The sequence below is a fragment of the Rhipicephalus sanguineus genome, chromosome 1 (genome assembly GCF_013339695.2).
Source record: "Rhipicephalus sanguineus isolate Rsan-2018 chromosome 1, BIME_Rsan_1.4, whole genome shotgun sequence".
NCBI lineage: Eukaryota > Metazoa > Arthropoda > Arachnida > Ixodida > Ixodidae > Rhipicephalus > Rhipicephalus sanguineus.
The window spans coordinates 232,992,162-233,120,102 of NC_051176.1; the positions used below are offsets into that span (position 1 = coordinate 232,992,162).

The window sequence follows — 127,941 nt, forward strand, 5'->3', positions numbered from 1 at the left end:
AATTTCTGCACAATGGATTTTTGCTCTAAATATATTTCCCATATTTGGTTGACTTCGTCCTGTGGCCGCTTCTCCTTTTTTGCCTGTCTGTGCTCCCGTGATGCCTGGCGTCGCATCTCGATCGCTTCCCGGATTTCTTTGTTCCACCAACTTCTTGGCTTTTTCTTTCCTTTCCAACAAATAGTTTTCTTCTCTATTTCCATTTATTGCGTGATTACATGTAGCAGCTCACTATACTTCCAGTCTTTGCCTGGTAGTTCGTCTACTACGTAAAGCGAAGAACGCCCGCGCCACCTGTCGGGAATCGACGAAACAGCCCGTGAAGCAGGTTCCTGTACATGCGAGTCCGGCGCGGCCGGCGCGAAATGCAGCAGGATCTATTCGGCGCCGAGCAACGTCCTAGCGCGCCAGCAGCCGTCGGACGCGTCGGCCGTCAGCCGACGCCGGACCATAGAGGGCTGTTTTTTGCTGACGTAACGTCGCCGTGACGCGCGCGCGCGCTCGACGACGTTACGCTTGAGTAGAGCCTTTAGTCGGGCTATGTCAGGCATCCGGCGTTGTCCGCGCGCCTCTCCGCTCTCACTCCCTCTCCCATAGCAACAGCTGCGGGCGCGCGCGCTTATCCTCACTCCTAGCAACCGGAGCAGGTGGTGCGGGCGGAGTAGCGGAGAGTGAGTGGAGAAGAGGAGCGCGCTCTGGCGTGTGAGGGCAACGGTGTAAGAATGGTGAGGGCGCTCGCATCGCGGGAGCTCGGCAGAGCTCCCGCGTATGTGGAGAGAGTGTACTAATACGGCGATCTGGGCGAGTTGGTGTACTGACATCTTCGGGAAAATGCGCAGCGCGGCACGGACGAAGGACAAGAAACGCACAACACGAGCGCTGACTCTCAACTGAAATGTATTTCGTGCACAAACATAAAACAAAAATATTTAAACCACATGGTGATTGCCAGATAAACAAGAGAAGCGCGGGAACATGCCATTCAAGAATTCTATTTCTTTTTTGTGCAGTGCGATAGAGGTCTGGCTGATACAACGAGCGGCATCCACGTGCATATGATAAGCCTCGATTATCTCACGGCTTGTTTGATCTTTATTTTTGTACATCACGGCTGTTTCTTGAAACAAGGGTTCACATTTGCATCTGCTGCAGTGGGCGGCCAAATTAGAAGTCGTAGAATTTTTTACAGCACCGAAGTGTTCTCTGAGGCGAACTGCGACGCATTACCAAGCTGCAGTGCAGAGCGTCGTGGGCGTAAGCGTGGACGATCGGGAAGACTGGACTGCCGGAGAAGGAAACAAAAGGTAGGCGATTTATCTTGATATATCACGTCGTTTTGGTTGATGCAAAAGGCGACACGCAAGATAACGCTAGGTCATCGCACGCGGTTAAAGGCGACAGGCACACGACTGGCAACTTTCGTGGGAACAACGTAGGCTGAGCGCCGGTGGTTATCGAAAGATAGTCGGAATGCATTTCAATGTAAAGGGCGCTTTTTTAGACAATACAGATTTTTTTATAAAAACCTTATTACAGTAAGGCTCCTGTCGTTTTCGCACACGAACTCGACGTGGAGGCGGAAATACTTTGCCGCATTTAAAATGACACTGTAGCGACTAATGAACAAAAATTCGTTAATTAACTCTTTAATTATTGAGGTGAGGGCAGGTGTTAATATTACAAAGTTGTAGTGCGTGCCAATTTATGGCATACGTATTTTTTAGAAATCACAAAAGTTGCACGTAGTTCGAGATATTCGTCATCGAATTTCATGGGCGAAATCGAAACTGATCGTGCAAGGCACGCACGAAGCGCGACCGTACGCCAAACTGGAAATTCCCGTCACATGGGAGTGACGAAATTTGAATGACGGCGCGCCGCGGTTGTATATTTTCGTCAAAAGCTGCAAGTCATCTTAACTTGGTCCCACGCATCGCCTTACTTTTGTACGCATGGTGCTTATCTGTTTCTTTCGAACTGTGCACAAGAAAACCGCAATATCAACCTCTTCTCTGTCTGGGGAGCATAAAACTCAGGGGCGGCCACTGCGGCGCTTCTTCTTGCAGACAGGCGAAATATTTTTTCGCACCTTTTTATAGTTTAAGAAAGAAACAAATAGGCACCACCCATTGCACACAAACATTAAGCTGTCTACTAGTGTATTTCAGAATGCTTGCCCATTTTTCTGACCAGATTCTGCTCTGGCGCGCCTTCTCTCGAATTTCATCACTTCCCTGTCACTTGTCATTCCGGTGTCCCACCGCGCTTTGTGCGCGCCGGGCGCGATTCGATTTCGCCCTCGAAATTCGATGACGAATATCTCGAACTACGTGCAACTTTAGTGATTTCTAAAAAAAAAATAAGTATGCCTTAAATCGGCACGCACTGCAACATTGTAATATAAACACCTGCCCTCAAGTCAATAATTAAAGTGTTAATTAACGAGTTTTTGGTAATTCATCGCGTAAGCGTCATCTTAACTGCCGGAAAGTATTTCCGCCTCGACATAGAGTTCATGGGCGAAAACGACAGGAGCCTGACTGTCATATAATTGTTATTAAAAGTCTGTATTGTCTAAAAAAAAAAACACCCTGTATATTGAAACGCGAGTCTCACTAGCTAGTGTTGACGGCACGTTGAAGGAGATGGTTATGAAGGCATACGGCAAGATGGTTGTTGTCCTCATTATTTTTTTTTCTTGTGCAGTTTGCCTATGGATAGAACTAGAGTAATCTCATAACTGTCCGAGAGTGAACGTAAGTTTTTATTGCCGCGGCAGCAAGCTGACGGGCCAACGTTCCACGCGGCTATCTCACGAGGCTCACGAGCACCACGTGGTTGCCATGGTGACGTGGCCTGGGAAAGCGCGCCCTACTTATCGCCCCTTGGACGCCACTTGGCGCGTGAGGCTGGGTCGTGTGGCCCGGGCGAAGAGAGCGCGCGTGCCAAGCACGCCAACTGCGTAAAAGCTCTGATCACGATCGTTCGACGATACATCGCCATTCTTGGCGGTTTTACAGCCGCGACAATTGGAGATTACGACAGTCGGTTCTTCTTAATTGTATATACATTTAGTACATAGCTTCCGCGCACTGACAAGTGAGAGTTGCGTTGGCTTGTTCGGGAGCTGTCAGTCATTTAACCTTTCATCGTGCACATGGTCTTGCTGACATTGCTCACGACAGGATATAATAAGGCCGTGAGTGCGTGAGTATTACACAGAGTTGACCGTGTACACCTGACACCGAATCATTTCGGAGCTTCGTCACGCGCTGTGAATTAACGCGTGTGGTTTCGTTGTACCCACGGGGAAGCCTACACTCCAACCCATCATTCTGCTGCATATTCGTAGGCTGCAACATCTTTCATCTGTCAGAATTCGGAGGGGCAAAATGGAAACAAGTGTACGAGTCTGTCTGTGCACAATGGAAACAAGTGTCTGTCGTGTGAAGGCCTTCATTATATGTGAAGACTTTCATTATACCGCTATTGTCTAGCTCTGGGCAATGTTGGCTTATTATTGACTGATATTGACTACTGTTGACTATCAAGGTAATTTTAGGTAATGCTAGCGCATTTTTCGTATTTAACTTTCAACTGAGTTCTCTCTCTCTGTGCCTGTGCGCGCGCGCGTGCGCGTGCCACTCTTTGAGGTCAAGGATGCGCAAATACTTTAAAAATGATACGCCGTTGAATCAGCGCGACAAGTTGCCGCGATTGTTATACATCGGAAGCTTCCCTTGGCTATTTCTACGCTTGTTTGCATTTTTGTGTAGCGTTTATTTACAATCTAGCTGTAACTCATTTCCCGCACCACGCAACAGCAGTACCGAATGATATTGTTTCTCACTTTCTTTTTAAATTTTTTGCGTTAGCTGAAGGCCCAATTCGATTTATGTGGATTCCAACAGAGTGCCTTGAACCTGCCGCATTTTTTCCCATTGTATTGAGGTTCCGGACGTTCATTTAACGCATAAATGAATAGTCGAAAATACCTTGTCACTACTTCTTTAAACTTTAGATACCTACATCAATGAAGATGAGAGTGCAAACAATCATTTCTTCATGAACACTGGCGAAGCCCTCTGAACTATACAATAACTGCGCATATTTAAAAAGCCACATCACCTTTGTCTGTTTGACTGCACTCATACGCTTTATCCAAACAATCTGATTTGTTTGGTAGGCTGATAAATGTCCGTAATAAACTGACTGCTGTCGAAATATGCAATACAGTTAAACCTCGCTACCCCCCCCCCCCCATTTCGACCGTGGTCGATCACTGTTGGCTAGACGCTGGGCAACCAACAACTGAGTCTAAGTTTTCCTTCAACACAGCAGTCACATAATTATATCACGAAATTCGCCCTACGCTTCTGTCGTGAAGATTGTCATTCGTGTGTCGCGACCACGTACTGTAGGCTATCTGCGGTGCAGGCTACCGCTGAGTGGGGATTCTATAACGTTAGTTCAATCTGTTTGAGTCTTTCATGCTTTTATTCTGCTCTAACTGGCCTGAAATTTAAATCGTAGATGACGCAAATACGGGAGGAACCAGTAAACGTTTTATGGACCGATCAAACCTCTTTCTGTTTAAGGAAATTCATTTTCTTTCATCGAAAAGGAATAACATCACCGCTGCTCTGTATCCAAGCTGCTGCGAGTCAAATGAGTGTGCAGAAGTGTTGAGTACTTTAGTTCGGCCGAGTCAGGAGAGTTTAAAAAAGGTTTCAGCTTTAGTATCCGATTGACATGCTTCGACTTGCTTATCATAGCTTGCAGTGATCGCGGCTGCTTGCAACAAGGCGAAGAATAAGGCAGTGGACTCAAGCACATCCGGAAGCCCAGCTTTCAAGGTTGCCCCGCAACTTGATCTACCAGACTAGGGAGATGGTCAAGGTTCACGGTTTTCTGGACTAAGGAGACTGAATTAACAGCCGGGCTAGTTGGTCTTGATTAATCTTGAATTGACTTTTACAGCGCGAAGTACAATTCGGACGGCAAAGAGGCCTACATGCGCAGCGCTGCTTATTTCTCTCTCTCCCTCTCTCTCAGCAAGGATGAGTTCACAGAGTTGTATACGCGCACAAAGAGCTCAACATCGTGATACTATAATTGAAAATATTTATTATATTCATATGAATCCATCTCGCCAGCTGCTCTAAGTAGCCGCTGTCAATGTGATCGGCGGGCAGCCTTCTTGAATTACGTTCAGAAGGATACACTGTCCCGCTATTCCAAAAAAAGTTTACGTATTGTTAAACACATGAATGGGCTGTTTAGTGTGCACACCTCATTTTAACGACACGAGATTTCACACATTTGTGACGTCGCGCAACAAACAGGAGACTTTATGGCACACCGAAAATTTTTGACGAATGCCGAAGAATCAATGGCCGACAATATGCCGTATTGAAAATAGCTTTTTCTCCTATGTTTTACGTAGTCGTGCATAAATGATCATTACGCGATAGGTCATTTTTGCGTCTTTTTTGTTGTTTTTTTTTTTTTTTTTTTTTGTATCGCGTTACAAGCCGTTGCTGTGTGCATGACTCAGAAAATTTCGACCAATCATAGACAGCTAACGACCAATGCGGAAGGAAACAATGCGGGGTAGTTTAACGTTATAATTGCCCACATTTTTTTTTTTTTTTTTTGCATAGAAAATTTGTGGTTACACGGTTTGCATTGGCGTACTGGCTTGGAGGTGTCGGAGGGCTCTCCAAGCAGTGTTGCAAATGCAAAGAAGAGTATAAACAATATACTACGCCCATAGGCGTGCGCATGAGGGGGGAGGGGCAGCCCCCCCCCCCCTGGTCACCAAGGAGGGGCGCAATGTCTGCCCGATACGTTCACTCAGCTATTACCACGCATGTTTTGAACGATAATGGCGGCCAAAGGCCCCTAATGTTGCGTTCCAAGAACAGTTTCCTTCTCGTCTTTACTGCCGGTTAACTAGGGACCAAAGGCACATTGTAAGAAGCACATCATCGCTCCATGTTTTTAAAGACGATAGTCTTTCTTGGGGAACTTAAACGCAGAAATTTTGGTCTTTAGAAAAAGTTTATTTCATCACAGGACGCTACTAACAGTTGGGTACAGTGTCGTAATCAAGGACAGTAACATATACAAATGTCTAAGCACTATATACATGAAACATTTTTACACAGAAGTCCAAGTCCACAGGACGTCTTCAACACATGCTACTGTGGGCTAACATACACTTACAACAATCTTATTTTCACATAATATACATGACTTCGTGAACATACAAGCACATATGTACAACAGATGTTATGGCGTAAGCAATGTACAGAATTGAATAATGTCAGCATGAAATGTATATATACAAGAACCCACGCGGAGTCTGTCTGTCTGTCTGTCACCCGATTCAGCGACCCGGCCAAAGTTGAACCGCTTGCTTATCGCCCACCCATCTTGAACTGGTACGGCTGTTCATACTTGTGAACGTTGTCGATCAAAAAAGTAAATATTGCGCATATCTGAGGCGCAACATCACTAGGTAAGTATTAGGTGGCGTGTTCCTTTAATAGAAAATTCATAGATACGCAATTTTAAAGACCCTAGTTTCTTAAGCTGCGCTGAAAATGCCTATGCGCGCCGACGAACGCCCTCTGCCACGGAGGAAGGAAACCCTCTGCACAAGCTCATGTTTCCCGACGTATTGCCAGATGGCGTCCATATATCACGCAACGCCTCCTCTATCGTCTTTACACGGCATTTGCAGCGGAGCACGCGGATACGCAGCTAATTTTTGTTTTTGTTTTTTATCTGCTGTGAAGCATGTTGTCCTTTGGGCTTATCTAAAGGGGGGGGGGGGTATACGGGGAACCCTGCGCACGCCTATGGTAGTCGTTTCAGTACGCCATCATTGTCACGGCACACATTGTGGGTATTTGATTGGGCTTGCTGCATCCAGTCCGTAGTTAAACCAAGGAAGAAGCAGGCTTCACATAACAACCTATAATGGAGACAATGACGAAATGGACTGACTATCAGCATTTAAAATTTTCATGGAAACCTCAGTGGAGTCAATCTGAGACGATTGGAAGTTATAACCAGATTTCGATGCCGTGTCCCCTCATTAAACTTATATTTACACAGGGCTGGTCTGGCGATATCGCCTCTCTGTCATTTCTGTCAACAAATAGAAACTGTTGAACATCATTTTTTGTCATGTCGCAGGTATTCATTACTTAGAAAACTGCTTCTAGGTACTCCATTTTCCATAATATATTTAAGTTTATCTGCAGAAATAGTACTAAGCTTCGGTGCCTCCGTTTTGGGACATTGCCGCAGGGATGTATTCGATGCGGTGTGTAATTTTATTCAAGCTACAAAATGTATCCCATTTTAATCTCTACTTTAATAAATATTCTTACAGTAATTAAAAATGTGTTGAAATCTAACAGTCTAAATTGAAACCAATTCCAAATTGTTCGGGTCAGAGGAATACAGCTGCCTGGTCTGATCGCAATTGCACAATTTTTTAATACATTAGCTGTCATTTCCTTTTTTTCAATTGTTTTCTTTAATTTAGTTTTTTAATTATTATTAGTAGTAATAAGCACGCATTGTTGAAGTTAACCGAGAGAAGTTACGATGCGCAGTCTTGACCAATCCCCCAGAGTGGGTAAGTGCCATAATTTGGAGGATACAAACAAACAAACAAACAAACAAGAACAACGGACAACAATTTATTGAACGCTCACTCGTCAGCCCGACGACTGAAGATGCGCAAGGAAGGACAGGCAGGAAGCGAGAAGCAGGTGAGCAACAACTCCAGGCAGCGTGTGGTTTTGTTGGAAGCCAGACGATGATTCTCTCAGGGCTTAGTCTCCCTTCATCCGAGGGGGGAGGCCTCATAGGGCGGAGACTTACACATACATACATACATACATACATACATACATACATACATACATACATACATACATACATACATACATACATACATACATACATACATACACGTGTGTGTGTGTGTGTGTGTGTGTGTGTGTGTGTGTGTGTGTGTGTGTGTGTGTGTGTGTGTGTGTGTGTGTGTGTGTGTGTGCAGTGTTATTCTGGGTGAAAGACAGTTTCGTCACAACTAACAAGTTGTGTTTGGTACGATCACAGTGTAGCGAAGCCAACTGTCTCTAGAATTGAACGAATGCTTATGAACGTTACACAAAGAAATATATCATTCGGAGTATATTTCGCGTGTTTGCTCAATGTGCCGATCCCATCAATCACTAAAAAGAGGGCATTTTAATACGAAAGTGTTTTATGCCGGGGTCCACCAAGACTTTCATGACGCATTTCCGTCACGGAAACTGCTGCGACCGCTCGGTCCGCGGCGATGGCTAGCGGGCGTCTAACCCACTGCGCTACCATCAAACACACGAAGGAGGTTACATGAACGCGCCTTTTATCTCTCACATATTCCTCTCTCTCACAGTGCCCTTGATTAGCGGGGTGTTGGTGCCGCCTGGAAGCGGTAGAGTGAAGTAATACATGGCCTGCGGGTACTGTTTCTATGACCGTTCCATTCAGCGCGTTTCCAATAGCACAAGCTTAATTTTGTCAATGCTTTAACACACCGCGAAGAGGCGGCTTTAGTCCAAGCCTCGCTCATAGCATCCATTCATATTAAAAAAGCTTATAAAAAAAGTCGCAGTTTCGCCGCAAGGGCGAAGCAATGAATGCGATAGCAAGAAATCGAAATGTCACACGAAGAACCAGAAGCAGCTCGATACTTGCAGCGTGGCGCTGAAGCACAAAAAGGGACGCCCTAAATGAACGCACAGGCATGTACAGGGCAAGCGTGAACTAACAACTGTCACAGTTGTTACGCCTATGTGCTTGAGCAACACGCTGCAAGTGTCGACAATGGAGAATCGGACGCTTGCTTGCTTGCTTGCCTGCTTGACCCTTAATTCTTGGCTCTTACCCACTACGGGAGATTGGCCATGAAACCGGCGGTTAATATAAGTGGGGAAATTTAGAATTTAGACGCTCTTAGATATTTCTTCTTCTTTTAAACTGCGGCGCGTGGAGTGACCCTCTGCGTCTCTTACCACAGGGGGCGTCTGATGCAAGGCAGGGGCGTAGGCAGAAATTTTTTTCGGGGGGGGGGGGGCACCTCCTTGATCTGTAGTGGGGACGAGCAGGCAGATGTGGTTGAGTGTCATTTTCTGCTCTGTATGCTATGGCAAAAAAAAAAATTTCGGGGGGGGGGGCACGGGCCCGGTGTGCCCTAACGTGGCTACGCCCCTGATGCAAGGTGTGCCCGGTGTTCTTTGTCTTTTTTTTTTCATTCCACATCCCGAGTGGGTACAGAAAACGGCCACTTTGTCTTGCGCGACTCAAACGCAGTTTTCAAATTGAAAGAAAATTAGGAGCTTTGCGTGATAGAAAAAACGTTCCGCTCCTCCGAGATTTGCTTACCAACAGCGGTACATGGTGTGTATAAATAGCTCGCCGTTATTTCGCCGGCGCATACATGGCTGAGCCACCTCGCTCGACAAGGCCTATCTTTCGAGAAGAAGCAGCTAAGGTGCGTAGTGTTGCTGAGACTTCTGACCCGGTTCCGGAGTGGCTTGGACTTCTGGACGCTTGTGTCTGTTTACCGGACTATTGAAGACTCCTTGGACTATGTGAAATTATGTGTGCTTTGTTCATATGTGCATGTGAGTGTAATTCCAAAGCGATGAATTATGTTGTAATAGATGGCGAAATTTGATGGCATTATTCCCATGCATTAAAGAGAAAAAAAACAGCGTGTGGCTGAGTTGTCTAGGGCAGCGCGCTGGGGAACGAAGGGTTGCTGGTTCGACACCACGGTCGTTCCTCTGCTTTATTTTTCCTTGTGCCTTTTATATATATATATATATATATATATATATATATATATATATATATATATATATATATATATATATATATATATATATATATATATATATATATATATTGTAGCGAAGCGATCGAACTTGGTAATGGGTCGTCCTCTCGAACACCTCCTAGTGGGTCGCCCTCTTCGGCTCTTTTAGAAGAGAACGCAACTCGCGCTGAGAGTCGGCCCCGCCTCGACTGTCGCTGTTGAGTATCGTCGCCGCTAATAAACCTCTTTATAATTTGGTGGAGAGTGCTGAGCCTTCACAACAACTTCGGCCCTCGTTCGATGCCCCTGGCTCTTCGATCCCGTACCTTGCCGCCTACCATGTCTCAAGACGCCTCCCAGCAAACGACCCCGCCCGCACCGACATGTCCCGGTGTCCCTCGTATTCGCGACCCTCCAGTCTTCACTGGCGCCGATGGTACCGACGTGGAGAACTGGCTCGCCATTTACGAGCGCGTGAGTGTCCCCAATAAATGGGACGAGGCCGGAAAATTGACTAACCTGGTTTTCTACGTCGCGGGTGTGGCGGGCCTGTGGTACAACAACCACGCATCCGATTTTACGACGTGGTCCGACTTCAAGACCGCCATTATCAACGTGTTCGGCCGACCTGCCGTTCGTAAGCTCCAGGCCGAACAGCGCTTACGTGAACGCGCTCAGCAGACCGGTGAATCATTCACCAGTTACATTGAAGACGTCTTAGACTTCTGTAAGAAAGCCGACGCCACCATGTCCGATTCTGACAAGATCAGGCACATCATGAAAGGCATCGACGACGACGCCTTCACCATGCTGCTCGCCAAGAACCCCAGCACAGTGGCAGAGGTCATCACGCTCTGCCAAAGCTATGAGGAGCTGCGCCGGCAGCGATCGATGACCCGTCGCTCTCCATCACGCGACGCCGAGCTTGCTGGCTTGTCGACCATACCCGACCACTCCGCGTTGCTCGCAGAGATCAAGACCTTCGTGCGCGAGGAAATCGCGCGCCAGTTCTCTCTGCTGGACTTTGCTCGCCCTCGGTACGCTCAACAGCAGTCGACCACCCTTCTGCCTCCCCTCCATCGAGCAATTGAGCAGGAAATCGCGGAGGTCATGCCCGAGTACCACCAGCACCATCCGGCTCCTGCACCTTTGAGTTACGCCCAAGTTGTCGCAAGACCGCCCCCATCAACCGCTACGGCTGCCCCACACATTTACGCCGAAGCCTCCACTCGACCTCACTCTTTCGAAGCTGATGTACCGGTAGCCTACGCCGACGTCACGCACAGGCCACGACTGCAGCCCACCATGCAGTCCTATCAGTTGCCGCCCCGTCAATCCCGTCCTGCACCATGGGCGGGCCCTGCCCCAGCGAACCGATGGCGCACACCTGACAACCGCCCCATATGCTTCGCATGCGGTTACGCCGGCCACGTGGCGCGCTATTGCAATCGCGTGCAGCCGCCTAGAGACGTGTCGCCTGCCACCATCCAGTCGAACCGGCCGTATTACGACCCACCTACGCCTCCGTCGCCGCCGTCTCGCCCAGCTGCATCTACCCGCCGTTCACCGTCACCACGACGCCGCTCGCTGTCACCGATGCGACCACGTTCGGTCGCACGCGACCAGGAAAACTAGTCGTCGCAGTCCACGAGGCAAGGGCTGCGACGCTGTCGAACTGCGAAAGCCCTCAGCGAAGACCATCGAACGTGATAGACGTTTTTGTGGACGGTGTTCGCGCATCTGCCCTTATCGATACTGGAGCCGCCGTATCTGTTATGGATGCTAAACTAAGCCGCCTGCTACGAAAAGTGACGACGCCGCTTTCCGGGCTCTCCCTCCGTACAGCCAGCACCCAAAGTATTCACCCGACGGCGATATGCACAGCCCGTGTCATCATTCAGGACGCTCTGTACGCCGTCGAATTCATCATAATTTCTTCATGCTCTCACGACGTGATCCTGGGATGGGATTTTCTCGCCCGCCACGACGCCGTCATTCATTGCGCACCAGCCGAATTAGAGCTCTCATCATTCTCAAATTTGACGCTGGCAGACAGTTCATCGGCTGCGACCAAGGTATTCGTCAAAGACGACATCACAGTTCCTGCGAATTCGTCAACGGCTGTGTCAGTCTATTGCACCGGTCTCTGCGACGCCGTTGCACTTCTTTCTCCATGTGACCGCGTTTTCACTAGGAAAGGTCTGCTGGTGCCATTTGCGACCGTGGAAATCACTCAGGGCGACACGGATATTTTTGTGACCAACCCATCCCCGTTCATGGTTACGTTGGTGCGAGGGGAATGTCTCGGCAGAGCGGAACCCCTCGAAGACGCACAACTTATGGACGCACCGGGTGACACGCACTGCGCCTGCTCCCGTACTCTCAGTGCTGTTTCCACATCTGATTCGTCATCCGTTGATGTATTTCGTTCCTCGATTGCTGACAACCTTACGTCGGTCGAGCGTTCCCAGCTTCTATGCCTCTTGGAAGAATTTCGTTCTTCGTTCGATGTCGCGCAAACTCCTCTCGGCCGCACGTCTGCTGTCACCCATTGCATCGACACTGGCGCTCAACCACCACTGCGGCAACGTCCATATCGCGTATCTCCAGCAGAGCGTCGTGTAATTGACGAGCAAGTCGACGACATGCTTCGCCGCGACGTTATTCGACCCTCAAACAGTCCGTGGGCGTCTCCTGTAGTTCTTGTTGCGAAGAAGGACGGCTCTGTGCGGTTCTGTGTGGACTACCGACGACTAAATAAGATCACCCGTAAGGACGTTTATCCCCTACCTCAGATAGACGACGCCATTGACAGCCTGCAAGGAGCAGAATTCTTTTCATCGCTTGATTTGCGCTCAGGGTACTGGCAAGTCCCCATGGCTGATGACGCTCGACCGAAGACAGCCTTTGTCACGCCGGATGGCTTGTACGAATTCAACGTCATGCCGTTTGGGCTGTGTAATGCGCCGGCGACCTTTGAGCGCATGATGGATGCCGTTCTGCGCAACTTGAAATGGCACACGTGCCTGTGTTACCTCGACGACGTGGTAGTTTTCGCCCCGGACTGCTCCACGCATCTTCAACGCCTACGGGATGTGTTGACGCGTTTGAACGACGCCGGGCTACAACTGAATCTAAAGAAGTGCCGATTTGCAGCACGGCAGCTGACAATACTGGGCTACGTCGTGTCCAAGGACGGAATTCTCCCCGATCCAGCCAAGCTTCGGGCCGTGTCAGAGTTCCCCAAACCTACGTCGGTCAAAGAACTGCGCAGTTTCGTAGGACTATGCTCCTACTTTCGGCGCTTCATCCGCAACTACGCGACTATTATATCGCCGCTGACGAAGCTCCTTGGCAGCAACGGGCCCCTCAATTCGTGGTCGTCAGAGTGCGATGACGCTTTCGCAAAGCTCCGTAGTTTGTTGACGTCTCCTCCGATACTACGCCACTACGACCCTACGGCCCCTACAGAAGTACACACGGACGCCAGCGGTGTTGGCCTCGGCGCTGTCCTTGCGCAGCGCAAACCTGGGTTCCCGGAATACGTCGTGGCATATGCAAGTCGTACGCTTACTAAAGCTGAGACCAACTATACCGTTACGGAGAAAGAATGCCTGGCAATCATTTGGGCCCTTACGAAGTTCCGACCTTATTTGTATGGTCGCCCATTTGATGTCGTCACCGACCATCATGCACTATGCTGGTTGTCGTCCTTGAAGGATCCCTCAGGCCGTCTCGCCCGGTGGGCACTTCGCCTGCAAGACTACGACATCCGTGTGCTGTACCGCAACGGGCGCCAGCATGCTGACGCCGACGCCCTGTCCCGCTCTCCCTTGCCTGACGACAATGCCCACAGCTCAGTGTCTCACATAGCTGTAGCTTCAATCGACGTTCACACCATCGCTACCGAACAGCGCAAGGATCAATGGATTGCCTCACTGATAGACTTGCTGACCGATCCATCGGCCACGCCATCCTCTCGCGCGTTGCGTCGTCAAGCCCACCATTTCGCCGTTCGCGACGACCTCCTCCATCGACGCAATTACGACGGCGACGGTCGCCAGTGGCTACTAGTAATACCCCGCAGTCTGCGTTCTCACATATGCGAGTCGTTCCACTCTGATCCGCAGTGTGCACACTCTGGGGTATCGAAAACCTACCACCGCATTCGCCAACGGTACTTTTGGCGAGGAATGTACCGCTACGTGCAGAAGTTCGTTCGCTCTTGCATCGATTGTCAGCGCCGCAAAACTTCAACGCACCTGTCGCCGGCAGGTCTGCAACCTCTACCTTGCCCTGACCGGCCGTTTGGGCGCGTTGGCATCGATTTGTACGGGCCACTTCCTCTGACGTCCGCTGGTAACCGCTGGGCCATCGTCGCTGTAGACTACCTCACGCGATACGCTGAAACTGCCGCCCTCCCTGCGGCTACAGCGCGCGATGTGGCCTCCTTCCTGCTCCACCGATTCATGCTGCGTCACGGTACACCCCAGGAGCTGCTCAGTGATCGAGGCCGTGTCTTCTTGTCGGAAGTCGTCGAAGCCATTCTCAAAGAGTGCAACGTTGTTCACCGCAAAACTACTGCTTACCATCCGCAGACGAATGGCCTCACCGAACGCTTTAACCGCACGCTCGGCGACATGCTCTCGATGTACGTCGCCGCCGACCACACAAATTGGGATGCCATTCTGCCCTTCGTTACGTACGCCTACAATACCGCCCCTCAGAGCACTACTGGTTTCTCACCCTTTTTCTTATTGTATGGCAGGCACCCGTCGCACACAATCGACACAATCCTTCCCTACAAGCCGGATCCATCTGATTGTGCGCCTATTTCTGACACAGCCAGGCTTGCTGAAGAGTGTCGCGAGCTTGCAAAGGCCTTTACAACGCACGAACAAGAGCGGCAGAAGAGCCTTCGCGGTGGCACCACCACTTCTGAGTCCACGTTCCTCCCCGGAGCGCTCGTATGGCTCTCGGTCCCTACCACTGCAACCGGCCTCTCTTCAAAACTACTGCCGAAATACGAAGGCCCCTACCGTATCGTCGAACGCACATCCCCGGTCAACTACCTGATCGAACCCATAGAACCATCTTCGGACATGCGCCGTCGAAGGCGCGACATTGTCAACGTGGAGCGCCTGAAGCCCTACCACGACCCCCTCATAGTGACAAGTTGCTAGGTCGCCAGGCGGCTCCCTTTTCGTACCCGGGGTAATTGTAGCGAAGCGATCGAACTTGGTAATGGGTCGTCCTCTCGAACACCTCCTAGTGGGTCGCCCTCTTCGGCTCTTTTAGGAGAGAACGCAACTCGCGCTGAGAGTCGGCCCCGCCTCGACTGTCGCTGTTGAGTATCGTCGCCGCTAATAAACCTCTTTATGATATATATATATATATATATATATATATATATATATATATATATATATATATATATATATATATATATATATATATATGGACGGCGACGGCTACGGCAAAAATCATCCGAGAGTGTCCATATAATTGCTATCGTAATAAAATGGGGGAGGGGCGTAGCATGTAGGGAAGGGCGTTTCAGCTCGACCAACGTGAAACCTGTGGAGGGGCGATGCATGCAGTGTACGCCGGCGTTCCCCACAGCAAAATCACTGCTAATGCACAATGAGAGACAGAAGGAAGATTAGACACGGAGACCCTCAGTCCGCTTTTAGTTAACGTGCATGCTGCTAATCTTTATTGTTCAACTACGCACAAGAGATCAAGATCCAGTGCCTATATATACGCGATGGTTGGTGAACGGTTGAACGGTGAACGCTACGCAGGTCAAGATCCAGTGCCTATATATACGCGATGGTTGGTGAACGGTTGTGCAGCGTGAGCAGTCGGGTTTTTTTTTTTTTTTTTAATCAAGCAGCTCGCTAGCAAACGCTGCCTGCGTCGGCGTTGTCTCTCGCAGGCGAGGGAGCGTTCTCGTTCCTTGCGATGGTAGTTCAGCGTTCATCGCAGAAAGAGCCTTTTCATAGTCAACGCGAGCCGTTCGTTCTCTCACGCCACACGGCGAGCGCTGAGGTGGTGTCGACCTCTCTTGCGCTCAAGCAAATGGGCCACCACGACAGCAGATGACGATGCACGCCGACATGCCGAGACCAGTGGCGTAGGCAGAAATTTTTTTTCGGGGGGGGGGGGCGCACCTCCTTGATCCGACATTGGGTCTGGGCAGATAAGTTGGGTAAAAATTCGGGGGGGGGGGGGGGGCACGGGCCCGGTGTGCTACGCCTTAGGGTCTCGGCCTGGCTACGCCACTGGCCGAGACCCTAGTGTGCTTTGCCCCTAAAAAGCTCTCCGACGCTCGCCTGGCTGTCACACCGCGTTCCCCGCACGCCGTGTGAAAAATCACGGCCACGCTAGAGCGAAGACACGACGCGCATTGCGTTTCTCTTCGCGCTTCACGGCGCTTTGAAAGAGTGCATATCAAGTACCAGCGTTTATTACTATGTGCTTGTTCATGCCAGCTTTGTGCGGGATTCACCATTTGCAGTGCGCAGGTATATGTTAATAACTTAAGCCGCGTTGACTTCAGCTGCCGCAAGGGTTAAATCATGATCATTGGCGTAAGTCGTCGCGACAGAAATGTGCCACTACGCGTCAACGAGGGTGCGTCCACATCTAGCGGTGATATATATCTGCCAAGCACTAATAAACATTGTACAAGCTCTCATACGTCAATGCACTATAAACATTCAGCTACTTATATGCAGACACGTTTCACTTTCCTGTTATACCGATTTCTATGGCAGATGAATCAGCCACGTTTCTTTTTAAATAATTTTTCAAGAATAACTTGGGATGTCAAAGGATAAATATATGCGAACTCAAACCAAATAAGTCTAGCTGCAACACAGAACATTAGTTCACTCCTGCACTGAGAACCTCAGGCACGCTAATGCTATATTTTATTTTCACACCTACTTGCCAAAAATGTATGCAAAATACATGCGTCTTTGGCATTGCAGCCGACTCTTAATGCACAACTAAACGAATGAAGGTTGACTGTTGACCTAAAAAAAGTAAGAGTTTCGCCGCAAGGGCGAAGCAATCAATGCGATATAGCTAGAAATTAATGCTATACGAAGTGAGGCTCGCCAATGAATACTCTCAGTTTGAACAGCGCTCCTGTTGCAAAGGCGGCCGAAGCAGCGAAGGAAACTAGCGTGCTTCAAGTGTCGAGCTGTGACACTTGATAGTTCGCGCTCATCTTCTGTTTCTTCGTTTAGCGGCGTCCCTTGAGCTCGAGTGACTTTCGTACGCTTCGTAACATGAGCGCGGACATCACGGTGAAAGCTTTAAACACCCCTCTTTCCCTCACCATGAGAAAACCGCGCGAGCAGACAGCGGAAGGGCAAGGTTCTCCCTGCGCAAATATAGAAGCGAGCGAGCTCTCGCGCTCCTAGCGCCATCTCGCTGGTAATGAAGAAACGTTTATTATCGCCTGCCATCTCTGAGTCCGTCCAGCGGTAAAGGGTGTGTATTATAGTGTAGTGTGTATATAATGCTCGCCGTTAGCTACGTGGAGGAACTGCGTTTCGTGGCGTAGTGGCTAGCGCCACTCGCTGCGGAGCAAGAGGTCCCTGGTTCGATTCCGCGCTTCGGAAGCATATTTCTGAATTAATTTCCTTTGGGGCTTTTATATATATATATATATACTTATACACATACGGTGCATGACGGCGGCGACGGCGACAGCACAATCCAGCCGAGACTGTCCATATAATTGCTATCGCAATAAAAACCAAGGTGAACCTTCACTGATTCACGAGCAGGTAGCCTAACGCACAGGTGGCTCTTGAGAAAGTGTGTTGTGCCACGAAGCTTAGTCGAACATGCTGGTGGTCCATGGTGTGCAGCGTCTAAGGCAATTGCATCCAGCAGTACTATGACACCTGTTTCTTTCTGGTTTTTTGTTGTTTTTTTTTGCTGATGCCCCATCAACCTAATAATTGCGATTAAATCATTATTGAAGACACTGCAGAGCTATAATTCCTCTGCACAAAGCACTACTGCCAAAAAAAACCCAGCTCCAGAGCTTGTCAAATGGGTGCCACAGTGCTACAGTCGTCCTGCCGAGGGGGGGGGGGGGGGGGGCGAGCCCCTCCTTATAAATTGGAGGGGGGGCTGGGACCCCCCGGGCTCCCCCGGGCCCCCCCTGACATTAAGCCCTGGATCCTCACCCTGGGCTGCGCGAAGGCGGCAGCATTTCAAGGGCCACAGGCGTGCGCAAGGTTCCCCTTCAGGGGGGGCGAAGGCTCGTCGCAGCGCCCCCCCCCCTCCCAATGTATGGCGCTGACAATGTATGGCGCTGTCAATGTATGGCGCTGACATTGCACCGCTTCGTGTCGCAGCGCCCCCCCCCCAGGCCCGTAACTAGGGGGGGGGGTTCAGGGGGTTCTGACCCCCCCCCCGAAATTTTTTTGATGCTTTAACTTTTCGGGTGATACTAAAATATTTACACGCCTTCACAGCGACCACCAGCTGCCAAAGTTACACTGCAACTTTCCTGGCATTGCTTCCCTCTTCTTCCTTTCTTCAAACCTACCCTTTTACCAGAACACCTCAGCGCTCCCTCCCCCGCACGCGCACCTGCCCTATTTGTACAGCTTTGCACTTCGCCCTCGCGTTCCTTCGAGTCTTTTTTTTTTTTCGTCTTTCACCCCGTAGCAGCTCCTTTATTGATTCCAGATGCTTTCCTTGTGCATTGCCGCTGGAGAAGTTATTCGTCTGTGCGGACCGCACGTGTCGGCTTTGGGTTCCTACGAAAAGCGCGTCTCCTTCTGTGAAGGTAAACAGTTCGACAGCAACGGCAACACCGACACGACGTGCGCAAATTTGCCAGGGAACGAAACCCCTAAGCGGAAAAACTCAGCGGCGCATTCCGAGGACGCAGGCTGCAGGGTAAACTTTTCTCAAACTGTAGTCCTCGCCACCGAAACGAATCATCGAAGATGACATCTACTGAAAGACTGGCATATCCGAGCAACTTCGAACAACCTTAACCACACGCAAGGAAATCTACCTCTTCTGTACACAGAAGGTATATGCGCCTCCCTACAAAGCGCACAAAGCGAGGATACAGCCGGCACACAATCCGGCACCAGCGGTCAACTTTCACAGGAGAGAAAAAACGCCGCCAAGCTGGGCTGCGCGCGGGAGTACAGAGGCTGACGTCACAGCCTACAAAGTGCATTTTTGGGGGGTCACGGCTATTTAATTAGCGCAGCCCAGAGAGAATTATGCAGGCGCCCAGGAAGCCGTCTGTGAAAAGGTGACTTTCACAGGGACGGAGCAACACCTCCTTTCTGGACTGTACCACGGGAGTGCAAATGTCTCGGCAGTGCATTCTTGGGGGTTCACGTATATTAAGGGGAGTATGCAGTGCCCATGGAGTCTTCTGTGAAAAGGTCTTTAAGTAGCGTTAATCCAGTTTGCTGCAGCTGGAGTACAATAATGGGCCTGCATGCACACCAGCTGTAGCGGCGTTCAGAAAACACATGCGCCACGCGGGAGCCGGCGCGTTCATCACACTTCTACATTCTAGCCACTGTAAAGTGGATAAGAGAGGAAGAAAACATCGCCCGCCGTTCACGCCAGGCAGTCGAAGCAGTCGCAAACGTCTTTTTGGAGCCACTGGCCACTTCTGTGTGCGTGCACAGGATTGCGGCAGCAAAATGAAAAGACACTCTGCAACAACGAAGCAAAGGAGTCTTGCGTCTTACTTCAAGAAAGTTCGAACCGATGAAGCGGACGGAGAAGAACCGCCTCCTTCGAAGGATAAAACTTCGCCCTCCTCAGCACTGGTGGAAAGCCAAGCGCGTCCGAACTTCTGTAGCGACTCAGGAGAATGCACCGGTTTATATGAATCACCTGAGAACGAACACAAGCAGGACACCCATGCGCCGCCGGGAAATGATGGTGGCCGCAGTGCAACTCCAAGTGACCTTTGTTCTACAGTCAACGCTGGGCAAAGTGACGCCTTTACCACTGGGCAATGCCCAAGGAAGGTGAGTGGCATGGCACCTACACATTCTGGTTCGCCTCCCCTCTGTGCGACGAGTGCGAATATTTTCGACTTGGGACTGTTTGTCTCGAAAAGCAATAATATAAATGATCCAGAGACGACGGAGAAGCTGCTGCTCAATCCGTGGACCCCTCCGGCTAACTATGATTATCCAGCCACAGGGAAAAGGAATCTGAAGTTCCAACCTCACTGGGTAGATCGTTACCCATGGCTTGTTTATTCAGAGAAGCTTCAAGGAGCATTATGCAAATATTGCGTAGTCTTCGCAAGCGAGTGTGCAGGAAAAGGGGAGCACCAGCGCTTGGGCTGTTTTATAACTAAGGAGTTCACCAATTACAAGAAAGCCATGGACGCCTTTAAGAGCCACGCATCCAGCAGTTATCACGCCATGTCAACAACGCTATCGGAGAACTTTTTAGCAGTCCGGTCCCGCTCACAGCATGACATCTTAACACAACTTGACCACGGCCTTAAAAAGCAGGCGGAAGAAAACCGCAAGAACTTGCTGCCAATAATAGAAACAATCCTTTTCTGCGGCAGGCAAGAAGTACCGCTTCGCGGCACAGACGACTCTGGTCCGATAAATATGTCTGAAGTGCTGCCATTCAAAAATGATGGAAATTTCCGCGCACTGCTTAGGATGAGAGCAAAATGTGGAGATGCCGCCTTGAGAGCTCACATGGAAACATCTCCGGCGAATGCGCTGTACACGAGCCCAAAAATTCAAAATGAGTTGATCACCCTCTGTGGTAAAATCATACAAAGAAAGATAGTTGAAAACGTCAACTCAGGTTCGTGTTTTTCAGTTCTAGCTGACGAGGCCACTGATATATCTCGCACCGCCCACATTTCCCTATGTGTAAGGTACGTTGGACACGACACGTCGGGAGTGCCCATACTTAAAGAAGATTTTGTAGATTTCGTTCCCGTGTACGATCTCACTGGCAAGGCGCTGGCGAGCACAATCCTGAACAGCCTTAGAGGTCATGGCTTTGACCTGAACCTACTTTGCGGGCAAGGATACGACGGCGCGGCATCAATGAGCGGCCACCTTAACGGTGTTCAAGCCTTCATTCGTCAAACAGCGCCCAAAGCGTTGTACGTGCATTGTAGCGCCCACTCGTTGAACCTTGCTCTGCTTCACGCATGCAAACTCCCCAGCATCCGCAACTGTTTGGGAACTGTATCCTCAACCTGTACGTTTGTGAGAGCTTCGCCACAGAGGACGAACCAACTGCGAGACAAAGTAGAAAATTTAACACAAGAAAAAAGAAAAGGAACTGTCTACGGTGCCGGCAGCCGGCAGAGCAGGCTGCACGGTATAATGCCGGCGCTTCGTCTCGATTGGCTGGCTGCAGTCATGTGACCACACTGCCGGTATTTCTGCTTTGGCAGTTTAGGAGCCGTTGCAGTTACTTCTGGACGTAAGAATAACGAGTCTTAAAGTTACGTCCAGCGTGACAGTACAAATGCAGCCCGTTAAACCTACCTAACCGATTGCACCACCTCCTTAGAGGAGGTCGTGACCGATTGGCCCTAGTGGCGCAGCGGTTAACGTGTCGTGCTCGGAACTGCTAGGACGTTGGACGTTACGGCAGTGTGGTCACACTGCCGTAACGGCAGTGTGGTCACATGACTGCAGCCAGCCAATCGAGACGAAGTGCCGGCATTATCCCGTGCAGCCTGCTCTGCCGGCTGCCGGCACCGTAGACAGTTCCAAAAGAAAATCAGTTCTCTCCTTTTGCCAAACAAGGTGGGTAGAGAGTCACGATGCACTTCAGCGTTTCCTTGAACTGTACGTGCCTATTGTACAATTCCTCGAATATTTGGAAGAAGAGGCCGCGTCATCTGATACTTCATCAAAAGCTTCTCAACTGCTCAATGCCATTACGAAGCCTGAGTTTGTCGTTTCGCTTCAGATCTGTAGCGACCTCTTCTCTTTGACACTGCCACTTTGCAAGTTTCTTCAAAAAATTGACTGTGACTTGGCTCAAGCGTGCGATCACGTAAAGAATGTTATAGACGTTCTTTCCACAAAAAGGGCTAGTGCGGAAACGGAATTTAATAAGATTTTTCTGAAGTCGCTCTCTTTGCTGAAGATCACAAATGTTGAGATGGCCCTACCACGCATCACTGGAAGGCAGATGCAAAGAAGCAGCGTACCTTCTGCTACTCCCGAAGAGTACTACCGGAGGAATGTGTATTTGACTTTGCTGGCTGACTTCGAAAATCAATTAAGAGACCGGTTCGATGCCCATAAGAAGGTCGTGGTTGGCCTTAACATGCTGCTGCCGAAATTCTGCGCATCGGCTAGCCTTTCTGATATTGATGATGCAGTGCAGTTTTACCTTGGCGACATTCCTTCGGCTAATGTCATCGAAGCAGAGTTCACACTGTGGGTGAACAAATGCTGCCAGATCGAAGAAAAGAATCGCCCAGCTTGTGCTTTACAGGCCTTAGAGATGTGCAACCGCGACTTTTTTCCGAACATCCACAGCCTAATTTCTATCCTGGCGACTTTACCCGTGTCGATGTCGACCCCGGAACGGACTTTTTCCACACTGAGAAGGCTGAAGAGCTACCTTCGAAATCATATGAACAACGACAGATTGACCGGACTAGCACTGCTCAGCATCCATCGAGAACTTCAAGTGACCCCAGAACAAGTCCTCACAGAATTTTGCAAGTTGCCGAGAAGGAAAAACTTCCTCGCTTAAACTTCCCTCTATGTTTCAAGAGTCGATTAAAAGCTAAACCCAGCTAGCCCAAGCTTCAACCCTTCTATTCTTTCGCAATTACGAGGAAACTATCCAGCAAGCAGAATGTGCGAACGGTAACAAGAAGATCGGAATGTCGGGCGACTTGTTTGTTTGCTTGCATACATGCTGTCACGGACTGCCATTTTTGCGACCCGGCGTAACGGCAAATTAACGGGCGCCGCACTCCCCCGCTGACCGGTAGAACCGTTCGCTCATGAAAAGACTGGCCTTTAGTGCAGGGAAGTACTGAATGGGGTGTTCTTCTTCAAACGTTAGTCGCCGATGTTTGATCCTTTGTACCTACGGCGGCGTCGGCAGGGTCGTCAAAGGCCGCGATGCACCCCGAACCAGCTGTAGACTACAAGACGCACCGGCTGAAACCAAGGAAACTGACCATTCCCACGGGCAAAACTGCTTGTGGACAAGCCGTATGAGAGAACCCCAACAGGTTGTCACTCTCGCTCAGTTGAGGACCCTCTCCTAATTAAAAAGGGACGTGGTCAATATATTTTTAGGGTGGAGTTTCTAACAATGAAACGTGCATGATTGGACCCATGTAGAGGTCTCTTTTCCCCCAGGACGAGAATCAGGGGACACGGAGGTCGATTTAAGCGCAGGATTTCGCCTTGCTAAGCAGTCTAGTTGCTGACCAACATGGTGTAGAAGGAGATCAAGAAGTATCCCTTAAGTGGTTGTGGCTCCGTATCGGCTGGCCACCTAAACTTAGCCATTCGTCTAGTTGTGACGCGAAATTAACGTCTGTAACGTAGGCATCGGTACTTGAATCTCGAGTAAGCTCAACCTGCCCGAGATCGGCTTCAAGCACTAGCCTCCCGGAAACACCAGCGCTGCAACACCGCCGACATCGCAGTTGTGCCAGAACTCTCTCTGACTTCTCGCATCCGATCGTCGTGGACTCAACGCTGCCGGTCATCACAGGTATCCCTTCACCTGTTTATACCTTCGGACTTTCTCATCTGTAGTTTTATTGTTGGTTAGTTTTGTGTAGTTTGTAATACTTCTCTCTTGTAAGCTGATTTATTGATTTTATATGTATTTTGTTAGTTGGTATTAAGTGTTGTACTAGATTCCTCTGCAATATTCCTAGATTCCTCTGCAGTGCTGCAATATCACTAGAGTTTTGTTTTTCCCCACACACGTCTCTGATATCTTCACTGTCTGTGCTTACGTACGGAACGACCTAACCTGCTGCCATTCCCGTCGCCGACTTCGCGCTGGCGACGCTAGAGTGGCAGCTTGTAACACATACCGTTTTTGTACCGCGGTTACATTGTGTTACTTCATCAGGAGCCGTTGGTCGCGGTGTCCCCGGCTTTGGTGGTGCTATTGTCCAAACTTATTTCTTGCTTTAACCAGAATTTGAGGTTGACATACCAATTTCTTTATTTGGGTACAAATAATTGAAAAGTACCATCGAATTATTACAAGTAAGCGATGCACTTGTTTTATTCACGAAAATAAGCCAGTATAAATCTTAAAAAATGGCAGCCGTTCTACACGCAAACCCCCCCCCCCCCCCCCGAAAAAAATTCCTGGGTACGGCCCTGCCCCCCCCTCCTTATTATGTCCATGTGTGGGGGCTGACTTTGCGGCCCCCCTCTTAGGTGAATAGAGGGGGGACGCCCCCCCACCCTGCCCTCCCCTGTCCGCACGCCTATGTCAAGGGCACAGGATGAGACACGGGCATCACTAATGCGCATAATGTGGTGCTATCAAGCAGGGGCGTAGCCAGAAATTTTTTTCGGGGGGGGGGGGGTTCAATCATACTTTATGTATGTTCGTGCGTGGATTTGTATGTGTGCGTGCATATATACACAGGCAAATTTCAAAAACTTGGGGAGGTTTGAACCCCCCAACCCCCCCCCCCCCCCCCTGGCTACGCCCCTGCTATCAAGCCAGCCGGTGAGGGCGCGGCTCCTGCAACAAGTATATTGCACATTTTGTGATGAAATGTTCAACAGAAAGAGAGCGCTCGTCCTGTGTGTATGTCTCCCATCTAGCCCTTTGCTCGCGCTGCAGAATTTCTTTGCTAAGAACCGACTAGATTCTCCGAGATTCTTCTACCTTCAAATTCATTTCTTCAAAATGCGACGAAACTTTCAAAAATCCAGAAACCCAAGACTGCCAAAGGCATTTGTCTTATACTTTCGGTCAAAAAGTCACACAAAATCTATTCCATCAGAATGCGACGCAACTTTCAAAAATGCAAACATTCAAGATTTCCATAGGCTATAGTCACCTTACCTTACCGGTCACAAATGACGCCAAATTTTGTTTGTGAAGCTGTAAATTTACGTAGGAATTAACACGCAAGCACAGCGTTTAATTTTCACGTATGCGCTACAGTAATTTATAAACACTAATTCCTGTGCCGCGGTTGTAGCCGAGATGGTAAAGCGTTCGGCTTACAAACGAAAGGGCGCTGGTTCGAATCCCGATGGCGGCCTCGCTGAGAAAAACGAAAACCATACAGGGATGCGGTTACAACGGCTGAAACACGGTTTATGCCCAAAAGGCCGGTGGTTCGAATTGCATTGCTGGTAATACTGAATATACAATGATGTCATCATGGGTTTATCGAGGCTCGCACTGATACGCCCACCATTGGTGTTGTAATCAATGGTTGCAATGATGTACAGACCGACCCTTAAACGCGATAGAGAGGCCGGCGAGACCTATAAAGCATAGTCGGGAATTCGGTTTTTCTCTAGAGCTGAAAAGGAGGACCCCCAGTTCACAGCACGGGACGTGGCCACTGGTCCCATGCAGCAAGTTGCGAGTCCTAAGCGTCTTAAGCTTTGCACCACTGCAGCAACACCCCGAAGCCCGCTTGTACCCATTGGAAACCGGTGGGTGGCCGGCCGGCACTGGGGATCGAACCCGGTACCTCCCGTATTGGAAGCGGACGCCCAAGCGTTCCGCCACCTATCCGGTGAGGGTACCAGTAAACACGCGCCAGACATCGGTTCCATGAATATGCAACGAAACTAAAGAAAAGAATCGAATGAATGAAATAAAGGTCAGGCCCGCTCTACGTGGGAGGGTCCCTTCTTCCAGGAGCCCTCTTGCCACAATCGCATCCATGAAGAATTCCAAGGGTTGCAGCCTCACCTTTTTTTTTTCTTTTGTAGAGGTACCCTCCCCGGGATTCGAACCACCACCCTTTCGAGTTCAATGCCTTAGCGACTCGGCTACTGCAACGGCACAGCAAAGAGGGCTTCCAAGTTAGTCTGTACATTATTGCCGCGCATAATCTTAAAATTAACGCTAGGGTTGTATGTCCAAGCCTCGCTGCAGGAGCCACTTCAAAAATATTTTGGTGTAAGTAATGACGAAGACTTAATGCTATATCCTTTATCAGTCTTTTATTTTTCGACTTTTCGAAATATCCATGCAATGCGATAAAACAAATCGTAGAAGCATTTTTTAAAAGTGTGTGTGTGTGTGTGTGTGTGTGTGTGTGTGTGTGTGTGTGTGTGTGTGTGTGTGTGTGTGTGTGTGTGTGTGTGTGTGTGTGTGTGTGTGTGTGTGTGTGTGTGTGTGTGTGTGTGTGTGTGTGTGTGTGTGTGTGTGTGTGTGTGTGTGTGTGTGTGTGTGTGTGTGTGGTGTGTGTGTGTGTGTGTGTGTGTGTGTGTGTGTGTGTGTGTGTGTGTGTGTGTGTGTGCGTGTGTGTGTGTGTGTGTGTGTGTGTGTGTGTGTGTGTGTGTGTGTGTGTGTGTGTGTGTGTGTGTGTGTGTGTGTGTGTGTGTGTGTGTGTGTGTGTGTGTGTGTGTGTGTGTGTGTGTGTGTGTGTGTGTGTGTGTGTGTGTGTGTGTGGGGGGGGGAGGTCTGCCTCCCCACTCGCGAACAAGTTGATACGCCACTGCATGCACCCACCTTGCAGAGCATTGCGAGAAGTACGACCACAAAATTGACTTCGAGGGCGCTTCCATCATAGAAACGGAAAGGAATCTGGGAAGGAGGCTCTTACTCGAGTCGTGGCACATCCAGAACACACCTGCGAATGTGAACCGGTCCCTCGGAACAATGCCTCCGATCTACGTGCACGGCCTCCGGAACGTGAGGGAAAGAGAAAGGCGGAGCCAAAAACAAGCTGCGACGAAGCCCCCCTGATCAGCACAGTCACCCCTGAAGAAGAGACCACGCCGGTCTCGAAACGGGGATTCGCTCGCTGGATTTCAAGCAAGACGGACGTGCCGGCCGCGATGTCCTGGATTACTCCTCGTACCTCTCGCTGACCGGCGCCCCGTGACGGACTCCTCGCCCGCTATGCCGTGCGCCGCTCATCGTCGGGACCTTCTCCGTTTCGTCGATGTTGTGCACTGTGCCTCTAGCTGTGTTTCGCGGACCCGTCCCTGAACTCCCGTGACCGTTTCCCAATCTTTCCTGTCCTCTTTTCTCTTCGTTGGATGGATGTGCTCCTCTCACTTTTCTCTCTATCTTCCTACTATTCTTTTATTCCCTCCTTACCCCCCACCCCTACAAGGCACTGCGCCGTGTCGCCTATAGGCAGACAGAAATTAGGTGCCTTTTTCCTTTCCTGAATAACCACTGAAGAAGAAGTCTCGAAACGTCGGGTTTCCTCCAAGAATTTGTGGCTGGAGGTATTTCAACTTCTTAATTCTTCCACCCAGCCAGACAGACTTCTGTCGAAATGTTTACATTTAAGTGCCAACTGCACCACCGGATCTGAGCTGGCGAGTTGTGCCTCCCATTGCTCCGTAATAACTTCACTTTTCCTGCTTACGATCTGTAGCTCCTCTGGCTTTTTATTTCACTCCCACGAGGTGTGAAAAGTTGGTCTGTCGCCGCACCACGGACAGGTGTCTGAGAGCAGGTCCAAATAAGAAGATTTATAGAAAGATATCAGGTGTTACATTACGTGTTTCATTGACAAGTGTTTCACTTTCAGCGACAACCTGACCAGGCAAACCCTTCATGCTTCATTCACAGAGGATGAGAATAAGTGATTAAAAGTCTTTGCACCCTTTTGGACGTCTTTTGGTTCCACGGTGGTAATCGTAATCTATCTTCCGTGCCTCTCCTGGCTTTAATTAACGTCACGCGCCGGGCACTTCCAAGTTTCAGGTCAAGCTCGGTAAGCGCGCTATCAGCGTGGCGAGCGCCGAGTTTTCAAGAAAGGAAACGCAAACAAGCCTGCATGAAAGCGCTATACACTAAGACGAGAGAGGTTTTTGTACGTCCCTCTTTGTGGGTAATTCCCCTCTTAGGAATGTTCAGGCAGAAGAAGGGCCAACTTCTACGTGTTGTGCAAGATGTGGATTGAGTGTCTTTTTCACCTACAGACGATAATGACAGCAACCAACCAATCAGCCAACCTGGTACGTATAAGCTATCTTATTCGGACGGTTGGCTCGAGCCACCTTTTCGACCTTACCGTTGACTGAAACCATGCACCACTTGTACAACACGCATGTGTGGCTTCTTTGGATATCATCGGCTGTGCTAATTCACCATTAGAAATCAAGAACCACATAATCAGAGTCGCGCCGGACGAATGGCATAGATTTTGGTTAGAGATCGCTGTTCTTGTTCGCCAAGACGCTGTGGCTCACACGGACAGATCCACAGGCGCGCAAGCGAGGGGGGGGGGGGGGGGCGAAGCAACGGCGAAGTCTGCCCCCCCCCCCTACTTCAGGTCTAGGAGGTGCCCCCCCCCCGAAAAAAATTTCTGCCTACGCCCCTGATCAGAGGCGTGCGTTAGAAGAGGTACCATGACCTCCCCCCGAAAACTTTCATGGTAAGTTCTTGATAAAAATATCTTGTGTGAGTCGCGTATTTAATGAAAATGTCCTTACTGGATTTATATGTGATATATATGATGGTAACTCGTACTTGAAGGTACAAGATCAAAAGGCGTACCGTAGAGCACCGATTATGTGAGGCATTGTGGTTAAAGAGGATAGACACGTTGATCGAAAAAGCTAATTTTACGTCGATGGCATGAGTAGCCTCACTCAGGCTCAGACTCGTGTGAAGCCGTGAGTCTGAGTGTGAGTCAGTCCGGCTGAGTAATACGTTGGGGAGTTTGAGTCTGAGTGAGTCCGGTTGAGAAAAGTTTTGATGAGTGTGAGTACGAGTGAGCCCTCGAGCAAAATATATTTCTTGAGTGAGTCTGAGCACGGCCGGTCTGGAGGCGCGCGCTCGCTCCTTAGGAGCGAGCGCGCGCCTCTAGACCGGCCGTGGTCTGAGTGAGCTGCATTTTCTTTTTTTGCGAACCGAGTGCTCAGAAAAGGTCTCTCGAGCCATAAACGAACGCAATAGGCGAAAATGAAAAAAAAAAAAATAGTCAAATAGATTACATAAATTACATGGGTTAAGGTTCTTTATAATTACTTAGGTCGAATGGCATGTCAATTTTTTGCATGCCGAAACCACGATACAGTGAAACCTCGGTGATACGATCACGGCTCATACGAATTTCTGGGTGATACGAATTTTTCTTTGGTCCCGGCCAAGACCCATTGGCCTGCAATGTAATGGAGTGCGGTTGTTGCGAACAGATTTTCACCCCGCGATGTTTGATACGAACGTACGCTACCGCGCAGTGGCGGATCCAGAGGGGGGGCGGTAGGGGCGATCGCCCCCCCCAAAGCATGAGTCAGCCCTCCCCCCCGCCTGCCTGCAGTGCCTGTCTCTCCTCATCCCTACCCTACCATCCCCCCCCCCCCCCCCCGGTCAGATGAAGGAACCGCCCCCCCCAAAGTTGGCACCTGGATTCCGCCCCTGCTACCGCGCAGCTACGAAGAGCTGCTGTCCGCACTGTCGCGGAGGACGCGCCAAGCACGTGCGGGCGCAGAAACGCAAGCACGAGCATGCGCGCCGCGCCGCCAATTCGCCAGAATCACGATGTAAGAAAAATACTTTTCTTACACAATGATCACAATAAACATTCAGTAACGTGTCGTAGCCTCCGAGATTGTGTGCGCGAATCTTGGAGGCCCTAATGTGCCGCCGTGTATTTTCGCGTTTAGATTACAAGCCATGTCCTCCATGCAAGCCATATGTCCTTGTGCATCAGACATCTTATGAAAGGCGGACGAGGATCAAAAGAAGAATCTCTCGAAAAACATCCGAAAAACATTTCGAGGATCCCTATGGAAACGTCCCCAACACCACCGGATAAGAAAGTAATAACATAGGACTGCAGTTCTGAAATTTTCTGGCCTTCGTCTATCGCGTCAAAGCGCTCCTTAAGCCACTTTCGCCGCACTACGCTGGTGTCACGCGGAAAAGCATACTGAGATTTGGAAGGGGCTACTAGCTGTCGCGGGTCACAACACACCTGTTTCAATAATTACACATGCGCGCACGGGCCGTATATTTAGGAGTGCATGTATGATCGTTGACGTCTAAAAACTTCAGTGGCAATCATTCAGAGCTGTTCGTGACTTTGCTGCGGCCCTGAAAAACAATAACTGAAAATGTACGCCAGCTTTCTTACGTCGAAAGCTGATTTTGCATACTTTCTGGTGATACGAATTTCGGATGATACGAATATTTTTGGTGATCCCGCGAAATTCGTGTCACCGAGGTTTTACTGTATTTCTTTGAACCGTTTGAACCCGCCTGGGTTTATTTAACGAGTACACGAGCGGTTTTTTTTTTTTTTTTTTCCCGCTTCACCCCCATCGAAATGTGACCGCCATGGCCAGCACCAGCTGTCGAGTTCAGCGACCTCGAATTCAACGTTTCCTACTGCACGGTACCAGGCGTTGGCTGCGATTCCTGGCCGCGTTTTCCGACGGTGGCGGAATGCGAAACCGCTAGTCAACGGTGTATCATAGCCGATGGTAACGTCAGACTCGGTCTTACGAACAATGAACTGTTCCTCTCGAAAAGTAACGCCACTACTGCGAACACATGCTGAGCAGATTCACGCCATCTATATATATATATATATATATATATATATATATATATATATATATATATATATATAGACCCCCCCCCCCCAACAAACACACACTTCCATTATTATAAGCGATACTACTCCGCATACAAGCAACCATTTTTCTCAACTGAATATGGCAAGTGTTTCAGTCAGCCAGTATCTGAGTCTGCTAGCGAATCGGCGAATCGTGCCCAGTCGTGCGAAAAAGTTGGTCGTGCCCTCATGGTGAACCGGTGTGCGCATTCCAGACAGCCCCCCACCAACTAACTGGAATGGAAGCACTGTACCCGTGCGTACTTATTACATTAGATAACATAACAGAGCCTGAAAAAGTGTGCCACTCGTGACTGTAGTACCGGAGTACCACACATGAAGAAAAAAAGAAACCACGCACGGAAACACCCACACGGATGACAAACCGTCCGCCGATATCGCCGGAAACACAGCGCTTATCCGAAAATGCGGCACGGAAACAATTATTTTTCTTTCAAAATTTCACTTATAAAAACGCTATACTGCATTTTTGTATTTAGAAACGCTCGGCCTCCTTCAGGATATTTTTAACAATAGTTGATTATTATTTGTTAAACTGTAGCATAAGTGCGCGAGATTTTGTAGTTCGCACAGTTCGCAAGCGCGGAGTTGGCGGAGTGGCGGAGTCCGTCCGGTGCAGCCGCTACTCTCTCCGTGCGCTCCGTGCTAGGCCTACTGGCAGCGGTTATTTATTTCTTGCTGTGGTTGTGTTACAACCCACTAAGTCATTTCAAGTATGTCACTAAATCCACAATACGACACAATCGGCAAAACTTTTATACAGCAGTACTATGCTATGTTCGACGATCCTGCCTTGCGACCAAATTTGGGGACGCTGTACAATGTAAGTGATCTTTGCTTCTTGCTTGTAGGCTGGGCATTTGATACGAGAAATCAAACGCGTTTCAAGTGCAAGTAATGATTATCCGTTTACTGAAAGCTGTGTGGAAACTCAGCTGATTGCATCGTGATTAGTCTGTTTGCGGTGTCGGACGTAGTCAACGGTATTCCGTGTTTGTGGGTGGAGACCTGCTTGACCCGTTGACAAGAGTAACTAAAAACAGGACTTAGCCGGCTCGTGGAGGTACAGTGAAACTTCAGTGTGCATTCTCCTTTTGCAGGAAGAGAAGTCACTGATGACGTTTGAAGGACAACAGATTTTCGGACGGACGAAAATACTAGAAAAAATACAGGCAAGTAGTTACCAGTTATTTAGCGAGTGTGGCTACCCCATCCAGTGTACTATGTAGTCTTTTGTCTAAGTGACATTTACATTGATGTAAGCGTCCGACTTGCAGGCCCGAAATAGAAAGAAACGTACACTGTTTGACCGTTTCTGATAACTACACCTCTAATAGCAAGAAATTTCATTTTTCACCCCTGTCTGTGTAGGGTTTGGGCTTTCAGAAGATCTGCCACTCGGTTACTATCATCGACTGTCAACCAATGTTCGACGGTGGTATCCTAATATCCGTCTTAGGCCAGCTCAAGGTGAGTTTTGTTTATAGCACAGTTATTGGTTTTTGTTAAAAATGGTACTGCAGACATATCAGTGGCCAAAGTTGTCATATCCAGCTATGTTAACAGTTACTTTGAGCTGACATTCCTGATATGACCTACCAACTTGGTGTGTCATATTCAAGTGTCTGGTAGTTTATCTAGGAGGTGGCGTGTCAAGAATGGCTAAAAATATTAATGCCAGCTGTGCCACTACAGAAGGATAGACTGCTGGATGACTTGGTAAGTCATCTTCAAACGGTGGTGCACGAAAGGATGGCAACACTAGCAAGAGAAAACACGTACACAGTGCAAACTATCAATTCAAAATTTTATTGAAACAACAAATATATATGTATAGTTAGATTATCAAACAACTCATGACTCGGTTTTTAGCATGTGATAATCTAACCATACATAACATTTGTTGTTTCAATAAAATTTTGAGTTGATAGTTTGTGCTGTGTGTTACCGTCCACCCATGCACCACTGTTTGAGGCTGTGACACTAGCTTTATTTGCTGCCTTAAACGAGAGATTTGTGGGATATGGTTCACACTTAGCCCTTTGAAAACATATATCAGGGAGTTTAAGATATAGTGAACTGAATTAATAGCGTCTAAAGCTGCTATGGCTTTTTTTTTCTTCATTTTTTTTACAGACTGACGATGATCCAGCTCACACGTTCAACCAGGTGTTTGTGTTGAAGCCAATTGGGGACAGCTTTTATGTGGAGCACGATGTCTTCCGGCTAGCCCTACACCACACGGCATGAGGAAGAACAGTGGCAGAAATGCAGTGTAGGTTCTGGGACACCTACTCTGCTGCCTGTATTGTTTCCGGTAGCTATGGCACAATCGGCTCGGGAGACAGCCCCAATTTGCTTTTGAAAGATGTATGCGTGGTTTGTAATAAATGTACATTTCGCTCCTTTTTCACAGGCATCCCTAAATGTGACTCTTCTGCCCTAAGAGCATAAAGTTTCAGGTGCTTTCCATTTCCATGCTTCTTGCTGGGCTACTGCGATGCTGTGTGCTTTACTTGCCTTCTAGAAGAACCTTGGTAGTTCATGGCTTGTTCGCGCTGCCAGGAACTGGACGATTTTGAAACTGAAAAAGACACACACCCTGCGTGTGTCTTTTTCCGTTTCGAAATCGTCCAGTTCCTGGCAGCGCAAACAAGCCATGTATTCGCACCAACTAGCCCCCATAGCAGCTTTACTTGGTAGTTCATAACAGTAACACACAAGTATGGGTGCAAACTTGTGGGTCACTCATTGGACTTCCAATAATTTGCTACCTAAGTACACAGGCTGTTACTATGCATGCCTATACTTGATTACGACCTAAGAAAAAAATGTCCGCTCCGCCCACAGCCATCGCTCTCCCTCCCACAGAGAGAATTTGCTTAAAAGCTTCATCCAATAGCGCTCACTCATTTTCGTGATGTCGAGCACTTTTTAGTGTTTTTCAGATAGTTGACTTTCCCATACAGACACACTTTTGGGCCGCTGGTTTTAGGTTGGAAACTTGAACGTCCTGATGAATTTCATCAGGGATTCTGACATCAATGCTCAGCCAAACTTCATGTCTTAGGTAGTAACAACGAACTTTTAACTCGTAATATACATAGTATTTACATTAGCTGACAAAAAGCACTTGTAGAGTGCGAGCGGAAACCAGCTAGCACAACTGTCTCACAGGGGAAGGGCGGGCGCACCGCGGTTCTCTGGGCGGACCTGACATTTTTAATTGGGTTGTAACTGAGTATGTGTAGATGCACGTTTAGTGCTAGGTAAACAAATTTCACTTGAGGTCTAGGATAAATGTCACTTAGAAACTTGGCCTTGTTGGTGAATGTGTTCTCAAATTGGTTGAACAGTGCTAAAGACGACTATGTGATGAAGTATGCACATGAGCGGGAAAATACAACTGAAAGTTTATTGGTGAAAAAAAGAAAATTATATATATATATACATATATATACATATCGATAGATATACATACACAGAACACATGTTAAAAGAAAAAAAGCATTCTGTAGTGTTAGTTTTGTGTTCATGTTTTTTCATGAATTAATGTAGCTGTAAATGAGCGCTCTCATGTAGTACATTACGTAGACTTCGATTTAACATTTGCACAATATAGCTGTTGCCTTTTGTGATTGCGACTCAATGGCTACTGTCGGCAACATTAACATAGTGCAGTTGATATTTCCTACTGTCATCAGGCAGATTTTTGTTGTATTCATTCATGTAATCCTTTTTCATTGGAGGCGAAAATGTTTGAGGCCCGTGTACTTTGATTTAGGTGCACGTTAAAGAACCCCAGGTGGTCGAAATTACCGGAGCCCTCCACTACGGCGTCTCTCATAATCATATCGTGGTTTTGGGACGTTAAACCCCAGATATTATTATTATTCACGTAATCCTTTTATCATCTGTTGACCAACCAAGTGCAGAGATTGAATGCAAGTTATTATTAGTGATTGCAAATAGAAGAAAAATATATGTTTGAAACGTGCACAGCATCTTCATCTTTAAAAAAATTAGCTGATTTGCTTTTGCTGTATCGCAGAACATCAGTTAAAACTTTCTGCTTTAAACTATGCAGCACAACATCTGGTGTGAATGTGGTTTACAAACTCACTGAGTATTGGGCTGTGCAATGTATTAGTGCTTTGATACCATCATGACTTGCAGTTAAAATTCCGAGTTGAGGAAGAATTAGTAGCACCTGTGTGTCAGAGCTGTTATGCTATTGTCTGGTAAGTTAGGCACAGATTACAATGTACTTTGGGGTTCTCAGAATTCTCAGTTGCTGTATTTTGTCTGAAAACTATGCTTGGAGTGCACTCGTTGCTGTTGAAATACCATGTTTTTTTTAAAGCTGTTATACACAATAACTTTCACACTGCATAACCTGTTATGCTTAAAAGAAAGTAACGCCTTGGCCGTGGTGCAGGCTTTACTTTCTAAACTTAACAGGTGCTGTAAACTGCGTAATCAGTTTGCATTCACTGTCAAGTTCCACAAAGAATATTTGGCATCTTTTCTCACTTTCCATAATATTGGCTCGTTCGGTTAGATATGTCTTTGTGGTTACAGCTTGTGCAAAAATTTGCTTTGAGCATTGAGATTAACTTATCTGGATGGCACAACAAGCTTTTGAAACAATAAGATGCTGAGACACTTATGGTGGCTTGCTTTCACATGTAAATAAGATTTTGTGCCATGTTCTAGCAGTTCTCCTCCTGCTATTTCTAGTCGCATACCTTTCTGCATAGAAAATTACCTTTTTCCAAAGTACTGCCTGCAGTTATGTAGTTGTAGATGAGATCGTAAAGGTCTGTGCTAATGGCTGCATAGGCATATTAAACACATGATGGAACGCAGGTCTGACTAACTGTTGATGTAAAGGTAATTGGCCAGACTTTCTGTTCTCGTGATACATTTTCATTGTGGTTATTTATTGCTCTAGTTTTTTTAGTTTTCTTGTAGCATGTTCAAAAAGGTTAATGTTGTTTTAATTAGTTTTGCTGGCACCCTAAGAGTTAAGCCATAACGTTTACCTCCCCAAGAGAAGCCAGGAGCACCAAGCTCTAAAACCATCTATAGTACTGTTGCATTTTTTTTTTTAGTTTAACGACTGCCATGTGCATTTGTAGTGATAACTGCGCCATGTCACTGCAAATCTGGCCACTAAAGGTTACATTGGCTCCGATGTAAGTGTAAGAGTAAAAATTACGCAGATATGACGCAAACTGTATAAGCTGGAAGCGAAAGTACGTGCATTATTGGGCTCTAAATTTTTCCGTTTCAATCCGTGAGTACTGTACATGCAACAGCAATGCTGATTATGTGATGGCTTCAAAAGAACCTTACACAGCCATTTGGTAAGCACCTGACTAAGTAGACTGGAAGCAAAAGTGAAACATCGAAATATATATTCCGTTGCGTGTAGCATAAAGGTAGAAAACTTTCAATGCATCAATTGCATGTGACTACATTGAAGGAATATAGAGAAGCTGTTTTTCTGCTGTTCTATTGGTAAGAAAGCCACTGGGGCCGCCAGCATTCCATTCAAACGCACCTTCGAAAAGGCAGACTTGCTGCTGACCGTGCGTTGTTATCCTCATTCCTGGGGTGCATTGGAGACTGGTACGGCCAATATTAAATCTTTCAAGAACCATTGTGTCGTGCAATTGCACCATGATAAAGGTAGGTCACTGTATATTGTGGCACGTGCACGTTACAGTCATGACTGGTTGGGACCACTATCCCGTACATGGTGCCCGGAAGCAGGATCCAGTTATTAGGGATGTATGCAAAGGTTGAGAGGTTGTACATACGTTAAGACTTGGAGTACTCCTCAAACTTTATCCCTGCCCACCTGAAGAATCCCCAGACACAGCCCCAAAATAAGTCACTTTCGCCTTGTAGTAATACAGCTGGTTCACACTATGCAGTGTGTTGGACGAGCTGGTTTTTAGCGAGACACGCACAGCAGCGCTCTGTGAACCTCGTGTGCCTTTTTCTGTGGTGTCGTACGCGCCGTTAATATGGATGGTTCATACTACCAAGGGATAAACATGAGCGTACTATTAACCCAAAATAATGATGCCATACACAATGGGCTGGACACCCTTTGGCAAACCACTGTCGCCAGAAAGACTCCGAACACTTGTCAGATCATAACATGCAGCTTTTCCATCTATTCCCATCAGAGAACCTCAAAATGCATGTAGACCCACATTTGCAAATTCTCGCGGACCTTTCCATGCAACTCGGGTGACATGCTGGTCAGTTACAACCAGAGGAAGTCCATTGAAATAGCGTTAAATCCAACCAGGATCATGATCAAGTAAATTGACTGGAAGCCCAAGGTTTGTAAGGTGCCACCTTACATTCTCAGACTATCACTTTTGGGTACATTTTCCAGTTTACGTGACCTAGAGTACAGTGTGGCAGCTCACCGGAGCAGCCAGGAATGTAACTACTGGAGCCAATTGACGTGCACTGAAATATTCCCAAAAGTGATTGAGAATGCGTTCCCAGAGAAAGCAAGGGCTTAGCAAGGGTTGACTTCTGGCCTTATTGGTTGGACATACTCCTAGCATTTAGTGCAGCAACTTATGAAGACTGTAACTAGAAGGGACATCTTTGTCACCACTATTGTTGCACACACTACAACATCTCGGCCATTTTACACCATGAGGCTACAGGCTGAAATGGACAATCGTCCAACTGATGGTTTCCATTTTCCTTTTATCTCTGCTAATTGATTGCAAGCTAGGCATCAGGGTAACCATGCAACAACAGTGTTTCTTGTAGCATCACTGCTTGTAACATTCCAGTTCATTGTTATATAACAATATGTAACATCACACTTGATGCATCATAAATTAAAGTTTATGATGCATTTACCTAATTGCAGGGCCACAAGTGACAAAAGTGCACAACGACGTTGAAGACCAACCTTGACTATTGCTTATGTAGAACTACACCTTTACACGCAGATGTTCGGACTGTTCAAAAAGGTGCGGAAATCCCACTACAAGCTACTCCTTCGCTCTACAGCCGAGATGGCACTACTGTAGCACTTTCACTTCACTACAAATAACTTCTCACGAACTTATTATTTAGCTATACAAAAATCTAAGCAGAAACAAGAAGGCTCATACTTAGAAACCTGTTAAAAGTTCATGGTTACATATTCTGTTCAAAATTATAACAATTGCACATTTTCGACCAAGGGTGCTTGGTCATTCAGTAAGCAAAAAAAGAAACCTGCTAGGTGTTGCTTTGGTTTAATGCATGTCCAACTTCAAAAGAAATGTGACACCCCTCTGCTCCATGGCCTTTGAAACTTCGGGTTACTAGTACTTCATTTTAATGCTAAAACAGTTTGTATCATTAGCTTGTCATCAGGACAACAGGGCACACTCTAAATGGATATAGTTAACCACTTATTTTGACCCAATATTTGTTGCACTCCTGTGCATATACCAGTGCCACATGCTACTACAGTTAATGAGCTGCCAGCATCACCTTCGTAAAATAAAAAGGGGGGGGGGGGGGGGGGCAGAGGAAAAAAACTGGACATTCCAGTGATTATATTGCTCACTTTTGTTGCCTGGAGGTCTAACAGGTGTAGCAGCTTTAAGGTTCCTTAATGTTGAAGTGAGGAATTAAATGCAAGAATATGCAGCAGTTAAGTGGATGTGCCTATCCTGAAGAAAATTGGACTATATGTGATGAAGAGTGCAGTGCCAAGCGCTCCTCAAAGGGAGCAGCAGCACAATTATTATGCCAAATAAAATAATCATGCAGGTGGCAGCTGCAAGGATACCATTTCTCGAGGAGTATGGTGGAAGGATGGGGACATGCATTATGCTTTTTGAAAAAGACTTTAGAAATTTTTTCTAATCTCTTGATAAATCACTGTATATGGTCCCACAAGTACAGAGAATGTTGTACATCTTTGAAGATGATAAACCATAAAGAATGCATGGCAACTTATTAATCACGTAACTACGTTTTGGTCATGCTCTTTGCTATGGGTGCAATGTGGCCAATATTGAGCGCTAGAAAGTGGTTAGAATGGGCAAAAGCATTTTGTTGCATATTATGCATCAGAAAAAATTAGGATTTTTAGCAGCTGCTCTCAGTTCGATAGCACATTGCCAAAACAAGAAAAAGAGGATAAAATTATTTATCGCTTTTATTACAGATATGATAAAGAAATACTGACCAGCATAAATACATGCTGGCTTGGCATTAGAGCTCTGCTAAAACTATTCACAACCCACGCATATGGGACGGCACTTGTCAAAAGGTGTGGCGACAAGTGCTTCCTGGCATTGATCACAAGTCCTTTGGTTGTGGCCTTGGATTGTGTGGCACAGCAAAAGCTCCTGTGCAATCTAGGAGGTCACGTGTTGGCACGGCATAGAGCAGTTTCTCTCATGTGGATGTAGCAGCCTTAACAGAATATAGCAGATTGCAGCAACTGTAGCAGCATTCCTGCTACAGTTCTTGCGGTTCTGATGAGTCAGTCCCCTTAAGGCCACTGGCCTTAACCCACTTTAATGAAAACAGCTGTGAAAACAGAGCAAACAAATATCAAATATGGCACAGCTTGGAGTTGGCAATGTGTATCTGCAGGACATGTGAAACTGATATCTGCATATATGCAAAACGTCTGCTCGAGTTTCATTTACATTTTGGGAGTTTGGCCAGAACCAGCAAATTCCGTATTGCTAGCCACAAAGGGTACAATAAGTAAATAAGACCTCACAGCAGCATACAAGGAACTCAGATTTACTGATAAAACATTGTTGGTTACACTGGCAAAGGATGTAGCTGCTACTTCTTCTGTTTCTTTTTCTCAGCCTCATCTTCTTTTTCCTTCTCGATTTCTTCAACATACTTTTCGATCTCCTTTGCTTCCAGCATCTGAAATTAAAAAAAAAAAAAACAATGACAACTACGTTAACAGACATGCTCCAATTTGATCAGCTGCTCAAAGCAGCAATTACATGGAAGCATGTATTATTAAACCTCCCATTTAAACATGTCACCTACTTTTGCCTTTAGTAGCAGGCCACAAGTACCATGAAATATGAACGATGTACCCATATCTCCTTCATACCACTACAAAACACACTGGTAACAGAACAAATGCCAGAACACTTGTAGCGTCTTCTAAGCTGTTCCCAAGAGGATTAAACTGAGGCACAATCAGAAATTATCTATCTGAACCCTGCAAATAACTGACCTAACTTCAAAAACACCTACACTGTAGTGCCAACAATCAGCGCAGCAGCGAAGTGTAGTGGATTACACGGAGAAAATATTAACCACAAACACACTTCAAACTTATTACTCACAAACGTTACACATCATTTAACAAGCTATAACCCATGGATGTTCACAAACCATGCAGAGGAACCAAGCAGAGGAACTTGGCCAACTAAATGAATCATTCTGTAAGAACAAGCTTTCCACTTTACGGTTATAAATACTCTTAAAGGCAGTAAGTACATGAGCATACAACAGAATTTTTTTTTTCATCTGGCAAGTGTACAATTGTGCGGGTCTGAGCAGATTACTTGAACTTCGTGGCACTGGTATCTTTCTCCACACCTGGATGGTAAAATTACACAGCTACAGCCAACACTTGCAGCTAGAGCACAGGGAAAAGCATGAGCTGCACACCAGAATGTTCCCTTTAACAGTAGTGCAAGTCACCTTATCAGGATAAGGCGATTTGATAGCCTTGTTTACACGTTTTGATTTTTCAGGGACCTCCTTTACTGAAAATGCACGTGACAGATCAACAATAGGTCTTCAGCCAAGTATCCGTCAATCATGTCTCACAGGTTGAACTAAGCTAGCAATGGCCTTCCAACATAACATACCTAACTGAAGTGGCCTCAGTGGAACTATAAAAAAATGGTACAACCACAAAAGCCTTGCAATGAGACTACTGTAAGATGAAAACAGCACAACACACGAACCAGTGCGAACAAACCTTACCTTCAGTGGCTTTCCACGTTCCATGACTGCCACTTCAAGGTTGTGGCCTTGGATAACCTCCAGTAAAGCCCGTATTGCCAGTTTAACTGCACCTTCATCAGACTCCATCTTATCTGCAGAGTAATTCTTTTCAAGGTATTCACGCACTGTCTTGGCATTCCGTCCCGTGGCATTTGCCTATTACAACAGAAAATACATTTATTGTAAGGCTCTGATCGTTGCAGATTATTCATAAAGCAAGAAATGTGAGATTTCTATTTAACACCATAAGCCCATAAAACAAACCTTTATATAAAAAGAATTTTAAAAAATCAATAAGCAAGTACTTTCTCATCCCACTGAACCAATGAAAAAAGTCGAAGCTGCATCCACAAGGCAAAGAATTCATTGCGATACCAAAGAATTGGACAGATGAAAAACTGAACAGGGGGTGTTCACTGGAGCCAATGTTTTGACAAGTGGTCTTGTTTTCTTCAAGGCAAAATTTTGTTGTATACTCAGTACATGAGCATACAACAAAATTTTGCCTTGAAGAAGACAAGACCGCTTGTTGAAACATTGGGTCCAGCGACACCTTGTTCAAAAATTGTTCATCCCTTTATGGCTCAATCTTCTCCTTCACTTCTACCTTGTTTCAAAGTATTGGATGATTATACGAAGCAATGCTAGTAGCTTTATTGGCTGTGGAAATTGCAATAAAAATTGATTAATTTAATGAAAGTAACAATCGGGTTGCCTTGCAAACACAGGCAAGTGAACATGTTTCATTGATGACCACAAAAGAGACAGTTGTGGTCACAACACTGGTGTGAAGAGCACCGGCAGCAGGGAGCAAGCATTTCACGTTGCCTCTTCATAACGGTGTGAAGTTGCGCAAAAAAGACGAAAGTTGCACAAAAAAGTTGCACATTGAAGTCTTCATAAAGTTGTGCAAAAGACGAAGACAACAATGTGCAACTATTTACACCGTTATGAATCAGTACCAACTAGCTAGCCTTTCCATTTTGCTTCACGTTGCCTCTTACTTCAGTGTCTTGAAAAGTCACGATTACATATGAATATTTTAAGTCACGATTACACACAAATACTGTTGTGGGTAAGCTCTACTACTGGAAATACTGGTGCTACAAATGGAGTGACACAGCACGAAGAACACATGGGCATAGTGGCTGCATCAGCTGTTTTAGCAGCCTATGAATCAGCTGATGCATAGGCTGCATTGGCTACTTTTGAACTCATTTTCCAATCCTTCCCATGTTCCTTTTTTTTCTGTTCTGCAATGCTTTGATTATTATGTGCTGTAATTATTATTTGCTCTAAAATTATTACACATTCTCATTGCTACATGCACCACACGCAAGGATATTGAATTGGTTTTTAGCCCTTTGTATCCCAGAGTCCACATATGGGGACAAAAAATCAGTAAAGTGGGATCAGGCTAGCCAACGCATTGCCTTAAAAATCGATTTGAAGTGTTGGCATTACTTTTTTTTCAATAAGTTCACTCTAAATTCGTAAGAGCTTTTAAACTATTCAGCCTTATTCGAGAAAAGGAAGGGTTTATCTTGTTTTTGTGCGACTTTTGTCACTCTGTGAGTGACCAAAGTTTTGTAAGTCGAGTTGTCGCTGCGGCGTCTATGTTTGTTGACACCAGGCATAGCGAGTTCATGCAAGAAGCAGACGGAACACCACATGGTAGTAGAACCCCCTTCGTGGCCGTGCGGCTTTGCACAAAACATCTGTAATATAGCTAAATACGCCTTTTAGAAGTTCTTTAGAAATTATTTGCTTTACTTGGGACATGCATTAAGTGATGAAATATATGCCATAATTTTCGAGCTGACTAGCGGAAATGATTGTTTCGATTTGGAGAGCAACAATAATTAGCGAGCTGAAGCAGAGCCATCAACAAGCAAAGGCCTCTTGAACAATGCTACTGCTGATGATGAAAGCATTCAGTTTGAATGTAACCATGAACGCACTGGTAATGATCAACAACGATAAAGATAATGAACACGAAGTAGAACTGTGGACAAGGAAATGGGCCTTGAATGGTGAGAATGATAGTGATGACGAAAGCGTTGAACATGAGGAATAACGTGTTGATGTAGGGACCGACAACTGGGCAGAACGTGTGATTAGATCCTGGTAGAAATGAAAAGACCATGAAATATAGTGACAGATTCCAGCATCCTTTTCGCGTTGTGAGTACGATTTATATCTTTAAATCGTGCTTAAAGGGACACTAAAGGCAAATAACAATTCATGTCACAGTGAAAGCTCAATGTATGACAACTTCTAAAACGGCAATTATTATCAACAGCAGTGTCCTACTTACCGAGAAATTAAGCTAAATGTATCACATGATGAGCGCCACGAGTGGGACACTTTCGAAGTGATCCCGATGACGTATGAGAGTCTGCCTACAATAAATCACTAGTAATCAAACTAGCAGCAATAAAAAAAGAACCTTCCATGCATCAAAAGACGTAATAAAATGCTGTTTGTTTGTTTCCGTTTGATTCATGGAAAAAAGAACCTCTGTGGCGTTGCCATGGGGAACGGCGCGCGTGGTTCAAAGGTTCCGTTTTCGCCGAACTGCGCTTCGCCCGGCGCCCTGCTTCACTCACGCGGTCGCGTCTCAGTGGTAGTTTCGGGATCGCGTACTGCCGCGTGTGTTTTGCGCGCTCGTGAAAGTTGCTCTGACAGAAAGTTCGACAAAATGCCGCATGCATGTGATATTGCCGGATGCCCGAATGGTGCACAACGCCAGTGCTGCAGCGAGGAAACCGATGTGTGTTTCACTGGGTGCCGCGGAATGAACCCTTACGTTCGAAGTGGCTTAGTGTCATGCCATTGTCAAGTTCTCCGTCTACATCCATTGCGGCGATTGCGGCAAGCTTCGATGGCTTCGATGGCAGTTGTTGCTGCTGTGGGTCCCGCTACTTTCGCTCTGCTGCTACTAGTGTCGGCGGCTGCGCAGTAAAGGTGGGCAACGTTGGGCACGGCAGCAGTGACATATGAAAGTGAGATTTCAGGCGGGTGATTTGAAGTGCGCTAATGCGATGCAGACCACTAAAACGTGATTTTATTTCAAAATAAACACTTCCTTGGCATAAAAGTAGTACTATGAGGTTTCTGGACCGTTATTTCAACAATCAACGTCGACTTATTATTTGCCTTTAGTGTCCCTTTAAAAGTAACAAAAACCGGTATGTCGCGCAGCCTAGCGGAACCACCTTGAAGCAAGATAATGAAGACGATCACTTTGCTGTACGTAGTCTGATGCTGTCATGCGCGCCATAACTGGTCCTCAAAGTAAGAATATGTATGTTATTATCTATCCCCGCTTTGTTCTGTGCTGCCTACGACGAAAAGGAGTTGCACGACGAAAAGGAGTTGAAAAGGAGAAGCGGCGCTGTTTTCGCAGTCGCCAGTGGCCCATGTCCAGCCGCGGCGCATGCGCGCGGAGTGCACGCATGCGCAGTAAACCACCACACTTGAACACGAACCGCTCTCGCGCTCACTGTTTGCAGCATGTGTTGTCAAGTGTGTATAAGACTTCATATTCGCCGCAGACAGAAAAATTCTCATTAAAAATGTTTGACGGTGTTTTCCAAGTTAGCATTTCGTGGCTAGACACTCTGACCAGTCAGCTTTCCGTTGTGCTAAAGAAACTGGGTGCCCTAAAAATTGGTTGTCAGTCCCTTTGAATGGCAATAATGAGCGACGATGATGAAAATGTTTTATCAGAGCCGTTAGCAAGTGGCCACGTGAATGTTGCTGATGATGATATTAATAATGAATGCTTTGAACTGATTATGAAGGTATTGATTATGGTAAGTGGTGATGATGATGATAATGATTAATGCATTGAAACAGAGCCATCGGCATGCATAGTTCCCATCAGGCCCGTAGCCAGGAACTTTGTCGGGGGGGGGGGGGGGGGGGGGGGACACACTTGCTGAAAACCTCTACTATTTGAGAAAAACGCCTATTTTCATGATTTATTTTCGATAAAACACCATGTGTCATCAAAATTTCGGCCCCCCCCACCCCTGGCTACGGGCATGGTTCCCATGTATGATGAAGGATGATGACGGACCAAGTGTAACTGGTGTTCCCATTGTCTGCACATGTGGACACTCGTTTTCTTCTAGTGCTAAAGCTTTACTTTCCAGGTTTTCAGTTTATTCCCATTTTCACATGTATTGTAATTACACATACACAAAAAAATATTTACTTGCGCAAATGGACTGGCTGTGAGGTACAAAGCGTTAATCACACTAGGTGATTGGCAGATCTACAAACTATACCACCAATATGTTTCATTTTTCAACCTGCTTCTTTCATGTTATTGTCACTTTTTCTATTGCACTCATGTGTTGTTCCTATGCCTGTAATAAGTAAGTCAGTGGGCTGAGAAGAAAAGTTCTAGGAATGTCAGGGAAGTGTCAGTTACTTATGTTTGCAATAGTAACAAAAATAAGTGTGTTTGTAATTTACCATAATTTATTGCCTAAATAACATTTTATGCAGCTACTAACTGTGACAAAATCTGCACATTTGTAATAGTTTGACTATAATTTGATGCATGAGATGTTCCACTTTATTTGCATTTGCGTTTCATTCTGCTAAGGCAACACGTAAAAAAAGTCTTAATGACATTCCAAGTCATGACACCTCCCCCCTTTTTTGTTTAATTTCTTTTTCTCACCCTGTTTTATAGAGGATATGAAAGAAGATGTTGACATCTACACCACAGTAACAAAATACTGCAAATGGAATTCAATTTAGGCTTCCCAGAACAATCCAAAGCACCCCTGGCCTTCCAGTGCAGTCACTGTACTAACTATGACAACCAAAATGCAAAGAGTAAACGACATTGTACTCACTGTCAACAGAAAGTACATAAACACTGAATAAGCTAAGGCGTTCTCTTAAAATCACAATGTGGAGGGAGGTTTGCTTACTCAGAGTTGAAACTCACACACTTATTCAAGTTTTCTTGTCATCTATCTCGGAGTATTAGAGTATTAAAGTCATGCACTGCAACATCAAGGTTTATTCAACAAGCATTCAGCAGCAAATGGGTTAAGCACCTTAAGGGGGATTTGACATTTGGGTATCATTTAACAAAGAGGGGGAAAAAATGCAGATAGGTGCACTGTTTTTGATTTTCTGAAGCTATTCTAAAGGTCCTTCAATGCTTTTACACTGTATGACTCTCTAATATTGTTAGTAAGGCACTGGATTGAATTTGCATCATTAAATATAAACATACAGGGCACACACAACAAACAACCAGCAGCAGACCTAAAACTGCCTCGTTGTTATGCCTCTGTATAGCAATGGCAGCAAATGCAACAGCAAGACATATACACTGGAACTCACCTTCCATTCATGGTAAACACCGGATGGATCAGTCTGAAAGAGCCTAGGTGTGCCATCAAAGTCAAACCCAGCGATAAGAGCAGAGATCCCAAAAGGCCGTCGGCCATTACTCTGTGTGTACCTCTAGAAAAGAAGTAATCGAAGAAAGTTTCAGTGACACCAATCCTGCACACAAAGTGTATCAGAAAGTTCACAAATATATCAAGGACTAATAAAGAATTGAAAGCATGTTTATTTTATACTGATTTTAAATAATTGCTAAAATGCATTCAAAAGTATTCCGTTGAAATTGCTCTTTGCACTGCAGCCTGTTCTGAAAATAGAATAAATGTGATCTAGAAGAACAGCAACTCTCACGAGCCACACACACGCACAACTGTCTCCACTGTGTCCGTAGTCCAAGAACCAGTGCGCTTGAATAATAACTGTTTTCCAATGACATACCGAAAAATGCAGAAACGTTTCTAAGGACACCACTTAGGCCATTATAGGGCTTTGTAGGGGAATTCCAAAATGCCACTTTTAAAATGCAAAAGTTCATAATCCTATGTAAGTGCATGTCTAAAAAAATATTTCAACATTAATGCATATCTGTGACCATTTCACTTACTCACAAGAGGGTTCAACTACTGAATGTAACATTAAAGAGCAGTGAAACATTTTTATATGAAATTTCGTGCTGTTAAATGTTGACAATGTGCAACAGGATTGTTCTCAGTGCTCTGCTGACTGCCTCAACATACCTCAAGGTTTCCATAACAAAGCGTGATATAGGAGGCTTTTGATGAATGCCATTGCAGGGCACTTCCTACCACATTCAAAAGCATTTGGTTGCACATCAAGACATGGCTGCTAGGAGTTTATTCTTGAAGTAACAGGATTGCTATCAGTCTTGCTTGTATTTACTGTTTAGCATTTGCTTGCTCTCATATGCTCACTAGTCATGGCTCCTGCTCACAAACTAACACAAACATTGGTAATGAAAACATGTGTAATCCACATTACCATGAAATCCCATAATGCATAGAGATTTAGAATCTACTGTGAAGGACAAGCTACCTCTAGAGATAAAAATGTAGGTTCTCTGCTGAACACACAGGGGTGTATTTGAGGTCAGTAGCTGATGACAGCCTTACCTAGTAATGGGCAGGTAACTTGAACATTAAACTATCTGTTTAGAGCAAGTTATGTAAAAGAATAGACTTGTGTTTGAATGCAGTAGTATTTTTTAAACTATCTGTTTATTTTGAAAGGTACAGAGCAAATTATGTAAAAGAGTAGACTTGTGTTTGAATGTGGTAGTATCTCTTAAATTTCAATTTTCCCAGTGTGACGGCTATCAACCAAAGGCTTTTCTATTAGCTTTGTCTTTTTAAACACTACTTGCTGCTACTGGTCAAAACAATATAATGATCCTATTTCAACTACTGCCAATTCCTTTTCCCATGTGCCACAGGCGTTACAGTTGGGCCGAGCTGTAAAAGTTCTAGACGAACAAAGAAGGGGAATTAATCAAGGGGCCCATTTTTGTTAGAGCCAGCCAGATGGTATGAACACTGCATAATTAAAGAAAATTGCATTACTTTAGCCCTATTTTTATACCTATTCATATACCGGGGTTAATTTACCCTGCTGCATGTCTACAGTGTTATTGCAAGGCATGTGAGCAGTTTGGTTGCCTATTAGGTTTGTCACTGAATCTTAACAGCCTTCCTGAACATTACTGTACATCCATTCACAATAACAAATCCATACTCCATGGTTCCATTTCTTTGCCAGCATTAGTGGACTGCTTAAAATGTCTTCTAGACATGCTGTGAAACTTTTTTTAATGCAAAAGTTGTCATTCAACATTAGTTACATTTTCACGAGGGTTTATGCATTTCAGCATAAAATGTGCCACGATATCTACATCAGTATTTTGCCTATACCTGCTAAGGTAGAAGACTGGGCCTGTTGGTAAAGCATCAATGTAGACTGTATAGTGCAACTAATCTACAGGACACAAGAAAGATACACATACAACAGAGTGCATTTTTTTCGGGGGGGGGGGGGGGTGTCTGTTGTGTGTCTTTCTTGTGCCCCGTGGATTAGTTGCACTATACAGTCTACAATATTGCCTATTTATTCACACTCCTAAGCAGTCCTATTGCTCCTTGTATCACTCTTGTTTCAACACAGAACCACAGTGGCAAAAATTAACATCAGGGGCTACTGCCACAATGGTAATGCCAGAAAACGGCTGTATTACGAAAAAAACACAAAATACACATACAATTTTCGTACAAAATGAGGCTGTTGTATACAGTCCTTGTGTGGCAGTGCAGCAGTGCTCAATACGACAAGAAAATATTTGCACAGGAAAATTCGCGCACCTGTTTACGTCTTTACTGATCGAAAGCAACACATTACTGATATGCGAAACAAGCATACCTGTTTCAACTGCGCGATGTAGCGGGTGATGTACTCCAGAGTAACGGGATCTTCTACAGTGAGTTTGTGGCTCTGACATTCCACCCTTGCTCGGTCAATCAGTATTCTTGCATCGGCGGTAAGTCCTTTACAGATATATGAACAACAATTCAGGCGACCAGGCTTCAACTATTATTTCAAGGATGCACCGTGATACGAAAATGTTTACCCGCAAATGCCATGACAACATGGTCATCAAGAAGACAGATCTTCCGCACTGTCCTCTCCTCCTGTAATTTCGCCACGGATTTCTTTTCCACGGCGAGAACAACTATGTTTGTACCTTTTATGCCAACCTGGAAGAGTCAGGGGGAAAAAAAAATGAAACGGTGACGTTTCAAGCAGCACATATGATCAATTTTTACCAATTTATACCAATTTCTGTGCTTTAATTTTTAGCTGTGACTCCTGTTTCGAACAAACGCATCAAACCTCATCATTAAGATGCCGCTTTTCAATACCGTTTACACTTGATATACAAGAAAACACTACAAGGGGATAGAAAACGCTTACCGCTGTAGAACCTTTTTTTACGGCTTCCTGAGCGTACTCGACTTGAAAAAGATGACCGTCAGGGGAAAATACAGTGATTGCCCGGTCATATCGTGCAGTGCCCATGATTTAAACTACAGCAGCAGTGAACACCGCTCTTCACCGAGTAGGCAATGACAACACAATTTTAAGCACGCCAATTTGGCTGAATGCGGCAGCTCGACCCGCCCGACGGCTAACGGTCGACTTCGTAGCCGGCCAGTAGATACTTACATAAACAGGTGGCGCTGCCTGCCAGAAAGTAAATAAAATGGTAATTTAACAATTTATTTAGATGATTCATTACTGAATCATTTTAATAAAGACGAAAGATGACCCATTATTCGCGCAACTCGGAAGTGTACACAATAATGCGGTCTCGGTACCTTTCAAACAGATTATGAGGCGAACGGCAGTTCTGCAAAGGCCTTATATTGATGTTTTAGCCGTTCCTTTTTTTTCTTTATGATATTCACCTGGCATTTCCAGGTCACAAATGGAATGCCCATATTATTGTTGATCGCATTCGCAACATGAAGGTAGCCTGTAAAAGGGACACTAAAGACAACAATGTTTTTTTTTCTGGCACTGGTAAGTTACCCTTCCATAGTACCAAAAGCACAACTCTTGTCGCAAGAAGATGCTTGGCAAGTGAGAAAACGTGCGGCGCCGCCACCTTGAGGTCCTCGCACCAGTATGCATGCTGTGACGTCATAGATTTTGAAGGCGTCTGCGGGGCATGCATAATTTTTTATTGGTAAAAAATAATGACGTGTTAATGGCATAGCAAGTTTCAAGAAATTTTATTGAACCAAGGTGGCCAAAATACAAAAAAAAATCTTTGAAATTGTGGCACTACTATCACATTCAAGTGCTGAAATAGAAAATTAAACTTTGACCTTAATTTTCTGTTCCAATGAACCGATGATGGCAAAATCAACGAAAATAGAATTCTCAAGGACCAATTATTATTTCACTTTAGCGTCCCTTTAAAGAAAGAAAGCAAAAAAGCAAGATTATAGTTCAGGGACAAGATTAGCCTTTTTTTTTTTTTTAAGAATCTAAAATAAGGAAGCGTACATAAGAATTACTTCCGCCGAGCTACACTCCACAAGGTTTAAAAATTATATGGTGCAGAGGTAGTGGCATAGCCACTTTGCTAGCACACACAAAAGAAAATGCAGACTGCACAGACAAGGAATAGCTTTTTATCTCCAGGCCACTTCTCAGTGTAACTTACCCTTGTACTCAGATTGTTTCTGAAGGAACTGTGCACCTATACACAGCATTATTTCTCAATAACTTGCAAGCAGCCTTTGGCTATATCCTTTGTCATGGTTCTTGAGACAACTTGTCAGTTTATCACAAGCACCAGCATAGTTGGTGCCTGTTCTCACATTCACACTACGTCGAATTAAGGAACCAAAGCTAATTATGAATGTCAGGACTGCTTCATCAAGATGTTCAAGGGAACTGCTTGATGGCTCAGTTGGTATTTTTACTACGGGTACACATACAATACCTAGACACATTGACAATGTAAGAAACACTGCCCCTTGTCGTCATTGTCCATGTGCACTTTTTGTGGGTAAACAACTGTTCCCTTTTGTATAATCCGTCCCTGTGAGTATTTGTTCACCCATGCCTTTTTCTCTCTTTCTTTGCGATTATGTTTACCCTTCACCTTTTGGTCATGGGCTAGCAGACACACAAGTGCCAGAGCCTTTCCTAAATTGAGAGGCGGTTCACACTTTATGCAAATAAAAGTTTACTAGTAATACATATTTAAACAGGTTGAAATGTCAGCAGCGACCTGTGATGCATTCACCATCCTATATTACTTGCAGCAATATATAAATATACACGCAAAGCTGCTAATTCTTAAATAGGTATTGATTTTGTCATGAAAAAGTCCAATACAACTTCTTTCGAGCCATAAAATTCTGTATTTTGCTAGCTTACTTTGAAAAGAAATCGAACTCAAGGAGATTGGGCATTTCATATACACGTACACACAAAATATGGGAGCACTGTGTTGAAAAACACATGTGCACATGTCCTGGCACAGAGACAGCTTGCACCTGTTAGGCAGCATATTGCACAAAAATGGCTTGAGATTAGGACCACCACGTGGTAGCAAGTGCCATGTCCCAAAGAAGCTGCGCTGTCTCTAAGGAGACAGCTGTATAAACACACAAACATGCTCAAGTATAACCTCTTTCGTTGATACATTTTGTACTCTGTCACTGTGCTCCTCATGAAAGTCTCAAAATACTGTTCAGTATAAGTTATCCTCTATTGCAGTACAGTGCAAAAGACCTGGGGTTGTTTTTCTCTGCCTTGAAATAAAGGACGACCACAGATTTTAGGTATTTACCGTTTCAATACACATGAAAAGGTGTCATTTGTAGTTGGCAATTGGTGCATACTGCTGTCCAGTGTGTAATCATGGAATCTTTCTCACAGGTTTGTTTACAAGATTTGATTACAAGATCGTCAACATTAATGACAAAACCTGCATAACTATCAGAGATTTAGTATCCAATACATGTGACGAGTTTAAGTGCTGCTTTGCAAACAGGAATAGTTTACACAAGACAAGCCAATGGCAAGAAACAGACTACACACATTATCGCGAGGCCCAGCTGTACCAGTTACTAATTTAAGACTCTACTAGCTAAAGTGAAGCCCAAATGTGAAAGCACAAGACACTACTGCAATGTCTCACATTAATGCTGCATTGTACTTCGTATAGTCTTGCAGTGGCCATGGTCATGTGTTGTCTGTATTCATAGCCATGCATATTGACATGGGAAGCCTTGCCCTTCCTCCTCGTAGCAGAGGATTTTATTGTTAAATAAGCACAGGAATATTGGAGCAGACTCCAATGTTTAGCTGTATGTATAATGCTGAAATCTTAGAAGTTTCCAAATGCTAGCAAACATATGTACATGTGGCAATAGAAAGTTGCTCAAAACAAAAGCCAAAGTCAAATGCCAAGTTCTCACTATAAGTGCCACTATGCAGTTTAGGTAAAAGACTGCCTCCCTACACCTTAGATAACAAGCAGAATGAGCTTTGATATTCAAATACAGGCAAACAAAGGAATCTGTTTATTCCACTACTAATTACAGCTTATCATAAATATAAATGCACATACAGCGGACCTCCAAAGACCATACCGAAGTTCAGGAGAAGATGGAAGCTTGAAATGATGAGAAATCGCTGAACAGGGAATGTCGTTGCAGCCAACGTTTCGACAAGTGGACTTGTCTTCGTCAAGGCAGCAGCTGCCTTCCTTTGCAGCATGTTTATGTATGCCTCGCTCACTCTCTCCAAACAATAAAAGTGGAGAAGAAGAGAGCCAGTGTGAAAAAGGGCGGGTGGATAAAGTAAGGACAGGTGGGGGCTATCGAGATAGGCTGGATTACAAAATGTGGTGGTGGGGGATAAGGGGGAAAAACAAAGAAAGTGGGGAGAGGTACTGAGTGTAAAGGGGTTTCTTTTTTTTTTTTTTTGCTTTATTGCCTGTTTCCAGACACGAATTACATCATCAAGCACATAGAGGAAATAACAACAAATGATGTCAGTCCTACTGGACGGACACCAATTTTAACATTCCTTGAGCACTGTCAAGGGTTCCACCCTCGATAACCATTCAGGTACAAACTCCTGCATTTTCTGTAATTCAACAAATTTCGACATGCACTCTCGAAAGTACATTCTTGCGGGCCTTGCATTTGGATCGCGGTGAAATCCCGCCATACGGGTCCGCCATAGACAGTGGAGGCCGGTTAACATTATTAAGTCTAACAGCAATCCTTCCATTTATGTCCACAGGGTAGAAGAGGAGGGTGCAGACGTTGCACTGAGTCATGAATCGGCTAGGGTTCAAGAAAATTGCGCCATTGTATTTCACCCAAAAATGCATTGCATGTGAGCAGCTACTGAACATGAGAATTGCATGATCATAATGGTGAAACATTCTTAGATAAAAGATCAGACTGACTACTGGGAACCCCCTTTCTCTTATTTGTTTTTCTTTACTCCCCCATTAGGCAAGACAACCTAGCTCAATAGCCCCCTCTGTCTTAACTTCCTCTAAATTCAGTAGCATCAGAAAACATTTGTAAAAGAAAAACTAATGTTGGAAGCAAATATTTAATTTTTTGTGTGAAATATTGCTGCTATTCAGATTCATTGTTACGTCCTGTGGCCACCTCATTCCCAATAAAACAGATGGCAGTGATGGCTTTCTTGCTAAACTTTAAATGTACTCCTGAATATCATGGCCCATGACCTTCCTTTAAAGTGAAACAACTAAATGATACAGTTTCACCCAAAAGGTGAAGCATTAGTAGCAACAGCAAACTATGAGACAATTACACAAAGCAAAGTACATGGTTTTAGAGGACAACCATATTTATAAACTGTAGTAAGCATTCATTTACTAAATTGCTAACATGGTATCATGTGCACAGATGATGATGAACAGATCTCACTTGTTGACCATGAGCACCTAACGTTACAATACTGGCGTGTTGAGGAGGGAAGCAGAGAGCATGTGTGTGTGTGAACACCCAAAGTGAACATTTCATGCTGCTGCTTACTTCATCATTTCAACTGCGCCACACATTGAAAACCTCCAACAACCACACATGAAACCTCCAACAGTGGTGGCATGAAGCAACTAGCCACCTCAACTTAGTTCTGCATGCTTGCCCCTTTCTTCTTTGGCATATGAAGCAGACAACCTCCAAAATATGGTAAGTAGACTACGTATGCTCCCAGCTGCACAGGTGGTCATAACCAGGCTAGAAAAGGAGATGCATACACTCTTCCTTCAGCCGCCATAGGGCAGCATCAGCTCAACCACATGATCACCAACTTCGGCTGCATGGAATAACAGTGTATCAAGCCACTATTCTTCCCGGCTGGCCCTCAAATCCACAGCACATAACCGCCAACATACGGCTTGCAGCCCACTCATTCTCTTTGCATGGGACTTTACCAAGGATAGTACAGCAACAGCAAAAGTTACAACAAAAATACACTCGGTGCATCTTTTTAATTGATATCACAATTGGCCAGACAGTAAAAGCAAATATGAAACTTTATTTGTGTCCTTATTCAACACTAACAATAAATATCTTGAATACACTGCAGTGCAGTGCAGTAGCTACGTCAGTGATGGGTATTACGAAGACAACTATTCTTGAGATGCTCCTGTAAATTGCAAAAAAAGAAAAAAAGAAACACATGCTAAGTTTCTGGGGTGCCCCACAGACTGAGTTTTTATGACAAAAAGGCCAAGTCATATATATACAGGGGTGCAACAGTCAAAATAGAATTTGGAGCAATTTTTGGAGCAGGAAAATGTTGCTTTGTGGCAGGTTACAGGAAAAAACCCTCCATTTCTGAGCACCAAATCCCAATTTTGGAGCAATATGTATAACAAATAAACCTTACTTTTGGAACACAAAACAAAAATATGTACAAACCACTCAATATCAGTGCAACCATACTTTAGCTTCGGTGGACAGCTAAAGTGATCAATGAATTCTGTAGAAACCCAAAAGGCATGGTGAATTCGTACCAACCAGCAAAGCAGGTTGATCCAAATGCTTAGAGGATCTTGTTGGGTCAACACAGCGATGGCAAGCTGCTTTAGTTACTGTAAGCGACGTGCACTAGGTGTTACCACAGTACGCTTGGTGGTCCCGCACAGGAGGCGGCAGTGAATGACACGTTTATCGCCCATTAAATGTGTGCAGTACGTTTACAGCATCGCGAACAGCACCATGCCACATGTGCCACATAGCAGGCAGCTGCTGATCATGATAGGGTTGTCGACAATAAGTCGCGCTGGAACACTTGTTGGCGCCTGCCAAATCACACCTTCGTGCTTTCAGATGCTTACTACTAAAGGGGCCACAACACAGACACCAAAGTCAAAATCATTAGTCAATCTGTCTGCATTTCACGAAAAGGTGGAAGGCCTTTTGCACCACGTGTGGTCGGCCTCACTGCAAGTTGAGAAGTGCAGTTAACCTCTACAGGACAAACAAGCATGGCTCAAGTGGTCAGCAAATACGCTCAATCAACTACATTTTAACCGTAAGTACATTAAAAAAGGGTATACGTCAGGCCCGTAGCCGGAGGGGTGGTGCCGTTTTTCTTAAATAGTCAAGGCTTTCAGCAAGTGCCCCCCCCCCCCCGAAAAAATTCCTGGCTACGGGCCTGGTATACGTATTAACAAAATTTTAGTGCATATATATACAACACACTAAGTTGTGCTTGTGAGCTCTGCTACTTCAACAAATGCAGTGTGTTGAACTGGGCTCCACAGCACAGTGCAAGCAATGACAATGTGCACATTAACCTGTCAAATTCATATCTGCAGATCTGGCGTTCTTGAAATTCAGGACAGTCATAAAGTCAGGGCAAGTGGGGGGAGTGAAAAAATAAAACTGGTGCACATTTTTATTTATTGTATCTCAGGGCCACAGAAATGTTATAAGGTCGATTCCACGAAAGATCAAGAAACGGTGTATATTTGATGTTTCCGATTTTCCTGATAATTTTGTATGTTGTGCACATATGACTGCACAGCACGAAATCGCAGTTTGTTTTCAAATAAAAATTTTTTTCAACACAGCAAAATTCGACAAGTGTCGCCGGTTGACGACGACCATTTTACGAAGAGTGCGTTTTCGTAACTTTGGAACCATGCTGGCAGCTACTGAAGCTATATATTACAAATATCTTTCTTTTTGGCGGAAGTAGAAGTAAAGAGGAAATAGCTCTTATTTCATGGAATTCTGAGCAAATTATGTATTTTTAAAAATTCACAAAAAAACGCTGCGTTTTTGAAAATCAGTCAAATTTGGGACGCTATGGCTACTTCTGTGAACATCTTAGCTTGTTCATATTTGCAGTATGAATAGGCCTTTATGTGAATAGTGAACCGCTGCATTTGTATTTCTCTAATAATTTTCAAAGTAGTAAATTTTCATGCTCGAAACACCAAAAAGAGAAAAGTGCTCCTCAATTCGAAAATCTATAATAAAAAAACCCCAATCTCAATTTTGTTCAAAGTCCCCCAAAATGTTCTCAAAGGACTGCAGAATGATATTATGAAAAAACATGTTGCATCATTTTGATTAGAACAAAAGCAGAAAATGTCAAACATTGTGTTTCCAGAGCGTGGTGGCTACTGCGTAAAGGACATCTCTAGTAACAAGAAAATACAGTAACATGTCTTTTTTCTTCTCTGAGCTTCGCTAAACAACAGTAATGATCTATGGTCGGAAATTGGAAACTGTTTTGTCAAGAAAAAGACCGTTCCAATTGCATGGGTGGCTGCATGGGTGTCATAGTGGCAAGTCCACAAATATAACCACAATTTGAAAAACGCTGTGACATCCATGGACATCCATGGGCTTAAAGGGCCCCTAGACGACCCAGAGGTCGAAATTTGGGTGTGGTGTCGTAGTTGTGCACAAGTCTACAACAAACAGGTAGCCGTGAGAAATATTTCGAAACAGTGCCCTAATAGCGGAGTTATATGTGCTCGATGATCAAAACGCGGCGATCACTTGTTTAGGTCTTTCCTTCGCTGCTCCGTTCATCGGCTGGTCTCCTCTCCCAAAGCCGCTATGCCCTCCTCGCCGAGTGGCCCTCCCGATCTCATGTGACATACGTCATCGCCGACGTGCTCTTCGAAACAGTGCCCACTTCCGGTCACCGCGACTCCGTCAACTGCGTGGTTCTCGGCTGCCCACTGTTCATTCTGTTTGTGCAGCTTATCAGACCGCTACGCACGACTGTGTTGGTATGCGAGCAATTTAGCACTTGCGTTATGGGCCGCAGTTGCCGATTCACAAGCGCGCACATGCAGGCAACACTCGTAGGTTCTTGTTCAACTAATCACAGCATCGATTGACGATAACCTCACAGATACAACATGTCGACGTCACGCACGCCACCGGGGAAGCCGGAAAGGCCCGGAGAGGAAAAATGATTGTTTTTTGGAATCTGTGGCGCGCCCGTGGCTTGTAGCGCTGCCACATGTGGCAGTGTCGGAACGGAACGAAAACCAAAAACGAAAAACAAGAAAAGAAAACGATATTTTTTACCAGAGCGAAAACATAACCGAAATGTTATCTATTATTCCGTTCCAGAGTGAAACCTAAATTTTTTCGATCGTTTTTTGGTTCACAAGAAAACTTGGCACTCCGGAACAACTGAGGTCATGCAACGTGAGCAATTATGCATGACTCAGGATACTGTATTAGCGCGTACCTCAGGCAGGAATTACAAAGCAATGTTCAAATTGTGCGAAAAACGAGAACAGTGGCAACCAGAGATGTTTATATTAACGTAAGTGGACTTCTGCGCGCCTGTCACGCAGGCCAGCGTGGAGAGGGCATTGTAGGCGCTGAAGTACAGCGAAAGCTGTTATGAGATGGCAACAGCCGATTTTGGCGACATAGTTGTCCGCCGCCGCTGATGTCCGTAACCGCTATCGCGTGAAATATGAAAAATTGAAATGAGAAACAAATTTCTAGGATCGGATGGAATTTTAACCCGTACCCTCTGCCTGGCAGTCGAGTATTCCACCATAGTAGCACGCTGGTGCTTGTAACTCCTTCGCAAAAATACTCTATACAGGCGTCATGTCGGGCAAGGAATCGTGTTAACGTATATAATATAGCGGGGCAGAAGAGTAAAATAACAACCTGGCGTCACACAATGCGAATTGCGCAACGAATCGGTCGTTGAATGCTTCCAACCCATTACAAAGGGCTCAGCCATAAATCTTCATCGTCATCAGTCACAGCACAAAGTGCACACAATGCCTCACAGATGTGTAGTGGGTACCATGACTCTCCGAAGAATGACAAAAAATGGCATTGTGGGTGCTTCCCCACTTAAGAAAAATTACGATGATTTATGGCATAGTGGGTACCTTGCATGTGTACTTGTATTAGTTGCCCCAAGAGAGTCTACAACGGGCTCTAGAAAGGCTGCTCATCTAGCTTTCGCCGTGATTGTGCTGTGTGTTCCACGACGGCCTGGCGATTTTTTATCAAAACAGCGGTCTCGCACATCAGAGAGTATATACACTCAATGACGTGCTGTTCTGAGATTGTGCTCACTCCCTTGACGCAAAGCATTGAGCCCACTAAAAAAATCGTAATTCACTTTTCAGAAAATAAATACTCTGACTTTGAAGGGTATACTGGTTTGTTCTAGTTGGTAGGAATTCGTGGTGCAGTTACTTCCGCTCCTCTGAAGAACGTGAGAAGAACATGTTTTACCCCTGTCCCACTTTAAGAGGAGGGCAAGTAGCTAAGTCCAATGTTTTTGATGGTTACCTTAACTTCGAATTTTCGCATACAAAAAAAAAAAAAAACGTTACAAACCGTTATAGAACAATTTTTTTTTTGTTCCTGAACAGAAAGGGAACTGAACTTTTTGTGGTGGAACGAAACTAAAACCGAAACGAAAAACATCTCGTTCCGACACCCTGACATGTAGCATCATTGATCGTGACGGCATTCTGAACATGAAGCGCATGTTTACTTGAAATGTTTGAAAAAATGTCGGAGGTGGTTTAGGGGCCCCTTAAAAGTAAGGCTAGTAGTACACAGATCAATGGTTAACACCAATGTCTATGTGTCTTGGCTGGTTGTCTTTGGCACCTCGTCAGAAAGCATTGCTAATTGTTCCGCTGAGAAATGGTGCTTGGCAGTATGCGCTATCATCAGCTGAGCAAGTGAACTTGGAAACTACAGCATGGCTGTTTGTACATGGAACTGCCTAGGCACCAAGTTGAAGAGAGCAGTTAATAGTAAGCTGGGGTTAGAGTTATAAAAAAAAAAAGAATCGCAGTATTGCCACAATAATAATAATATCTGGGGTTTAACGTCCCAAAACCACGATATGATTATGAGAGACGCTGTAGTGGAGGGCTCCGGAAATTTCGACCACCTGGTGTTCTTTAACGTGCACCTAAATCATAGTATTGCCACAAGGTCGAAGCAATGGATGCAATAGCAAGAAATCGGAATACTATGCAAAGTAAGGCTAGCAGTGAACTCCTTTAGTGTCTGACTTGGCATAACTCAAAAAAACACTGGCAAAAGGAAACATGGCCGCTGCAGCGAGTGAAGCGACCTTCATGCTGTCTATCACTTCAATGCAAGCTGAGCAGTGAGAACACATAATGTACAAAGGTATGAGCCGTCTTCTGATCCCTGTTACGATAGGGCACGTGTGACTGCGCCCCACCGATCAAAGTACACACTGTCACAGCTCCTGTGAAAGCCACACAACCCTATACAGGACCCTTCATGGGCCTTTCACACAACGAAGAACAGCCAGTGTGTTTCACTTCCGCCTGAGCTGCAATCGCTGGCTGCCTTCGCATGCTTTTACTCACACATATAACATAAGACACATAGGGCGTTGTCATCACCTTTGACCTTTATAGGGAACCTCACAGTGACAGCAAAAATGCGCCTTGAGGGTCCATCTAATTGCTATTGCAATAAATCCTATATTTAAAGAGAAAAGTTGGAGGCATGTTTATCATGAACATGTACGGTAATTTATTAAAATTTGTCAGCAATCAGCACTGTAAATTGAAATTAATTTTTTTTCCTGTATTTTTCATGCTTTTCAGAATACACACACTTTTACCGGTTGTCTCGATTACAAAGCACACCACAGTGCCAAAAATGTCCCTGACCTACATTACTTTCACACATTCCTAGCAACTAAGATGTGAACATTGTCAAAAATACTGATGACAGAAAACAAATATATCATGTAGCATAGCAAAATCACATATTTTGGTGAGTGGTTGCAGCCCCTCTATATATTTTTATTACCAACATTAACATTGCCAGTGTTTCACTATCAAATAACAGCTGTACAAAAAAACACTGGAGTCTTGCTTATCTGTTTTTTTACAACTTTCTTTTAGTACCAGTGCATAAACAAGAGCAACATGTGCAAAACATTCACCTGCTTGAGCATGACAAGTGTATGTGAAAGGAAGGGGCACTGGCTAACCTTGTATGGTCAGTGAAGCAGGCCTGCTTGTTATCGCACTTCAACCGTGCTTTTCTTCAGGAAGAGCAGCCAAAGGCCGTATAAAATGAAGACCTCAGCCAAAGCAAGTCCCACTAAAAGAGATCAAAGAACAGGGGAGGGGGTAGGCACATATCAGGTAAGACCGGAACTAACTGCTTTATCTTTTGCTTTGTTTTTAACATCTAATCGACATTTAACATCATCTGCTCAAATGCTTCACGTGCTGACATATGCAATGCACACGGATTACCACTACACGCAAAGTTAAGATACCCTCACATATTTTCTTTTCGTCAAAATCAACAGGACTGGTGAGTTGCACATCGATAACCTATCCTAGTCACCTTCTTTTAAGCACTATTAAAACCACAGAAAATAATACGTTCCGGCTTTATCCTGGATTAGCAATGTCACGGCAGACCAATAGCACAGTGTCTCGTGCACTGAAGGAACAGAGGGCACAATGCACAGTAGTGCAAAAGCTCGAGAAGCAATTTAATTATTGTTTCTTTTATATATTAAGCTAGCTAGCTAAATGACCCAGTGACTGGAGCATGCCGACAGAACAAGGTACAGAATCAAGGAAGTCAACTCACTGCGTCAGAAAATGAAGTGGGCAATGTTCACCCCTACCCAAAATCTAGCATTATGTTGTCAGTGGGAGAACCCTCACTAAGGGAAGTGCATTCAAGGGGACTAGAAGCAGTCTGCGGAACAATCCCACAGTGCTCCCAACCACGTGAACAACATCTACACCCAGCCAAAAAGCAGCAAGAAAGCTCCTCATGTACCAGTGTAGCCATGCCATCAGGTGGCACCAGAACAGGAACAATCTCGCCCCATCTAGTACTAATTTGACAGTGCGGCATGTCTATACAGGGAAACCAAATTTCAGAAAGCACATGAGCTAATCAGGGATGTGAGACAGTCTAGCGTCCCCACATAGTCGAAGGGCCCTTAAAGCACTTGTAGTGGGCATTGAACATGCGATAGCACAGTAGTGGACAGTGTGCTTCGGTCCGCAAAAAAAGACGAAGAGACAGAGAAGCTCGGACATCATGGGGATTGGCCACACAGCCATGAGTAGAGTACTCTACTCTACTCATGGCTGTGTGGCCAATCCCCCTCGTGGGTATGAGCCAGTCTACAAACAAACAAACAAACAAACAAACGTCATGGCTGCGACATCAGCTTAGTTACCCTGCAAATAAATTTTTGCTTGCTTAGAGCCTTTTGTTCCCACAAGTTGGTGACCTCGGACGCTTCACACATCGCGACTACTCATCCCACTGCTTCTCTTCGACACTATAGAACCGAACTCCAAAGAATCCCAAGAAAATGCAACACCTTCCATCGCCACACTCAAGCTTCCAGAGTTCTGGCCCACAGATAGTGAGCTCTGGTTTATACACATCGAAGCACAGTTCTGCCGCCTCGCAGACGGCCAAATACGATATGTCGTGAGTGCACTCAGCCCGACTACCACAGCTTTGATCCGCGACGTTTTGCTAGCTCCACCACCCGACGACCCCACACATTTGAGCACGTTAAGAAGACACTGCAGATTTGTTTACAAAGCTTCTATGAACATGTTAGCATATCTTTGCTTTGCATGCATCAGGGAATTTACAGCCTCGTGTCAGAAACTGCCAAAAATCGCAAGCTTTCTGCTTTCAATGTCGTCAAGGCTACGCAGCAAGCGAGAGCAAGCAGGTCCAAGATGTATTTGCTGATCTCTTGACTGAGAGAACATTCTCGGTACAGCTAAGCCCCTTTATAAGAGACATGCACCGGGAAGCAGTTCTTGTCTCTTATATGAGGTGTCTCTTATACCCAATTGTCTGTTACATTAGTGTCTCTTTTAAAGGGGTTCAACTGCAATAGTATTATTGCTAATTTTCAGTAGCAATGTCAAAAGACCACAAACGTATTCCATGTTTGCTTTTCCAGTATCGTTTGATAGTCTTTTCCTACCATGCTACTAGGCATCAGTCAGCGGTGAACAATGTTTTTGAAGGCCCGTTTAAAAAAGAACTGCCGCAGGTCTAGACTTTTAACGCCATCTCAGTGATGTTACACAAACTAGATTTGTTGTTTCTGCATGGTCACATTTTCATCGAGTGGCATGGATTTTTATAGTGTGCATCAGCTCAAAGGTTAAAGCACACGTGAGCGGTGCAATGGCCCTGACATCTGAGACCCCGCATGCTCGCAAAAGAAAGAAGTCCTTACTTGATTCTGACAATGCTAGAAGCGATGTCTCATACTCTACAAGCAGTGATGGCTACAATGTAGTGATGCAGAACTATAGATGGTACTATCGATACTATCGATAGCTGATTCACTATTGAACTATCGATGGTAAAAAATACTATTGATAGCACTATCGATAGTATAAAACCAACAGCGTGAACTCATTACAGAAGAAACTTGGTTCCCCTGCGCGTGGTACATAGTGGAGCCGGATGAGTAAGCGGCTGAAGGGCAAGAAAGTTGACATGCGTGTGTTCTTCACGAGAGTGCTTCGCTGACACATGATCATAAAGTCAAAACTATTCAGCTGTAGCGGAAAGGAAGCTGTTACACGGGGTGGAACTGCGCGGCTTCAAATTTATATTGCACTGTATGATTTCAATATAAAAAAATATCAAGAGCTAAGTTTGTTAACTGTAAGATGTAAGTGGTTGATTTTCAGTATAAATTTATTGATGGACATATGCCGCCATTTGATGGACATATGCCGCCATAACGGCATCATTATTCGCACCACTATGGATAGTTTGTCACACGGTTATGACGATGAAGAATGCTGCAGCAATACTGTGAAATATGAAGCTCTTTATTTGGTCGAACTTGTGCCCAGAAAATCGAAACTCAAAATACAAGCGATACACGCTGCGCACTGATGGCGGCGAGAGCAGTCGCCGGCCGTCGAGTAATCTGATAATCAGTGGAACACTTCGTCTTTTATTCACTTCAGCACAGTGAATTTTGATAATTATATGAGTATGTCAATTTTTATTACGTAGTTTGTTACTGCCTTTCCATAATGTATCACTGAAATGTTCATTAAATACCAATATTGTGGTATGCAGAATTATGCTGTAAAGATATTTGTATAAAAAAAATGTTCAGTAGGACCAAGCTAAGATTTGAATATTTTCTATGAAACATCTGCGCTACAGGCCAACAGCAGATTTTCATTTATAATCACCCTAGAATAGCTATTGGAACAAAAATCTAGGAGGAAGCATGACACCACTAAGCTAGCCTCAGTAAACCTGCCTCTTTGACACAGTCTCCCTCTCTCTGGAACCTATTTGCAAGATAGCTCTGGGAGCTCAATACACTGCACTCTACACTGGGGCAGCATGCCCTGTGGAACATTTAGGTAAACGGTTCCTGAAGCACAGTACAAAAAATCAGTTGGTTCATCAAAGCTACCCAAGTATATGTGTGCAGATGAAAGCATAGCAAAGCAACTGGAAGCTACTGCTTTCGTATCGCATACCGAGAGCCTCCGTCCAGCTCCCCTCGGCCCCAACCGCTCACTAAATTTCTTTATGGTTTTCTGGCTATGCAGTTGCAGGCAAAATTGTACAAAGAAACTTCCAGTTCTGTTTAGGGTCGTACCAACCACACATTATCTATGACAGAGTGTACGTTTCTCTGAGATGAAAGAAGGGCTTATCAGTTTGCCATGACACTCTTGTGATCCCGTTATGTAGTGCTACAAAGCTATAAATGAACAAAGACTTTGGATCGCTAAGGGATGATTAATGAATACTTACAGCAGAGATGATCAGGCTGTGTACATTCTGTCACACCAGACATCAAATTCAGAGACCCATAGTGGCACAGTTTGTAGTAGTTTACACAGGAGTGAATGTATCACACTGTATTGCTTTGGCTCTTCAATCACGTTGGCTAAACCAATTCCAGCAGGTACGTCACTTTGCTGGAGATTGCCTGTGTTGGATTCTAAGTGTTTTATGGCTCTATGCATGTGGTATCATGCATTATATGGCAGTGCCCAAAGCCAGAAAGTTAAAAAACATGTTTCCAATTAGAATACACATTCATTAGTGGGCTTCAAGAAACATGAACACATGTGAAGAACACATAACACAGGCATGTTCTCCATGATATGCAACAACAAGCTTGATTAAGCTGATGCCAGAAAATATGAACACCATTTTAGATAGTCTTGTCAGTATGAAGCTTGAAGGGGTATTGACACCATTTCTTGAAGGTGAGTTTACTCTGCCATATAAATCTCCTGTATACAGAGACTGCTCTGAGCAAGTGTGAAGCTCAGCAAATGCTGATATTTTATTTTGATATTAAAGTCAATTTTTCCATGGCACACATACCCACATTGACACTAGCTTGATGTCAGGCTACAGTACTGATTCTGGCGACTTCACACAGCAGTTTGGGTAGTTATGATGACGTCAGGTACCAAAACTTCCAAAACGGCCACTTGTGTGTCACCAGTGAAGCCACAGTGTGGAGCAGCCATGGAATTGTCACTACACCTTGCACAAGCATCTGACAAGAAGCTCAGACCGTGTTGTGATGTCAGGGTACCATAAGAACCAAAACTAGCTTTTAAAAACATACTGTAATTACTTTTTCAGGGCGCACTCACGCTTAGCACTACATTTTCTAGGCTCTTGAGGGCTTGGCCTTCAATTTGACGCAGAAAAATGACAAACAGAAAATTTTCGTGTCAGTACCCCTTCATGCTAAAACTTTAGCGCAAAACGAGCACAGCGGACAAAGAAATGACGAGGACAAGCGCTAACCTCCAACTATCGTTACAACAGTGTTGGCATCTCACCCTAAGGATAGCACCAGGCTCATCATTGAGGCGGCAGCGATTGCTAATGGAAACTGCATCAGCAAACCATCCATCGCACTAACAAAAAAGGAATACTTAAATTCACCCGCAAGTGTAGGTCCTGTGTAGTTTTGCTGCTTTTTATTTAGGTGTTCCCTTTTGCATTGACTGATATCTGTGTAATCACATGTGACAGGTATATATGTGTGTGTTGCTTTAATAAAAACAATAGTTGGAAGTTAGCACTTGTCCTTGTCGTTTCTTTGTCCGCTGTGCTTGTTTTGCGCTAAAGTTTTAGCATTATGGAATACCAACTAGCCCTCTCCCACACCTTGCTTCAGTACCCCTTCGATGAAGATGTTCTTTAAATGTCAGAAAATTAAAAGCAACACATATAGAAAAATACGACTTTCATAAAAATCTTCACAATCTCCCTCTGAAACCAACAACGAGACAGCACTCTTACAAAGAAAGAAACAAAACAAAAAAAGATCAATAACACTTCCAACTTACATAGGTATGCCCACCAATAGCCCGAATTGTGCTTCAGCATCATGGTAAATACCTTTAAACAAATAGAAAGAAAAAGGATTGAAGTTTATGCACAAAAAATTCAAAGTAGGCAAAGTTTTAAATTTTTCCATTAAAATAAAAAGCTACCTCTTGCACTTCACTTTCACAGAATAAGCAAATAAACTGCGTAATGAAAAAGCAATAAGCACCAGTCGGTAAAATAAGTCAAATTTCATGTCTCCCACAGTCAAACCCACTTGTATAGCAACATTCAAGTGCTAAGGCAGTGTTGTAACCTACAATTGCTATAGCCAAGTAGCACGAAAGAAAAAAAGGGGGGGAGGGTAGAGCTGCCATGAATTTCCGGGGATTGCCTCACCTTTGCACATGATATTGCGTGGTGCTTATCTGTTTCTTTCATACTGTGTGTAAGAAAAGTGCAATTTCCACCCTTCCTTTCACTGTACAGCATAAGACAGTGGCGGATCCAAGGGGGGAGGGGGGGGGCGATTGGGTGATTCCCCCCCCCCCCTTAAAGCCACCAACCACTCCCACCAGGCACCATTTTTCAGCATGCGGAATTTTTTAAGCCGCTTCGGCGAGAAATGCACCCACCACTTCTATCTGCACCCCATTGTGCACCTGCAGACAGAAGTGGAATGTGTCTGAATGATCGCTTGCTCGAGCATGCCACAACGGGCACTGTAGAGTCCTTTATGCGAGGGGGCATCTTCCGAAAAGTCGTTCATGGGACCACCTCTGACCCAAGACAACAAGACAAAGAAGTATCTCCCTCCCGGCAATGTTCCTTTTCGGGAAAGCAGATTCCACATCCACATTTCAAACGAGAAGGGTATTCTCTCGCATACAGTGTGCAGAACTCAACAATGTAGCCTTTCAACGAAGGCTCGCCAGGTGTCGACTAATCCCTTCTGCGACGTTGTAAATACGCGTGGCTCTCCAAAAATGCACTGCTGTGGCAATGACGTCTTCCTTCATACGCCCGCATCAGGTCGCTAGCGCCGCCGTGTTGAATTCCGGCAGTGTCATTTGCTTTGTCGATAGTGTGGTGCATTGTAGTCTGCACAATGGGTGCCAACCAACAGCGGGGTTTTAAAAATGTGTTCTCTCCACTCGATTTAATGAGCATTGCCTTTTTTTCTCTTCCTTTGTTTCTTGCGACATACATCCGAGAAATCAGCGCTAACCGCGGAGGCCACAAACTACCTAGATAACTTAGTGCGGTGCCATGTGTCATCAGCGCAAGCTCTTTCTCCAAAGGGTCGATCCTTCAGAGCAACAAAAGGGGTTAACTGCAAAGGATTGCCCACGTGTCAGAGGTATTATACGCTTGTCCCATAAGGGAGTTAGCATTTCTAGAAGAAGCTGGTGTGGCCACACGGCGATCGGAGGGGGGGTCTTTTTGTGTTGTATTTCGCATTCTTTGTTTTATTCATTCTTCTTTCTGCTTTTTCTATGTCTGTAGGAAACATTAAATCTTCATTTGGAAGTAAGCGCTCGTCTTCGTTGTTGATGTGTTCCCCATACTGCTTCGCGCTATGTCGCTTTAGCAAAACTGGAAAAACTGGAAAATCAGCAACGCCAAACCGCTAGTCTACGAAGTAGAAGGTCGTTGAAATAAGTGCAGCCATTACAGTGGCAGCAAGAACTTAGAAGCCTCCCCCCCCCCTTTTTTTGCCAGAGACACACAGTCCAAGAGGGTGCTACAGGTCACCACCAGTGGCTATATAAAACCAAAATTATTCCGAAATATTAGCAGAAAAGCTTTGCGAATGAGCTGAAGCAAGCCAGAGGAGGGGGCTCGCACTGATGACACGCTCAGCCCTTTCTTAGAATACGTATCCAGGTGCAGGGGATTCGGTCACCAAGCGTCTGGGATGACCTTGGCAATGCCGCATTGTCGCTGCCACTACAAAGAAGATAACGATCGGCTCCATCTAGTAATTCACCTGGAACTTCTTGGTGCAGTTATGTAGTGGTTGTTTGGAGGATCTGACCAAATCTGACGGGCTCGCCTCGCCTTCTCCCGGGTGTGGAACGGAGGTGGTCCCATACATTCTTTCCCTTCGGAGCGTCGTGCGGAGACTATCACTTTATTGGACAAATGAAGTGAACAATATTTTCCCTAGCAATCGCCCGAAAGACATTTAAGCCAGGCTTCGGCTTGCTAGAAGAGGCATCCGCTACCAATATGTACTCAAGTAAACGTCTCTTTACTTTTGATCTCCCAACATCGTAGTAAGTCTTCCCCACTGCTGCTTCGAAGGCTCCTGGCCGGAAAGCGACTCCTGACAGTGCTCAATGAGGCCTTTCAGCAAAGCTTGACACTCGATCGTCCACTCGGTACATCCAATGGCGCAGAGGGGGTTAATCTTGGAAGTGAGCATTGAGTGTGATGATAAAAGCCGAAATGCCGAAATTGATCATCGTCACGCTCCCGAGAGTACAAGGGAGATTTTATTGGGACCCGAGGAGAAGGGACATTCAGGGGAAAAAAAAAAAAAAAAAAAAAAAGCTGTCTATAGGGGGTCCGTCCTTTTGGATTTTCAATAGGTGGAGCATTCCAATGCTTTCTTTGACAAAGGGTTATATGCCCTCACGAGCGGCGAAGTAAGGTCTGTATTTCTTTCTACGAAAGAGCCGACAGTTGTGAAAAAGGGAAAGGAGAATCTCATCCCCGTGCTCTCTCTCTCTCCACATCTTTGCCCTTTTCTGCTTCCCTATGCACATTTCCAACGAAGGCTTCTTGGATTATCCAAGGCAATAGGCACGAAGACGATGACAGACAAGAAGAGAGGGACACACGCAGCGCGCCACTGCGAACAGTTTATGAAAGGCTGCTTGGGCACCGTCAAAGTCCCCTCTGGGCTGCTGTAAATATGCATGACCATCCTCCCCTCCATCCGATGACCGCCGGCAAACATCTCTGCTACCAGTAGGCTCTTTATCTTTATTTAGCAAGGTGGCATTAGGTGCAGCGCGATGCCGACTTGCAGTGCTGTTGGCTGCTCAAACGACGCTGAAAAAGGAGACAAGCTTTTTTTCTTGTTCCACGAGGAAAAGAGAGAGAGTAGGAATGTAGGAAATGTAGGGAGGTTAACTAGACTATGCGTCCAGTTTGCTACCCTACACATGGGGAGGGGAAATAAGAGAGTAAAAGAGAGAGAGAAGGATAGACACATTTCATATCACACACACAGTGCAGAGTTTCACAGGCGGTCGCTCAATGAAGTTGCTTTCAAGTACCGCAGGAGGGCTCGTGTGGCTTTCTGGGCTGATGTGCTGCGCGACCAGGCTCCTAAGATCTTCCCTTCATTAAAGGGCTGATCATCGAGTCTATTCAAGGCTAGAGGTGTGCGCCGCCGCCGCCTGTTTTTGGTCACGCCGCTCGTGCCGCCGCCGTGCAATAATTGCGGCGCGCCGCAGTAAGTGCTTTCTTTTAATTCGAATGGGGATTCTGGAAATAAAATACAGCACTTCGCCGGAGGAGCTCTTCTTCATGTGTCCATGCAATGAACTGTCCATTTCAGCGGCCGCTAATAGCGGGAGCTCGACAAGAAGCGCGCCCCCTGTTTCCGGTTCTTGTTCTGCAGCGCCATCATGACAGCACGAAGCTTTCAAACACTCTCGACACAAATGATAGGGACGGAATGCGCTTCAATGCAACGAACGCAGCCCTCAGAGATCCGATTTTCGGTCCAAATGTCTCTTGATGGTGTTAGCCATCGATTTAGGTTTAATGCGGCCGCTCGTCTAACGCAGCTGTACGGTCGGTACGCATTCCCTGCATCGTTCTCAAACATCTGGGACACATTCAAATGCAAATTCAGACTTAAAAAGTTCCTGTTTCTGTGCATTTCGTCCACTCTCTTCTTACAAATAGGAACGTGCTGGCGGGTTCGGTGCGGCGACGTGGTCAAGAGCGAGGTGACATCACGGCTCACCGCTTTTTCGAATCACTGAATGCGCTCTGCCGAAATAGACTGTGGACATCTCCTTTGGATGAACGCATCGAGAATAGCTCCCCAGAAGCTGTAGTATCTTTTTCTTCTCCAGAAATATCACGAGTATTGCCTGACCTTAACGCTGCCGCGTCCCCCAGCCTTAAAGGGTGACGACCCAACTCGCTGGATAGCATATTCTTGGAGTCCTGGACCTAGTACACTGTGCATAAATAAATAAAATAGACAAGTAATATACATATCTCGGTGCGTTAGTACACTTGTACACTTTTTCCTTTCATTCTTACTCGAGTAAATCGATAAATAAATGCAGAAGTAAAGAGAATGGCAAACTTAGAATATAGCTGAGCTAGTTGCTTGTAGGTATTCATGTTAAGAAGACATGACGTGGAAACACGGACACAAGAGAAAAGTCGAGAGAGTGAAAGAGTGAACAGCTTTCTGTCACGTAGACCACTACTCGCACTTGTGGGGATCGAGAGCGTCCTCCTACCTGGCGCCTCGTTCCCCAGCTGCCGCGCGCGTGCCGGCCGCGTAGCCCGGGCGCACTTAGGCACCGGCAATCGCCAAGATGGCGGCCAGGGCGCCTCTTTGTCTGGGCGAGCAAAGCGTCGGCTCCGTCCCGCGCGGGCATGTCCGGGCACGCTACGCTGGCGTGCTGCGCGGGCCTACGTCACAACGCAGCGCCATTCCCCATTGGGCCGCTGGTGACATCCTCCTCTCCTACGAGCTAAGATGCGCCCGACGATTCGCTCGCGGCGGCAGATGCTCTCAGGCTAGCACGAGAGGTTGACGCGCTGCTCTAGCAGGCGGCTTCTCGTTCGTGTGCTCGACCGCTGCCCTTTTGTGTGGTAGTCTTAGCGCCGCTGGCAAGCGTACTTGCTCGGTCTTGCGGAGTTCCCTATACGGCCTGCAAGCCCGTGAGTGTCGTACTGTGCTGCATCTTGGGTTAATAAACCCGTTGTTGCTGTTACCCTGCCTCGTGCGTGGTTTCTGCGCCGTGTCGGAGAAAACGACGAACCCGGCCGCAGCGTCGTCGCACGCAGCGGCAGTGGAGAACGTCGCGTCCCTGCACGGTAGCGCTCGTAGGTAAGCCTAGTGCAAACCTATCTCCACACACTTGATTGATAGGTATTTCCTCTTACATGGGAATGCGCAGATAAATATTTGTGTCTACCTTCGGTTCCGCCGCTGTGTGATTTTTCAGTAGTTAGCGGTGTTTCTGGTGTCTTGACTACTCTCCTGTGTCCGTGTTTGCACGCCCTGTTTTTATAAAGGGCCCCTAACAGCCTCTGAAAATACAACAAAAACAAAAACAACGAGCGCGTTATTCTGTCTTGGTGTTTCTTGTCTTTTGGTGCACTTCGTGGTGCCAGAACAGTTATTCACGTGACATCATCAGGGTACATACTCTCGTCTGGTCCATATACGAGAAATAACAGTTGTGAATTGTCTCCCATACTGCTTTGCTATGCAGCCGCCCACCCTCTCTTGCTTTTCTCGGATGACTATCGTGTGCGATTAACTGATCTCGCTCCATTTTCTGCATTTGCGACCGCGCATGCAGAGATAACAGACTGTAGCCGACAAGCGCGAAATCATGATAGGTTCAACGCTTAGGACTGACATTGTACGAGTGCTTTATGAAGAAATAAGTGGCGAGGAGATGTTTCCTGTAAGAAGGGTATTGAAGGCGAGAACGAAACCAATGGAAAAGGCGCCGGATTATATGATTCTTCCAACGGATGCACTCTCTACAGCGGAGACAATGCAGCTTTCCAGGAAAAAGGCGAGCCCACTTCGACGGTTTTTTGTATATTTTTTATTGCATTAGCAATTGTATGGACACTCAGGACAGGTTTTCACCGTCATCGTCATGTTCCGTATAAACTCCAAATCGATAACATCGCTCTGCGCATTGTATGTTCTACCCGAGAGTAAAAGCTCGCGAGCGTTGGCAAGAGAGAGAGAATAACCTTTATTTGGCTCTGGAGCCGTTCTGCAGAACGCCTGTGGATGGGTCCTCAGTCCAGGACTCCCGCGGCCTTTGCTGCCGCGGGAGGCAAGGAACATGGCTAAAGCTGGCCATCTCCGTCACACGGAATAACATCAACCCGCGTGCGAGGCCTGCTGTCGATTGCTCCTCAAGCAGAAGGAAACGCCACGCCCGTCATTTTCTGGGCAAAGAAGCAGGAGGGGATGTCTGGGGAGAGGGACTGCGTAACTCTAGCAGCAACTGTGAACATCGACTATAAGGGCATGGTCGAGAGCGCTGGCGCGCGCGCTACTTCGGCAGACATCCCCCAGCGAACGGCTCGTATACCTTCTACACGTGTGACCGCTGTGATCTCACTGCTTCGCGCTCGGACCACTGATACGACAAACTGACCGAAAACCACTTCTCTCCCGGGAGCGGCCGTATTGCCATAGACCAGCGTTTTGGAGAGTTAAGTGAGATCGGAGCAAAAAGAGTTAGCTGCTAGCCCTCATTCATGTAACATTACGGCGTGTACTTATCGCATTCACTGCTTCGCCCGGGAGATGGCTGCGTCGTATTGGGAGGAAGAACTTTGCCACCAAGGGAGGCTTTGCAACGTAAGTCGATCATTAATGAATTGGTTTCGTGTGCACATGATTTCCAAAGTCTTTTAGATTAAGCTGAGGCTTGATATTGTATCAAGATTTATTTGTATCAAGATACAGATGTTTAAGTTGAACGAAACAAAAAGCAATGTGACATTAGCGGCTCCGTTTTCTCGGACGGTTCTCGTGATCATTCTAGCTGGCTCGTATTCGGTCGGGTACTTGAAACCGGCGATAGCAACTACAGCAAAATCTTTAATGTATTATTTTCCCATTTCCAAACATTTACTGCACGTGCAAATACTTTTCACCAGAGTCCTTTTTGAAGAACACTGGTTCCTTTTTGTCGCGTTTCAAGCAAGCACTTCATCGCGCCACATGCGATGAAAGGAGGAGGTTGCAGTGACTTGAAAAATGCAAACCTTAATGCAAAGGAACGTGTCTTCGCCTTCTCGCTCCCTTCCCTTATGTTATTGCGAGCTGTGCAATCAACCCCCCCAACCGAATTAGGGAACCCCCCCCTTTCCCCAAAGAAGGTCCCTGGATCCGTTCCTGGTATAAGACATGGGGGCAGCCACTGTGAAAGGTAAAAGAGTGCTTTGTGCTTGTTTATAGTTCAAGAAAGAAACAGATAAGCACCACATGACATGCAAAGAATGATCGGTTCACTTGTGTATTTCAGAATTGTCACTTTTCCTAATCAGATTGTGCTGGGATGCACCTTTATCCAAATTTCATCACTTCCTCGTCATGGGAAGTTTCGATCTTACATAACAGAGTGGCTGCCTCTTCTGGGCGGCCGATGCGCTCAGCTTTGATATCACCACGAAAATTCCACAATTAAATCAAATTACATTCAATTTCTATTTTTTTTTATTTCTAAAAGATGGCTATGCTATAAAGCGTAACGCTCTACAACTTTCCCGTATAAACAACTGCACTCTGCTTGATCATATAGAAGTCAATTAACAAGCTTTTGTAGTCTTTTCGAGGCAGCTTCGAGCTGCGGCAAGGTATTTCCACCTCAACATAGAGTTTGTTTGCGAAGACGACAGGTGGCCTACTGTCATAGCATTTTTATAAAAAAAAAAAGAAGCGAGCGAGCTCGCCGACGACTTTTAAATGCGCCCGTCGCGCTCCTAGCGCCATCTCGCTGGTAATGAAGAAACGCTTATAAGCGCCGGCCGTCTCGGAGTCCGTCCAGCAGTAAAGGGTGTGTATATAACGCTCGCCGTTAGCTACGTGGAGGATCTGCGTTTTGTGGCGTAGTGGTTAGCGCCACTCGCTGCGGAGCAAGAGGTCCCTGGTTCAATTCCGCGCTTCGGAAGCATTTTTCTGAATTATTTTTCTTTGGGGCTTTTATATATATATACATACTTATACATATATGGTGCATGACGGCGACGGCAAAATCCAGCCGAGACTGTCCATGTAATTGCGATCACAATAATATGTATTGTCTAATAAATAAAAAAACACCCTATATAAATATGTATGTACACCTATATATACATACAGGTATTTTATGAAATGAGTCCGAAAATCATGAAAATTAAGGGAAATGTGCTATTGCTTGCTGCCTTCTTATTACTTTTTCTGCGGCGGCAAGTATCGCAAAATGACTAGAGACAATTACAGTGTTAATAATAGTAATTAGTGCTAATTAAACTTTTTAACTAGCCTTTAACCCAAAGCAGCACCTGGTAATTTTTGCAGAACAATGAAATTTGACCAGGTTCACTGACAAAACCACTGACATGCTTATGAGCACAGCTGCCATACTCTAAGACAACAAGAATGACATCATTGTTTCTGACAACTATTGCATTAGCGTTAGTTCTCCTGGACTTGTTAGCCTATGTGCACCATGTGTGCGAAAATGGCAAGCATGGCTAGCATGCCCACAAACCGAAGCAGATTGATGGTTGATAAAATGTTGCTCACTCACTCTAGACATCTCAGAATAGTATGGCAGTTACACACTGGCATTTCGGCTTTGGCTTCGCCAGCGATACTGGTCAGATTTCATCCCTCTGCAAAAGTAATCAGGGGCTGCATTTCGGAAATCTCAAAGTAGCTATGGGCTCTTCACAGGAAGGACTTCAATTATCCTATTTCACCCGACCACCTGTGTCCTCTAATTAAAAAGCTAATAATTTAATTTCTATAATTACTGCCGTAATTGATGTCTCAAATCATTTCACCTTGTCTGCCTCAACAGAAAAAGTAGTTATGACAGCAGCAAGCAAATATTGCATTTCCCTTTTATTTGAGGATTTTGGGACATTTCTTGAAACACAGTATACATGAGAAACTGGGGCCTCAGTACAGGAAAATCTACTATTCACTATTGATTAAACATTGCAGATTATTACTGTCATTCATTATCAGCCATTCTATGCATAGTATAAAAAGAAGTATGCAATCAAAAATAGACATCTGTATCCTTCTGAGTAATTAATGTATCGACATACAAAAGGTCAAGACAATGACTACATACCATGAGAATCATCACACATGCGTTAAGAAATGCTCCAACAGAAATTGATAAAACAGCCTTCTTACTGGAGCGATTAACTGAAGACCTGTGAAAGAAATGAAAAAAAGAAAAAAAAAGCATCAGATAGTGGCACTGCTTCCAAGATCACTGCATGGTGGCCCAGGCGGTTTAGGATCTGGGGCAATTTTTGGATAAAGAAAAAAGCAGTTTTGGAGCAGGAAAAATTGCATATTGCAGCAGGTTTGGAGCAGGCAAAATGGAATTTGGGATCACTTGGAGCAGTGCAACAGTAAAGGCTCATTCACAACCGTGACTAACAGCGGTCGCACCCCCATTTGCAACTGGCAATCAAAAAGCGACTTTACGCGACCAATGTTCACATCTGTGTGCAACCTATACCCGTTGTAACAAGAATTCACGCCTGCGTACACTGCCATTGCCTCATAAAATAAGCTGATGTTCTGTTCCTGTGAATCTGATTGGTTCAGAGGTTTGCAATTGCACGAATGTAAAATTGAGCAGTGAGCGACTGAGCCAAAGTAGTTGCTTTGCAACCAAAGCGGCCATTTGCAACCAAAGCGGTTAGGTCGATTATAATGAGAAAAAGAGCATCAGTGCAAACAGGAATGGGGAAGGGATTCCACAGCAATGATGGAAAAGCTACTGATGGGTTTGGTGCCAGAACAAGAATATTTTGGGCCAGAAACGCTCCACTGCCATTTATGCAGGCGGAATAGTGAACTGTAGCACAGTTGGTGCAAGCTGCACTTCTGTGGGCACAGTAAGGTGAAGTTGGACCACCACTTTGCATGTGTAGCAAGAATGAAACAGAGCATGAAACTGTTTTTTCATTACAGCATAGGTATGCAGGCTGAGATCAAGTGGTAAAGCCTACATGCACCTATTAGGCCAATGCACTGTATTAAGGCGATTCCATGTAGCATGGCTGTGCTAGATGAAATTCTTATTTTTTTACTAATACTACCTAGATCTTCAAACCTAGGTACGCCAGTATGAAAGGGAACGCACAAAAGTTTTTGAACATAGCAACAATTTGTGTTCCTGCACTTAAAGAAAAAGTTCCATGAAGGCGATTATTAAAAATACCAAGAGTAATGCTTTGACATGCATACTTGCAAGAAATGCTGTTGAAGCACAGAACAAGTGCTCCCTCTTATATTGGCAAACTGTGTGCAGCCCTCACAGATTGAAACACGAAAATTTAGGGCTAAGTAGTGCACATACTTTCATTTCCAGCATCTACAGTTCATGTCATATCAGCGTAATTTCGACACAACAGTTACATCAGAGCCAACATTACCTTTAGTGGCCAGATTTGCAGCAACAAGACGTGGTTATCACGAGCAATTGCACATAGCAGTCGTTATACTAACAAAAAACGATGTCGCGTTTCAACTTATGGGCACTGTACATGTGGATAAAGGTATCCTCAGATGACAGTCAACAGTCAAAGTATCTGACCAGTCAAATTTATAGACATTCCAGTGCCCTACTTGTTCAGAGAACTTTGCATTAGATGCTTTGCTTTTTTATCTAACAACACTTTCTCGTGAAAACTAAAAAAAGTCGTGGCTTGCAAGATACCAGCCTTCTCGACGACATCCGCTTCCTGAACGATCGCGACCGCTTGCAAGATATAACTCAAGCTCGTTACATCTACTGCTATCGCTTCTACAACTAATCATGATTGTTACCTGACACGCGGCGATAACAAAAACACTATATCGGACGCTAACGCACAGCACGCGCGACAAAGGATACAGAAGTACACCACGAAGACACAGAACAGCCTGACAACATTGCGCAATACGATGTGCCGTGGTTCCCGCCATTCCCGCATGCTACGCATTAGCCGGATTCTCTCCCACTCCACCGCTCCGAAGGCGAGGGAGCATCAGGTGCGCCCTTTTCCCGCAGCCGCAACGACCGTTCGATTTGAAAAATGCGTTCACAAAATCTCGAGCAGCGTTACCGCGCTTTTCGTTGCCTTTCAATAAAGTTACTGTGGATTTTCCCTGATGGGAGCACAATTTCCCTGAGTTCTCCCCGAGTTTTTCCAGACTACCTGAAATCCCTGAGAATTCCCGGTTTTCCCGGTCAGTAGACACCCTGGTAGTCACATTTTCGATGACTTGGCTTGGCTCGTGCATCGAGAGAGTAACGACGCCGGGATAAGCCACCCATGACACAGGCGCAGGCAACCTTGGACGCATGCGCACACAACACTGTACAAATACAGGGAAGGTGTATAATGCCACATCATCTCATTGTAACAGCTTGTTGTTTTCAAAAATAGTTGAAAAGCTATAAATAAAGGTGGTCAAGCATAGTTACAGGAACTTCTGCGAAAGCAGAACGATAGCTTTCACAAATCGCGAAAAGGGCTGGCAGCATCGCTATCAATTCTCAGCGTTACTGCAGGAAAGCTGCATCCGTGTTTAGAGCCTTTCAGATCGAAAAATACTGCTTGTAAAATAACTACGTGCTTTTGGGGTTAACTACTGCAGCTACAAACACTGCGAAGGGTGAGCTTTCTGTCGCGTCGTAAAAAAATGGGTAGAGAAAAATCAGTTGTCGGTCCTTTTTAAGTATACAGAAGTTTCTCCTTGGATTGCTCTGGACCATAAACACCACCCTGTGCACCACCCTGCATTTATAGATTTTGCAGTCAACATATCGTGGTTGCATATTTACAGAAAGTGTTTACAAGCTAAAGTGCTGGCGAGGCCAGCAGCTGACACTCACACCCTTGGTTCTTGCATACGGACACAAAGAGACAATCTAGGGAAAGGACAATGTTACCAATTACTAAAAAGCTTGCGTCTGCTATGTTATGCTCTCTCATCTAAACCACTGCACCAAGTACGCTGTTATAGACAGAATTCTTTGCCAAAAAGCTCTTCCTGCATTCGACTTTGCATGATGCTGAAGTGAGGTCATGACCTCAAACAAAACAAGCATACCTCAGCACATGCAACAATCTGCCCAATTCTTTTCTTTTTTAATTCTTTCACGTGACAGGAATGGCCGTCATGTTCGGAAGCATACGGCAGCCTCTTCCTCAGGGGTGAGACGGCTGAAATCGATTTGGGAGCAGTTTTGGGAGCAGCAAAATTTCAATTTAGGAGCAGGAGAACCTTGTTTGGGAGCAGTTAGCGGCATTTATTATGTCGTTTTTGGAGCTTGAAAAAACAAATTTGTAGTAACTTGGAGGAACAAGCACATATTTTAATCGGCTTAGAATACACATAACATTCAAAGAGCCTTTGGAGAAGATTATTGACAGGTATGAACTACACTACCTTTTTACAAACCACGCAATTTATATAACCTTGGTAACAACATATGAAATAGATAAAAAAAAGTTTTTCCAAGTAGGTTCACTTTACATTTGAAAATAAGAAAAGAAAAAACATCACACTTCTCAAATAATAAAAAAAGTCACAGTTTCACCGCAAGGGCGAAGCAATGAATGCGATAGCAACAAATTGTAGTGTTACACGAAGTAAGGCTGGCAGCTAACTGTTTTGTATCCGATCTCGCGTAACTATAAAACGATGGTGTAAGAAAATACGGCCGCTCCAGGGAGCCATGTTCTCCGCATAGTCACTTTGCTTTGAGAGCGCAGCACGTACCCGCCCCGCTGTGATGGCTTTAGAGATAGCGCGCGCGCCAGTGATCGCGACCGCGCAAAGTTCAAAGTTGCTCCTCGCGCGACACTCCCCCCCCCCCCCCCCTCGCGTCTTCGTGTCTTTTAAGGCTTGGTAAAAACGGGCGGGGCGTTTCCTGTCTGCTTCGACGGCAAGCCTTCCGAGCGGGGTGATGTTATCGCATGCAGCCTCCGAGCGACGGCAATGGGCCGGCTCGTTTGCTTCGGCCGCGTACGTCGCCTCTGCTCGCGTGCTTTTACCTGCTGTAGAACATACAATTCGCGGGGGGATCTTATCAATTTGGACTTCATACCGGAAGGACATGACGGCGACGGCAAGAACCCCTCGAGACTCTCCATATAATTGCTATCGCAATAAAAACTGATTGCACAAGAATTGTATAGTCACATAGCAGTACGTCTACGTCTTTGAACGTTCAATGAATGATTCCGACTAGCACGCGATTGCGGCGACGCCTTCGCGCGTAACATCAGGAAAGAGCAAAAGCGGTATGGCCACCGACGAACGCGCCAGTATGACCACCCCCATAGGCGTGCGCACGAAGGGGGGGGGGGGCAAAGTCGATATACTTTGACTTAATCGGAAGGAGGGGCGCTGCGATTAATATTTGCCCTCCCTGAAGGGCGAACCCTCGGGAAGCTTTCGAATAGCGTACGCAAAGCTTTGCGTTGGCTTTTCGCACAACTGCGCATGCGTCGTACGCTAACCGCTTGCGGGCTCCCGTTAAGTGACGGAAATAGCGGGCCGCAAACGCTAACGCTAACTTAACGTACGCTATTCGAAAACTGCCTAAAATAAAGCGCCTTCAGCTATCTGCTCGGCTGCGCGGGTGGCGTAGCGCCAAGTGTACCGCACGCTTTTAATAGGTGATAAAGCCCGAACCGCACGTACGCTCCCAAACGCGCACGGGGCGCGCGTCATCGCGCGCAGCCTGGGCGTCTCCGGCGAGTTATGGCGGTTTCCACCCACACACTACGCGCGAAGGCGCACGCGAAGCGCGCGCTTCCTCATACGTGCAAGACATCGTTTCGTACAAAATTACTGATAGTTCATCAGAATACTTACAAAACCTCCTTCTGTTACCTTTTTTATTGTTAGATGCATGCAAAAGTAAATAAGAACTAAAATTTTTCACATGATGTGTATCATCATCTGTCGGTCAAGCCGGTGCTGCCAACAGCCATGCCACAGTTGGGGCTCCAGGCGCTTCCGAGCGCGCGCCGTCTCAAGGTCGATATCAGTCGCCGCGAACACTCGCGTACCGCGCGCGTTTTGCCGCGCTTGCTTCGTCTGCGCATGCGCGGCCTCCGGAGCGCGTACAGCCAACGTACAGCGCGCGCTCGGCCAGCGTACGTGTGGTTCGGGCTTAACAAAAGCGCGCTGCGCCACCGTTCGCTGCCACCTCGTGAGGGACCGCCTTCAAAAATGCGTCGCGAGCGCCGAGAAACCTTACCCCTCGGACACTACACATATTTACAACCGCTCAGAGGAGATTACCACAGCACTATGGAAGCCTCTATTACAAAGGCGCGTAGAAGGACACGCTTGGGCGCGTTAACGTGTTCTGCGAACGTATACCTGGCGCTGCTTCTAAAGTTACGTTTTCCCACGCTGAAAGTGATGCGGGCTTGGAAATTCTTGATTGTGGGGCCGTTTCGGCGCAGTTCGGCGCAATTTTTGCAATTTTTATGCTTTTGGAGCAGCTTGGCGCAGGAAAACGGAATCGTATCAAAAATGCGCAGCTGTCTCACCCCTGCAAGATTTTATTACTGTGCTCAATATGCTTGTCTCTGTAGTGAAGGTGGGCTACTCACACACCATGAATTTTACACTGGAGCCTTTGTGAGTTCTGCACATCAATCAATGAGGACATTTGTACAGGTGGTGTTCAGAAAGTTTGAGGCCAGACTGCCAGCCAAGCACATGCGGAAAGTTGGTCTGAAGTCGACTGTATATGCTTGTGTGAGTGAAAACTCCACATCGCAAGAAGTATTTCTCATGTTGCACAGTACATACGGTGTCAGAATTTTATGTCAGTCGAACCAAACAATCAGAACAAGCACTTCTGAACATATACCCATGCTTCAGGCATTGTTCAAGGGACACTAAGCAGAAGAATTTCTCTTGTATTAGTAAATTGCCTTTCCAAAATACCAAAAGCAGTACTCTTGCCAAGACATTTGGAAAGCCAGAAAACATTCAAAAAGAAAATATGGTATTGATCCGATTGTAATGACTTTTTATCCAAATTTTCAACACTTGAAGTTGACCCTTGCGGTTTAGTCCAATACTAGCAAAAAAGAAAAAAAGAGAAAAAAAATCCGGCAGATCCCACACACTGTGGGAATCGATGTAATGCGCAGCAGCCAACAAAGAGCTGCATACATCGCCTTGTTTGAGCCAAATCAAATCATTCATGCCATGGCATCTAGTTCACCATATATCGCATGATTGCCATGCACGCACACATGCACAATCTGGTATATACCATGCTTATGAAACGTATATTCTGGTATATAGAATGGATGACCTGTCATTTATGTTCACGCACTCGTGTCATGCCATACACTTTATTGGTATATATCCAGCAGTTAACAAAACGGCCGGAAGCGCACCATGACAGTGTCATGTAAATCATACCATACATGACATGCATGTCATGGTTTTCATGTTACCACCTCTCACTTACGTTCTTCGTACAGTCCCGTCGCGCATTACCAATTTCGGTGTACAGTAAAAGCTCGTTAATTCGAATTCCACGGGAACGCTGAGCAATTTCGAATTAAACAAAATTCGAAATAATGAAAGTGAGCAAAAATGGGTGGATTTCGGGGGTGGGGGCACGAAAAATATTTATTGGCCAAAAAAGTCGGTGATGACCATCTGCTTCTTTTCTCTGAATGCCACAGCTGCGGCTCTCTGTTCCAGCGCGCGGACGCGGCGCAGGGAATCCTCTTCACCCTCTTCAAAGCTGAAGAAGAGACGCGCCACATTAAGTGCCTCCATCACCGCAGAAGCTGACGGGCGCACAGGCGCTTCGTCATCTTCGTCTTCCTCACCTTCTGGCTCTTCAGCAACAGGCTGCGCACCGGCTACTTGAGCGGTAATGTCCTCATCAGTCAGGGCACCACACACCGATGCACTGGTGTCAACTTCAACATAATCGGCAAAACGTACGCCCCAAAGAGTGTCGCGCAATGCCACTGGCATGAGCTCCTCAGCCCCGTCCACGTCGACGTCACAACTATCCTGCGCACTTCCAGCTGCAAATCCACTGTGGCGGAAACAGTTTGCGATTGTGGTCGCGGTCACCTGTTCCCATGCGCGCACCAACATGTGCATGGCAGTGAGCAGCGTAATGCCGAAGTCCTTCCTGTCGCCCGCGCACAAAATCATTCTCTCCAGCATGTGACGCCTATAAAAGCACTTGATGTTCCTTATCACACCCTGGTCCATTGGCTGTAGGGCCGCAGTCGTATTTGCTGGAAGGAACACTAACTTTGTTGCTCTCAGCTCAACGTCGACTTTGTGCGCCGAACAGTTGTCGACGACAAGAAGAACGCGTCTGCCGCCCAGTTCCATTCGCCTGTCGAATTTCAGTAGCCACTTCCTGAATAGGTCACCTGTCATCCAGGCTTTCTTGTTTGCGGCGTACTCCGTCGGCAGTGACCGAATGTTTTTGAAGCACCGTGGCTTGAGTGCTTTGCCGATCACAAAAAGGGGGACCTTTTCCGTACCGGTCATATTTGCGGCGACCAGAACAGTGACACGCTCTTTGCTGCGCTTGCCACCGGCACAGCTGTCTCCCTTGTAGGTGATCGTCTTGTCTGGCTGCAACTTGAAAAATAACGCTGTCTCGTCAGCGTTAAACACATCCTGTGGTGAGTAGCTCTCCAAGTACTGCTGCAGGGTGTCGCTTCTCCAAGTAGCGCATGTTTCGGCGTCCACTTCCTTTGCCTCGCCGGATAACGTGTGGAATACGAGATTGTGCCGCTCCTTGAAACGATGAAACCATCCCTCGGAGGCGACAAAGTCTTCAATGTCCAAGCGCAGGGCGAAATCGGCTGCCTTGGCCATGATGATAGGGCCGCTCAATGCGATACTCTGGGCTCTCATTTCTTTAACCCAGATAATCAAAGCTGACTCCAGTTCCGGGAACTTCGCTGTCCTCAGCCTTTTTCGACTGGCGCCAAAATCCTCGGCTTCATAGGCGTTTTCAATGGCCGTCCTGTTGCGTATGTAGGTTGACAACGTGCTCGGAGGTATGCCGTACTTCCTTGCAATTTCGTATTTGCTCGAGTTCCCTTGGTCAACCTCTCGCAAAATCTCCACCTTCTCCTTGACAGTCTTCGCGCAGTAGTTTCCCCGCGGCATCTTGCAACTTCGATGCGGAATAAGACGGCTTGACGGCGTGAATGAACAACGTGCTCGAGGAACAAAGTGACGCTGCCGGGTGCGGCCTAGGACTGCTAGGACTACTCCGCCGACTCCTCAGTGTCCCGCGGGTCCCGCGTATACAAGTGGCGCCAGGCGCTGAGATAGCGGGAGGGCTACGGAAAAAAAAAATTGCTCCCTGGATTTCGGAGGCCATACTTTGCTCGCCCTTTGCTCGGAGGCCACTTGAAGCTCGAAAAAACCAGTCGTGCCACCTATCGTTCGGCCGTAAAAGCTTCCACTAGTGTTTGACGATGATGACGCTCGGCGGCGCGCGCTTCGAATTATCCGTAGAGGCGGCAATTTCTGTTCGAATTAACGAATCGTTTTACACATGGTCTCCTATGCACTGCGGACCGGACTGCGGCGACCATTTCGAATTATCCAAAATTTCAAATTAATGAGGTGTGAATTAACGAGCTTTCACTGTATATCAATCCAGCGAAACGGCCGCGAACGCACCATGAGCGTGGCATGTAAATCACGACATACATGACATGGTTTTCATGTTACCACCTGTTATTCCTTTTCTTCACACACTCACATCATGCAATACCAATTTTGGTGTATATCAATCCAGCGAAAAGGCCACGAGTGCACCATGAGCATCGCATATAAATCATGTCGTACATGTCATACATGTCATGATTTTCATGTTACCACCTCTCGTTTACGTTCGTTGTACAGTCGCGTCGCGCAATACCAATTTTGGTGTATATCAACTAGCGTAACGGCTGCGAATGCACCATGAGCGTGGCATGTAAATCATGACATGCATGTCATGGTTTTCATGTTACCACCTGTTATCCACGTTCTTCATATAGTAACATCACGCAATACCAATTTTGGTGTATATCAATCTAGCGAAACGGCCACGAGTGCGCCATGAGCATGGCAAGTAAATCATGTACGTTCGTCGCACAGTCGCATCATGTAATACCAATTTTGGTGAATATCTAGCGAAACGGCCGCGAATGCACCATGAGCGTGGCGAGCGCCTCCTCTATTTTTCTGTGCCTGGGCGAACGAGCGGAGCGCAATGGGAACCGACCGTCGGTGTTAGTGCAGCATTTAGCCACCGGGCGCCGCCACCGTAGTAGACCCGCCGATGCATCGTCACTCGCGGAAACGAATGCCCTGGCTTCATTCGAAGCTGCTATATGGTTCAGTTTTCGGCTGTATTCGCGTTGTTTAAAGTATAATGAAAACTTGTAAACTGGAATCATGAAGCACTTGTCGTCCTGGGCAACCAGCCCATTTCGAAGACATGTGTCTTTCGTGGCTATATTTGATCGAGCCGCTCGCGCGTCGTCTGCTAGCCCGATACCAGAGCGCATGCCAGTGATGCGCAAAAATTTATTTTTTCACCGTTACATTCGTTTGACTGAGAGTCGGTTTTTGACTGAAAGTCTATTTTCGAAAGCAGCATTTGCCAAGAGCTAATACTGAAAGCTTGGGCGCTTAAAGTTCCCCTATGCGTGCTACCGTCAACTTTTGCAGCACACTATACGCAAGCCTGGAGTTCATGCGCTAAATATCATGAAATGTCACTAGACTGCTTCCAGGGATATACGTGATCACCCGTTCCCTTAGTAAAGCTTTTGAGAATTACATTTGTTGCTACCGGGAGAAAGCAACAGCTGGTGCCATAAAAAGAGGAACTATGCCAAGTGATTCCACTATTTCAGAGCTTAAACCAGTTAAATCGTGGTGGTACGAAAACCAAACAAAAACAGCTACATATGCCGCGCGCTTCCTGCAACACTGACCGATGCGTGTGAACAGACACTGTCCAAGTATAAAGTCGTAGTGCCGACTCTCTAATATAATAATAATATCTGGGGTTTAACGTCCCAAAACCACGATATGATTATGAGAGACACCGTAGTGGAGGGCTCCGGAAATTTCGACCACCTGGGGTTCTTTAACGTGCACCTAAATCTAAGTACATGGGCCTCAAACATTTTCGCCTCCACCGAAAATGCAGCCGCCGCGGCCGGGATTCGATCCCGCGACCTTCGGGTCAGCAGTCGGGCGCCATAACCACTAGACCACCGTGGCGGGGCGTAGTGCCGACTCTCAACTTGAGCCAATGTCAAAGGCGTGAAAAATGGCGCGGCCTGTTGTCAGTTGCTTGAGCTCGTCTTTGTATGTGTCGACTGATTGTTGTAGCCTCAGTATCTGGCTCCTCAGGTGTCTTTCTTTTCTCTTCCATTTGCCCTTTTCGGTAGTGAGCAAAGTATAGAGGCCGAATGGCTGTCGATCTGGACGCTTTTGTCGCATGGGGCAGCCTGCTCAGCCTTGTGCACTCATTTATTGTAACACTGTACATAATGATTGTCGGTTGTTTCGCCGGTAGCGCATGTGTTGTCCATGGGCTCCGATCCTTCGGCTTCGGGACCTTATGTCAGCGCTGCATGCACATGGCGGCGATCGCGAGGCAGAGTTACTACTGGTACTACATGCATTGGTTGATTGTTCGGACGCAACACGGACACGTTTGGGGATACTTGCCATGCTTGGTTCAGTTGTTACCTTGGGCTGCAAACGTGAAGAGTAGTCCGCAAAGAGTGACGCTACTGCATCTTTCTTAAGCCGCCGCTTCTTATATTCTATGAAATCTTCGCGTCGTAAACGACGGCTGCATATTGTAGTGTAGTTTGAAGATGTATTAGGAGACCAATTATCCCGCCTAATTACTGCAAGCCACCTCTACCGAACACCAGCGGCAGCTGGAATTTCATGGAACGACAGCCGAACAGTACATTAAGGCGAAAGCCTTAGATGCCTCATCAAACGCGAAAATTGACTGTCGGCGGCGTCAGCATCAGTGATGCAAAAAATAAGTACGTGATGACGTCATGGATCATAAAAGCTTGTGACATCATCGTGACGTCACATAACATGACGTCATCATGTTACATCTTCACTTGGTCAAAATGGCCCGATCACGGAGGCAGTGCATGCCTCCGGTGATGCGCAGAAAGCTTGCACTGCCCCCGATCCTTGAGGCTGTAAGCAAACCACCTTAGGCGCAGAAATATTTCGGAGGGAGGCAGGGAATGTTCAATACATTGACTGGAAGAAAAAGAAGAAGATGGCTATCGCCTTTCAGTCGTCTTAGATGAATGATTGTATAAGGGACCGTGTGAGATTTTTTTTTCTTTGTCAATAAAGGGAAATAAAAAAAAAGAATCGTGATTTCTTTCAGTTCCATTTGCAGAGTGGACCACAACAGTATGACATACTAAGGCATTGGGGCGGTTGCAATAGCCTGAAATAGAAAATAAAACGCAAATACTATCAAACTCGAGTGCAAGTATCGAACCGGCAGCACGTACTGACAGACTGCCTGCGGAATATGTACAGTGGGGATGGATAGACACGCGAACATGCAGCATCTGCATTCTTTGCTGCTTCGCATTTATTTTCAAGTGGTTATACACCAGAGCACGCCTGTCTTGCACCCAGGCTGCTGACGAGCCGAGCGGATACTCTCGCACCCAGACGCCGGGCTGACCGGGGCTGCCAAGGCGCGCGCGGGCTGCACCAAGTAAACAGGGCAAGCTGCAGTTCTGAGGCTTTAAAGTGCGAAAAAGTACCCGTTCACGCCGCTTCAGCATATAAGAGCTCGTGTGGGCACTACTGCATCGTCTTTGGATGCCAAAACAAGCTGCGCAACAAGAGGATATTAGCGTTGTCTGTGACGATTACGACGTGCCATGGAAATAGTGCCGGTGCGGTGTTTTCAGCTTTGCCGCGAGGGGATAACTGTGATTCAAGCAAAAAAACTAGGAGCCGAGTGAAAATGCGCGAGTAAGTACACTAACAGCGTGTATTCTGCAGTGTGATGCACACCTATTTCATTTTGCGAACCTAATTTGCGTGACACGCAACTGGGTTGAAGGCAGGCGTGAGCTTTGTGTGGGTGTGCACTTCATACCTTTGAGCGTTTCCTTTGACGAAAATCTAGTGCAAGGTAGTGCTTTCAAGCACAAGCAATCAGCATGCTTTGCCACTTTCAACGCAGTATTAAGCTTTAGCGCTTTTGATGGCATCCACGCCTTCGAGATTTCGTCTTCAAAAGGTAATAAATGGCACGGTGCTCCTCAACAGCTGGCCAGAATTTCGTGCTTTCATTTCAGTGTTTCATGTCCCCAAATTTGGACACGAGGCATCCAGCAGCACATAATACATATATTGGCACGTTAGTAAACAGTACTCGCGCCAGTGTCCTTTACGTCACAGGCGTAGCTAACCGGCTTGACTAAGAGTAGCACAGTTTCACTTGTAAAGCACCATCGTTACAAGAATACAATAGCGCAGGTAGCTTCCAAAAGGGATCGCTGAACGATACTTCAGGTTATACTCTCTGATAGCACGCTTTTGTGAGCAAGACGCATTATTGTAAGAGTGCCCGTGAAACAAAAATTACGTTCCGCGAAACTACCCGTAAAGCGTACTCTAATTATTACGCGATGCATGCTGAAATTTTATTATTTATTTACAGATACTGCAATCACCATTTGGTGATTGATGAGCTTTCACAAAACTTTGTGCGCTACTTGTAATGTGGGGCAACAAAACATCGTTTCACTCTTTCGCGAGCTGCACTGCAATTACGATTCACGCGTACTACAGCGAGGACGTTTTTTTTTACAAATGTAACAGCGTACGTATCTGACGAGGTTGCTTCCGCAGCCCACTCAGCACGTACTGTATACATTGTGGACTTGCATGAGGAAGATGTCCTTGATGTTCCAATAAAATCAGCGAAAATGTCCAGGCTAGAAAAGACGCGAAACACGCTCTACAGCGGGCTGAGTTTCGGAAGTTTCACGTTTGCTCTGTGTAGAGTCTGCTGGCGTGGCAGCCCGCGCGTGTTGTTTCGTTGCGTGTGCGATAGATTGCGCGACGCGCGATGCAAATATGGCGATGCGCATGGAATTCGCTGTGTTCTGGTCTATAGCCTGAATGATTGATGAAAAGGCGATGTCATCCATGACACAATAAAAGACCATCTAGCACCTTTTTATTGCCACCATGGTTAGAGCGTGATGAAATCAGCGCACCGCTATTTTCGCGTTTCTTACCATCCCCCTGTACCTGTGAAAGCTTGCAAGAAGCACAAATGCAATTAAACTCTGATGCAAACACGAATTTGTGAGCTTCGTGATACGCGCGGCCGTTCAGCGCCAGATTCCCGTAGTCTACTTGCACAGCGCCACCACGTGGCAGCGGCGAGCAGACGCAGAGCGCGCGCTCGACGGCTCGAGAAGAAAGTTCGCCCAGGCACTGAAAAATAGAGGAGGCGCTGGCGTGGCATGTAAATCATGACATGCATGTCATGGTTTTTATGTTAGTACCTATTATTCACGTTTTTCATACAGTCACATCGCGCAATACCAATTTTGGTGTATATCAATCTAGCGAAACGGCCGTGAGTGCTCCATGAGCGTGGCATGTAAATCATGTCGTACATGACATGCATGTCGTGATTTTCATGTTACCACATGTCTGTTACGTTCATCATACAGAAATGTCTCGTCATACCAGTTTTCATATATATCCATTCATTTAAACGGCTGCTAGCGCCCCCCAACCATGTCATGTAAATCATGCTGCACATGACATGCGTGTCATGATTTGCATGTTAGGACTTGTCATTATGTTTGTCATGAACTCTTGTCACGCCATACCATTTTTGGTATATATGAAATTAATGGAACGACCGCAAGAGCCCCAAGGGTGGTATGTAAATCATGCTGTTCATGACATGCGTGTCATGATTTTCATGTTCTGACCTGTCATTTATGTTCGTAATACGGTCATGTTATGCCATACCAATTTTGGTATAAATCCGATTAACGTAACGGCCAGGAGAGCACAAAGTCGTAGGCGGCTAGATAGATAGATAGACAGATAGATATGCTCAAAGTCGCAGAAGTTCTCTAGGAAATGCTTCACATTTAAAAAAAAGAAACACTGCACCCAATCTGATTGCAAACCTTCAGTTTCAGCGGTTTCATTATACACGTCGGCAACATGTGGACTCATCAAAATCAGAATCCATCACAAGGTATAAATTTTTTTGTTTGTTATGTTTGGGTATTCCCTCCTCCCTGTGCCAGTGGTGCTAGTGCTTTCAGTGAGGTGCAGTGCTGATTCTGACCAAGAATTTGTGTTTGCTTGTTGTTTTTGGAATAATGGCTATGTGTAGTGCTGAGTACATGTCGCTTCAAACAAAAAGCCATTTTTATGGCAGAAGAGCTTGCAAATTATGAAGCCAAGAGGCTGCCTGATATCAATGAATCCACAAGGTGAGGGTGGTGGAAAGAGAAAGTGACACTCTGCAAGTGAAACTGAAGATAGTATCATATGGCAAGTGGACAGAGAACTTTGCCGAGTAGTTGACCTCTGACGAAGACAAGTGAAGCAACCTCTCAGCTCGCAAAGTGGACTTTTGTGGCTGTGATATCGTATAAACATACTGTTTTTCTGCCGTAACGCCTTGTGTAATGTTTGTGTGTTTTTTTTTCCCCTCATGAACAGAGTGAACTTGCCGCTCGCATTAAAAGATAGTAAAAAATACAGTACAGGTGGTAACGCCGCTGTGAGGTTGCTTCATCAACTCGCCATGGCGTCACAAATTTCAATGGCATCTGTAAGGACCTACATCAGTCGTTCTGAAATGGGGGTGCGCAGACCCCAAAGGGTCTACAAAGCCATTTTTAGGGGTCCGTGAAACCCATCCTTGAAAAAGAAAACGCGTTTTTTGGAGGCACACTGTGTCCCGTAACAGCGGCCCCTTCTGATTTTTGGTATGCTTCACCGCCGCATGACACTTTTGCATTGCGGCAGAGCTGCCTTATGTTTCCCCTTCTCCATGAGCTTTTGTTGCACTTTTCTACGACATATGTATGCGAGCCTACTTTTTCTAGGCTTGCATATTTGAAGAGCAAACATAGCTAAAAACTGGTACAATGTGGCTGCAGACCTCACAGCTTATGGACAAGCTGCTGAGATCAAATTGGCTTGACACTTTAGTTTGACAAGGGAGAAATAAAAGGCACCTATTTCACCCTGCATGTGATTCCCCCCCACCTCTTTTCTCTCACTGCAAGAGGTCCCCGAAACATCCATGGCTAAGAACCACTCACCTACATAATTTTCTCATGGTAAAAATGAATTGCAATGCCAATGTGGCCAAAGTACAAAAGAAACATTTCAAACTTACTTAAGGTGTCACAGTGAAATTCAGGCGTTTTTACATCAGCACATGGGTAGTGACTGCTCTGATACAACCTTTGCTTTCTTTTAGAGCCCACCTGCACATTGGTTCATGAGCCTACACTGCTGCCTGATCTTTCAAGCCATTGTATGGTTTGCAGTGGCTTTCAGTAATGCCTTGGTCATGATCGGCCCTTGCAACTTGCTCTACACTCTACGGTACCTCATACTTGCATGAGCTTCATAACTATGCATTATACAGTCGAACCCACTTATAACAATACCGCTTTTAACAATATATCAGTTATAACAATGAGAAACTGCGGCACCATCAACTTTTGTATGTTTTCTATGGTGAAATAACCCGCTTACAGCAATGCCCGCACGCTGCATTATTGGTTATAACAATTAATGAATTCTGGCTGTTGAATGTCCATGCTGAAAGGTAATGGAACTCGAAGTCCTTGATAAGAAAGAAGAAAACGAGAAATTCAAGCTGCTGAGCCCCCGCCCACAACACCGTCCCCCAACGCCCCTTCAGATTCACAATATGCTTCACCACATAGTGTTGCGGCATTGTGGCAAAGCTGACTTTTGAAATCCGCTACGGCGCGGGAGCGGCGGTGGCTTCTGTTAATGCACTTTCAGACATGCAATTCGAGTAAAAAGTTGAAGCTTTGAAGAGTTTCAGCGTCCGAAACTTCAGACGTTGTCATACATTGGCTCTATAGGGCTTGTGGCAGTCCCCTGAAAGCATTCGAATTTTCAGGCATGTTCGAAAAATCGGCAGCTTTGTCATCCTTATCACCGATGCCTGTTGGCATATCCCGTCCGATGTTATAGTTTTCTCACTACAGCCTGCTGTCTCCCTATTTTGCTTTTTTTTTCGTGCTGCCCGTTCAAAGTAATTATCGGTTATAACAATGAAATTTTCATTGCACTTGAGTATTGTTATACGTGGGTTTGACTGTATTGCCTACCACTTGGTGAGAGCCTATTTTATACAAGCCCTCAAAATTTTTATGATTTGATCCAAGATTGCTCTAGCCTATCTCTTCCATCCATGAACACTGATGTTGATAATTACTTGATAATCATAAGAACAATCAACAAAAGATTCACTACCATTTTCCACAATGTCTGCAGCGAAAACGAGATGATGGTGCTGTGTCAACCTGCACATGAAACAGAATAAATAAAGTCTACAACATGCATCCATTCAAATATCTGTAATCAATATGCCATTAAATGATGCACGTATATCCAAAAGTGGTTACGTCATCTGCTTCAAAATTAAAGGAACAGGCTGTGAATGAAAGTTCCAGCAACACCAAGGAAGCTTCAGCAGTACTATGGTTTACAACTCAATAATGACATATGAAAAATAAATAAGAAAAAATAAAAAGGGCTTAATCATTGTAAATGGTTATTGCATATCCCTGTGGGTGACAAAGTCTCTAGCTACACAGCAAAAATATTTTCCAACAGCTCCAAAATTGTTTGCACAAAAAAATTTTTGTTGTATTAAGATCTCCTATACTACTGCCTAAAGGCCCTAGGACAGTGCAAATATGTGTATTTAGTACAGGTATGCCACTTTCATGGCAATAAATAAATAAATAAATAAATAAATAAATAAATAAATAAATAAATAAATAAAATAAAAATAAATACTAGACAAGGGTCGACAGAACACTGCCTTGTCCTTACCGCGCTTTATTGTGCCCCTTTACTACTTTTTCAGCCACGAATCCACATAGTACCAAGCTTAAATACAAATGTGTTTCCAATTTATTTATTAGCTTAGTGAATATACTTTTAATAGTTGCCATGATAGCACAATGGCCTTAGTCGGATGGGTCATTTGAGGAGGCTGACATCACATTTGGATGGAAAGTTCAAGATATAAAGTTCAAGATGGAAGGTCAAGATATAATAGATAAGATTCACAGATGAATTTTTTAATTTTTCACTTGATGTGCTGGAAATTGTGGAGTTGAGCCGTTGTCAAGTCATGCCAGCTTAGTAGAAATCCTCAGACTAGCACCAAGAGTTGCACCTTAGTCTCCAAAATGTGCTATGAAGTATATATTGAGGAACTATGACAGACGTTTATTTGCATCATTACAATGTGGCCGTGCTCTGGCAAAAAGTGAAAATCAATTCACTCGACAGCACTTAACAAGGATTACACCAAGATAAGAACTTAAAACAACGGTACAATACAAGTGATTAAAAATTCAAAACAACATCACATGTTATTCGCAATGCCCATAGACTGTCGCGCCACCGAGCGGAATTCAGGAGCGTCCTCTCGAGGAGGGTTAGTAGACGACAAAATGGCGGCACTATGCAGTCGCTCCCTTGTTCGGCTGTGCTAGCCTCAGTGTTAACGCGTTGGCAAGAAAGGAACACTACGACTTTGCATGTTCCCTGCATCAGTGAACAAACCGGGCCCTCCGTGACCCGATAATCTGATTCGTTCTTGCGAGACGCGAAGTTTTCGTGAAAATATGTGGCAACTCGCGCTTTCAATGCTAGCCTACAGTGTACACATACTATCAGCTTCGCGAGGCTTTCTGTAACCACGTAGGTAAGTTAATTGTTATCGTCTGACATTCAGTTGAAGCTCACCCATGAGTCCCATAACACTGTACGCGGGAGGGAGGTCGCTCGGGCTCGTGATGTGCTCATGTATAACTGAGCGATCTCAAGTTGGCGATACATTAAAATAGGGCCTCTATCCTTTGTCAGCAAAGCGCTGTTGCGAATCGTGCGAACGACGTTTCAATCATTCGAGGACGCGTCTGCTCGACGCCTTTCGTGGAGCGAACGCTTTCCATCCACGCCGTCTTTCGCCAGTGTGTTGGGTTTCATAGCCACCGCTGCGCGGCTTGTTTTTGTACGTTTGTTGATAGGTGGCAGCACACTGCAAGCAATTTGCTTGTTGACCGGTCTGAGAGCAAAACGTTCTCCGCACCCAGACGTCTCTAATTGTAAACTTGGTGACTCGGAGTGGTCGAAGTCGTTCGGCGGAGGAAATTCTTTAGATTGCTTTCTGCAGTGATGTTGAAAGAAACCATCTTGACGATGAGGATTTTTCACTGGACGTAGAAGACTGTGAAAGCAACGAGAGTGACAGCGACGATGAACCACCAGCTGCTAACTCACGAGGAGCGAGTTGCACTTCACGTCCCCTCGTGCGTTAATGTTCTTTCACGCTCGTAAGTCACTTTGATTGTATTTAATGTATAATATCCTTGAGCGAGGTCAAAATAAAAGCATAGTTCCTCTTGTGCATTGCAAGTATCACAATTATTGTGGATATTATGGAGCGCCGCATGCCGCCAACACGCTCGAGCTCGACCAGCGAAGCGCAATGGTTAGAGCGATAGAACGTGCAGTCACGGCCACAATCCACGCCTCTGGGCGAACTTCTTCGACGTTGCGAAAAGCATACGTGTGCATTCTTTTCGATATTCATGTTTCGATCGTGCTGATCGAACCTGCAACATGCGAGTGAAGTACACACGGCTAGAGTCTCAGCATGGCTGTGACACAAGCGCTACTGAATGGCATGTTAAATGCTTGTGTTCCGTTGAAGACGTAACTCCGCTTTTCCGACTGCGCAAGTAATGACGACGGGGTATTATCACAGAACACTTTTATGTTTGCAAGCCATCATCACGCGCAGCAGCGATGGCGCTACTCGCTGGCGGCCTACTACTGCGGCAAATCCGTCAGGCAGGCTCGGTACGTACTACCTCGGAGTGCCGTTCAGCTCATACGTCAATTCTAGTTCATGCAGGTTTATGTAGCACGCTTAGGAATTCGCAAAGCATCGTTATGCACGGTAACGGAACTGAAATATAACCTTTCACTACGCAGCAAATAATTAGGTGGCGAGTACTTAGCACTTTCCATGGTTTGGGAAAGTATTTTAGTCTCATATCCATTTCAGCGCAGCTCATGACTTCATCCGGTGAAAGTGGCACGGTCCGTACATCCGCACGTCCCATCTGTTCCTATGCTAACAAACGGGTTGACCCTCCTCCTGGCACCATCTTGAAAAGCATGGCGCGCCACCTATAGTTCGTGGGCATTGCGAATACAATGTAATACAAAATGAACCAACCTTACAGTAAGCTACCAAAAATTTAGAAATACAACATCAATGCACAATTCAGCACACTTTAGGGACAGGCATATTGAAATAAATCCTAGTCTCAGGATTCTTGTTACGCAAATAGGACTTCCTTTCTACTTTGTCAGAATTTTGAAGTTTAAAGAAGTAGTTGCAATTTATTACTGCACAATTCATTATCTAAATGGCACTTTAAGTTTTTTTTAGTACCCATTCTATTCCTCTGACTGACCACTGGTTGTCAGTATTACGTATCATTAGCCAGCCTCTTCAATTTGTTACATCTACACACTCCTTTTGCCATGTCCGGCAGTTGCAAACATAAGAGAAGTAGGGTGCAAGACATGCTTATTAATGTGCAAGGACCTTAACCCTTTCGCTGTCACTGACGTATCGGTATCTTCTCCATTGTGCGTTCAAAAATTCGAGCCGAAGTGCAAAGCTGGTGTGATTTAGCGTGGTTCTACTGGTTGTGCCATCTGTAGAATCTTTCTAGAAGCATGTTTTTTTTTTTTTTTGCCCCTCGCTGTGTTGGTATGTGTACTGAAGAGTAAGAAGCGACCTCGCCCACCCTTCTTTGTTGGGGGGCATGGTGGCTCTAGTGCGGGGCTGAGCGACCATGTGGCGTGCGTGCGATTACGGGCACAAGGGTTGCTCTGCCATCTTCTACAGGTTGGCAGGGTTTATTTTTTTTTATTTTTTTTTGTATTCTGTTGGTGTGTCCGCTACAAGTGAAGTTCACGGGCGCACGCCATTGCCTCTCCAATAGACTGAAACATGACTCGACCACCGCTTTCGCTCGTTAGCCGCAGCCTCGCTTGCTGCTAACAGCAGCAAACAAGGCTGTTGTATTCCCTTTTCATCCCTATCTGTCATTCTAACTTCATAACGTGCCATTTCTCTGCGTTTCAAGCTTCCCTGATATTCCCGAAACCAAGCCGGCACTGGGGAGTGCGTCATGGCCACAAACACCCGATAGTGAAAGGGTTAAGGACCACTATTAAACAAGTTCCCTTGTAGGCCTTACAGGGTTAAAAGGCCCTTTTGGTAACCAGTGACACAAAAGTGGCAACTTTTTCATGCAGACACTCACCACTGAAACACTCTCACAATGGCCACAAATGAAGCGGTATGAAGGCTCAGTATGTGGTGGTTCTGTATGTTCTTCTCTGCCACGTCTTGCTGGCCGCTGTGTCTTTGCTTTTGCTCCTGAATTATCTTCAGGCTTTATGACTGCACCACTGACAACCAGAAAGAATGCAAAACTGTAGTTAAAAATGTGAAAAGACAAATTAAAAAGAAGGTTCTATCAAAGATGAGTAAAAGAAAATGCAATGCTACTAAAAATAATCCAGATTTAATAATTATATAAACTACAATAGCATATGTCTATAATTATTCAGTTTCAGGCTTTGCTTGACATATACTGTTACAGCATAATGGACTGAATATGCAAATATTATGAAAATAATGACACAACTTTACCATCTCAATGAAGCATGTGAACCATAAAGGCTACCATAACGTTCAGGGAAACTTGTGATTAATTTATAAAAGCTTACATTTTAAAGGCCAAAATTTTAACACATTAGAATTGCTGTAAATATTTCTAAAATGTCTGTGGTGCTCACGCAGAGTAACAGCTGTGTTTACGCAGCAGCTATGCAGTTCAGGCAAATTTATTCTGATATACAGTTAAAACTCTATCTAACAAAACCCATTTTCCAAAGTTCCTGATCTAACAAAGAAACATTCATTTCCCCCCCCCCCCCCCCCCGAAACTAACTGGGCATGAAACTCAATTTAATGAAGTTTTTCCCAAAAGAAATGAGTAAAAAAGCACTAATTTCCCCCCCCAAATTTTGACACAGATGGGGTTTTCTCCGGGTGTGCGCTTTAACGCTATTGTGGTAAAAGATCTACCTGTCATATTCACAACTGCAGCTTTATTTTGACAAGGGTGCACACCACAGCCATGCACGGAACAGCGTATTAACACTAGGGGCGGCAGTTGTTTAGTGTCCCTGTAAATGCTCCCACAGGTGGTCACTTTCGTTATTTTAAGGTTTATGTGACAGATAGCACTTATCACCTCCTCGCAACTTTCTCGCTCGGCCTACTCGCACAATTACTGCATTCTTTCTTTCCATCTTCGCATACCGACAGTCTATCATAGTTTCACATTACCGTCTGCCTGGCCTGTATTGCCCAGACACGGAGCTTCCAATGTCTGGGCGATGTGGAAGGCTCCATGTCTTAGCCACCCCCCCAGACTTCTCACACGTGCAGGCATGGGCTAGCAGCAATACGATGCCGCAACAGCTTTTCGGTGTTGCTATGTTAGAATTTTTTATTTCAAAGCACCAAAAAATCCCTTTCTCAATTTTATGAACTTCCTAATTTAACGAAATAATTTGAGTGTGGTCATGACTTTGTTAAATTGAGTTTCAACTGTTGTACTTTGGAACACTAAAGGTGGGGCCATACCCTTAGAGAAATCTTCGCTTCAAGTAATCTACAAGTAACCAAGTGCATTACTGAAGAGGCGATCATAGTGCAGCATACCACATAGGTCATAAGACCGCTATTTTTAGTAACTTTAAGCCCCAAGTTCAATTAGCAGAAGTGAAGGCCTGTCAGTGTGCACAAAAAATGTACAGCATCAAGAAACTAGAGGAAATTCTGTGATATGAATATAGATCACAAACTTCATTCCAGTTACGAACAGTTTGGTTGAAAAACATGCAAGAAAGGGATGGCATGTTTTATATATAAATATGTTGCATCAGGCATAAGTTTCAGAATGCATACTTAAGGATTTGCTTCAAAAGCAACAGGGTGGGTATTTTGTAGCGATGCCTTTTACGACACTAATGCCTATTCGTGCTTTTCATGCTTGGCCAGTGGTCAGAGGGATAGCTCACCCACGTTGCCAATGGGATCAGCTAGCCATGAGTGGTGGATGATAAGATTACCATAGAATCGAGCATAACACATCGCAGCAACATACCGGCCTAACTCTACTGTACTGATGCAATGTTAAGTTAACCTTTTTTATACCGAGCTTTTGACCAGAAACAATACAAAAAATACCATTTTTTTTTACTCTTTGATTCTACATGGCTGCATTCTACATGGAAAAAAACTAAAAACAGTTTTCATAGGCACTTTGCTCGCAAGATACAAAGAGAATATTTATTAGAGATATTGTCACAGGGTCATGACGTCAAAGAAAGCACCAGCCGACGTGTCCAAGATGAAACTCTTTTATGTGGCCGAAATTGTGGCCGGGAAAAGGACAGTCAAACTACAGCAATACACAATGTACACTGATAGCGGCGAACAGAGTGTCGGCCGCCGATAAACTGAACCACGGCAAGACGCGTCGGCATTTATATATGCGGCATTGAACATTCGAGCCTTATCGCTGGTGGTCGCGCAAGCTCTGGAATAATCTAGACTATTCACGTCGTGTGCACAATCTTAACGAAATGATCAACTACAATCTGGCACGTTCCCAGACATTCTGGCGTGGCTTGCACAAGGCAGTAGTAACACGTGTAAGGGGGCGGTAACGTAAAACATAGAAAGAAAGGAGTGCGTGTGGCAATATGCAGCAGACTGGCTTCACTACACTGCACTACAGAGAGTGCCCGAGCCTCTCCAGTCTTCAGTGCAGTAAATGTCTCTTTTAAATTAAAAAAAATAAAGCAAAGTGACAAGCAAGTCCATGAAAACAAACATTCGACACGCCGGTGGGGGTCTGTTTAAATTTATCGGCCTCCACTGCTGATAGGTTGAGACACGGTACTTATCCTAATCCGATGACTTAGACAAGATATGCAACTGTGTGTTGCTGCCACACTCGCGAAAACTGAAATCCTTCTTCAGTCTAAGAGTCCTACAAAACTTCGGCAAACAAGCTTTTTTTTCTGCCTTTCTTTTTCCTGGCCAGCTGTTGCCAGTACGTGCACACAGATGAGGTCACCATTTTTTGGTCCCGGTTACCAGAATCAACTCGTTTCTCGAATGAAATACATGCTCTGAGCACATTTTTAAATTTTTTACTGCACCATCTGTTGAAGCCAAAGAGAACTTATCAAAATGGATCAGGGTAGCTTACTGCAGCACCGCCAAATGCTTGATTTAGCGTGAAAGAGCCCAGCTCGTCTACCGTAGGGAAAGGGTTAAAGTACAACACTACACTCCCTTTCAAACGTATTTAGTGAAGCCAAATTTTCACATATTATGAACAATGTGTGAAGATTTGGTTGCTTTGTAAACAAACAAGTGCAGTACATAGATCACTCAATGGTGATAGTGTCTGTAAGTATAATACGAGTGTGTGATATAAGAACGGTAGAAATTTTAAACAGAGGGCCATGCACCCTTTCTCTTGGGGGAGGCACGCTGCAAAAAAATGCCGAAGTCACATGTACATATGCCCTACATAGACACGTGTTGGAATGCCAGTGACCATGGTCCAAAAAGGATGGGAAGAGTATCTGCTGGAACTCCCCTCCTGGCAACATGGTAACAAATCAGTTCACTTTCTTTTAACTCCTCCAATAATGAACTATCTCAAAAGTTCCTTCAATAAAACATTCCCTACCCTACCAGCACTTTCTTTTTAACTCCTCTAATAATGATCTCAAAAGTTCCTTCAGTAAAATGTTCCCTACCAGGCAGCGCCTTACAACTTCCAATGGGTAACCAAAACTTGCAATCAGGCCTGCTGAGAAGCCTTTAAGGTGGTATGGCAGGGTAGATCGACCAAAAAACTGATTTTTTAAATTCATTACTAAAAAATGATACTCACTAAGAGGAGCAAAACGGTGCAGTGGTGAGCATGTAGAAACACTCAAAGCCATTTAATACCGGTGCCAAAAACCGTACCTTCTGACGGACGCGAGGGTTTGTTTACATGTTGTTTTCCATTGTTGTTTCTGCATGTATGCATTTTTTAATAATTAATATGGCTAGATTGGTTCAATATATTAATTTCCTTTGATTTTCATAAGTTCTGATTGCAAATATTCCCACCAGGGAGGCCTTTGTAGTGCAGTCATTGATTTATGTTGCAAGCACTTTCCAAGCAAGTTTATAAACATAAAAGTGAATTTTTTCTCACAATCAGATTTTTTTTAAAATTTTCCAAACTTGATGTACCTTTTCTGGAAAGCTATTTGACCAATTGCACTGGGATTTTCTCTGATTATTCTGAAATCCCTCCCAAATAGCCTGAACCTAAAAGTCTCAAAAACTGTGAGTTATAACTAAGAAAAAAAATTAACTGGAAAGTCTCATTACGGCACGTTACAAGTGAGGACAACAATGTTTTTTCTTCTTGTGAGATAAATGTAGGAACCAGTTCTTTTAGCTAAGGATTAATGCCACTACAATGTGGAATTAGCGTGCGAAAATTTCACACTCATACTGTTTTTCGTTTCTGAGAAAAGGTACATTTAATTTTGCACCCCAGTCTAAAATTTGGTACTCAAATACGAAAAAGCTACAGAGTAAAAATTACACATAGTAAAGGCCAAATGCTTTCTTATTGAAAATGAAAGATTTCACAATAAAATATAGAACAGTTCTTGAGATATAAAGCTGAAACCAAGATGACCCATTTACCCTATCATACCCCCTTAAGAGGGCCCTGAAACATCTTTTGGACATTTGAAGAAAATGCTGCAAATTTGCAGATCAGGTTGCTGTGAACATGTAGGCAAATATTATTGCAATGAATGACGCAAGGAATTTACAATCTCGTGTCAGAAACTGTCAAAAAGTGCTTGATCTCTCCTTTGCAATGTCATTATCAGCCATGCAACAAGCTAGCCCAGTGCGTATTGGCTGGTTTCTTGATCACAAGAACATTCTCAGTAATAGTATCATCACTCATATTTAGTTATGTAAATAAAAAGTACATGTCTGAAATTTCAAAAAGACCAAAGAAGTATTTCATCCTTGCTTTTCTGCTCTCGATCAGTGGTCGTCAATTTAATGTTTCGATTTCACCTACACTCATGTGAGATGGCACCTGATGCACTAAATGCATACTCTTACGAACACTCCATGACTGCTTTGGCCTCTTGTCTCGTACTTAGCCTGCTAAGACAGCAATGCACATTGCTACGTCGTTGTGATGACGAAGAATACGGCAGCCAAAGCTTTAGGTTAAAGATTAAATTTTTCACTGGGAGAACTTAACAATCAAAGCACAATCATTGCGGTAAGCTCAGTCATTGAAATCTTACGTACAGGTCAAATGTGTCGGCTATTTATGCATGAGTTATCGTACATTCCAGACAACCACTGGAGCTGGTGTAAGTTTCAGAATCAGGGTGTCTAACAATTAAATTTTTCCAAATTCCCTGACTTTTCCAGGTTTTCCATGACCATTTCAAGCAAATTCCATGACCGGTATGTCTGCTTGGAAGAAACTGCGCATTGGAAACAAACTTTTGAGTGGTAAAAACAAATTATGAGGCGCTCATATAAAATGGAAACCATGCTGCTTTATTGCATTCCCTTGGCTGAAAGCATCCTTTAAAATGAATAAAATATTAAAAGACAATAATTGTCCCTCGACAAACATAAAAGCTTGTTTTTTTGCATCCGCAATGCCTTCACTGTTTCAAAGATTCAATTTCTTGCTGCAGCATGGAGACCTGAAGCTGTGCGTCTTCCATCAGTTCTTGCTTGTTTGATTCAAGCTCTTTCACAAGAGCCGCAGACCTTTTTTTTTCTTTCAGCATCCAATACATCCAACCATTCCTTCTTTTTCCTCTCCAAGTCTTCTTTCGATCTGATGTTGGCACTTCAAACCATGTCCATCATCTTGTCTGTTATGTCAACTTCTGCAACACCGTCTGCTGCAGACACCTAATCGTACACTAACCTTTGTGCTACAAGTGACTCCTCCTTCATATTTTCCACAAGACATTCCTTGTTCACCGAAAATCCCCGCTCCACGGAAGAATTTCCATGTTAAAGACACAGCACAATCTTCACAAATAGCAGTAGCTCTTCAAGAGAACTTGCACAGAGTTCCACCCACAGCTTCTCCAAGCGCTCTCTTGCGCGATCAAATTTTCGCAAACGCACTTGTGCAGTGCTGTTCGAGCACACTTGTACATATGAACTACTTGCTTTCTCTCCGTGTAGGCTTGAAAGGCGCCCGTGCTCTATAAGTACTTCAAGTGCAACGTTCAGCTGCTTCTGGCCAGCTTTCACAGAAGCGGCACAAACCGCTGGGTTTAAGCAACTGGCCCCCCTTGTCAGCTTGTATTTCAGAGGTCATCTTTCGATTATCTTTGCTGAACGGATTTAATAAATAAGATGCATTCTTTTTTGACACCACCACAGTGTGAGATCTTTCGCAACTCACTTTTGGCAGCAAAGCCTATGTCAAAGGCAGCTATACCAATGCTGTTGTTCAGGTTCTCCAGATCAGTTTTTATCAGTTTTCAAAATGTGCCTGCAGCATCCAGCTTTCCTTATAACACGATTGGTCCCAGCAGAGACCGCAACAGGCCGTCCAGTGCTGTTGTGAAAAAAGCCAGCATCGGCTTCTCCGTCTGAAACTCAGACAAAAATGGGTCCAATTCTTCTGAAACTGAAAGCATAAAGGCCAGCTTTACTGGCAGCATCTCATCTTTCACAGCCATATCGACATGAGCATAGCTGCCACATGTCGGAGGTTTTTTTCTTTCTTGACATGCTCAACATATCTGACCACATTTGGGAGGACTTGCAGTGTCCTAACAAGAGCCTTGGCATTTTCCAGCCAGCGCACTGAGCAAAACTTTAGTGGAAACAGTGTGCTCCCTGTGAAATTGACATAGTCGGCTCGGCGTGCAGGGACATTCTTGAATAAATTGCACATGCTTCTAAGAAACACTACTGTGTTCCACTTTGTGACATTGTGGCCTGTTTTAAACGCACCACTCACAGTGTGCAGTCCGCAGCTTCCTACATATGTCCACAATATTCTGATTTCCATCAGACACAGAAAACTTTTGCTTCAATGACTTCAACAACTTCAAATTTACGTTTGGACCATCCATCGAAAGTTGAAGTATTTTTGCTGGCACAATGTTCTCGGTGGCCTTTTTGAATGCGGCAGCTAATCCTCTGCGCGAGTGTGTCCAAAAAAAAAAACAGGACGTCAGGTAGTGGGTTTTGACAACGTCGTCAGCTGGGTCTCAAAACCTGACCAAAACGTCCATTTGCCCTTTCTGAGCAATTATGTTCAGAGACTCGTCAAAAGCCACGACCACGTGTGGGACACTATGCAGCTTTGATAGCAGCCTGTTTTGGAAGTATGGGGCTATACCGTAACAAATTGTATAGCCAACTTTGTCCTTACCAAGCTGATGGGAACATGATGGGAAAAAGCGCCACTGACGCTGCTGCTGAATGAAACGATCCATGGGTCACTATAGTGTTCAGCTTCTGCTTTCACGACACATTTCTTGACTAGAAACCCATTTAAGGATGCCTTCCCATCAGGCACGACGGCCACTGGTTTAGCAGGCACGCTTTCAGCACTCGTGCTTGGCACAGCCAATACACATTCACTCGTAGCAGTCACGGAACATGGCAAGTTGGGTCCAGCACCGAAAAAACGTGCGGATGTTAGTCTGGGAAGCACTTTGCACCACGCTCACAGCAGCTAGGTGTTTTTTGCTCACAGCGCGACTAGAGACAGCAGCGATGCCCATATTGCTAATAAGCGTGAAAGTCTTCTGGCATGCTGCACACTGAGCCTTACTTGTATCGTTCGGCACTGCTCTAATCCATAAGGCGTGCATGGATATTTCCGCGTTCAACCAATCAGGGTTAAATGAACACTTCCTTGCGAGAGGCATAGCAACTCACTACATGCTCACTGCATCGCAAGATTAATGGCAATATCGCTGCAGCCCAGGCAGCTTGAGATGTGGATTGGATTGGATCCGATCCGATCTGGATTACCATATTTACTCTACTACTGTTTTTGTATCCCAGTCTGATTTACGCACCTGTAAACTACACTTTTCAGTAAAAAATAATACTACAGCTCGCATATTCTGTGCACCTTGCCCTCTGCTGATGGCACTTCTAGACTAACCAGAAGGCCCTCAAGCCGAGCCGAGATAACGGCCAAGACAAACGTGCTCAATTTTATGCATGTGACGTTGTACTCTGAAAGTAGAAGCACCAGCTATGCACTGCTTTCTTTTCTTTACTATGCTTCTGCTTAGCTGTCCTGTGTGGTTGAAGGAGCAATTTTTTAAGCTTTGATCAATGGTAATAAATATTTTTCTGACGACCTCAAAGACTACAGTCAGTTTCCATGACCTGGCCAGATTTTTCCGAAATTCACCTGACTTTTCTAGACGTGTTCAAATTCCCGGACTTTTCCAGGTTTTCCAGGTTGGTAGACACCCTGAGAATGTACCCCGCAATTCGCATTACCTAAGCAATGTGCTTAAGAAGAAAACTTCGTAAATCAAGACCACAAAGAACAGAAGAGAGAAGTGCCAGTGCTTGTCTCTTATATTCTTTGTGGTCCGTCTTGACTTGCGCTGAAGTTCTCTTTTTAACCCTTTGAGATGCTTTGTATACAATTGTGTACACTTCTTTTTGCTAGCTGTGTCGGCTAGTGGTTAAGAAAGCGCAACATACATTGAACTTTTCATGAATTGAACCTCCTGCATATTAAATGTGTCTTCATTCAACTTTATTTTGCAGCGTACCGTTGAATATAGTCACTTTTCTGAAGGCACTACGATGCTCGACGAGTAGTTCAATGTGCCGCTTCACACAGCCTCGACAAAAGTATAATTTTCTTTGCTTAAAATGCACCTAACCGAAAACAAATTCGCACTGTATTTCTAGCCTGAGGTTTGATTCTATTTATGCAAAAACAGAGCGTGAATCACTTAAGAACAAATATACATTTAATTATATTTTAATTAGGATTAATTATGGTAACACACATAAATCAAGGTATTATGATAATATTTTTGTTGCAATAGAACACCCAGTGCCTTGAAATAATGTTTTGTCAAAGTGACACGTTTACAGACAGTCCTTCATAGGTGGCGTCTGAAAGGGTTAAATGCTATGTACCAACTAGGCCCAACAAAAGTTTTACTAAGCAATGTGATCGCTGACAATATATTTCACTAAAGGATTGGTGGTAACATCCCAGAACGATCCAATTCATGAAGACTACAGCCTTTTGCACAGAGCAATAGATAATACTAACAATTTTCGGCCGGTGAAAACCAGTGACCAGTGAAAAAGACAAGTAGTATGTGTGTCAATGGCCCCCTCCAAAAAACCATCATCCCAATTTTGCAAGTGCAAGAAAAAAAAAGGTGCCCGAAAACAAGCAGACCAAACAAGCAAGAAATAACTGAAGTCTTGCAGTATTACATTTGGGCATGCATGTCAGAAATGTACACTCAAAGAGCAAAAAACAGGTTTCGAACTGCCCACATTTTTCCCTAATAATTTACTCATTGTGCCACTCAAAAGTGTCCATTTCTGTGATCTGTATTTAAAAGGAGGTACTAATGCCGAATTCATGCTTATTTAACGATTACTTGTAATGTACTGATACGAACGTGACTTATTGAATTGCAAGAGATACCTTTTTAAATATTTCTGTCATTCTAAGTGAATACACATTGTATTTTTTATTCAATCATTTTGCGTGTCAGCTTTGCATGCAATGCACTAAACACAAAACTTGCAAACCCAGAGTACCTCTAACTCAAGCCAAGGGGGTATGCTGCAATTTGAAATGCTGTGGTTCATGGTCTTAGCATGGGTAAAAACAACCTTGGCCCTTTAAGCATTCTTCTTTTTCAATTTTGTGACTGTCGACCCCCGTCACTGCTTCCGGACTCACATGTGTTTCCAATCTCCCTGCATTGTTTGAGCCATGCCTTGAACGGTTTCAGCTTTTTGAAATTCAGCAATTGCGCACACCTGTTACTGCTTGCAGGCTCACATGTGCTTTGTGTGAGATATGCCTTGTTGGTTTGGCAAGTTTTTCTCTACATGGGAATGCATGCAGTGTTGTATTGCTACTTTATTTGTTTGTTGTTTTTTTGTGGTGGTGCACCATATGTACAATGATGGCGGTGTGCAACCTGTCTTTTTTGTGGAAAGTGTAAATGATGCCTGTCTTCTTTCATTGGATGTACAGGCTCGTCCACTCGTGAGATGAAAACGGCATAGCATGGCTGTGTTCCGCAGAGCGCCAGTGCTTTTGGCGCGACCGTGCATCGAACCATAGCGGCGCAAGTACACAGGGTGCTTCGCATCGTCTGCTACCATGCTGCAGTGCGCTGCTCTTGCTTTGCTGTAAAATAAAGCAAGAGCAGCACGCGCCTGCGCTGCTTCGGTTCGATACGCCGCCGCGATGAATGCACTGGAGCACCGCGGAGCCCGGCCATGTTGTGCAGTGTTCACCCCAAGAGTGGACAAGCCTGTACATACAGATGCCCGACAGTGCATGTGTGGCTGTGAGCATTCTTTCCTGGTTTTCCAAGAACAGCATGTATAAATGTTCTCTCCCCGCTCTGAAAGAACATGCGTTAACTGAACAGATGTACTTGCAAACTTCACTCTTGAAAAAGGCCAGTCCTCAGCCAAAATGTCTCACTGTAAATGTCTATTTTCCTTTTTGTACGTGCAGCTACACTTTTTACTACTTATTAATCACTAAGTCCAAGGAAACATTACAAATTTTCACACACACACACACACTATATATATATAAGAACAATGAAGTGCTAACAAAGGACTCGGAAGTAAAAGTTAAAAAAAAATCAAGCACGTAGGAAAAATTGTTCAGTAAAGGACTGACGTTTCGGCCGCGGGACCGGCCTTCGTCGGAGAGGAAGGCCGGTCCCGCGGCCGAAACGTCAGTCCTTTACTGAACAATTTTTCCTACGTGCTTGATTTTTGTTTAACTATATTATACATATATATATATATATATATATATATATATATATATATATATATATATATATATATATATATATATATAAAACTGAAAATCTTGCGGAAAGTAAGGTGGAGGTAGTACCCCCCTCCCTTCCCCCACCAAGCAATGGGCAAAGGTGATGTACAGTACACATGGATTGAAATTAAGTAATACACGTACTTTTGTTTCCAGCGTCCATAGTTCGTATCACTGGGCATAGTTTTGGCTCAAACACTTACGAGAGAACCAACATTGCGTTTTAGCAGCCAGATTTCCAGCGACATGAATCAGTATCACAAGCAACTGCTTATAGCAGTCATTATACTAAAACAAAAAACGATGTCGTGTTTCGTCAGTACTGCACGTCAGCGACAGAGCGATTGGAACATGCAGTTGTCAGCACATCTCGCTAGCACTGCTCTGTACATTGTGCATATAGCACAATATTTGCTAATTGCACAACAGGGCTGGCGTGCGAGCTTGCGCTCATGTGCTCGAGTCTGGTGGAGCTATGTGCTTGGGTTGGGTTTGACGGAATACCCTCTATCATGCAAATTTAATGTACCGTCTTAGTTTCCTTTTCGTCTTTATTGCAGTTTATTTTTTGTGTCATGGATATTTTAGTGCACACTATAATATCCATGACAATAAAACATCCATGGAATAGTATATACAGTAGGCTCTCGATAATTCAAACTCAAGGGGACCCCAGGATTTTGTTTGAATTATCAAAAGGTTGAATTCACAGAAAGTTCTCAGAACTTAAATTTGTTTGAATTAACCGAAAATTTTAATTATCAGAGTTTGAATTATCGAGTCTACTGTATTGAGTTTTCCAGGTTACACATACGTATTAAAATGAACTTTTAAAAAGACAGACTTTTATGGCCCTTTTGAATTCTCTTTAATGGGAGTCTACTTCACACTGAATCGGTGAAAATTTATTTAGCTAATTACATGTCGTGACTTGTGACAAGCAGGACATCTGCTTTTTGACGTAACTTATATGCAGAAGCAGAACTGACAATTCAAATAATAAAAACAAAACATTGTCAACTCCACAGCAATAGTAACAAGCACAGATGCGTGTTTTTTTAACCAACTGTACCTACGTATGTACAGGGGGGATGGAAAGAAACTCGAACAGCGCGGCACGTCGTTTTTATCATGCTCTGGCCTTGGTGGCAATAAAACAATGTTGGATGGTTCTTGATTGTATCATGAACGACTCTAGTGGCTTTTTATCACCATCCAGGCTACAACCACTTGAAAATAAATGCAAAACAGCAGAGAATGTAGATGCCGCATGTTTACGTTTCTTTCCATTCCCACTGTACCAGGGGCGTAGCCAGGGAGGGGGGGGGGGGGCTTATGGGGCTCGAAGTCTTCGCCCTCGAAGTCTTCGGTGCACATGAAGCCACTAAATATCACACTGACGCTCAGCTGGTAGCCGATAATTTTCTTCAAACCTTCTCAGGATGTGTGCCCAGTGTTGTTGATCAACTGGAACATGGCAGGCAAATTCAAATAAGAGAGAATCGAAGGAAGTTACAGCCTATTGTTGAGACAGTTCTCTTTTGCGGGCGGCAACATCTGGCTCTCCGTGGCCATGGAAACAGTGGTCTTATGGATTCAAGCACAGCCTCCTCTACAAATGCAGGCAACTTCAGAGCGCTGCTTCGCATGCGAGCGGATTGTAGCGACACAGATGTAAAAAAAGCATTTGGAAAGTTGCGCAAATAATGCCTCGTATACAAGCCCAGATGTACAAAACCAGATTATAGAAATCTCTGCTGCAATCATCAAGGAAAGCCTAGCTGCAAGAGTAAACGCTGCAGGCTGCTTCTCCGTATTTGCTGATGAAACGACCAATATTGCTGGTATCGAGCAGCTTACTGTTTGTGCAAGGTACCTTAATAAGGATGCGAACGAAATCGAAGAAGTGTTCTTAGGCTTTGTGCCAATTCACGACCAAAGTGACCGCAGGCCCTCACCGACACCATCGTAAGGTTTTCACAGACATTAGAATTAACATGCAGCATCTCCGTGGTCAAGGCTACGATGGTGCAAGCTGGATGGCCTGCAAAACGAATGGTGTTCAAGCTACTGTTCGGGAGAAATATCCAGCCGCACTCTACACTCACTGCGCAGGTCACCCCCTTAATCTAGTTCTGTGTGCGGCACGCTCCATCACAGACATCTGAAACTGTTTTGGGACTCTAAAGGCGACGTCAGCCTTTTTCCGTAAATCTTCTAGCCGCTCACACGTTTTGCGAAAAATGATAAGTTTGAGGTGTCCTGAGTCTACAAGGCAGCGCCTTTTGGGACTATGAGAAATGCGCTGGGTCGAGAAGCACGATGCAGTGCTTTCAATTGTGAGCACCTTTGAGCCGTTGATCGCAGCACTAGAGGAGATTAAGTTTAACGGAAATGGCGAAAGTCCAGCGCAGGCAAACAGTCAAATGTTGGCACTCTTGTCACCAGCGTTCCTTGTAAGGCTGCATGTCGCGGAGCACGTGTTAGCACTGACTTTGCCACTGTCAAAGAAGCTGCATACGAGGAGTATCGCCATGAGCGCTGCCACTGACGACACAGAAGCGGTACAGCAGTCAGTTGAAAATGACCGCAAGAACGTGAATGCTTCTTTCTCAAAAATATTTGCACAAGTGCAGGTATTGGCAGAAAAACTGAACGTGGAGATCACCAGCCGTCGAGCCAGTGTCCGGAAGCAAAACCTTTGGAGCAATGCATTCCAAAGCGCGGAAGAATATTTTCGCAGAACCCTGTTAATTCCGTTCATGGACCACGTACTAGCCTACTTAAACCAGCGGTTCGAAAAGCACAGGGCACTTCAAAAGGACTTTTCAGTAATTGTACCATCCGCAATACCAACAATGCAAGATGATAAGGAGAAAGGAGCACATAATCTCCTGACCGTTTTTGCACATGACGTCGAAACGAGGGCTGCTTTGGGAGAACTGCGACTATAGTGGACAAAGTGGGCAAACAAAGCAGCAAACCAGCGCCCCAATACAGGAACCGATGCCCTCTCTCATTGCGACCGCAGGTCCTATCCGAATGTGCACAAGCTACTCCAGATTCTAGTCACCCTTCCAGTGACCACTGCCAGCGCAGAGAGAACGTTTTCAAGCATGAGGTTACTTCAGAACTATTTACGCTCCGAGATGGCTGAGGAACGCATGGTTGACCTGGCACTTCTGTACGCCCACAGCAACGTCGACATAGCGTGTCGGAACGCTTCGCTAAGCTTCCTCGCCGGGTCAATTTTGCGCTTTGATAGCGAGCAGGACAAAAATCAGCGCAAACGAAAGGAAAAGACACTGCTGTTCCGGAGTTCAGGTCAATGTCACCACCTTTTAAAGCAGTGAGGATTTTGTACCTTTTAGCAGTTAACACCATGACCTAATATAAGTATACGAATACGGGCATCAGGTAGACATTAACAGCCAATTGACAGCTTCACCTTGTTCACTGAGAGGTCGGCAAACGCGGCGTTACCAAACAAATTCAGCTATTGGGAAGCCGTAATAGCGGTATTATTTGTTACTTTCATTTGTCGTTTTTTTTTCTTCATTGGTTTTTGAACTAGAAGCGACAACTTGCTTTTTATATTGAGTGCACAATAGTGGTTCGCACTTTTAAAAGAGTTTTGGAATAGTTTATTTCGTTATTTCTGCGCTCTTCCTTTATAGTTCTGTTCACAAGGTGCGTCCGAGACAGCAGCTTGGCCCAAGGACATATGAGTTTCTGTGATTGTGCAGCATGTTCTTTTGCCTTATTTTGGGCATTTAGTGATCATTGCTTAGTTCCGTATATTGATTGTATATTTAAATGTACATTTCTGATGCATTGTGTAAGCATACTGCGCACTGTTTCCGGTGACTTATGTTTTGCCCGTATTCGAGGTGTACTTTCCCATTCTTATTTTTCCCTGGCCACACAATTTGTGCAAGAAGATGAACATTTTACGTAAACAATCTGCATTAAAATATCTGGCCTCATCATGGCCATTTTGTGGACTTCACTTTTTTTGTTACCAGGCGCTTCTTCAGTTGAAAACTGATGCAGTTCCAAAGTTTACGTGATATTTGCCGTACCTCTTACACAAAAAAAATTGAAAGAATTGAAGACAATTATTCCTGGAAAGATTTTGTGGGCATGCCAACATAATAATTTTATGAAAAAGCTCATTTCTTACTCGTTCTTGACAGTGCACAGCATTCAAGAAGTGATTTGCAGCATCTAATACAGATTGTCACTGGTAATACATGTTATTCATATACTTAGTCGTTCGAAAAATTCAAGGAGAAGGTCGCGCTGCAACGTGAGGCCCGCCCCGAACAAAATTCCTGGCTACGCCACTGCACTGTACAACAAAGAGTGATACAACTTGATGAATGAAAGGTACGAGTAGCAGTTGTAAAAAGAATGCCCCAAATCAGGTGGCCTTTATACATTATAAACATAGCAGAATAACTCACCAGCCAGGTCTTGAGCATGTTACGCTGGTTGCACTTTTAACACACTGCAAAAGCTTGTTGCAACCACACCGTATGTACCTTTTCCCTTTTGGAGGGTTGCCTAAAGCCTGAAAAATATGTGCACCAAAATCTTCAACGATCTGCAACCAATGCAACCATCTTTTAACTTCTACAGACTCCTTACATTGAAAGCCAAACTTGGCTCTATTAAGAGAATAGCACGAACTGCATGAGCTTGTTCACTAGCACATCCAAAGCATTACAGGAGTGACCAATGTTAGCTGCCTTGCAAGGAAGAGCATGGCGATTCTTGTTGTGTACATGAGAAAACGAAGTTTTCTTTTTAGTATGGCTTTGATCTTTATTACCGCTGGACATATGCAAACATTTCCCATTCAAATACGTATAGACAGAATACTTATATTTTGAACTGGCATATTTAATCAAAAACGTAAAATAAATTTGCTTCAAATATTTGAATTACAGGAAAACACACAAATTTACATGATGTATATGGCAGCACACATCGAAACATGGATGACACTGATGAATAGGCAAATGCAAGAACAGTGCTTCTAATTGTTTATTTTTCAACATCACCCATGTTTTGATGTGCACAGCTATATACCATCATGAATAAACAATTCACCCACCACTACATCTTAAACGAATTTACACACGTAACTAGGGAATGTCTGCCATAAAAAAAGGCACTATGATGTCCACCAGACACTTCAAGCATGTGCTGAAAGGCAGCCATGCAATAATTGTGGTTGCCTTCACCTTTTCGTTTATGTAAATAAACGAAAAGATGCAGCAAGGCCAACATAAATGCAGTGCTATTTGGAAGCAATACTGCTTCCAAATAGCACTGCATTTACCGATGAAATAAATTTCATGTTTCTTAACACTTTCCTGTCCGCAGGAAAATAAGCAGTTTTTGGGTGGTCTAGTAAACAATTTTTTTACTGCTACACCAAATGCTTTATATTATAATGTATGTATCAATTTGTAGCAGAAGGATTGTGCTTTCTAATGGTATTATTTGCAAGCAAACATTTATTAACAATTTTTTGTAGAAAAATACTTAATGAAAATATTTCTAACAAAAACAAGAAAACTCCGTAAAAACATTGATGCTGCTTTGCACCAACACAACATTAAAAAATTTCCAAATATACATTTTAAAGAAGAAGGCTATATACAACATTACTGCAAATATGAACTTTCTATCTGTACAAGTTAACTTTATACAAAAAAAAAAATATTAGCCATGGTGGCTATCGTGCCACCGCACAAATCAGCTGCGTGACGTGGTGAAGCACAAGTGTGCGGAGGATGTCTCGCAGAAAGCATTCGTTCTTTGTTGAACTTTCTGTTCTTGATAGCACAGTTTGCAGTTCCTGTATCTTTGTAGCTTCTGGGGCTTGTGCTGTTGATCCTTAGAGGCACGTGTAGCACGAACAGCCGTAGGAGCCTTTGGAGCTGGATGTTGTTGCTCATGAAGTTCCGGGGCTACTTGACGCACTTTCACCGTCCGTGCTAAAGTCTGATGAATCAAAGTCATCTCCCGAGTCTTCGCTGCTACTACCATCACAAAATTACGATGCAGACTCATCAGAATCCGTTGAAATTCGCCGTTTCCGAGGGGGTGCTACGCGCGACGTCGACGCCATGTCGGAAACTACGAGCGCTCGTCAAGCGCGATTAAAAGGCGCTTTAAAAATCCCCCCGCGGAGAAAAAAGGAAACACAAAAGCGAAACTAGAAAAATAGTTCTCCTTTTATGCGCTGGATAGCGCTAGCTGTCCGCAAGCGCTCCAAACGCTATAAAATGTTTATTGAAACCATCAACAGCATACTGTTGATGAATATAGGCGCGGACAGGAAAGTGTTAACTTTTAAGAATTGAAACATTGCTCAGTACCAAAATGCTTCACAATATAATCCTTAGAACCAGGCCCGTAGCCGGGGGGGGGGGGGGGAGGCTAGGGGCCCGGCTCCCCCCTAAAATTTTGGTGAAGTAGGTGTTTTTACCAAAAACAAGTAATGAAAATAGGTGTTTTGCTCAAATAGTCCAGGTTTTCAGCAAGTGGGGCCCCCCTGAAAAAAATTCCTGGCTACGAGCCTGCTTAGAACGAATATAGTAGGCAATAACTTTTAGTTCAAATTATATTCTGTAGTTTCACCTCATGCTAGTACACCGTTACAGACATTAAAGCAAACTAATTGGGGGGGGGAATGGACACAAAGACAAGTACTGAACTTTCCCACTGAATGTTATTCAAAACAGTACAGACAATTATACTAGAAATCATTTTACAGCACATGTACAGGTTAAATCAACACACAGACAAAAAAACAACTTAAAAACACACAAACCAGGTACATGAGAAGTTTTTTCGGAACAGTGGTAAGAAGGTACACTGACATGATCATTGCCGAGTTGTATGGTTAAACTGTTTCGATTACTTCCGATGTTACCACAGGCACTTTTCCTGGAGTAAAACACCAAGGAAGTCAGCTGCTACACTGCTCCAGCTTACTGCATGCTAAATTAACACTGTAGGTCGCACCTCGGTTTCACTGCGCCACTGGCACATATTTAGAACAAAACGGTCAGCTGATTATATGACAACCAGCCATGATCCTTTATGATCCTTTCTCTGCAAAAATTGTGTTCTGTTTTATGTTCCCCCCTATGTACTGCCCCTAGTGGGCCCTTAGGGTACTTGAATAAATAAATAAACTAATTAATTAATTAATAAAATATGTATCATCACCACCTAAAAATTTAAATTTTCAAGAGGCACCAACTGAATCTAAACATCGATTGGCCGTACATGTACATGTACGGCCAATTGAACTGGACATGTAAAATGGAATCCAGCCCATAAACTGGTCACAATGGGACATCCCAGAGTAATGACATGGACTAACACATTTGTAGGCAGCAAACATTCATAATCCTTTAGAAAATCCAGCAAAACCTGAATAATATTTACTGGTAGTGCTATCTTGGAGTAATGAATTTAATTAAAGCCAAATTCAATTATTTCATTTCATAGAAGCTAAAAATACTCCATTCTTATTTCCTTAACAATGTGGCATGTGATGAAGTCAAATTATCTTAGCATACATTTCATTATTTTTTTTTTCTAGCTGCAGCATATCATAACCTTAAATAAAGCAAACAAAACTATTATGCCCTTAGCCTAGTAAGTTGTCAATGCTTTCTTAATAAAATTACTGTGTGCTGCAAACTACACGCCAAGTGTGAGCAAATATCAATATTAGCAAATATCGAAGCATCATGCTACTGTCATGCAGATTACAACATTTTCCTTTCAGTGATCTTCCTCCACTTTGGTGATTCCTGAAGAACTTATTTTCCAAGATGCAGCAATGTTGAAAATATGAGCAAACAGCACTTTATAATACTAACAAATGCTGTGCTGTATCATGAATACAACACAATTTTTTTTTTTTCAGTGTTTGAGAAACATTTCACGACAAAGTCTTCCAAAAATGCATTTCCTCAGCATGGTCTTTCCACAAACAATTTAAGGTAAATCAATGAGAATAATAACAATTTATGCTTAAAGTGTGCCTTAGTAGCTACGATGAATGTTGGATCGAAAGGTTATGAACAAGGTTGGACACACAGAATGCAAAAATATTTCGGACGCCGAAATGTCACAGCACAAACTAGTTGGAGATGTGCCTATGGATAAGTACTATGACATTGTCCTGTGTTAAAACGCTATTCGTGTTAATTTCAGAACAGGAATGCTGCTGCTTACATAAGATTGCTGTACTAGTTTCCATAATACTGCTGTACTAGTTTCCACCTTTGAAGGAGTACCGACATGATTCTGACGCATTGCAAGAGGGACGTTTTAGTTTCCTTCGCATGTAATGTTAACACTCTCCCCACACCACAGCCAGAAAACCCACATAAAATATTTTAGTTTGATGGTAAAGTATTCGTCATCAAGCATCTGCTAGCCAGCCCCGATGCAATGGACATTATCATTATGAGTCAACACAGTGGCCAAAATCACTGTAAGAGTTGCTAGACAACAATTCACTCATCATTTTATATGTGCACAACGTGCAACTGACAGCACATGACAGAACTGCTGCTAGTACATCACGAATTGCTGCCCCCCCCCTCCTCGTGCCTCAGACCTATGTCAGACTGTGTAGACACGTCACTGTGAAACCACCCCTTCGACATCGAAACCGAAAGTGGTTTTTTAAAGTAGCAGTATTAAATATATATATACACTCATTCTGAGGCACCATGATACCCTTTTTAGGTTTCTCTACATCAGTGTTTATATTTAGTGCAACAATACGAATATCTCTAAAATTCGTGTCGGTACTCCTTTAACAACGCAAGTCTTCAGCTCAAAAGAGACATTTAGTCACAAGGACATATACTGAGGCACAAGTACTTCAAATTAAGTCTAAAGGGAATTCTTTAGAATGTAGTGATACCTAGAAGTAAATTCATGCAAATTGTGGGATGACTTACTGTTAATTCATTGCAGCGAGGGCATGTAACAACATAGTCGTTGGGATGCTTTACTATGTTAATCTGGTAGCTGCAAACATCACATGCCTTTACTCTGGATGGCATAAAACTGACGTCGTCATATGACGGAGGTGGGGAGTCTCCTCCAGATGGAGCTGAAATAAAACAGATTGAATTACACACTAAAGTGTTTCACTGCACAATCCACCACTGCTCGTAAGCTCTTTCACAATTGTACAAAATTTCTGCAACTGTTTATTTTTTATTCCAGTAGAACTGCACATTAAATTACCATCGTATCACATTAAATACATGTTCAGTTTACCTCTAATGTTCACTTAATATCAATGAAATAAATTTGCTATAAAGAAGGCTTTTCTTCTAACACGTATATAAGGCTCGAATGTAATTATCTCAACAGGCGAGAGTGAAAAGAATGGAAAATGCAGAAGAATACCTCCAAGCACTGGAAATGAAATGCACGGCAAAAACAGAGTACACGAGCGTGACTAGTCTTGGGCAGACAGATCGGAAGCTGTGACCTGGATGTGTATGGCTCATTTTGGCCCAATATTGGTAAATCCATAAATAAAAAAAAATTAGGACAAATACAACTAACAATTAAGTTAAATGGCAACATCCATTTGCACATTAGTCACATTGGCTACCTAGGTGCACTGTGACAAAGGCCGAGTACTTTATAAGCACAAGTACCAAATTATGAGTGTAATGCTTATGTTGCATTATCTGCACTATAACTACCTCATTGTTTCGCATTACTTAAGAACTAGTGTATAGATGGAAAGTACGAAATTATCAACTAGAACCTGCTGTATTATAACATAAAACTGACCATTTTTTTTCACCTGTCCCTCATCATCATCATCAGCCTGTCTTATGTCCATAGCACGAGCAGATTCCACTTTATGCCCACAAATTTCTCGATTTCATTGCTCCACCTAACCCTCTGCAGTCCACAGCCGTGCTTTCCATCTCTTGGTATCCATTCCGATGTTCTAACTGACCATGTTATCTGACATTCTTATGATGTGACCTGCCCAGGTCCATTTTTTCCTTTCAATATCCCCTAAGGTATCGGCTACCCCTGTTCGCTCTCTGATCCCCTCAGCTGTCTTCTTATCTCTTAAGGTTACCACTATCATTTTTCATTCCATTGTGCACTGGGTAGTCCTTAGTTGCTTTTCAAGTTACTTTGTTATTCTCCAGGTTTCTGCCCCATATGTTAGAACTGGTAAAATACAATGGTTGTACAGTTTCTGTTTTAGTGACAGTGGTAAGTTACCAGTCAGGAGTTGAGAGTGCCTACCATATGTGCACCAGCCCATCTTTACTCTTTGGTGGATTTCCTTTACATGAGTAGGCTCCCCGGTTAATATTTGGGCTATATAGACATACCCTTCTACTGATTTAAAGGTCCGATCATCACGAATTCTCGTTTTTTTTTTTTTTTTTGCCAGACCACTTAGCATCATCCTTGCCTTCGGCATATACATCTTCAACCCTACTCTGAGGCTTCCACTGTTGAATTCTTCAATCATTTTTCGCAATTCAATGCCATCAGTGCTCAAGAGTATGATGTCGTCTGCAAACCATAAATTGCTACGATATTCTCCATTAATCTTCATTCCTATTTCTCTCCAATCTAGTCGTCCGTATACTTCTAGACAAGCAGTGAATAGCAGTAGAGTGAATCTCCCCGATGAACCCCTTTCTTAATCACGATTTTCTTGAGTAGCGGAGTAGCTGTGGAATCTCTATATATAATGGCTAAGGTATGCACATATGTTTCGAACACTCCTTGTCAGTGCATTGCCTCCAGAACTGTTGGTATCTCTACAGAGTCAAATGCCTTTTCGTAATCTAGGCATGCCATATAGTGGGCTTTTTTTTTTGTATTTGAGCGTTTTCTTAATTATTCGATTAATTGTGTGAAGGTGATCCATGGTAGAGTACCCTTTCCTGAAGCCAGCTTCTTCTCTAGGTTGATGAAAGTCGTGTGTGACTCTAATCCTGTTCGGAGTTATCTTCATGAATATTGTGTGTAATGCTGAAAAGAAGGCTGATCAATCTGTAGCTCTAATACCTGAATAACATGCACGAAATATTAGATGAGAAAGTAAGGATAGCTGGGCGAGTTGGTGCGGTAACATAATGAATGGAGCCCAATAAATAAGGGGACAATAGGACAGTGTGCTCACCGTCCTGTTGTCCCCTCTCTGTCTTAAGCGTTCGTGCTGTTTATTCATATTAGATGAGAGTTGAGAAATCACACTTTCTATTTTTAAAAAGTGTGTTTTAATTTTGGTAGCAAAATTACGGTACACCCATAAATATATCTGGCATGATAGTGACAGACCGACTGAGGGATGCAAAATCCTCATAGGTAAGGCAAGGAAATCTCCGCTTTAGGAGTGAATGGTGTTCAAAAACACTGAGTAGTTGTTATGGCTACGGGCTTCGGATGTGTGCATTATGATACATCTTCCAGCGCATAAAGAACACACGTGGACAAAGTAGAAATGGACACCATTAACGCCGGTGTGGTGTGTGTGGCGTCTGTTTCTACTCTGTCCACGTGTGTTCTTTGTGCGCTGGAATATATATCATAGTGCTGTTCAAAACCAACCAGCACATTTGTCTACACTTAGGGAGCCGTGCAATCCTTTCGCGGAAAAAAACAAAAATAGCTTCAGTTGAAGGCAGCAACAAAATATATGTCTGCCTGCTGCCAGAATGCAGTTACGCTCCAGGGTCAGCCTGACCAAGATTAAAGCTCTGACAAAAATAATGCAATTATTCTATTCAGATTGTTCTGTCTCCTTTGCTGCATCGTTAGTGGTCTCAGTTACGCTCTGTCGACGTTATCACCGTGATCTGCTGGTCATGAGCAGTGGATAGAAAGAAAGGAATAGAACTGAGCAAAATGAATCTTTTTATATTGTAACGTACAAAACAGGGCGATTGCATCAGGAAAAACGTCTGCGATGGTGTCAATATTATACCTCCCAAGACCCCCTATTTTTCTTTTAAAGACGTAGACAATTAGGTTAATTTTCTGCCTACAATGGACATCGCCGACTGCTTCACAAATGTTCCAAAATAACTTTGTCTATTAGAGCACATATATTCCAATTAGGCAATGAAAGTAGGTGCGTGATCAACGCTTACTTTGTAAGCATCCCCACAAAGATTTGCAATGCAAGTCTACAAAGTTTCGGTATTCGCCTAGCTCATTTTCTCTAACAGCCTTGCTTAATTGCTGCCCTTGCAATTCTCTCCTATTCCTAACGGCCTTACTCGCTTCCACATGGCTATGCTCCAGGCTCGGCCTGACCAACATTAAACTGTACTACAAGAAATGGTTGTGCTGGCCCCACGTCAGTTTGAGGAGCGTGTCGCGCGACGGCATGACTTTCGTAGCGCTGCCAAGATTTCGCGGGCAAAAGGAAAACAAGTTAAAACAAGAGACCTCGCGTGGTTTCACCGCTTCGCTGTAGGCGCAGTACGCTGCTATGGGCCTACGGCACTTCAAATAACCTGCCCCACGACGCAGGCTCTTCAACCGAACTACTAACACCTTTGGCTTAGATTCATAACAAACGCAAGTGGCGTGGAATAGTACGCGTGACACGCACAGAAGATCGAAAAGACAAACGCGTCTACTCCTCGCACAGCACCGGTATATTTATGAAATAAGTTCGCACAAGGCCACTTTTATATAAACAAGGGCTCGCTGCACTTTGAATTTAGTGGCGATTGCATAATCAAACCTAGTGTCAGGCTTACCTGAAGGATAGACTGACGAGTAACTTCCACTGGATACATTTCTTAGCAGCGGAGCCGCTTCAGCGTTCGCCATCTCCTCTCACAGGCAGTCGACAGCACACGGGGCAAACTTGTACCAATTGCACGCAGCCGCTTCAAGTGCTTCAAGCACCGGGCGTTTCGTCGGTTTTAGTTGGTTGCAACTCGCAGCATGCACAGCATGCATACGTTATGCATACGTAAATAGTTTTTATGTATGTTCAAGGAGGGCGCGTCACGCGCACACGTGAGAAAAAAAAGTATCAACACGTGATCTCACGTCCAAACACAAGAGATTCCTACAATAATATTTACTATTATGAAAGTCTACGTCCAAATGTACCGAATGTAACCTTTTTGCAACGGCTGGTGTCAGAGTGGTGTTATAGTGATCGGGCCATCGGGCTACAGGTGGCAGCACCGTCCCGCGCTAGTGTGGACAGTGTGGATAGCCTGGGATAGGCCGGATAGGCGGTCGAGGCACGAGGCGGTTCTCGGCAAACGCACATAACAGCGCTTCGTTGTGAGCGATTTGACACGATTTCCGGCAAACAAAATGCCTTGACTGCAGCTTTTTGGTAATTGTGCGCTCTTCATTTCCGAATTAATGCACGAAGCGCGCCGAACGTTACTATTACTTCTGAGAGAAGCGCATTCTGCCAACGAACGGTTGCTCGCCTTCGGCAACAGTCGGCGTTTTCGCAATGGATGACATTTTCTTGTTGTTTTATTTGTACATGTTTTGTGTTCCACTTACTACGCACTGCTGTAGCGCGACTGAATTTATTTACTTGTTCATCTGGCTACCCTCCAACAAAAAGAAAGCCCGCATTCCTGCACGATGAGTTCAAATGGCACTATGTGCACTGCGTGCCCAAATATTCATCCGAATTTCTTATTCAGTTCTCCATGAAATGTAGGACAGTTGATAGGTTTAATGAGGAAAGCTATGTGGCTGACAGCGCTTTAGCGCTACTGAGACGTTAACACGCACACGCTTGTTTTTATTCCAGCAACAGTACACAAAGGTAACTGTTCAGCACGGAACTTTCTTCGATTGATTACTTGCACGACAGTAATGGTACAAAGGCCCGGTTATTTCACGGGACCGAAGTATGTTTTTTCATGCGAAAAATGTCCGCTGCCTTCCGTCAATCTACTATAACAACGCCACACAAACGCTAAGCTAAATTAATGCAAAGAAAAAAGGTGTGGCTTCGCGTGAAATTACTACGACGCAATTGTAAAGTACGCCGTTTGGGTTAGTTTTAACCATCAGGGCTCTTTAACGCACACCTTAATCTAAGTACACGGGTGTCTGTATACATTTCGCCACAAGTTATAATTGCGCAAGGAAACTCAGTTTTGCGATTTCCGTGTCATTCCATTTTCTGTTCTGTTTAGGGGACAATTTAAGCACCGAAGTGTCAGACGTGACTTGACAGAAATATTTCTCTGTAGTGGGACCAGGACCGTACACAACTAAAGCTCGTCGCGTAACCTATAAACGACAGTCCCGAAGTTACACACCTAACCACAACGCGCAAGTGCATGAGAGTTTTTTTTTTTTTACCACCAAGCCTTTAAAAGGCTATATTCACATGAGATTTAATACTTCTCATCTTTAGGACAACGCCAAGTGCACTTTGCAATGTGCTTGAGCCACAGAGCGGCACCTACGCTGATATGGCTCTCGTGAACGGAGGGTACGACCAACGTTTATACGACGACCACACACAGCACTCTCGACAAGTGCACTCACTGATCTTATAACAGTACATATACAACCGATCAGGGCCAAATGCTTCTTTACATCGTGTTAGGCATACGTACGAGCGGTTAAAGTTGCACTAACGCAATGGAACAAACCGCCTTTTGAGGACCTGCATGACGTACGCGCACATGCAAACACAACGTTGCTAGCAGACGACGCATGGAGCAATCCACACTCACGGCCGGGCTAGACCGCACGCGCGCTTCTTTTCTTACGGCCTTCTCACCCGCCGCGAAAGCAATGGGAGAGTTTCTCAGTATGTTTCGCCGCCCGTCGGCGGTAGGGGCGCTGCGACCCTGACCGTGCATCTCCTGCGCCGCGCACTCGGCACAAGAGCGTTGCTCGATGTGAAACCGCGAAATGGGGGTTCTCGACGGAGAGGGGGGAGAGGATTTATTCAGGAAGTCGGGGGTAGAGGGAGGATCGTCTCCTTAAAAAAAAAAACTAATGTTATCAGACGGCTCGCCGCATATAGTGTAGGTATGCATGTGCCCGTGGACTGTGGACGAATCGGCTAACGAGGCATAATGCAGGAGGGTAGCGAATTGGGCGAGTTGGAAAATGCTCATGATGGTTAGCGCAAACGCAACACGGACGAAAAGAAGAAAAAAACGACGACACAAGCGCTATCTAACAACTGAATGTTTATTGGAAAAATCACAAATATATATGTCTAAGAAAGAGAACTGCGTGAGCTGCCCTTCTATCGCTTTGATTGATGAGGAAGTGTCTTTCCTGGAAAGGGCGTAGTTTTGTTAGCATACACGTTTTTATCTGTCAATTATCTTTGGCGCATGTGCGGGTTTGTTGTTTTTTCTCTTTCTTTTACATATATATATTTGTGATTTTTCCAATAAAACATTCAGTTGTTAGATAGCGCTTGTGTCGTCGTTTTTTCTTCTTTACGTCCGTGTTGCGTTTGCGCTAACCATCATGAGGCATAACGCAGGAGGCATGAAGCACTGGCAACGATCAGAGAGAGAGATAAACAACGGTGCACCTGTTCTGCAAGCAGAGAGCATCAAATACCTTTGGCCCTTGGTCTCGTTGGACAACGAGGCCGCAATTAAGAGAGGTCGCTTACATAAATGACGAGCACGCCTTCCCCTTGCTAGGTATTTTCTATTTCTTTGTTTTTCCAAATATATTTGGAGTGGTTTTCAGGGCTAAAAGCTGCAGTCTGCAGCTTGACAGCTCTTTGAAACACGTACGTGAGTTGTATCTCTAAGGGTTGAAAATAACTGCGTATAGGGAGAAAGAAAGTAAAAAAACAAGAGAGGACTCTTGCTGCTGAATAACCCCTACGGACGGCACGCCCCGAGAGTGGTGGTGTGCATTGTCAAGGTGTTAACACCACCTGGAAACATTAATTGCGGGAACCCCGAGCTCTTTCGCGTTCCTTTTGTTAGCGTCAGGATGGCTGGGCCGTAAAATAAGACACAATAGAAAACGCAACGCACGACACACAATTAAAAGGGAGAAAGAAGTTTACATTTAATTCTCAACAACTTGGTTACAACGGAAAACTCATAACACAAGGTCGCATACGCATATTCACTCAAATCGCACTACTAACAACGCACAACCGCTCTCGCACCGCTCAAACGCACAACCGCTCATATCGCTCGCACTTTTCAGACTCTCCTCGTCGCTTATTATTATTACATACCTCGGATGTGACTCTTACGCTGCGCTGCTGACGACCAACAACAGGCAGCATCAGCTGTACAAGCTACTGCGAGCACAAGACAGGAACGAACTACACTACCCGAGGCCTGAGTTTCTAGCTCTTTTGGTCAAGATAGTGGTCTTCTTTCGATAAGGCCTCTGAACACCTGCCACGCAGGAATGTGCTAGAAGTTTTGGAAACAGCAGTCCAGCCCTACTTGCAACGCGCTCCCATCTTAAGCTGCCCTGAAGGCGTTGACGACAGCCACTCCCGACGATCCGCAGATCTCATAGCCGAAAAATTCCCAAGACTTTTCCTCGTCAATCACTTAAACCAACTGACTGACGCAAACGACAAGCCTTCCACCTACGCACACAAGCCGACTAGTAAGCATTTTAGGTTGTGAAATTTGTGAAGTCCGGAAAAGTTTTCACTTGAAAGGGTTCAACTATTTGCGAGTGCTTCCCCCCCCCCCCCCCCCCCCCCCCGAGCAACAAATATTTATTTCTAAACCTCAGAATGTCTACACGTTTGATGGCGGAGAGCTGTACTCCCGGCTCTTGCATTTATACGTTATTCGATAAGCTTAAGCTCGATGCACGTTGCGCATATAAGAAGTCAAAATAAACCATTTGTGCGTCATCAACGATTAGGCAGCTTGTTTTTCAACGCGCGGTGAGTGAAGAAGCGCGCCCGAACTGCCCGAACTCATGTGCCGGCGTTGCGCGCGCTGCACGGAGCCTATGCACGGAGCGGCGGAGGAGGGTCAGGGTCGCAGCGCCCCCCTCAAAGCAGCGGCGAGAGGCATGTACTACACCCGATGCGCAGGCCGTAAGAAGCGAGCGCGCGCGTGCAGTCTAGCCCGGCCGTGCCACACTAGGCGCGGTTCATCCAGAAGCCGCCAGGCGGCGACTCCGCTCGATCTCGCGGCCAATAGTGGTGTTCCAGCCGAATCTAAAAAAAAAAACTGTCTTGTCCCTTTATTCTCCATTATTTGCATAGACTCAGTATATTAACTTTATGATTATTTGACGTAAGTAGGTCTTCTTAATTACGGCGTCTATGACATGATTCCGGCTCCAAAAGTGCAGCCAGAGAAGCGGTGCAGCCTTTGAGATTTGGAACAAGTTTCGGAACAGTGACTGGCTGCCTTTTGCCGCTTGTGTAAAGAGCCAATCACAATAAAGTATATTCTAGGCATTATAATAAAGAGGTTCGACCAAAGTGGTAGGTGTTCTCTGGTTCCACCCGGATCAGGCTCGATCACTATCATAAGCACTCTACCCATGTAGCAGTGGCGTAGCCAGGAATTTTGTTCGGGGGGGGCTCACGTTGCAGCGCGACCTCCTCATTGAATGTTTAGAACGACTAAGTATATGAATAACATTTATTTATTTATTTATTTATTTATTTATTTATTTATTTATTTATTTATTTATTTGTTTATTTATTTATTTATTTATATCCTCAAAGGTCCCATATGGGACTTTACATGAGGGGTGGGCGTCATAAAATGACGGTATCGATGAAGGTGTATGTTAGGATGTGCTTGAGTCTGCTTCCTGGATGGCATTTTTGAAGCGCGCAAAATCGCGGATGACTGCTGCTTCGTTCGGAAGGTCATTCCAGTCTCGGGTGGTGCGCAAAAAGAAGGGCTGCTGAAATGAGGTGGTGTGGGCACATGGCGGAATCACAGCATTTGGATGACTTGTGCGATGACCTCGATGGACCGGCTGGATGAGGTGGTTGTCACGCGGGGTTGAATAAAAGAATCTGTGAAAAAAGCAGAGACGTGCAATACGACGACGAAGAGCGAGGGTAGAAAGATTTAACTGGGATTTGAGGGCGGAGACGCTCGAGTAGCGGGAATAATCTGAAACAATGAATCTGGTTGCTCGGTTCTCTACTGACTCAAGAATTTTGATATGATTAGTTTGGTGGGGGTCAAAGACAGCAGCTGCATACTCAAGTTTTGGTCTGACAATGGTGTTATAAGCGAGTAGTTTAACGGAAGGTGGTGTCATGGAAATGTTACGGCGTGTGTACCCGAGAGCGCGGTTATCGGAGTGAATTGTGTGATTTATATGGTCGCCCCAAGATAGGTTACTCGAAAGATGGACACGCAGGTATTTAATCGAGTCAGTAGCAGCTATATGACAGTTGTTGATTGTGTAAGTAGCCGGCGTGTGGTTTCGGCGACGATGGAAAGAAATTAGTAATGTTTTTTTCGCATTAAGGGACATCAACCAGGTGGTACACCACTGCTGAATGCGTGAGAGGTCATGCTGTAGAGAGGAGACATCGGTGGGGTTATTTATAGGGCGGCAGAGGACACAATCATCAGCAAAAAGACGGATGTTAGATTCAACGGAAAGCGGAATATCGTTAATGTATATTAGGAATAAAAGAGGACCTAGGACGATACCCTGGGGCACGCTGGACAAGACATGCGAGAGGTCGGAGGAGTGATCATTAACATGCACGAATTGTTTACGGTTTGTTAGGAATGCTTTAATCCAGTTAAAAACATGCCGATGAAGGTTTAGACGCGAGGTTTTTTGAAGGAGACGGGAGTGGGGTACCTTATCGAAGGCTTTTTCAAAATCTAAGAACAGTGTGTCAATTGGGATGTTACGGTCCATATGAAGGTGAATGTCGTGCAGGAATAATGTTAGTTGGGTCTCGAATGAGTGATCTTTACGAAAGCCATGTTGGTTTGGGTGAAAGAAGTTTACGGATGATAAAAATGTAGCAACATGAGAAAAGATGACGTGTTCCATGATCTTTGAACAAACACTAGTGAGCGAGATTGGTCGGTAGTAACCTGCAAATGAGCGGTCACCTTTCTTGAAGAACGGAAAGACCTTCCCAACTCTCCAGTCTAATGGGACTTCACCTGTGTCGGGTGACTGCTGAAAAATGATTGACAATATGGAACTACATACATGTTTAGTATTTTTCAGAATTTTGGCGTTTATGCCATCTATACCGCATGACGAAGAGTTCTTTAATTGGTTAATAACTTTTACAATTCCCTCTGAATTGAATGTAATCTTTGGCATTGACGGAAAAGCAAAATGCGAAAAATCAGGAAGTTCGTTGTTAGGTTCGTTAGTAAAGACTGAACAAAATGCAGAGTTGACGGATGGAACGTCGCAGTCGGCAACGGGGGATCCAGAAGTGTCACAAAGAGAGACTGTGGTTTTGTCGTCCGGTTTCATAATTTTCCAAAAGCGGCGTGGGTATGTACATGTATTACCATGTACATACATTGTCACTGGTATTACCATTAATATGTATTACCAGTGACAATTTGTATTAGATGCTGCAAATCACTTCTTGAATGCTGCCCTCTGTTAAGAACGAGTAAGAAATGTGTTTTTTCGTAAAAATATTATGTTGGCATGCCCGCAAAATCTTTCCAGGAATAACTGTATTCAATCTTTTCAATATTTGTGTTTGTGTGTGTGTGTAACAGGTACGGCAAATATCACGTAAACTTCGGAACTGCATCAGCTTTGAACTGAAGAGGTGCCTGATAACAAAAAATGAAGTCCACGAAATAACCAGGATTTTAATGCAGATTGTTTACGCAAAATGTTAATCTTTTTGCACAAATGATGCGGCCAGGGAAAAGCAAGAATGGGAAAGTACACCTCGAATACGGGCAAAATATAAGTCACCGGAAACAGTGCGCAGTATGCTTACGCAAATCTTCACAAATGTACATTTAAATATGCAATCAATAAACGGAACTAAGCAATGATCACTATACATAATGGCCAACTGATATGTCCTTGGGCCAAGCTGCTGTCTCGGACGCACCATGTAAACAGGACTATAAAGGAAGAGCGCAGAAATAACGAAAGAAACTACTTCAAAACTGTTTTAAAAGTGCGAACCACTATTGTGCACTCAATTTAAAGGAAGGTTGCCGCTTCTAGTTCAAAAAGCAATGAAGAACAAAAACGACAAATGAAAGTAACAAACAATGCTGTTAGTACGGCTTCCCAATAGTTGAATTTGTTTGGTAACGCCGCGTATGCCGACCTCTCAGTGAACAAGGTGAAGCTGTCGATTGGCTGGTAATGTCCACCTGATGCCCGTATTCTTATGTTTATATTAGGTCACAGTGTTAACTGCTAAAAGGTACAAAATACTCACGGCTTTAAAAGGTGGTGAACAATAATATTGCGTCAGAATTACGGGCTCATTGACCTGAACTCTGGAACAGCAGCGTCTTTTCCTTTCGTTTGCGCTGATTTTTGTCCTGCTCGGTATCAAAGGACAACGTTGACCCGGCGAGGAAGCTTAGCGAAGCGGTCAATGACTTCCGACACGCTGATGTCGACATTTCTGTGGGCGTATAGAAGTGCCTGGCCAACCATGCGTTCCTCAGACATCGTGGAGCGTAAGTAGTTCTTAAGTAACCTCATGCTTGAAAACGTTCTCTCTGCGCTGGCAGTGGTCACTGGAAGGGTGACTAGAATCCGCAGCAGCTTGTACACATTCGCATAGAACCTGCTGTCGCAATGAGAGAGGGCATCGGTTCCTGTACCGGGGCTCTGGTTTGCTGCTTTGTTCGCCCACTTTGTCCACCATAGTCGCAGTTCTCCAAAACCAGCCCTCGTTTCGACGTCATGCGCAAAAACGGTCAGGAGATTTTCTGCTCCTTTCTCCCGATCATCTTGCATTGGTGGTATTGCGGATGATACAATTAATGAAAAGTCCTTTAGAAGTGTCCTGTGCTGCTCGAACCGTTGGTTTAACTGGGCTAGTACGTGGTTCATGAACGGAATGAACAGGGTTCTGCGAAAATATTCTTCCGCACTTTCGAATGCATTGCTCCCAAGGTTTTGCTTCCGGACACCGGCTCGACGGCTGGTGATCTCCACGTTCAGTTTTTCTGCCAATGCCTGCATTTGTGGAAATATTTTTGAGAAAGAAACATTCGTGTTCTTGCGGTCACTTTCAATTGTCTGCTGTATCACTTCTATGTCGTCAATGGCAGCGCTCATGTCGATACTCCTCGTCTGCAGCTTCTTTGACAGTGGCAAAGTCAGTTCTAACACGTGTTCCGTCACATGCAGGCTTACAAGGAACGCTGGTGAAAAGAGTGCCAACATTAGACTGTTTGCCTGCACTGGACTTTCGCCATTTCTGTTAAACATAGTCTCCTCTAGTGCTGCGATCAACGGCTGAAAGAGGCTCACAAATGAAAGCACTGCATCGTGCTTCTCGGCCCAGCGCGTTTCGCATAGTCCCAAAAGGCGCTGCCTTGTAGGCTCAGGACAGTTCAAACCTATCACTTTTCGCAAAACGTGTGAGCGGCTATAGATTTACGGAAAAAGGCTGACGTCGCCTTCAGAGTCCCAAAACAGTTTCGAATGTCTGTGATGGAGCATGCTGCACACACAACTAGATAAAGGGAGTGACACGCGCAGTGAATACATAGAGTGCGGCTGGATATTTCTCACGGACAGCAGCTTGAACACCATTCGTTTTGTCG

The 127,941-nt window shown here is 44.9% G+C and overlaps 3 protein-coding genes across 3 annotated transcripts; 1 reads left to right on the forward strand and 2 right to left on the reverse strand.

Moving 5' to 3' along the window:
* Nucleotides 1-31,256: 31,256 nt before the first annotated feature.
* On the forward strand, nt 31,257-33,111 carry LOC119374556 (probable nuclear transport factor 2). The gene is made up of 4 exons (XM_037644710.2): nt 31,257-31,515; nt 31,793-31,864; nt 32,064-32,162; nt 32,829-33,111. Exons 1-4 carry the CDS (start codon nt 31,408-31,410, stop codon nt 32,940-32,942), a joined length of 393 nt encoding a protein of 130 aa, XP_037500638.1. The 5' UTR covers nt 31,257-31,407; the 3' UTR covers nt 32,943-33,111.
* A 6,364-nt stretch (nt 33,112-39,475) lies between these two features.
* LOC119374563 (proteasome subunit alpha type-7) lies at nt 39,476-49,318 on the reverse strand. The gene is made up of 6 exons (XM_037644722.2): nt 49,086-49,318; nt 48,742-48,868; nt 48,534-48,658; nt 46,101-46,223; nt 40,707-40,883; nt 39,476-39,623 (listed from the first exon to the last, which is right to left on the reverse strand). Exons 1-6 carry the CDS (start codon nt 49,188-49,190, stop codon nt 39,534-39,536), a joined length of 747 nt encoding a protein of 248 aa, XP_037500650.1. The 5' UTR covers nt 49,191-49,318; the 3' UTR covers nt 39,476-39,533.
* Nucleotides 49,319-54,197: 4,879 nt separating this feature from the next.
* On the reverse strand, nt 54,198-119,194 carry LOC119374570 (type 1 phosphatidylinositol 4,5-bisphosphate 4-phosphatase). The gene is made up of 9 exons (XM_037644735.2): nt 118,972-119,194; nt 115,165-115,319; nt 110,626-110,732; nt 95,222-95,369; nt 91,110-91,159; nt 74,629-74,713; nt 65,563-65,614; nt 60,186-60,298; nt 54,198-54,329 (listed from the first exon to the last, which is right to left on the reverse strand). Exons 1-8 carry the CDS (start codon nt 119,042-119,044, stop codon nt 60,216-60,218), a joined length of 753 nt encoding a protein of 250 aa, XP_037500663.1. The 5' UTR covers nt 119,045-119,194; the 3' UTR covers nt 54,198-54,329; nt 60,186-60,215.
* Nucleotides 119,195-127,941: the final 8,747 nt, after the last annotated feature.

What these genes read in the sequence shown, in the direction of transcription:
- LOC119374556 (XM_037644710.2), top strand. Translation starts at nt 31,408, where the DNA reads ATGTCACTAAATCCACAATACGACACAATCGGCAAAACTTTTATACAG. An exon ending in AAATACTAGAAAAAATACAG is followed by an intron (nt 31,865 to 32,063) that starts GCAAGTAGTTAC and finishes CTGTCTGTGTAG; the next exon opens with GGTTTGGGCTTTCAGAAGAT. An exon ending in CCGTCTTAGGCCAGCTCAAG is followed by an intron (nt 32,163 to 32,828) that starts GTGAGTTTTGTT and finishes TTTTTTTTACAG; the next exon opens with ACTGACGATGATCCAGCTCA.
- LOC119374563 (XM_037644722.2), bottom strand. Translation starts at nt 49,190, where the DNA reads ATGGGCACTGCACGATATGACCGGGCAATCACTGTATTTTCCCCTGAC. An exon ending in TGTTGTCATGGCATTTGCGG is followed by an intron (nt 48,659 to 48,741) that starts GTAAACATTTTC and finishes ATATCTGTAAAG; the next exon opens with GACTTACCGCCGATGCAAGA. An exon ending in ACATCGCGCAGTTGAAACAG is followed by an intron (nt 46,224 to 48,533) that starts GTATGCTTGTTT and finishes CTTCTTTTCTAG; the next exon opens with AGGTACACACAGAGTAATGG.
- LOC119374570 (XM_037644735.2), bottom strand. Translation starts at nt 119,044, where the DNA reads ATGGCGAACGCTGAAGCGGCTCCGCTGCTAAGAAATGTATCCAGTGGA. An exon ending in CTCGCTGCAATGAATTAACA is followed by an intron (nt 110,733 to 115,164) that starts GTAAGTCATCCC and finishes CATATTTTTCAG; the next exon opens with GCTTTAGGCAACCCTCCAAA. An exon ending in CATGTGTGATGATTCTCATG is followed by an intron (nt 65,615 to 74,628) that starts GTATGTAGTCAT and finishes ATTTGTTTAAAG; the next exon opens with GTATTTACCATGATGCTGAA.